Genomic DNA, 144,179 nt, shown 5'->3' on the forward strand with positions numbered 1-144,179 from the left:
TGAGCATGCTCACGCCTGGGACAAGGTAGTCTGATACAGAAGTCCATGTGTACACAATAGAAGGAAAGGATTGTGGTGTTTCTTTTGACAGAGGACTCAGAACAGCATTACTTTGGTGTATTTATATAGACCTTTCTGATAGGGCTTACTTCGTTTTAGCCTTTCCTTCTCCTTGAAAGTGGTGGCTCACCTTTTAGTATGTTATAGAATGTCTGATTCCAAGCACCTTTGCAATTGGTCTTCATTATTTATATACTTGTACTTTTTGAGCCTTTTTCTTCTGTATCTTTCTAGCTTTCAAATGGGGGTCACTGACGCCATCTAAAAAGGCTACAAATGTATTGTTATTGTTATTATTTATTACTCATCTTTCTATTCAGGCCTCTCCTATTCATATTCCAGTTTCTTATTGAAATCAGTGCATGGTTGCTAGGGGAATTTGTTGAAATTGCAAACTGGAGAGCTTCTGACTAAAAAGCTAAATAACTCAAAAGCCTCAAATAATAAAAAATGAAAACCAATTGCAAATGGTCTCAGAATATCACTCTCTACTCTCATACTAAAAGTTAATTTAAAGATGAACAACCCCTTTAAGGCTAAACCCAAAACCACTGCATTTGGGGGCACACCACACCCACCCACAAATCTAGACTAATCTCTCTATTTTTTGAATGCCATAAAGCTACCTTTTAAATGCATTGGCCATAACAATTCACTTAAAGGGATACTGTCATGATGTAGTTTTAATTATAAATTACATTGTTTACACTGCAAATAATTTGCTCTACCATGTAAAATGTTATTCCTTAACTTCAGTTGTAATATTGGTGTGTAATCAGCCACCTCAGGTCATTTTGCCTGGTCATGTGCTTTCAGAAATAGACAGTACTTCAGGGTGAAACTGCTTTTCAGGCTGTTGTTTCTCCTACTCAATGTAACTAAAGGAGTCACAGTGGGACCTGGATTTTACTATTGAGTGCTATTCTCATATGTACAGTATGTATGCTGTTATCTTATGTCAGGATTACATTCTGGTTACATTCCCATTGTTCTATTGTTAAAGTGGCCATACACGGGCAAGATGCCAATATCGGTCCTTTATGCTAATTCTGCATCTTTTCTGCCCATGTATGGGGTTTTCCGAAGGGCCTCCCCAATTAATATCTGGCCAAAAATCAGCCTGATATCATTTGGACAGGTTTGATTTTCCTTTGTGATCGAGGGTCGAATCAGCTAGTAGATTCGGTCCTCATCGCGTCATCGGCCATTGCCATCGCTGTAATCTGAACGTTTGGCCCTAGAGCGAATAATCGGATTAGCCCGTTTTCGTCCTGATTTTGGTGGGCATATCGGGGAAAGATTTGCTTGTTTGGCGACATCGCCAAATGAGTGGATCTTATAGTGAATGGCCACCTTTAGGGTAAGGGCACAACTGGATTCGGGGAGATTTAGTCACCTTTCGACACGGCGCTTCATATTCCGAAGTTGCCTCACGAGGAAACTTCGGGCAACTTCGGAATACAAAGCACCGCGTGTGCCATGCCGCAGACGACTTTTCATTATAGCCGACGCAAGACAGAGGGAAGGCGTTTGGGGAGATTAATCGCCGCAAAAACTAAACGATTAGTCACCAGGCGACTAAATCTCCCCGAATCGCCAGGTGTGCCCTTACCCTTAGGCTGCTTGGGGAGGAAGGGAGGGGGTGATATCACTCCAACTTACAGTGCAGAATAAAAGAGTGACTAAAGTTTATCAGAGCACAAGTCATATGACTGGGGGAACCCGGGAAACTGACAATATGTCTAGCCCTATGTCAGATTTCAAAATTAAATATAAAAAAATCTGTTTTCTCTTTTTAAAAAATTTCAGTGCAGATTTCTGCTGGACCAGCACTATTAACTGGTGCATTTAAACTGGTGTTCTTTACTATGCAACAGATCAGACTGTAGACTGAATAGACACATAGAATAGATGCATGGGCAAATTTAAGATAGCAAACAGTGTCAAACTGGGACACCAGGGGCCCACCTAAAAACCTTAGACCAGGGGTCCACTCTCAGTACTATTTTCTTCCTAGTCCTCACTCAACCTTTATTCCCCTAGTCTCTTTTCTTTACATACTATAATCTATTATTCCATTAAGGAAATAAGAAATGGACATGAAATAGGCCAAATGTTTAGAAGCAGGAGGGTCCACTGACATCTGGGCCGTCCGGGCGTTTTCCTGGTATCCCGATGGGCCAGTCCGACACTCCAGAGTTGCAGTTTATTGTTTCATCTTATGACCTCCTGAAAATCAGCAACATCACTTTTGGGGAGGTTTGAAAAACCCATTGGAGGAGAACCATGTCAATTAATCGAGTCCTCTCCTGACAAATCTTTATAGAACGTCAATATGATCCTTCCTGTGGCCTGGTGGGACGAGCCTGATGTGGCCCAGCACACCGTGGCCAAACCATACAGGGATCCAATCATCTGGTGATCACCCCAAATGAGTAGATATCCTCGTATATGATCTGTTTAAGTCTTGTATTAACGTAACTTACCCATACTAGGTCATGAATATTTACCCTGCATTGCAGATTGTGTCTTGAAGTGCTTAACACAAGAGTTCAGATAGTCTCCCTCTTGGGAACTTTTAATGTTGTGTTCTTTGCATATTTACTGTCACACATAACAATGAAACTTTATGATCCCTCTATAGAACAGATGGTTCTCACTAAATGAACTCTCCCATTCCACGTAGGTGATGTTTAACCCTTTGGGAGGACCCCAGTATTGCGCAGGGAGTAGCAGTTTTGGAGTAGTGCAATAATAGTAGCTAATTTGCTCCAAGTCCAGTAACCTATATAAACCTATATAAACCAATCGAGCACCAGTTTTCCAACACGGACAAGTAAATGCTACCTGCTGATTGGTCTGGCACTGATATTAAATTCCCACTCTATTCATTTTGTGATAGCAGTGTTTTTGATCGTGTTTTCTAATCAGGAATTCCTTAACAGTTCAGCGTGTTATGCCAAATCTTAGAAAAAGTCTTATGAATGCTGTGACTTCTCTGAGAAATAGATTTTTACTTTTGGCTTGGCTGCTTGTTATAAATCATATGCCCATTTGGCACACTTTCCCGGTGCCATCTAGTAACTGTCATTGGGATCTTACAGATTTCATAAATGTGCACTTTGCAGTCCTTTTGCCAAACGGCTCATGCTTTCCAATATGTTGAGTGCCCTTCACCCTGGCACTGCAAGGGGGTGGGGACTTCAAAATTAAAATCAAGCCTCCAGTTGCAGTTACAACTCCCAGCATCCCCTGACAGCCTAGGGTGCATATGGTCGTTGGCACTGAATTAGGTACACGGATCCCTTTGCCTATTTTTGTGCCAAATGAATAATACTTTCATCTGGTTTTCACTAGTGGTCCTTCTGATGCCCAGGGTGAACACATTCTTTCCCATGTTAATGTTGTTATAAAAAAAGAAGTGAAAATACCAGTGGTTCCAGTTTTAAGCCTATAAAGTAAAATGTGTAGCCCTGCAGGGGTAAGGAGTGAGGCTTTCAGACAGTTGGAGAGGGCTGTTATGTTATCCCTGCTCAGCCTCTGCAGTGCGTCAGTTCTCCACAGCCCAGACAGATGAGCATGGACTTTAACCCACTGTGCACTGGGAGGCCTAACATTTAATGGAGGCCGGTGAATGGAAAGTGACCTTGCCTGTCTGACAGAGGTTAAGAGCTCAATATAGAAATGCAATAGATGATTAAAGACCTTGTCAGTTTCCCCCGCAGACCTTGAAGAGAGGATGTGTGAAAAGGGAGGGCGGCAAAGTATATACACTTCTGCATGTTTAGCCAGCTAGTAATGGCACAAATATACTAAGGGACGACTCGGACAGACCGTTCACATGAAGCACAGGTGAAAACATATTCATAGATAAGAACAGTGGAGAACAGGTGGAAAGATAGATAAGAAAAGATATGGAAAGATAGATAGATGATAGATAGATAGATAGATAGATAGATAGATAGATAGATGATAGATAGATAGATAGATAGATAGATAGATAGATAGATAATAGATTGATATATTAATAGATAGATAGATAGATAGATAGATAGATAGATAGACAGACAGATAGATAATAGATAGATAGATAGATAGATAGATAGATAGATAATAGATTGATATATTAATAGATAGATAGACAGACAGATAGATAAATAATAGATAGATAGATTGATAGATAATAGATGATAGATAGATAGATAGATAGATAGATAGATAGATGATAGATACGTAGATAAATAAATAGATAGATAGATAGATATACTAATAGATAGATAGATAATAGATAGATAGATAAATAGATGATAGATAAATAGATGATAGATAGATAGATAGATAGATAGATAGATAGATAGATAGATAGATAGATAGATAGACTAATAGATAGATAAATAGATAGATAGATGAACAGATAGATAGATAAATAGATAGATGAATAGATAGATAATAGATAGATAGATAGATAGATAAATAGATGATAGATAGATAGATAATAGATAGATGATAGATAGATAGATAGATAGATAGATAGATATACTAATAGATAGATAGATAATAGATAGATAAATAGATGATAGATAAATAGATGATAGATAGATAGATAGATGATAGATAGATCTACTAATAGATAGATAGATAATAGATAGATAGAAAGATAGATAGATAAATAGATGATAGATAGGTAGATAGATAGATAGATGATAGATAGATAGATAGATAGATATACTAATAGATAGATAGATGATAGATAGATGAGAGAGAGAGAGAGAGAGAGAGAGAGAGAGAGAGAGAGAGAGAGAGAGAGAGAGAGAGAGAGAGAGAGAGAGAGAGAGAGAGAGATAATAGGTAGAGACAAAAGAGGCCAAACCATTTGCTCCCTGCTCAGGTGGAGAAATTTTGGGAGGACCTCGGTCCTCTTGTCTCCCCCCCCCAGTTCTGACAATCATGTATTGTCATCATTAGTAACAGTTATTAGTGTGCTTCTCTTACACCCTCCTGCAGAAGCACCAAACATACACATACAGAACATTTCTTTGTTTCTTAAACCTCCACTTGGTATAAATAAAATATGATACAAGGAAAAAGAAATAATGAGATTCATTCAAACCAAACAAACACTTCGAACTACTGTGATGCCACTTGACACGTGCATGGTCCTGAATTTGGGTCCTGAGTATAATCCATGCTTGTCCTGGCACAAGATAAGGAAGAAAGAAGAAGATGGCAACCCCACACCCTATTGAAAACTCCCTGGGTTGGTGGGACCCACTGAGTTTTTTCCAGTATCTTGCCAGCCCAATGCAACCCCATTCAAAGTAGGTACATTGAGCAAAACTGGCATCTGGACTTAGTATGGTTGAGTGCAAGTAGGTGAATGTGCTCTATGTGTGTGCCTTTTAAATGGGTTCATCTCTGCTTGGAAGAGGACATAGGATGATTGCTTGGACTATTATAATGATGTTCAGTCTATTGAAAAACATGGATTTTAGAAGTCGCCTCAGAGTTCCATAAAAGCACTTGGCCTATGGCCAAGGTGACTTCTAATATGCTCATGTTTTACAATAGGGATTATAACATCTCATAGAAGGAGGGTGAGAAAGTCACCCAAGGAAACAGATTGTACGACTACATAAGAAATAGTTTGCACTGAGCAGACAGAGGTGGTGGACCCTGTCGTTGAAGATACCGTCTCATTGACAGTAGGTTACAAGGGCCTTTAGAAGGTTTCCTCGGAGAGTATGTCTGTCAGCAGAATTCAGAGTTTCTTCTCAACTGAGAGGCATTTACAGTAGAGCCGACTGTGATCATATAAGCACTTCCATAAAAACTGGGTTAATGAATACAGAGCTGAATATATATAAACAAAGGCTGAAATGAAGCCATTGTTCTCATGCCCTGAAAATATTTTTCGATTAAAAGATGTTATGATGACCTACAAAATGTTAAGGATAGAGAATAAACAGACACGAGAGACAGCAATAAATATTCAGGCGTATTCAGTCCCGGACATGGTTAGACAACTAAAGCATCACATAGTGTGGGACTGGCCCACCAGGATACCATGGAAACTCCCGGTCGGTCGAGATGACAGGGGGCCCTCTTGCTTCTAACCATTTGGCCTATTTCATGGTCATTCCCTATTTCTTTATGGGGAAAAAATGCATAATAATGGAAGAGTATTGTAAGTAGATATACAAGACTAGGAGAATAAAGAGGAGGGGAGGAATAATAATTTGGAAAATGGACCCATGTTCTAAGGTTTTCTGGTGGGCCCCTGGTCTAAGGTTTTCTAGTGGGCCCCTGGTCTAAGGTTTTCTGGTGCGCCCTTGGTCTGTTTTCTGATGGGAGCGCAGTCTAAGGATTTCTGGTGGGCCCCTGGCATCCCAGTCCGACACTGCACATAGATCCAGGGAAGCCATTTAGATGGGCAGATAAAGGACACCACTAAGTTTGGAGATCTCTTGTTGTCTTTGAGGGTTCAGTCAGTTCTGCTATCTGCTAATGTATTGCTTCAGCCAGTGCATGGTTAATGTCACATGATGGCGTAACAAGGAACTGTTTGGGTTGTTGGTCTGGATGAGTGGAAAAATAGCAAAGTGGCCACACCTCTTATTGCACTTTTGCAATCTCATGTTTGGTGAGATAGGTCTTACTATCATACAGTAGAAGTGGGACATTGTCCATGTTCTCCATTCATCTAGAGAAGCTGCCATTCCTTGGATAATGTTATCATTTCAGGAACAGAAGTAGAGGGGAGGGATCTGTTATCTGGACACTTGTTATCAAGAAAGCCCTGAGCTACAGCAATGCCAATTCTCTTCAAAGACCCAACTTATTCAACTTAAGCCACTCCAGACCTCATTGCAACTGTGCTTGCTCAGTGTGGTCAATGGTTTCCAAGAGAAGACTTAACGTGGCCATACACAGGCAGATTTAAGCTTCTGATTTGGGTCTTTTAGACTGATTCGGCAGCCCTTGAATGGGGCCTTTTGACGGGCCTCCCCGACCAATATCTGGCCAAAAACAGGCCAGATATCGATCAGGGAGGCTTGATTTTCCCCACAATTACATCGGTGGGAATGGGCACCGAAGTCAAAAGGACCTATGCATACACCAGATTCCTTGGAGGATCACTTACATTCTTTAGCAAATAAATTACTAATATGTGTAACATTGTATTAGATAAGAGAGGAGTATGGAGCTAGAACCAGGTTCGTCACACTTAGCAGACTTTGTGTTTCTTAGATATGTACTGGAGCAGGTTGACCTAAAACTTGCAGGAGCTACTGCTCATTGGTTGAGTGTGTTCAGACCAAGCAGGTGAGCTGCAGGTGCAGGTTTATGTGGGTGCTGGGTCATACATCGAGCTGTAGTGATCCCACTCCAATGATGGCTGATTCCACGCTTAAAAAGTCTTCAGAGGGGAGCTGGGTCTGGTGTGGGTCATAAAGTAAGATAGTTTTGGATTGATACAATGCAGTTTGGGAAAAATATCTCACCTGATCATGACTAAAGAGCAGCTCTCTTCCACACTATGGTACCATACATGTAACTGTAGATCTTCAATGCATCTCTTCTAAAGAGTCCAGTTTCTGATTTTTATAGGACACGTGTTATCTTCTCCCAACAAGCTCTGAGGGCTGCCAAGCCCTACAGTACAAATGTAATTCTGCATAGTTTGGCCAGGCTTTAGACATTCAGAATTTTTTTCAACTCTAACCAAACTCTGACCTGCTATAACCCAACATGCACTCAACCCAATGTCCTCTTCTACTTTATGACCCAACTTTCCTCCAGAGCCAACTCCCCTCTGATGACTCATATGGAATTATATGCCACTATAGGGGAGAGGTCAGTATTATAACATCACCAAAGAAGAGGAGCTTTGCTGAAAGGAGAAGGAAAGCTACCGAAGCAGTTTATTGCCAATAGATTAGCCACAATATTGCAAGCTATAACACTATTTATTCAGTAGAATGCTTTACCATACCTGAGTAAACAGCTCTAGAAGCTCTGTTTGTTTAGGATAGTAGCTGCCATATTCCCTTGGTGTGACATCACTACCTGCCTGAGTTTCCCTGCTCACTCATAGCTCTGGGCACAGATTACAGCAGGGATGGGAGGAGGGAGGGGAAGAGGAGCAAACTGAGCATGCTCAAGCCCTGGAGGTTTAAGACGAAAACAGGAAGTCTGATACAGAAGCCCATATATACACAATAGAAGGAAAGAAATGCTGTGTTTCTTTTGACAGAGGACTCAGAGCAGGTCTGGGTTAGCTGAGCTGCAAGGACTGGGGACCACCAAGTTTTATAAACTAAGGGGGTACTGTTGTACCAGGCCCAGAGGGGGCGTGGCTGTGCTGCATTTTTCGAAATAGCCGGACCCCCTTGACAGCGCCGAAGCCGAGCCGAACCCGCTGAAATCCCGAACCTCCGAAGTCCCGAAGAGCTAAAGTCCCAAAAAGCCAAAGTCCTGAAGAGCCGAAGTCCTGAAGCACTGAAAAGACCCAAAGCCACAAAGGAGCCAAAGTTGAAGTCCTGAAGCCAAGAGTTCAGTTCTACTGAACACCAATGTGTTTTTTTTTATTTTAAGCCACCAATGTTTTTTGGGGGCTTGACGCCACGTTTTTTTTCACTTATAAGGGGGGGCCTAACCTGGCTTCCAAACAGAAAAGAGGGGTAAAAAAAATTATGAATTTGACACTAAAAACACAGCAAACGCCCCTCCCCACCAAAAAAAATGAATGAATGTGTTATATAAACGTGCAAAAAGAGCGCTTTGGGTGCAGCGTTTGTACTGTAAGATTCAGAGCCTTGCGCAGGGAAGTACTATAGACTACCATACCATTAAACAGTGTCAGTAATTCCAATAGTTGTGTGCGGCTGTTAGAACAGGTTGGAACAAACCAGCAAGGCTGATCATCATTCCAATATGCGCATTAATGCCCAGCGCTAGGACCCTGCAGTTCCCCTTGTCGTGCGCAGCACCAAGCCCCGCCCATGAGGCAGTGCAGAGCGAGGAGCTGTCAGTATCGAGACTTGAGCTGAGCCCCGGGATTCCCAATTGTACTGCGGCGCAATCTGGAGCTCGTATTGCCGGCGCTCCGCTCAGGCGCCTTCCAGGAGGATCTAGAGCCAGCGCTAGGGCAATTCGGCCGGGTTTACCCCCCTCACCTGCGAGCCCAATCCACGGAACCGCCAGCAGAGACCCCAGCTCTGGGTTGTTCCATTGTGTTCACATAGGTGAATCCGCGCAGCAGCGTTAACTGTAAGTGACATTTCTGCTTTGCCATGTAGTGTGTGTGTGTTTTGTGTTTGTAAATGTGTGTGTGTATTTGTATGTGAGTGTGTGTATGTGAGTATATTGTGTGTGTATGGGGGGGGGGGTGCTGATTACAACAGATGTCAGAGAGGGTTTATGTGATTGGGGGGCAGTGACTTGTGTGATACCCACAAATATCACTGTGTGTGTGTGTGTGTGTGTGTGTGTGTGTGTGTGTACCAGTATTATACAATGAGGGGTCGGGAAGCTCAGACTGATCAGTATAAATATATTGGTACCAACATTATAGAGTGAGGGGGTCTGTGATACTCAGCAAGGGGTCGGTGCCACTCTGGTTCATACTCACAGGGGCAGGATTAGGTCTCATTGCCAAGGTGCTGCTGGGTTTAGTGTGTGTGTGTGTGTGTGTGTGGGGGGGGGGGGGGTCTGTGATTCTCATTGTTCCTTAGTTGACCAAGGGGGTCTGTGACACTCTGTTGGTTATTATCAGTAAGTATCATCAGTATGTATTATGGTGTATGTATTATGGTGGGGTTCTGTAAAGCCTGAATAGCTCAGTATATGTTGATTATTAACAGAATCGATTTTGGGGGGTTCTAAGATGCTCACAGAGCTCGGTATACATTGGCTTACTATTATTAAGGGTTTGGGGGTGTTCTATGGTGTCTGTTTGCCACGTTGGTGCGATATGGTGGGGGTGTCTATGATGTTCACAGAGTCTATTTAATGAACCAATCTATGATTTATCTCACCTCAATATATCATCCTCAATACATAACACTCGGAACCTGGTTAAAGTGTCACTAAAAGTGAGGAAATGACTCGGGGAGCCCATGTGCAGGTACTGACGGGGGAGCCCATGTGCAGGTACTGACGGGGGAGCCCATGTGCAGGTACTGACGGGGGAGCCAATGTGCAGGTACTGACGGGGGAGCCCATGTGCAGGTACTGACGGGGGAGCCCATGTGCAGGTACTGACGGGGGAGCCCATGTGCAGGTACTGACGGGGGAGCCCATGTGCAGGTACTGACGGGGGAGCCCATGTGCAGGTACTGACGGGGGAGCCCATGTGCAGGTACTGACGGGGGAGACCATCTGCAGGTACTGACGGGGCAGCCCATGTGCTGGTACTGACAGGGGAGCCCATGTGCAGGTACTGACGGGGCAGCCCATGTCCAGGTACTGACGGGGCAGCCCATGTGCTGGTACTGACGGGGGAGCCCATGTGCAGGTACTGACGGGGGAGCCCATGTGCAGGTACTGACGGGGGAGCCCATGTGCAGGTACTGACGGGGCAGCCCATGTGCAGGTACTGACGGGGCAGCCCATGTGCAGGTACTGACGGGGCAGCCCATGTGCAGGTACTGACGGGGGAGCCCATGTGCAGGTACTGACGGGGGAGCCCATGTGCAGGTACTGACGGGGGAGCCCATGTGCAGGTCTTGACGGGGGAGCCCATGTGCAGGTACTGACCAGGGAACCCATGTACTTAGCCATCTGGCTGCAGCAGACCATGCACTTTCTTGGCTGTCAAATGATAGTAAGAAAATAAAACCTTCTGCATGAATCATACATGCATACACCATGGAGTCATTCGTTTTTGTTTTATTCACAGGCATCCCTAGATCACTGCAAACCCACAACCGGCCCCCATTATTCTATTCATATTATTCTCACCCCTTCCCCAGGTGCCAGCAGTGTATTGAAGTGGAGCCGCTGCTGTTTTTCATCTTTAATCTCTGCATTGTGTTGCCTGTGACATACAGTAAGGTGTTTCTTCGCCAGTTGCCTTGTCCTTTAAAACCCATTGATGTGGTCTATTGATCGGAGCTGTCAATGCAATCTGCACACGATGGACACACAATTATCTGCATCAACCTTGTGCCCTTCTCTTTCCCACCATTGAGCTCCCCCCTAAATGCTCGGGCACCAGGCGACTGAATTGAAAGGGCTGCAGGGAACTGCAGAAGTGGTGTATGGTCCCTATACTGTGTATTCATGATAAGACAAGGACGAATTGGGTTTAACCCTTAAACAGCCAGGCAAGTATACAGCCAGAGAGTTCAGCCATATAGAATGTGCAGTAACAAATAGGACCTTTCGGTGGCGGGTCCTTGAGTCGGATCAGTCAAACAGTCAAATTAAAACGTAAAAAGCATTAAGCATTGAAATACTAACCTGGGAGGCACAACTTGGGGGCTTAGGGGGGTACATGCAGGGGTATCTACTTTGGGCCCTCCAGTTTCATGGGGCCCACAGGCTAGTGCTTGAATGCAGAAGAAAGCAAACAGTCCGGGTTGTGCAAATGATACCTATGTGCAACCCTTGGCTAGCAAAGGATGACGGGAAGCCGGTTGGTTCATAATTAACAAGGGCTGAAGGGGGTAGGGCAAGCAGATCATTTTGGGTTATAGCAACACCATTCTTAGTGCCATAGGACTTGCACGGTGGAGGAAAGTGATATCAATGGCATTGTATATGTTGGTGCAAGGATTATAGTGCTGAGCACAATTGTGAGCTGTCGGGATTTCAATTTTTGCTCTGCTTCCCATCTCCCTGACTTCCTCGCTATCCCACTTCCTTTAATCGTTATGCCTCATCCCCACACGATCCGTAACAAAGCTGAAAAAAAAATCTCATTAGCGAGTGCGTTACCGACGCCTAAATATTGTCACACTTCCGATCGCATTAGCCCCCTTGCCCGTGCGGATCTGAGCCCAGCGGAGAGCAGAGAGTCATCCCGTGTCTCGGGGAGGAGATCGGAAGTGACCTCTGCCCGTCACTAAAGGTTATTTGTTAGAAAGATCTTTCTGTGGCTTTTGCCTGATTCATATTGAAGCTAATTGTATGCACTCAGTGGTGCCCACCCTTTCTTCACCGCAGAGCCCCCCCCCTGACTGCAGATGGTGATATTATCCCTATGGGCATCCAAATCCGCAAGACATTTTTCTATGTGGTGTGTGCCATATTGCCGCGTCTATAGGTATAAACCATTATTGTGTAAATTAAATCTGGCACTATTATCTAAATCTAATTATGGCCACTCTTCCCCCTGCTCGGTCACTAATCCACTTTCCCACTGCAGTGGCCGAATTCATATCATCGGGCTTTTGTGCTAGCACTCGGACAAAAGAGACAGGCAGAGGTGCAGTCAAATCCTCTATGTACGAGAGAGAGTTAAAGAGTGCAGGCTGTAGACCGGGAGGAGGGGACTTTGTCTATGGCAAGTCGCATTATCTGACTGCAGTATGCCAGGGACCCATCTCTTTCTCCGCAGTAATGGGTGTTAATGCAGCAGTCACGGAGTTGAAGGCAGGAAAGTAATGATGGGCGTTTGTGATAAAGGATGGAAAATCTGCCGCTGTGTTTAAGACCCAGGGAACTTTGAGATGGGTTAGGAATGTGCAGAGTTTTATATTGGGGTTGTAATATGATGACGTGCTCATGTTGCAGTGCCATAAGCGTATATCAATTACTAGGGATGATTGCTGTTTTTTCATAGAGAATATAAATAAACATCCCTGGTGCAGAGAAGGGTTTATAGATGACAATTAGCATTGTCAGTTTGCTGCAGTCACTTGCAGTCCTTTTTAAGCGTAGCATTGCTCTGTCAACTCCTGGCAACTTCTAAAATTTGTGAGCTGCGGTCCTGCAGCACCAAGAGGCCGAACACCGCAGCCACTATTTTTGCAATGTATATACCCATGACATGGGCAGATACTGCGTTTTAATTTGGGACCAATTTGGGGTGTTGAGAGACAATCCTGCAGGGGTCATTTGCATCCATGTGCCTTTACTGAACCCCTGCCTAGTCTGCTGTTTCATAGACACTCAGATTTAACCTTAGCAAGATTTCTTATTATTTCAGAAGTATTACAGGTATAGGATAAGTGGCAGTGGCACAGTTCAAGGTATTGCGCATACAGGGTTTCGGGGGGAGGTTGTTGGCAAGCTGCAGCCATGATATCATGGAGATGGAGGCGACTGCACTTGGCAGCCCTTCAGTTTATTGTGCTCTTAGATCTAAGAGAGGAATTAGGTTATAGATGCAATATACCTAACTACCAGGTGTATTCACCTAATAAATCCCCCTCACCTGTGTGTGTGGTAAAGTCATTGGATTAAATGGTGGTACATCTGGTGTTTTCTCCTGTACAACTACACTGTGCATTGTGAGCTTGCAATCTGTTTTTGTGATATATAGTAGCTCTATAGCAGACAGGCCTAACTGCTGACTGGCTGTAGATATTAAAAAGTATGATGCCGACAGTCAAGGACCTAACTGCCAGGTTGCTCTTTGATCTGTGACACGGCACATGCTGTCTGGCATCAGCAACAGAAAAAGGCACCATCAGGGAATGGGTTAAAAAAATAGCAACACAGACCAAAATCTAAAATGGATTGAAATACAGATATGTATTACCCCGAGAGCATTGGCTTCTCCATAATTCCATTCCTAAAACCATCATTGTTCATTTATATGAAGTCAATACGTTACACAGCCCTTGACAATAATATCTACTGATCTACACTTGTTTATGTAAAATCTGGGGACGAACACCCACCCATTCTCTTTGCTCATTGCGGAGCTTTGGTCTGGCAGTATAAAAGATTTTGGGTAGTTTGGCAAATGAGCAGAACCCAGTTGGCCCACTCACATGGCAGTGATGTGGGATTTCAATAATGTGGAGTGAGTAAACATGATCTGTAAAATGCATATAGACAATTTTAATTAGTTTGATTTTGCTGTTTGGTCCTTTTAAAAAGGGTGCTCTACATGTGGCAGTGCTCAGAGGTGGAGGAGAAGTCGTGGCTTAGGGATTTTTGGTGTTACTGTTCCTTTAAAGAAGAAGGAAAGACTAAAATTACGTAAACCTGATCAGAAAAGCCTATGTAAATACACCAGTAAACCCTCAAAGTAATGCTGCTCTGTCAAAAGAAACATTTCTTTCCTTCTATTGTGTACTCATGGGCTTCTGTATCAGACTTCCTGTTTTCAGATTAAACCTCCAGGGCTAGGGCTTGAGCATGCTGTTTGCTCCCTTTCCCCCCTCTCCCCCCCCCTCCCTGCTGTAATCTGAGCCCAGAGCTATGAGTGAGCAGGGAGAGACTCAGGCAGGAAGTGATGTCACACCAAGCTAATATGGCAGCTGAGCTGCTATGCAAAACAGTCAGAGAAGTCTTCTAGAACTATTTACTCAGGTATGGTAAAGCATTCTGCAGAATAAATATAGTCTTATAGTTTACACTATTGTGGCTAATTTATTGGCAATAACCTGCTCCGGTCGCTTTCATTCTCTTTTAATACTGATACCCACAAAGGACCTTCCAGAACATTGGCCGATTCACTGGAAAAATTATACAAAATTATACAAGGGTTCAGCGGGATATTAAGCAAAGAGGGGTGTTGGCCCAGGGTTTCATTTTAGTGACTGTAAACAGGGGGACACCTAAACAATCTAAACAATGCTATCCTAAACGAACAGAGAGAGCCTCTAGAGCTAATACTCAGGTATGGTAAAGCATTCTGCAGAATAAATACAGTGTCATACCTTGCACTATTGTGGCTAATCTATTGGCAGTAAATTGCTTTGGTAGCTTTCCTTCTCCTTTAATGGTTGAGAAGGAGTACCACAGGGCATTAGAAAGCATGACTAGATGGTTTTAGATGTAGTAATTCAAATGGACAGATGTGTAAACTTAGCATTTTAGTGGTGCAGAAGGTGTAGCTTAGAGATTGGAAAGGTCAGTGGAGGAGAAGATGTGGCTCAGTGTTTGAGAAGGAGTTACTTAATAGAGGAGAAGGTGTAAACTATTAAAGAAGATGGCTTATTAGTTGAAGAGTTGTAAATCAGCAGTGTTAAGTTAAATAGTTATATTGGAAAATGAGGTGTAGCATAGTGTTTGAGAAGGATTAACTTGGTGAAGACCAAGGTGTAGGTTTGAGTTTGAGAAGTAGTTATAGTGGAAAAAGAAATGTAGCCTAGTGGTTGAGAAGGAGTCACTTGGCGGAGAATTAGATGTAGATAGGTGTTTGATGAGGATTGTCTTTGTGGGGAATTTGTGTATCTCATATTCTGAGAAGGAGTAACCGCTTGGAGAAGAAGGTGTAGCTTAGTGTTTGAGAAGTAATAACTTGGTGGATTGTCTTTGTGGGGAATTGGTGTATCTCATATTCTGAGAAGGAATAACCTCTTGGAGAAGAAGGGGTAGCTTAGTGTTTGAGAAGTAATAACTTGGTGGATTGTCTTTGTGGGGAATTGGTGTATCTCATATTCTGAGAAGGAGTAACCTCTTGGAGAAGAAGGTGTTTGAGAAGTAATAACTTGGTGGTGAAGGAGATGTAGTTTACTGTTTCAGAGAAGAAGGAGATGTAGCTTAGTGTTCCAGAAGTAGTAACCTCTTTGAGAAGAAGGTGTAGCTAGGTGTTTGAGAAGGATTGACTTGGTGTGATGGAGGTGTAGCTTAGTGTTCAAGAAGGAGTAACTTCTTGGAGAAGAAGGTAAATCTTAATGTTTAAGAAGCAATTCTAGTGTAAAACTAGGTGTATCTTAGTATTTAAGAAGCAGTTGTAGTGGAAAGGGAATTGTAGTTTTGCGAGGATGGAGGTGTAGCTTAGTGTTTGGAAAGAAGTAACCTCTTGGAGAAGAAGGTGTAGATTAGGGTTTCAAGAGTGACTTGGCTGAGATGGAGGTATTGCTTCGCGTTTGAGAAGGAGTAACTCATTGGACAAAGAGGTGTGGCCTAATGCTTGAGAAGGAGGTGTAACTTAGTGTTTGTGTTTAATGCGCCTCCAGTCCAGTAGTGCAAGCCCCAAATAACTGAATGTTCCTGCTCTGTAACTGGCCACAAATTATGGTATTGGTCAAAAGAGATATTGTGGTAGTAGGTTGCCTTTTGTAAATTGTAAGCTTCTTGGGCCAGGCTCTCAATGTGCTTAGAAATGTCTGTTTAAAGCAGATTATCGTTTTGGGCCTATATCTAAATGTGAGCTCTCTGTGTTTCTTTGTTTTAAAGGCAAACACATTTTTCTGGTATTTTGTCAAGCGGTGCGATTGTACATGAATCATCCTGCGCCCTGTGCTTGTGTTGAGAATGAAATGCTAATTCATTTTCTGTATTCTTTATGGCTCCCATCCTTCAAATGGGGATGCGTGGTAGGAAAACACTAGACTAGGTGCTATTTTCCCTTTCATTGGCAGGGAATAACATGACGGAGACCTACATTTCATCCCTGCCTGCTATATCTCAATAGATCAGGTGGGTGGGGGGACGGAGAAGTCAGCTGCAAATATAGATTTTTTTCTTTTTTTATTTAGATTTTTTTCTCCAGTCAAGCCAAGTAATCAATATCAATCCTGTTGTGTTCACTTATCTGTCTTTGTGTTAGAGCAGAACACATGGAAGAATAGGGATGTCAGTAGGATGGAAGACTGGCCCCTGAATCTTTTTTAGTTAGCCTCATACAGCCTCATGTTGTTTTTATTTTAATAGTCGTTGAAAAGAAGGGGCATGACTGATTTTAAGCCAGATTTTAGGGTTTGGGTCCCCTGAGACAATCTTTAAGGAACACTGATTACAGGAAAGGCTAAAGTGAGTGTTTCTCTTATGCAGATGAGCAGTGCCAATCATTCAGGGCTCCTATACGAGGGTAGTCTTTAATACAGATATAGGATCTGTTATTTGGAAATCCATTATCCAGCTCCAAATTACATAAAGGATAAATTTATTATAAAAAAGAAAAAAATAACAAAAAATTACAAAATGATATTTGGTGAGCCCAACGCGTTTGACCATAAGGGTCTTCCTCAGGGGCACAAATAATAAAAAAAAATTAAAAAGGAATTTTTTTATTTTTTTTTATTATTTGTGCCCCTGAGGAAGACCCTTAAGGTCGAAATGCATTGGGCTCACCAAATATCATTTTGTAATTTTTTCTTTTTTGTAATAAAAGTATTTGTCTTCAATTGGGTGTGCTATCCCTTTTGATTATATTTAGTATCTATTCTTGGAGACCGTGATGGGGAGTCTCCCATGGATAAGCCCCCTGCATTCTATTTTTGAGGGTGTGCGCCCTCTCTTCCAATTCAAACAAATTACATAAAGGTCCTCTCTCATAGACTCCATTTTATCCAATAATCCAAATTTTAAAAAATGATTTCCCTTTTCTCTGTAATAATAAAACAGTAGCTTGTACTTGATCCCAACTAAGATATAATTAATCCTTATTGGAGGCAAAACCAGCCTATTGGGTTTATTTAATGTTTACATGATTTTCTATTAAAGATCCGTTATCCGGAAAACTCCAGATCCTGAGCATTCTGGATAATTGGTCCCATACCTGTATTATTAATATTAAACCTGCTTGTTTTAACATTTTAACTCGGACCCCAAAACATATTATGCCCCTAAACTGTAATCATAAAACCTTCCTGGAAAATCCTGATAGAGAAGAGCTCAGCCAGTAAGCAAATTGTCAGTAACACTGTTACCAACAGCAACACATGATCATGCAAACTGATTTTTGTGACAGTTAAAGTAGAAGTAAACTCTAAAAATGCCATATTTTATATAGTGAACTTATTGCACGAGGCTAAAGTTTCAGCTTGTCAATAGCAGCAATGATCCAGGACTTCAAACTTGTCACAGGGGGTCACCATCTTGGAAAGTGTCTGTGACACTCACATGCTCAGTGGGCTCTGATTGGCTGTTGAGAAGCTAAGCTTAGGGCTCGTCACTAATTATCCAGCAGAAAATGAGCTTCCCTGGCTGTAATATAAGCTGATGCTACAGGTTTGCTGATTATTAAATTCTGATGCTAATTGCACTGGTTTCTGTGCTGCCATGTAGTAATTATCTGTATTAATTACTAATCAGCCTTATATTGTGACATTTCTATTCTATGTGTACTGTATATTGTGAGTGGTCCCTAAGCTCAGTAAGTGACAGCAGCACAGAGCATGTGCAGTGAATCAGCAGAAAAGAAGATGGGGAGCTACTGGGGCATCTTTGGAGACACAGATCTTTACTGCTAAAAGGCTGTGGTTGCCTTGGGCTGGTACAGAAGCACAAAACATAATGTACAACATTTCTATATACTTCTTTAGTTAGGCTTTAGTTCTCCTTTAAATAATATGCTAAAGTGTTTCAACCAACCAAAAAAGAGATGTGAAGGCTTTGAATACTTGGATACTTTTGTATACTGTTACTTCCAGGCAAATCCCAGGCTCAGTCTCCGCTCAGGTCGATCATAATTATTATTGAACTACTAATTAACTCAACGAAACTCCCCAAAATCTTGACTTTCAATAGGAATTGGACTCCCAAGGCAGCTAGCATGGAGCGGCAGTAAATTGCTTTAATTGATTTGGGACTTTCATCAGGGAACCAGAATATCACACTAAGTACTGTTTATTTAGCAGTTTTCTCATTTTGTTTTGGTTTCGTCTTTGGGTTAATCTCCCTTAACTTGGTGATCCCAGCATTTAATGTATCGGTCATGACCTACTTCCATAATAACGAGGTGTTTGAATTTCGGCTCCATCATTATCAAATAATGCAATTTTTTTTAAATGATTTCCTTTTTCTGTGTAATAATAAAACAGTAGCATGTACTTGATCCCAACTGAGATATAATTCATCTTTATTGGCAGCAGAACCAGCCTATTGGGTTTATTTAATGTTTATATGATTTTCTAGTACACTTAAGGTATGAAGATCCAAATTACAGAAAGATCCTTTATCCGGAAAACTCCAGGTCCCGAGCATTCACAGTGGGCCAGGGGGTTTGGGGAGCCCTTGAGACGGCAACCCTGGTGGGCCAAGAACCCCCAGTCCACAGCTGCAAATAAACCACATTCTGCATTGTGAAAACATTTCTCTGATTCCTCTTAAAAAATAGATTCTCTAAAAAAAGACGACTTCTGTCCCTAACAATACAATTCAACTGAACAGACAGCTGCGAAAATCTCCCTTCGGCAAACTGTCGGACTCAGCATTCACCCTGTGATAAATATTGCCCCTTTGTGAGCCAGTCGGAGCGAGGGAACGCATCGCACATAAGGCCGCCTTGTGCGCGGGAAACCTCTGTATCCTCCAAAACAAACCCGTCAGGTACCTCTTGCACAGCGATTTTATTCATTATTAACGGCTGCCTGACAAAGTGCACAAAACGACTTTATCTCAAACAGATTCTCTCCGATAAGCAGTGACGCTGCTGGATATGAGCATTGCACTGCAACTACTGTAGCTTAAAACGGCAGGCTAAATATCCTTGCTATAAAGCTGTTTAAACATGTTAGGTGCCCCCCTGTTTACAGTCACTAAAATGAAACCCTGGGCCGACACCCCTCTTTGCTTAATATCCCGCTGACTCCTTGTATAATTTTTCTAGTGAATCGGCCCATGTTCTGGAAGGTCCTTTGTGGGTATCAGGATTAAAGGAAAACTATACCCCCCCAAACAATGTAGGTCTCTATTAAAAGATACTGAGTAAAACAGCTCATGTGTAAAACCCTGTTTCATGTAAATAAAGCATTATCATAATAATATACTTTTTTAGTAGTATGTGCCATTGGGTAATCATAAATAGAAAATTGCCATTTTAAAAAATAAGGGCCGCCCCCTGAGAGCGTACGATTCACTGTGCACACATACAAACCACATGTAAGGTCACATGAGCCAATTAACAGACAGAGTTCTGCCTTTTGCTTCCTCACTTCTTCCTGTTACAGTTAGTGTTGTAGTATTTCTGGTCAGGTGACCTCTGAGGCAGCACAGATAGAGTCACGAAATGGTGGTTCAAGGCAAGAGATGTAAAAGGGCAATATTTATGTAAATATATATTCCAGTTTGGTAAGATTCTTTAATATGTCATTCAATTTGATATAAACTATCTGTTGCTTAAGTATTCTTTTAAAGGAGAAAGAAGGCGACCAAAGCAGGTTATTGCCAATAGATTAGCCACAATAGTGCAAGCTATAAAACTATATTTATTCTGCAGAATGCTTTACCATACCTGAGTAAATAGTTCTAGAATATCTCTTTGTCTGTTTAGCATAGCAGCTCAGCTGCCATATTAGCTTGGTGTGACATCAATTCCTGCCTGAGTCTCTCCCTGCTCACTCATAGCTCTGGGCTCAGATTACAGCAGGGAGGGGAGGAGGGAGGGAGAGAGGAGCAAACTGAGCATGCTCAAGCCCAAGCCCTGGATGTTTAAACTGAAAACAGGAAGTCTGATACAGAAGCCCATGAGTACACAATAGAAGGAAAGAAATGCTGTGTTTCTTTTGACAGAAGACTCAGAGCAGCATTACTTTGAGGGTTTACTGATGTATTTCTATAGACCTTTCTGATAAAGCTTACTTCGTTTTAGCCTTTCCTTCTCCTTTAAGCACTTGCCCTGAGTAAAGAGTTTTAGAATAACTGATCCCAAATCTGTACTTGGTACGTGTATAGGATCCGGAAACCTGTTATCCTAAAAGCTCAGAAATATGGCAAGGGCATCTCCCATAGATTCCATTTTAATCAACTAATTCACATTTTTTAAAATGATTTCCCTTTTCTCTATAATAATAAAACAGTACCTTGTACAGGTATGGAACCTGTTATCCAGAATGCTCGGGACCTGGGTTTTCCGAATAACCGAATAACGGATCTTTCAGTAATTTGGATCTTCATGCCTTAAATCCACTAGAAAATCAAGTAAACATTAAATAAACCCAATAGTAGGTTTTGCTTCCAATAAGGATTAATTATATCTTAGTTGGGATCAAGTTCAAGCTATTGTTTTATTATTACAGAGAAAAAGGAAATCATTTTGAAAAATGTGGATTATTTGGATAAAATGGAGGTTTTTTGTAATCTCGAGCTTTCTAGATAACGCATTTCTGGATAACGGATCCTATACCTGTACTTAATCCAAACTAAGATACAATTAATCCTTATTGGAAGCAAAACAATCCTATTGGGTTTATTTTATATTTAAATTATTTTTCAGTAAATTGAAAGTTTGGAGATCCAAATTACGGAAAGATTCCTTATCTGGAAGACCCCATGTCCTGAGCATTCTCACAGGTCCCGTACCTGTAATATCTTTTACTGCAGAATCAACTGTTTTAGACCTAGAGAATTCTAATATATTGAAAGAAATGTGACTTTGTTCTTCACATATTATAACATTTATGCTACAGGTATAGGACCTGTTATCCAAATTGCATGGGATCTGGAGTTTTCCAGATAATGGATCTTTCTGTAATTTGGATTTTCATACCTTAAGTCTACTAGAAAATCATGTAAACATTAAATTCCAGTAAGGATTAATTATATCTTAGTTGGGTCAAGTACAAGCTACTGTTTTATTACAGAAAAAAAGGAAATTATTTTTTATAAATTTGGATTATTGGCATAAAATGGAGTCTATGAGAGACAGTCTTTCTGTAATTCAGAACATTCTGGATAATGGATCCCATACCTGTATATTGGTATAATAGACCATTCAGAAGAGACTGGACATAGGCATGGCCACTTGATGCCTGCACTGCTCATGACTTTATTTGACCATATCTTACCCTTGTGAAGCTTTTTATATGTTTATACAGTATATATATAGTACAAATTCTTATGTGGCTCAGCTGTGTTGCACTGGCTCCCCAGGGGCCACCAGAGAGGAGGCAATTATAGAGGTGCTGTTTAGGCCTGTGGTGGGAATAAAGAAGTGATTATGGGATAGGGGGCCCACTAGAAGAATCTCGGTGCTCTGGAACTCCTTTAGGACTTAGGGCTTAATTCTATTGATGTGGGGCCACTTAGCTGCAATAAAATTAAATGTATCATTTGTTTTACTTATATATTATTAACTGGGCCCTGGCTATCAATGTCTTCATAAACGGGACAACCTGTTTCTCCATATACAGTAAGTACAGGCTGGGTATCATCATCATCATCATACAATACTTGATATTCCCATGTTCCTCTCCTTCCCGTGCGCGTGCTACAAAAGCAGGTGGATTAATGATTCTTCTAATTCTGTTCCCCTAAGTATTACACTCCATTATTAATTATTTACCTGATTTGCCGGGGATGATTAATGCATTCGCATTACACACATCGTTCCTCTCTAAGTGATTTGTTGGGTTTGTTGGTTAAACAGCCTTCTAGTCCGTAATGCAGGGATGGAAGTGTTTTCCAGCCTGTTGGTTAGGGAGCCTTGAGCTGACGCTCTGACGCTGAGGGTTGCTCCTAGTTCTTGGGTCTCAAATCTGGCACATGAAAAAAGCAATCCTCATAACTTGGAAGACGGCACCTCCAACTCTGTGCTTTTGAAAAAACAGGTCATTGATATCTTCCTAGTCAAAAGGCAAGGGGATGCCAAGAAAAATTCAGTAAAATATGGGGTAACTGGCTGGAGGATACTCTGGACACATTTTAAGAAATTTCCTTACCTGGAATGATGGGTTACGTCACAACAAAAAACTGGACATAATATACGGACTCCAGGCCAGATGCCTTGACCTTTAGTTCTTTTTTTAAGGACATTATAACTTTTGTTTACCACCAACCACCAACCGTAATGCATAATGCACTCAAAGAAGCCCACCTCAGTTCCCTCGTCCATATTTCCCCCCCCATACCCCTTCCCTATTTTTTGTTTTGCTGTTCCCTAAGGGGCTACTTCTTCCGCCCTAACCTTTTTTTTTTATTTAAACTTTCCACGATTTTAATGTCAGTTAAAGGGATACTGCCATGGAAAAACATGTTTTTGCAATTCTGCACTGAAATCCATTTCTCAAAAGAGCAAACAGATTTTTTATATTCAATTTTGAAATCTGACATGGGGCTAGACATTTTGTCAGTTTCCCAGCTGCCCCAAGTCATGTGACTTGTGCCTGCACTTTATGATGGAATTACTTTCTGGCAGGCTGTTATTTCTCCTACTTAATGTAACTGAATCAGTCTCAGTGGGACTTGGCTTTTACTATTAAGTGCTGTTCTTTGATCTTCCAGGGAGCTGTTATCTTGTGTTAGGGAGCTGCTATCTGGTTACCAAGCGACATCTGGTTACCAAACGACATCATTCCAAATGACAAAACCTGAGGGCAGACATTGGACTAGTAGGGGCAACATTACAAAGCAGGAAATAAATCACATCCATTACAGGAGTGGATACCAAGATAAGATTACTTACAATATAGGGAAGCCTCACATAAAGGCATCAACTTTAGCTTAAGGGATTGTTTATTTTTTTGGATGTGGTTCAGGTATCAGAAAAATTAGTTTTGATGCTAATGAATGTTGGTACCCAATACATAAGTGCCGATATTTCGGAAGGGGTTTTTCACAGTGAGAGCTGTGAATCAGTTGTACAGGCTGATACATTAGAAGGGGTTGGATGGCTTTTTAGCAAGTGAGGGAATACAGGGTTATGGGAGATAGCTCATAGTACAAGTTGATCCAGGGACTAGTCCGATTGCCGTTTTGGAGTCAGGAAGGAATTTTTTCCCCCTCTGAGGCAAATTGGAGAGACTTCAGATGTTTTTTCTTGCCTTCCTCTGAATCAACTGGCAGTTAGGCAGATTAAAAAAAAAACTAAAAGGTTGAACTTGATGGACTTTTTTCAACCTTACTTACTATGTATGTTACTATGTTACTATGTACCTTCCCATTGTTCTGTTGTTAGGCTGCTGGGGGGGTGATATCTCGCCAAGTTGCAGTACAGCAGTAAAGAGTGATTGAAGTTTATAAGAGCACAAGTCACATGACTGGGGGCAGCTGGGAAATTGACAACATGTCTAGCCCCATGTCACATTTCAAAATTGAATATAACAAAATCTGTTTGCTCTTTGAGAAATGGATTTCAGTGCAGAATTCTGCTGGAGCTGCACTATTAACTGATGCGTTTTGAAAAAAACATGTTTTCCCATGACAGTATCCCTTTAAATTTAAAAATAAAAAATAAATTTAAAAATACAATAAAAAATCAGAACAAGTAGGACAGATGCCTTGAAACTGCTGTAAGGTGTTAGGAGCACTAGTAGATACGAGTTAGTTTGGGAATGGCTTCAGGACAGTTTTGTACCAGGTCAGACCCCAACAGGAGGTGCACATTGCAGGTCGAGCATGTGAGTCAGGGGCGGTTGCAGTTACTTGCAGGACTGGCATACGATTGTGCTCTACTTTTTTGAAACCCAGTCCCACCATCATTTTTGTTGTTCAGTCAGTAGGGCAGACTGCAAATAATGCTCAAAATTGAATAGCAACATCTGGACCCTGCCTTTGTTCTTGTGAGTCAGATGATTATGGCTTGGAAATGTTCCCTGATAAGTTTCCAAGCAATGGCCTTGCATGCCATTGACCCAAAAGACTTGTGGACCAGAAGAAGGTAGTGACTATCAATGGGGTTTTTATTCAGCTCCATAGACTTCAGGTCACTGCAGTATGCACTCCATTGGGCATGCGTATGCGGTGGAAAAGCCGTTATGTGAGTGTGTATAAATACACACACACACACACACACACACATATAATATATATATATATATATATATATATATATATGTATATATATATATATATATATATATATATATATATATGTATATATATATATATATATATATACATATTAAGAGCCCTAGGGATAGAGCTAGTGTGCAATGTCTATACAAAGGAAGCATCACACTGCATTGAACTTTGCCATTGTTTCCCCCTCTAGTGACCTCAAAAGAAAATGTTAATTTACAAAAAAATGTCTTTTCCTTTTCCGTCAATATAGTTAAATATGCTCAGGTTTCTTTCTTTTAATTGATAGCGTAGAACGTTGCAAGATGGTAACCAGGGCCCCTGTCATTACTCTGCGAACACAAACCTTGGAATCACCAGGGCTAAAAATAACCCATTTCTGGGACACCCGCTGGCACCATGGGGCAGATGGGAAAAAAAAATCTTTTTAAAACTTCAGAGAAAAGCAAAGCAAAAAAAGCCCTCAAGCCGCCAGGTTTCCTGCATGGAGAATATCTCCGAAATTATCTGTACAGGACGCTGCCCCGGGTGTTGCTAAGCAACAAGACATTCGCTTCAGAAACAAAAGGGATGGGATATATCATGCCCCCTTGCAATGCTGTATGGAAAACTAAGAAACACTATGCGCCGGGAACGGAAGATTTAACACTTCACTTACGATACGGAAAATAGGTCACCTATTATTAATGCATTGTATTCCCCAGATAGGGGAAAAAAGGGATTAATTAACTATAAATAAATAACTAAGATGATACGGCCCCCAGTCTTTTAATTAGAAAAATCTGTTGAGTATTGTGCGGGGGGATATATTTATTTTTATACATGTATGTGGTACGTATCTACATATGATTGCCCTGGTGCTTATAATGATAGAAGTGTGGATGCTTTAACTACTAGTCCCCTGTAGCCACCTATTAGCAAGAACCAACTATGGGCTGCTATGGGTTACTAGACCTGCTGCTTTTAATATATTAACCAAATATATACTTTTTTTTATGCGGGGGAGAATACATTTTCTATGTTATCAAAAGCATTGTATGACTGGGTTGTCCAGGGAAACATCAACATGAAGAAGTATGGATTTTATCTTTGGTTTGACCATTTTTGCTTTAAATTAGCTTGGAGTTTTTGAAATCGTTCCCGGGAAAATTTATGCGCATAATCATAAGGAGATTCTACCTGGTCGGGAGGCCTAGAAAATGTGACAGAATTGTCACAATCAACATTTTGATGCCAAAAATAGCTCTTGAAAGAGAATAGACCGATTGAGGTGATTGCGCTAAGGTTTGTCGTTAAAATCTGTGGTTTCCCTATAATTAATGAAACGTTTCCCCATAAAATTCCCTTTAATTAAGGAAACCGAGTGCTTCCGTAGATGGCATGTTAGTTTAATTGGACAGGGACTGTGACAAGACATTACAATACAGAAGAGTTTTTTATACATACAAATTAAAGATTGTCCAATTTATGTTTATATTCTGTAAATCAATGAAATCATTTGAATTTTTCTATCCTACTGCATAAATATAGTATACAATTATTTAATCTCCATAATCACAATAATCTTAATAATAATTAGGTTTTTCATTGTGAAAAGGTGCAATTTAATTTATATAGCAGCAGCAATTGGAACATTGACCTGTGTATAGTAACAGAAGGCTTTTAAAAAAAAATATATGGATTTGGTCAGGAGGAGAATGCTTCCATTAGTATGGGGTTTGTGGCTGATCGATTTTTACTGGACTCCATGGAGATCCGGTCATTGCCACCAAAAGCCATTTGTTGACCTTTGCCAATTAGACGTCTTTGCAGTCAATGAAACCATATTTCTCACCAGGCATGGCTGCCTCCACTACAGAAGAATTTATTTTCATAAATGGGACTGGAGCTCCAGAAACAACCACAAGGCTTGTGTACCGAAATTGGCTTTGTCCATGGGCTGATCCAACTGGATGAATGCAATTTGATCATTCCCATGTGGTCAGTTCCATTAATGTCCATCAAATTATCCTTCGGAATGATCATTGGTTATTGGCATACATGGCCGGTGCAAGGTTAGCTTCAGTTCTAGAGGCATCACCTCCACACACAAAGTTGTAACCAGAACAATTGAAACTCTTCTGGGCTCATCATTCCAGGGATGAGATTGTTGACTTCTGAAATGCAGCAATTCTATTTTGCTTTGAACATTTTTTTCTAGACTGAGGGGTAAACTGTCAGCCCTAGGAAATTGTCAAGGAGCTTGTAGACAATGCAAGATTTTTTAAGTAGCTGATGCTGAAATATAGGTGACCAGGTACAGTCAAGGACCATACTGATGTAGTTCAGGTTTCCATGGGCAGATTTAGCTGTCCCTTGTGATCTGGTCCACCTGGATGAACAGGACAACCACATATTTAAGATGCAGAGGCTACCTTGTGGATTAGGGTGCAACAGATGACAAAGGGTCATTGTGTGTTCAAAGGCAGGGTCACAATAGTTTACTACAAACACAACTGTTATTATAGAAATCACTAGAATCTAATGTAGAGAATGTTGACACAGGAAATAATGTGATGTGTTTCCAGCATTTCTTGAATAAGAGCATTTATCATTGCAAACCAAGAGATGTGTAAATTATTCTTGGTTTTACAAAAACCAAATCATTCTTCTTCTGCAGGATTGTTAAGTTGATGAATAAAAAATGAACACTGGAGATTGCTGTTCTCAAAGGTGGTTAATCTGCTGATCGCGTGGAAAAGGAAAGTACAGATGCAGTGTGGGTTATCCCAGGAGGAGTGCCTGGATATTTTCATGCTAATAACATATTGTAATAGATCTTTGCAGGTGGATTCAGAGATAATCAAGTGGAACAATCTAGTTCAGAAGCCTCTATCTTCATCTGTGGTGTAAGAACCTTCTGAGGGGTTTCTCCCACTGTATTTTATTGCCGCCTGTCCATCGCAATTATGGGCTGCATTGAACTAATTACAGTTGTGATCAGTGATATTGATCAGGGCTTTTTCCAGAAATGGATTTTTCTAATGCAGGAGGAGGTGCCCATCTTAAAAAGTTTCATTTGTTCAGCCTGGGCTTCATGGTAGCTTAGTAGTAATCAGTCTCAAACCATTTATTCCTCAGCAAGGTCACTGAGAAGGTCATCGTGTCGTAGCTGTAAACTCATCTGCCAACCAAGTTCTTTTATATCCAATAGACTTAGGCTAGAAAATAATTGGTACAACACTGTGGAGCAGACTTGGAATTCTGGAATGCTAATCCATTTTAAGGATGTGACCTCATGAGTCATTTTATGAAACGGTTAGCTCAATTACAAAAGGGCTAAGGCCAGCCCAGGGCTTCTGCTACAAAATGTGCACCAGTGCTCTCCTGCCCACACAAAGTCCCATGGCTTGTGCACTCTAGAATCAGTGACTGTAATTACACCTAAATAAACAGCTTCTCATTATCTTTTAAAAAAGAAAGTAGCTACAGCATACAAGGCTCCTTCTTCTTTGCTTTTTTTGTAGCAGTGATTACAATATATTATTGTAGTGTGTGTTATGGTAGTGCCATAAAAACTTGAAATTGTACAGTGCAGGTTATTTTTATTCATTTTATGCATGCAGAGCTAATGATGATTGCAGTAATTCCTCTTGCTGTCAACAGTGACCTTGTAACAGCCCTTTGTGAGTGTAAATTGGGTGTATCTCAGCTTCAAAATAATTAAATCATTTCTGGTGAAAGCATATACAATGGAATTTTACGGCTTAACCAGTTCTACCCACTAATTACAAATTAGGTTGAACTCCAGCTTTTTGTTGCTTCTGGCCATCATGGGTCAGACCAAGCATTTTCCATTTAAGTTTACTCCTAGTGAAGGCTGATTCTTCTAGCCAGGACACAGTGCACTCTCGGTTTATATTTACCAATGTAAATGCCAACCTCAGCACCCAATGTTTAGGTATTTACCCGGCACCCACAGTCCAACCACACCTTTACCTCCTATCTGGAAGAGTTTGTGGGGCCAAGGTCCAACTGGCATGGTTAGAGTTAGGAAATAAAAGGAGCTGGTCTAATGCGTCTTAAATAGTGTGCTGCTGGGCACAACACAGTTATATGTTCTGGAATTGTTCCCCTTCCCACGTGTGTGCCCAAGGGTGGCACAAATTTAAGAGGGGCATGCCGCCCAGCTACACCAGAATTATGCTCACATACAGAACACTGGGGTCTAGGCGTGCTGAAACTTTCTACACGTCCATTCCTCGGTACTCCGTAAGTGAGCTAAAAGGTTGGACCTTAGGGAGGGAAGCAACATTATTTAGTTATGAGTCACTTATAGTTTGGGTGGTTAGGTGAGACAAATTAGACTCAAACGAAATCCAAAATATCTGCCAATACAATGGTGGCTTATCACATCAGTCCAGTCAAGTGTTTATTGAGATCCTCTCTATTTATGGGGACCCCACGTTTCGTTGGTTGCTCCTGTTTTAAATGGTGGGTGAGTTGATCCCTCGTCAGTACAGGTACTTTCATTCTTGAAGGGCGGCCTAAGGTGATCTTGCAACAAGTGTTGCCCTTCAAATAATAAATAAATGAAATACCTCTTAAGATATCTCAGACCAGCTTCCCAAGACAAATGGACTTTCCCAACTTTCAACTTGTGCACTTTTACCCTCCAATTTGTGCCTGTATGTTAGTCACCCACCCACTTAGACTGCAAGCTCTAGGGGGCAGGGACCTCCTTCCCACTGTGTCTTGCACATTTAAGCTCTGTGTCCTTATATGAGCTCTATATATGTTTATTGTTATGTTGATGCTTTTAAATGAAGCACATTGGCTAATTATTTGGGGTGCCATAATTATTTGGGGGGGTGGGGGGCAGAAAATACCTTGTCACTGAAGGCTCAGATCTATTGCAAATCACATTTAGACTGGGGCACCAGGAACCAGGTAGCATAGAGGCGCACACAAACGAACTCCACATGCAGGGCGGGAGCTATATCCAAACATCCAGGACGTTCCACTCTGGTCATGTGGGTATAGCAAACACTGAATTAAAGGCGCATGACCATAACGGTCACTTCGTCAGAAGGCTTCTGACAAAGTCTTTTTAATGAAGATTTTATACAGCTTTTCACTTAGCATCATACCTCCCAACTGTCCCTTTTTAGGAGGGACAGTCCCTCTATTGACAGCTCAACCCGCAGTCCTTCATTTGTACTGGAAAGTCCCTATTTTCTCTTCACTGAACAGCCAGAAAAAGAAACAACGTTTCTCACTTAATTGGCTTTTAGCAGAGAGCACAGAACAGCTAACAGGTGCAAATAAGATACTTTGTAACCATTTTGAGACACAAAAAATTAGTTTAGATAAGGAGAAATATTTTCAAACCAAAATAACCTGCCAAATTTTGTAAAATGAACATGGTAATTAGTGGGGTGTGGCCACAGAAATGGCGGGGTCAAAAAATGTCCCTCTTTTTACTTCCAAAATGTTTGAAAGTATGTAGCATTTCTATCCAAAAGTTAATCCAACGTATGCGCCTTTAATTCAGCGTTTGCACCAGGAACCAGGTGTCTGTGATCTGTTTTATCACTTCCCCGGTGGGATTCTGGAGCTCACTGGGGAACACTTAAAAGTAATTACATGTACAGTGATGGATATGATCAAAAGATAATTTAAATATCACAGCAGAAGGGTAACTTTTATTCCAGGGACCCTAATGAGATGGGCGGTTGAGCAGAACAGATATCTGGAAAGGAAAATGAGACAAGGCCAGTTAATTAGAGTCACAGTCGGTAATAGAGTGGTCTCTGAGAAGCTGCGTGGAGCCTTCTAGCCATTGTGACTAATCTCTTCATTTTAAACTCTGATATTAACTAAAGCTCACAAGCTGATAAAATTTCATTGTCTCATATCAGGAGAATATTGCTGTAATAATATCATTTATTAATGTAGTCTTATTTATTTCTGTAATTTTATTGCTGTTGGGGAGATGCTGCTTCAAATTTATGGCAATGGGATGAGGAGGCTGCATAAGATCATTCAATTAATATACACATAGGGGCCCATTTACTTAGCTCGAGTGAAGGAATAAAAAAAACCTTTGAATTTCGAATGTTTTTTTGGCTACTTCGACCATCGAATTGGCTACTTCGACCTTCGACTTCGAATCGAACTAAAAATTGTTCGAATATTCGATAGTCGAAGTACTATCTCTTTAAAAAAAACTTCGACCCCCTTGTTCGCCACCTAAAACCTACCAAAGTCAATGTTAGCCTATGGGGAAGGTCCCCATAGGCTTTGCAATCTTTTTTTGGTCAAAGAAAAATCGTTCGATCAAACTATTTGCGGTAAATCCTTCGACTTCAATATTCGAAATCGAAGGATTTACATTCGACAGTCGAATATCGAGGGTTACTTAACCCTCAATATTCGACCCTAGGTAAATCTGCCCCATAATTTGTTTGGGGGGGCATTGTTTCTTGTACAATTAGTAATGTGTATCTTGATTAGTTGGATGTGCCTTGAACATCACACCCTTAAAAATGGCATACATCTCAACCATCCCTATTTAGAAGGGAGAGCTATCAGAAAGTAGCAGGGTTTGAGGCAGCATATGACTGGCCATTATTAATTAAGAATAAATTGATTTACATCATCCTAATTTTTTTACCCAGGAGTATTGGGAGGAATGGTGGGACAAATACTATGACTCCACACAGACATATGAGTGTTGCGGGAGCAGGTAGTGGGTTTAAGTTGCAACTTTGACCTCACCACTGTCTATCCCATATTTCATAAATAGGATTCAATGTTCCTTTGTGGTGCAAAGCATCAAGGAATATATTATGCTCAGAGTGGGCGTTATCAAGCCTTTGTGCTGCTGTCCTCAATTTAATCTCTCGAGTCTCAACTAGCGATGGCAATTAATCATCTAGTAGGTTATAAATCATAGGGTTATTAAGTAAAAACATTAAAAACAATCAACAGTGATGGTAAAGGAGAAGGTCATCTGAGCAGCTTTTAGATTGGTTTTCTTTATTTATTTTGATGTTTGAATTATTATTGTATTTGTGATTTTTTTCAGGCCACAAACAACAACAACAAAAAAATAAATATAAAATAAAATCAATCCCTACTGCAAATCTGCCTCCTGTATTGTAATGGATTTAAGGTTGGACTACCAGGGTAATATTATATGAATAAAAGAAGGGGAACTGGTTTAGAAAGGCCAGCCATGCTTACATATAACTTATTTGGAATGTGAAACCCTACAATATGCCCTGGACTGTACTGTATATGGTTCTTGGACTCAAAAATCTGTTTTTTCACCAGAATTTTTCTTCTGTAGGTAATAAATATGAACCAATGTTGAGCACAGGTGTAGTCAAAGTTCTAACTGTTGTAGCTTCTAAACATGAACCAGCGAGCAAAGGTCTTGTAATTGCTATTGGAGACACCAGGGGGCAGACGAAGTGGCTAACGCTAGAGACTTTTCGCCAGCGTTGTCAACTGCAGGGACATCACTTCCTCACTAACAGGCGCAAACAGGCAGCTGAAAGAGACAGACGCTAGAATTCATTCGCACTCTTTCGCCAAGGGAACAATTCGCTCTGGCGAATGGACATTACTCCCCAAATTCACTAAAATGTGGATTTTACTGAACGTTGCCTCTTTCGCCAGGCTTCCCTTTGCGAGCTCAGACCAGGCGAAGTAAAGGCATTATAACAACTCTATTGTCTTTATTAAGGTTCCCTGGACATGTGTAATTAACAGTGGAAATTTAATGTATTTCCTGCAACATATAACATAAAGACGTCCAATTAACTTGAAATTTCTCTCTGTATGCAAATGAACCTGAGCGCTAGACCTCTAGCAAATTTGCGCTAGGCTGAAATGAACGCTAGCGCATCTTCGCTTTGAATTGCTTGCATTGCCCAAGTAACGTTAGCGAAAAGTCATCAACGTTCGGCGCCCACGACGAAGCACCGCATTTAGTGAATTAACGTTGTCTGATCATATTTTCGCCTGTTGAAGAGTAGCGATGGGTGAGAAGCGGTCGCTTGCACTTTTCGCCCTTTAGTGAATCTGCCCCCAGGAGAGCAAGTATCTGCCAGATTTCCGCTTTGCACCTGCATTAAACCACATAAATTTTCTACAGCAAAAACAGCAATGTTTGTCCCAGAGGTCCGATGACTCAATTTCTCCCACAGATTTTTTTCTCTTTATTTTAAAATGTTATGGAATGTAAATACTTGTTGTAAAAGTCTACCGCTTTTTTATTCATTAGGCTTTCTTTTTGCATACAACCCGTCAGAGGCAGTGATTGCTCATCACAAGAGCTTTCCCCCTGCTGCTTTCCCACTGTGATACATTTTTCTGCTTTCCTCTGTTTGGAAGGGTATATTTTGTAAATAATGGATCCGCTGTGGTATTTTTACAGTTTGCATGAAAGAAATGAAACATAGGTTCTATATATAGTTGAGCAGCAATATCCAGTGTAGAGAGCTATTATCGACCCAATCTGCTAAGTCTATAATTTTGCTTGGAGAGGCCGAGATGCTCGCCCACTTACCATAATTTTGTCAATAGATGCGTCGTGCTCTGTAGAGATTAGTAACCTAAAGAAAAGAAATGGCCTCAAAATCCGACTTTTCATTCTCTTTGAGCGGCTCATGTTGTTTGGGACACGTCCATTTGACGTCAATTATAGAACGCTTTATGTTTGTAGCAGTTAAATGCTGCCCTCGGGGATAAATTACATCAGTGGGCAACTCCTATAGTTCTGCTGGTTTCATGCTTCTCACCGATTGCTGCCACATAGAGGTTTTAATACAATTTTGAAGCTCGAGGCAAAGGGGACTCAATTGTTTTGCTGTAGAATTTAGTACTGTGGCCTAATGTATGGACGAGCCAGTCTTTCCTAGGTTGTCTATATGTCAGTTGACCACAACATCGCTAACATACGACGTATTTCCCATAATCTACCAGGACTGGTAGCTGTAGAATTTTTTCATCGCAATATCAATGGTGGAATAACATTTAACTGGCTACTTGTGGGCATCAATTGTGTTGGTGAGTGTGCTGTGGACACAAGATATAACTGAGGGGGTTACTGTTTCGTTCTGTGGGACATATTTGGAGAACATGGTGGTTATCTACTTCCTTTACTTCTCTCAGTTGGGTGGCATTGTTATTGAACCATAGGCGCGTGTAGTAGGCCGTCTGTTAAATTCACAAGTGGCTCAGGAGCTGGTGTTTGGATAGTAGTAAACAAGGAACAGATCCTGCTTGTAACATCCATGTGGATGGATAGATATTGAGCAGAAGGGACATTTGCTTGGCAAATCAGCCTCAGAACCATCTCTTTTTAGATAGGTTTTGTGTTTTCAACAGGGATAGGCAACCCTGGGACCTAAACACACCAAAGGTAAAAGTACTAAGCACTAAGGGCCATATTCAGTTTGGTGAGATGGTGGGGTCTTGAAACCCCAATAGATATCTATGGGGAAATCTTGAATTGAATTAGGAGAAGCTTATTCTGATCACATTGAATTTGGTTGGGAAACTCAGTCTTCCTGAAATACTGTGATCCCAACAAATATGTTTGCATAGTTATTGGGTATTTAGACACCTTCTCATTTTCTCATGATTCCACTGCCTCAGAGAAGTTACGAGTGACTAACCTACAATATATTTACGCGCAGTTCTTTAGTTTTAGGCTAATTTCACAGCAAGAGAAGGAAATTGTAATGGCAAAGCTGAAATTGCAATCATTGCAAGGATGCCAAAACAGGGATGTACTGATCCCAGGCTTGGTTTTGGCATTGGTCATATCCCAGCACTTTTGTTCTTGATTAAATTCTTTGATTATAACAAAACCAAATGCAAACCTTAAGAAAATAGAAATAGAAATACCATCGTGAAGTGACTTGTTATAGTTTGAGTCAAGGAATGGCCAAGTTCAACTGTGCCTCAAAAACAAAAATGGGATGCACAATGGCAGAGTTTGACCAAGACCAGTATATTGTGCTGACCAAAAGATACAGACTTTTATTAATCAAACTACACGACACCCGTGCATGATAAGCGGCTGCTATGGCTAATATGCATCGGCAGCAGGATGGCTCTTTGAGCGCTTCATTTTTCGAAGTTGCCCAAAGTGGCAACTTCGGGCAATATTGAAAAACGAGTGCCATCCCTCTGCTGGCGGGAAGGCTTTTCAGGGAGATTACTCACCCGAAGAAAAGGCGACTAACTTTTCCAAAATCTTCCAGTGTATCTCTGCCCTATAGGGAAAAAAACACACAATTTTTTGTAGAAAAAAAACCCTCAAATTTTTCGAGATTCATTAAACCCCGGGGGTGTTAAAAGCCTGAATAAAAGAGTACTCCAACTCAGAGCTGCCGAGTTCATGTAGAAGTCAATGGCAGATGCCCCGTTGATATCCTGATTTGCGCTGGGTTTGGTTCAAGAATCCAAAGATTTTGTGGTTTTGGGAATCCAAAAAAGTCAGAGGTTTTGGGCGTCAAATCTGAAAAAGTCGCAAGTTTTGGGTGTCCGTTTTCAGGGACAAAACCAAAAAATGTGTACAGTTTAGAATTTTTCATCATTTTATCGAGTCTTTTCCCGCACAAGAGTTTTTCGTGAAAATGTATTAATAAAAAGGGGGGGGGGGGGGTCCGTGCGGATTTGGTCAGGTTGGTTTTATATAAAGTACTGAATAAAAATAAAATCCTAACACTGACACCATATCCCCAGTGTTTGCAAGGGTAGCCCTCATATTGTTCTCCTGCCAGATAAATAATCCAGATATAGTACATAGACACAGGCAACTGGAAACCCTTCCCTGTACAAAACACGGCATTGTTGCAGCTATAAATAGTCTGGAGTCGTTTGCTCATATGCAAATGACATCTGTTTATTTAGCATCTTATCAACATTGCGTTAGCAGCCTAGTTGCCTAGATGCCGCACTGTTTATATTGACAGCATGCTATTTACTTTGGGATTAGCTTTGTCTCTCAGCATTTGTATCATATGGAAAGAGTGACATTTAATGGTTCATGTATCGGAAATGTGAGTTCATTTTCAAGCCTCACACAGTTATAGCCAAGGCCGCTATCGGGGGGGGGCACAGGGGGTACAAGTGGCCTGGGCCTGAAGGGGGCCCGGCAGTGCAACGTAACTAGAGGGGGGCGGGCCCTGGTGCAGGACGCGCAGCCGGGCCCCCCTCCGTACACCCGGAACTGGCTGGGAATATGAGGCGCAAAGCGGTGCGCGGACTGCCGGGGGGCGGGCCCTGGCCCGCTCGCACCCCCTGCTCCCCCGGTAGTTCCGCCACTGGCAACAGTCACACTGCTCATTTGGCCACAGTTGAAATAACTGCAATATGTAAAGCACTGTGCTCCCCTCTATCACGGACTGAAAGGAGAATTTATTATTAAGTGCTTCTGATAAACTGCAGTCAGCTCCATTTTGGCACAGTTTTCTGCTTTTTATTCACTATGTTTCCTTTAACTCCCTCTGGGAACCCCCTATCTATTCACCATCTGGTGTGGGCTCAACTGATCAGTGACAACTGATTTTTACATTAATAATTAGCTGTCATGTTTATGTAACTTTGGAGGCAATGCAACAAACACATGGAATGTTTGCTTGTGGTTCAGTTACCCACTGCCATCACATTCTTGATTTCATTATTTCAAATTACTGCCTGCAATAGGTTGCATTGGGTTACTAAACTTGGGAGGTTATTTATAGTAAACTTGGGGGGTCAGATTTTATTTCAACATTTTCAGTTACAAGCTCCGATCGGGTTTTTTACGCTTATTTATTATTACATTTTCCTGTAAATGTGCTTTGCGGGAAAAAATCTGATTTTCTAAATTTGTACCTATTTTTCACCCGGAAACTCAGATTTCATATGCTTTTTCATCTGCACAAAACCCAGCGCACATCAAAAAATCATTGGGACTTCTCCCATTGAGTTATAGTCAACCTCGACAGGTCTGAGATGCCGGATTTTCTGATTCCATCCTCTGGGTTTAATAAATTCTGAAAAACTTCTGAATTTTCAAAAGTTCGATGTAAAAAAAAAATCATGAATTTTTCGGGATTTTTGCATGAAGAGTTTAGTAAATAACCCCCTTGGGGTCTCCTTGGGGTAATGCCAATTTCTAGCATTTTGTCGTGTGTTTCTCACTTTGTTGATGGTAGGGTTGCCACATGGCCTGTATTTTACCGGCCTGGCCGGTAAAAATTATGCTTGATGCCAATGTTATTAATAGGGAAAAATGGCAAAAATATAGGAAGGCTGGTATTTTTTTCCAGAAAAGGTGGCAACCCTAGCTGAAGGAGGGACAAAATGCTAGGAAGAAGTGACCTCATACATAGTCAATAGGAAAAGCTGTCAAGAGCAGGGTCCTCTCTAGTTTTGTTATCTTCAAAAAGGCTCATAAAGCTTATACTAGAGTTAACATAATTGTCTTAGCATAGTCACTGTTACCTGTACAATGTTTCCCAATCAAAATGCTTCGGAAAAATGTAAAATGGAGCTTGGGGCCTATTCCTAGTTAGAGAATTTGTCTTTTGTGTAATTTTTGTTACTTGGCTTTGGTGTATCTTGACTCATGAACCTTTTTTATAATATACATGTGAAAAAGGAAGTGTATGAACTGATATTGAGAATATATAGTTATATATACCACTGTTGTGCCACCATGAATAAAAATGGACAAGTGTCGTGCTAAGTGCCTGTGGATCTTTTTCTGCAGATCATGGTGGATTGTTAGCCTTGGGTGGCACATCAGTTTAGATCTAAAATATAGAGTAGGTCACTGGTGCAGCACCAAAATTCTGATCAGCAATGTTCTAAAAGTAAAAATGGAAACTCTCCAATAGATCTTGAGTCAGCAGAATGCAACAGTAGAGTCAACATACTGTTGAATCTATTCAAGTCACAATGGTTTTGGTGTATCTATACTATCACATATGTGTAGATCACCTTCAGCCAAATATCCCATTACACTGTAATGTTGAAAAGACGTTTAGCATGTATGTACCCATCTTATATGTATAAGTCTCTATTTAGAATGGAGCTTGATGAATACCCATGGCACATTTGGACTTCTGGGAGCTACTGTTGTGCTCAAAAAATCTAGTGTAGACGGGTTTTCATTTAATTAGGAAACATTCAACCTAAGGCAGACACTGGTGTCTTACTGGGATCTCTAGGGTAACGCCAATGTGGTTGTTCCTCAGTGATTAAGTGTGTCTAGGTGGAGAGCAGCTCTTGGGGATTGTATGTCACAAAGAAGGGCTACTACTCTAGTCTTTATATGTATGACAGTATGTGAGAACAATAAGGCATCAAATGTGTATTTCAGGATATTCGTTAGGATGTGCTGTATTACATTTAACACAGTTTTAGGAGGACAATAAAGACAACAGGTCAGAGAAATATTAATTTCCATCTTTCAAGGCAGGTGCTGAAACGACTAGACAGTGATAGGTGATACATTTGTCATTGGCGCAGTTCATCATATTCTTCTGCTTTAATGTGTTGTAAGGGATTTCACTCTCAGCTGAAAGATTTTACATATGATTTCCCTCTATTCTATCCTTCTATGGCCCAAATCACATGGGAGCAATTGGCCTCTGCTGCCTCTGTGTCCGGTGCATGGACTTGCAGCTGTGCGAAGAGATAAGGCCAATAGTCATTTAGTCATTTGCATGCTATTCGCTTTACAATACTGTTGCACATTGCACTTAGGAAATTTTGCTTCTTTTATCAGCTTCGGCAAATAAACAGGCCTGCTAACAGATCAATGAAAAGCTTGAATGAAAAAATGCAAAAAGCTGCTTTAAGAGTTAATGGGGGGCAGGTGGATAAATACATTGTAATGATTCAGTAACTGTCATGGGACATAATGCATCTGTCAATATAGCCGGAGCTGCAATGTGAAATCCTAGCTCGGAATATACCAAATATTTAACAATAAGGCAGGGTGTAAAATGCAAGAATGGGTATAACCTACCATGTTATTTGTATTTTGTGCCCTGCCTTGCACATTAATGCCTTTCTTTAATCCTCTACTCCAAATTAAAGAGCAGAGACCTGTGTGGCCCCCAATTAATACAGGGTTGCTGGTGTTCGGCAGCACTGTATTTATGAGGGGTAGGCGTATACCTCATTCTGTCCCCTAACTTGCATGTCATGTGGGCTATAGCCTTTGTTCTTTTCTCTAAACCTTAAGGTGGCCATAGACATAACAATTACAATCTGTCTTGGAAAAGGTCTTTCCAAGAAAGATCGTTCGTTTCAATACACACGTGTAGAGCTAAATCGTCAGATATACAGATAGAAACAATAGAATTCTACATGTATCTGACGATTCAGCACTAACAATGGCTGATGTCTGATGCTTTCAAAGACACCCGATCAAAATTTTCTGTCCAGCCCGATCGACGAGCAGACTGGTATCCAAGTCTTCTACCAATATCGGTCGGCTCTTGTTCCACCATACACACACAGAATATCGTACAAAAATTTGTTATTATCTGTGCGTCTATGGCCACCTTAAATCATAAATCATAAAATCATTAAACAGGGAGTGCTTACTAATACGAGGTCTACGAGGTCCCAATGTGATCTACATCCAAAATGCATTGTTAGCATTGTGTTCCATGGAAAATATTACAATATAAAGATTTATGAGAAAAAGTATTTTGCTATATTTAGCAAGCAGCCGTTTCTTATATAACCTTAACATAATAAATATCTGAATGAAAAGCATGAATCAGGAGGGTGATATAGACAATCTGGTTGTTGACAGAGTCTTAAGATCACTGATCACCAGCTAAAGGTCTACTGGTAGATCCCAATCTACCTCTTGGGCACCCCTGCTACTCATGGTTCTGACCAAGTCAGATCTATGCAGATCTATATATCCAAATCTATATCTGTAGCCTTGCCAATTCTCTCCACAAATGTCAGTACAGGTATAGGATCTGTAATCCGGAAACCCATTATCCAAAATTATGGGAAGGACGTCTCCCATAGACTTCATTATAATCAAATAGCTCAAATGTTCCTTGTACATGATCCCAACTAAGATACAGTTCATCCATATTGGAGGTAAAACAACCCTACTTTGTTTAATTATATTTAAATTATTATAATTAGACTTAGGGGCACATTTACTAAGGGTCGAATATCGAGGGTTAATTAACCCTCGATATTCGACCCTCAAAGTAAAATCCTTCGCCTTCGAATATCGAAGTCGAAGGATTTACCATAAATACTTCAATCTAACAATTCGAAGGATTTTCCTTCGTTCAAAAAAAGCTTCGAAAACTTATGGGGAAGGTCCCCATAGGCTAACATTGAAGCTCGGTAGGTTTAAAGTGGCAAAGTAGGTAGTCAAAGTTTTTTGAAAGAGACAGTACTTCTACTATCGAATGGTCGAATAGTCTAACGATTTTTAGTTCAAATCGAAGGGCGTAGTAGCCTATTCGATGGTCGAAGTACCCAAAAAAAATACTTCGAAATTTGAAGTTTTTTTATTTGAATCCTTCACTCAAGCTTAGTAAATGTGCCCCTTAATGTATGGAAAGGCCCCTTATCCAGTAACCCCTGTGTCCCAAGCATTCTGGATAAGAGATCCCATATCTGTACAAGTAAATACAAAATTTCATGGTGGAGACCAAGCGTTATGGTTGTTAGCCACCATTTCTTTCTCCCCAGCATCTTTCACTTTATGCTCTCTTTACAATGCAAGCACCTTCTCAGGATCCCTCCCACAGATCAATATATAAGTCTTGCCTTATTTTAGTGTTACAAAGAGCTCCTTTTGCTCATAAGCTGAAGCTACTTCTCCTTTGAGGAGTCGTCATGGCAAGTCATATAAGTAAAGATGAATGGATTCCACAAGTTCAGTCACAGTGCTTACGTCCAAAAAAGCAAATAATGCAAGAATGAGGGTTGTGATGAACTTAAATCAAATGCAGTAATTTGCTGCAAAATTGGTTGTGCTTTATTTCACACAACATGTTTTGAGACTAGCTCTTTATCAAGAGACTAGCTCTTGATCACACTTGATAAAGAGCTAGTCTCGAAACATGTAGTGTGAAATAAAGCACAACCAATTTTGCAGCAAATGACTGCGTTTGATTGAAGTTCATCACAACCCTCATTCTGGCAAGTCATATAAGTTGAGATGAGGGTCTTTTATTTTCTGATGTTAACTTAGACTGCTTGAGATATTGAGAATCATCTGTTTCTTTGCCCAAAGCAAACTTTTGTTTAATTTTTCTCCTCATAAATAAGTCATCTGCTCTCAAGAGTAGACTTGATGTTATGTGATTATTGCCTTTTAAGTTAGAGTCCTCTAAGTTAGGACTCTATTTTAAGTCATAATGTTCTGCTTATGATAACTGAGTTGTAGGGCAGTTCCTAACAGAATTTCTCCATGGGTGAACTGCAACCAGCCGGAAATGCATTGGACTCATTCATCATAGATATTCCTTTGCTTGAGTGGGTTGTGATGCAAATCTCTGTTAATGATACGATCAACATGGCTACCAGGGGGCTTTTATAATAATGTGTAGAGCTGTATTTATAGGACCAACATCCAACTACACAAACGTTGAGTATTCTGAAACTGCAGAAGACACCTACTTTTTTATTATTGACACAGTCTGCATCTATACTGTACATAACAATGAAATCATACTCTAAATTGATATGGGTCAGTTCTAGTGTGTGAATCTGTAGAAAATAAATTTCTGACATGACTATATAACTATTTTTGCCGCTTAAAAAGGTTATAAACACATGAACAGTTGCTTTAAGTGATCCTCCCGCCTGAGCAGTTTTGTAGTTTAATTTTTAAAGAATAGTGCAGTTTTTTTCAGGAGCTAATTTGGTTCTTTGGAAGAGCACCATCAAGTTCAACCCCTCCAAATGACCCCAATGCATATTTATATATATATATATATATATATATATATATATATATATATATATATATATATATATATATATATCTTAATAGCTTTCCATATCATGCTTGTCAAATTGACATCACCCGGCAGTGTATTCCACAACCTCACTGACCTCACTGTGAAGGACCCCCTACTTTGCTTCGAATGAAACCTCAGCTCCTCAAGTCTAAAGAGGGTGGCCTCTGGTTCTTTGTACTTTTCTATATGTAGAAAAAGATTGTCTATGACCTCCTTTAATTTACTTGTAAAGAGTAATCTTGTCCCGTCACAGGCACCTTTTCTTTAAAGAAAATAACCCTCACCTTGACAGTCGAACCTTGTAGTCTAATACTTCCATTCCTTTTCACCAATCTAGTCGCACATCTCTGTACACTTTCCAGCTCCTTAATATCCTTCTTAAGAATGTAAAGCCTAATCCTGAGTAGATATTGGGTTAATTATGGGCATATACTAAATCCAGTATTTTGGATTCGGCCAAACCCCCAAATTCTTCACGAAAGATTTAACCAAATAGCGAACCGAATCCTAATTTGCATAAGGGGAAAACAGTTTTTACTTCCTTGTTTTGTGACAAAAAGTCACGCGATTTCCCTCCCAGCAAATTAGGATTCGGATTTGGTTGGGGTGGGCAGAAGGATTAATGCAATAAAAACACATTTTGTCTCAGTTATTCTTTGTGCTTGATTTTGTGTGAGCTCTTTGCACAGTGTTGTAGCATTGAGGCTTCTTGGAGGTGTCAGGCAAGTGTCTTTATAGAATATAATTTTTGTCTGATTTCTTTTTTTACATTTTTAAAATTAATTTGTTCTGGGAGTGGGGTCATTCAATGTCTTTCCAAGCAAGGATGGAAGATTATGTCCGGCTATTCATCATTGCCACAAAGATGGATTTGTTTACTTCGTGCCTCCCATTAGCTTCTTGCCTAAGTCTTGATGACCCATTTCTCATGATCAGGTTGGTTGACTGGATAATACTTATCCGTAATAGGTGTTCAAAGTGATAGCAGAAGCCCTTTATTATGTGTAGGTGGCTCATGTGACAATGCTGATCCCTATACCCAATGCTACTTTGAAGATATGGCGAGAAGGATAAAGTTCTCCAACAGGACATACTCATGGCAGGGGTAACAAATGAGAACCTTGCTGTTCTTCTTAAAGATAAATATTTAAGAAAATTGTAAATTGTGAGGACAATCATCAAATAGCAAAAATACTATCAAATTATAAAAAATGATAAAACTATCATCATCATTTGAAACTCCACAAGTCGCCATTGTCTCATTGGCTAAATTGTGCCTACTGATGCTGTGCAACCCTGAAGATACCATCACCCTGAACTTAATTCCAGGGTTTCCAAAGTAAGTTGCATCAATCGGCACAGCAGACTTGCCCCAAAATAATTACATTTCTCTTGAAGCGCCTGGCACAAGTACAAATACGCAATTACGCTGGATTTGTGGGGGAGAAATGCTGCATTTTGGGTGAAAAAAAACCAATACTGAATATTGAAAGTTTAAATGAGTACGGGTATGGGATTGATAAAGGCTTGATAAAGGGTCAGAAGGGCCCGAAACGTTGCCTTGGGGCACTTTAAGGGGCAAATTTATCAAGGGTCGAATTTCGAAGTACAAAAAACTTTGATATTCGACCATCGAATTAAAAAACTTCAAATTCGAATATCGAATTCAAAGTTTTTTCAACAAACTTGGCTATCCTGAGGTTGAATAAAAATCGTTCGATTGAAAGATTAAATCGTTCGAATCGCAAAGAGCCATTTCCTACTCTTAAAGCACACATGAATTGAATCGATAACAGGTATGGGATCTGTTACCCAGAATGCTCGGGACCTGGGTCATTCCAGATAACGTACCTTTCCGTAATTTGGATCTTCATACCAAAAGTGTACTAGAAAATAGGGATGCACCAAATCCACTATTTTGAATTCGGCCGAACCCACAAATCCTTAGCGGAAGATTCGGACGAATACAGGAACCGCAAATTATATGGTGGTACGCAAATTATGGGTGGGAAGGGGAAACATAGTTTACTTCCTTGTTTTGTGACAAAAAGTCACGTGATTTCCCTCCCCGCCCCTAATTTGCATATGCAAATTATGATTTGCATTCGATTTTGCCAAATCCGAACCCTGCCGAATCCCGAACCGAGTCTTGGATTCGGTGCATCCCTACTAGAAAATCATGTAAACATTAAATAAACCCAATAGGCTGGTTTTGCTTCCAATAAGGATTAATTATATCTTAGTTGGGATCAAGTTCAAGCTACTGTTTTATTATTACAGATATAAAGAAAATTATTTTTGGATTATTTGAATAAAATGGAGTCTATGGGAGAGGACTTTCCATAATTCGGAGCCTTCTGTATAACGGGTTTCCGGATAATGGATCCCGTACCTGTATTATTATTTTACAGCTTTAGAACAACCCTCCTTTAAGTTGGTGAATAAGGGCATATACATTTCAGTTTCTGCTTCTGACTAATTTGGTGTGTGTCTATACCAAGAAGAAAAAAAAAAAGTACAGAAATAAACAAATATGTTTATCGCAACCTGATTTATCTTATTGAGCTGGGCACCTTCTGTTTCTAGTGAAGATCCATACATTTATTACCAGGATCATTTTCACTCCCAGATATGCAAGGATTCTCTGCATTGCGGGGGAGGCAATTACATTTTCCTGCTAATAGGAGAGATATTTAGCCCCCCTTACATGTTAGAATAGGAAAAGCATTCCGCATGGAATTAAAGGGCATGTCCTGGTGCACCTCTTACATTCCCCAAGTTAAGAAATGTGTCAATATGTTGTCAGCTCACTTTATTATTTTTGTTTATATATATATTGAGAACCTCAATTTGTAATCCCCCCCCTAAAATTTAAGTAATTGCGCCCAGCACAAGCTGCTAAGTTTGTGCCTGTTTTTAAAGGAGAAGTAAACCCTAAAAATGAATGGCACATATTATATACTGAACTTATTGCACGAGGCTAAAGTTTCAGCTTGTCAATAGCAGCAATGATCCAGGACTTCAAACTTGTCACAGGGGGTCACCATCTTGGAAAGTGTCTGTGACACTCACATGCTCAGTGGGCTCTGATTGGCTGTTGAGAAGCTAAGCTTAGGGCTCGTCACTAATTATCCAGCAGAAAATGAGCTTCCCCTGTAATATAAGCTGATGCTACAGGTTTGCTGATTATTAAATTCTGATGCTAATTGCACTGGTTTCTGTGCTGCCATGTAGTAATTATCTGTATTAATTACTAATCAGCCTTATATTGTGACATTTCTATTCTATGGGGCTGATTTATTAAAGGTCAAGGTGAAGTTTCCAATGAAAAAAATTCGAATTTCGAGCTATTTTTTGTGTATTTCGACTAGGGAATAGTCCAAATTCTATTCTGATTTGAAAAAAATTCGAAATGTATCATGTACTGTCTCTTTAAAACTTCGACTATTCGCCATCTAAAACCTGTCAAATTGCTGTCCTGTATAAGTCAGTGGGGAAGGTCCCAGTGTCTGCACTGATGTCCATACCAATTACCAACGAGTTTGTGGTGCCTGCGCAAAAAAATTCCAAAAATTACGTTTTTTTCCGTCAGTTTCTGAGTTTTTTGTGCAGAACTTCGAACATTTCAGAGTTTTCGGGGAAATGCTCCGAAGTTTGCCCGACCCTATTTTTTCGGGCTTTTTTTTTCATAAATAAGGTCCATTCGGGCAATTGGAGTTGCTCGGATTTCTAACTTAGAAATGCTCAGATAAATTCGATAAATAGCTCCCTTGATGTACCCAGTATAGTCTATTGTATAACACCATGAGTTTTGGAGTAACGTTATTTCGTTTCTACTATGTACTGTATTACTGTATATGGCTGAAATCACAATAAACTTGACTTGACTTGGGAGCCCTGTATTAACCTGGTCAAAAGCACCTCCTGCCTAGCCGCCCATCCACATTAAAAGGCACAATCAGGATCCTAGGGTAGAGTCCTGCGCGGGTCCATTTTTTGGAACCCAAACCCAACCTATACCCGCAATCCGCAACCCGGACCCGCTGACCATCAAGAATCAGGAAGTGCTGTCGTAAACCGGAAGTGACATCATCGGAAGTAGCCATGATCAGAAAAAGAGAGTAACAATTACTATTGAGAAGACCCCCGACCCGCAAACCTGCAGAACTGCGTCTATACCCGCAAATGGGACCTCTACCCGCAGGGTACCGCAGGTTTTTGTGGGTAACCCGCGGGTACATGACCCACTGCAGCACTCTATCCTAGGGGCCCTGTTTTCCTGCTGGGTAAAAACAGTGATAAAATACAGCAGACATCACCAAAAATGGCAGATTGATCAAGCTGTGTATTGATTTTGGATTATCACATAAAATAAACATGTAAAAATATGTTGTCTGTTGCCCAAACTCCCTTGCACCGACCAGCAGTTTGCACAGTGGAAGCCAGCACTGGGTCAGCTCATAAAGAACAAGCTTCTGTTCAGTGATCAAATGCTTGTTTTTTGAGCCTGTACCATCAATGGAAGACCAATTGACACACAGCATGGCGGGATCTGAGCATTTTTTGCCTATTAACAGAGAAAATGCCATGTGAGCTGCGAACCAAGAGTCTAACAACCCCATTGTTGTGTTACAAAATGTAATACATACAATACAACAAAGCATATATTTACCAACGGCAAACTATTTAGAGAAATAAAAATATTTTGTTTGAAAATAAAAATTTTGTGTTGTTACTCCCATTCTTATAATAAAGTATCTGTAATAAAAACTAAGCAGAAGCTATTTTACTTTTATTGGGATTAGGATGAATTTTATTGTGATGCCATTTCATTGGAACTTATCCCAGCCTCCATTCACTCTTCATGCCAAGAATTTCAGCCATGTCTTAAAAATGAGAATTTGATGCCTTGACCGCTATCTACTTTGAACGTTAGTCCCTCCTGGCATATCAGTCTCTTGCTTATCATAGCTGTATTGATTGTTTCTTATGTAAGTTCCTATCAGTTTCATTCTGCAGTGCTGCAGGAACCACTGCAAAGACCTTGTAAGGTCATAATTTGTGTTCGCTATCTGAGATGCCTACTACCCAGCCCAGATTAAGCCCATCAAAGAAAGCTGTCCTATTCAATCAGCCTTCAAAATAACTGGGCTTTTTTGACAAGAGGATTGGCATAATAGTGCGATCACAATTACATCTCAACCAATCACAGTAATAGCACTATCCTGTATGACACATAATGGTTTTTATGGAACCATAGCCATAATCTTTCACCCCTTTTGCTATACAGCTGTGTCCTCCACCTAGAAGCTTCATAATGGCAGGAATAGAGTGTTTGTGTTCTAGATGTTAACTTGATCATAATGGTCAACATTACACAAGGTATGACCCCTATACTATGTCCAAACTGATATACTGGCTTTATATAGGAGTGGGGATCACCATAAACATGGAGAAAACCTCCAGATTATTTCATTACATTAAAATTGGCTTTATTTGGGATGGGGATCACCATAAACATGGGGAGAACCTCCAGATTGTTTTTTATTGCATTAAAACTGGCTTTATTTGGGGTGGGTGTCACCATAAACATGGAGAGAACCCCAGTTCTTTTTTTTTTTATTAAAACTAGGGATTCACCGAATCCACTATTTTGGATTTGGCCGACCCACCGAAACGTTCACAAAAGATTCGGCCAAATACCGAACCGAATCCTAATTTGCATATGCATATGATATTTTTTATTGCATCAAAATTGCCTTTATTTGGTGTGGGTGTCACCAAAAAAAAAAGAAGAGAACCTCCAGATGTTTTTATTGCGTTAAAACTTTTTAAGAACATTTTGTCTTTCAACCATGATCAAGATGTTTTACTCCAATGAGAAATTGTGGAGGTGCTGACTGTTTTTGGATATACAGTATTGGTCTTAACCGGTAGGTAGCTGCTGAGGATCTGACATTTTAAAGGAGAATTTAACCCCCCAATAGTAAAACCCCCTACCAATTACCCTACATAGTCCCTCCTCCCTGCTTCCCCCATGCATAGTTGATTACTTGTGAAAGTGCCCCTAATTCATTACTCACGTAGAGGTGCAGAGTAAGCGCAGTGGAGCTCATGGGCGCCATCTTCTCGCTCTTTCGTATTCTTCGGGCAGTTGTTATGAACTGGAAGACTGCTCCAACTGCGCATGCGCCAATAAGTAATACATTAAACCCGGAAGATGGTGCCCATGAGCTCCGTTGTGCTTATTCTGCACCTATATGTGAGTAATGAATTAGGGGCACTTTCAGGGGTAATCACCTGTGCAGAGGGGGGGGGACTATGTAGGGTAGTGAGTAGGGTTTTTTATAAAAGGATAATGACTGCAATGTTTTGGCTTATTTGAGGTGGGTGAATGCCATATCTACAAATCTGATTTTGTTTAATAAAGATGTTATCCTAACCTAGCTGATGGTTTGCTACTAAGAAACCCGCTAAAACCAATATATAGCAATTGGATTGACAATATGACTAAGCTCATTTGCTTGTTTGCCTCTTGGCATCCTCTTTGGAATCCTTTTGAATGTAGAACATTCGAATGTAGGAAGAGACCATTCACTAGTAAAGCAGTAGCCAAAAGTATTTTCTAAAATTAAGAAAGTCTTTATTTAGGACATATGTAAGCCTAATGCCTTTCGTGCCTGAAGTGGGCACTTATTCATAGGCTCCCATACCTGCACAAACTATAGGACTCATGGACTCCTCCTTATGAAGAATGGCATAAAGAACTGAACTGTTTTTTTTGCCTAGTCTGCACCTTACTCTGTGCTTTTTGATGCGTGCCACTGTCAATTGTAAATATTTACTTACCCATTACAAAATGCCTCTGAAGCCCTGTATTTACATCCTTTGTCAGTATATCATTATTATTAATATTATTAATAATAATAATAATGATTGCCTTGGCAATGTACAGTACGAACCATGTAGTGAACTCTGGAGATATGCAAACAAGGCTTAACTGGCACAAGGTACCCAGGGCAATGAGTAGTCATCAACACTGGGCAAATTTGCCCATGGGCAGTTTCCTATAGCAACCAATCAGTGATTACCTTTTTGAAGCCAGCTGCAAGTAGAACAATGAATGCAGCAATTTGATTGGTTGCCATGGATTACTGCCCATGGGCAAATTTGCCCAGTGTTGATAAATGACCCCCATGGTGTCTTCACATCTACTTACCTTAAATTGATAGACCTCCTTCCATATACAAAAGTAGATGAAGATAGTATATGCATTTCTCCTGCCGTGATAATGTCCTACTGTGCAACAGGGGTTCTGCCTGGACACTTTTTCCATTTAATGCTTCACTCAGCCTTTCCTCAAGAGCATTCCAACATGCATTTAATTAGATTCCTAATACCGAGGACATTACTTTGTTCAGTGTTCCATATTCTTTTCTGTGAATATGTACTGTAGATGGTGTTCCATAAGAGTGCATACATTTTTGTAAATGGTTTTAAATAAATTGTAGTCTTCTCTCATTACAGACTATCTCATAAATGTTAATTCTGTACTGACTCATTCACACTAACATCACTCTGGAGTGTTTGTAGTCATCGCCGTTGTGTGGAATAAGGAACAAACACTTGGAAAAGCACCATCACGCTTTTTGTTACTATGTTATCTGCTCACCATAGGACTTTGTTTATTGCTACTTTGAAGAACATTGGTTTGCAAGACCAGAACAAGTTGTAAAGTTTAGGCTTTCTATAATACCCAGGGTCTCTGGAAAAGATAAAAGCTTCACTTTGGCTGCATAATGCTCGGCTACACAAGGCCTGTATATAACCTGTAGCCATCATGCCCTCAGGATGATGATTGACAGTCTTTCCTTCATGGATATTGGAACCTGAGGTATTAAATAAGAATTATTGAAAGCAGGAGGACCAAGGAAAACTCCTGCATTCAATAAAAGCCTCACTAAGGGCATATAATAGATGTCCATTGGGAACTCTTTTGTGGACAGGAAACAAATGTGAGTAGAATGTAAGAGCTTCAAGTATTGATTCCCTCCATTGTGTCATCGCTGGAGGAAAATAAGGTGTGAAGACCGGAGGATAATAAAGAGTTGCATGCTCAAAAGGGGCTGACAAGTGATTGGTCTCACTAGTCACACGTTTGTGAAAAATGTGTCTTTTGTTTGTATGTATGTATGTATAACTTTATTTGTAAAGCGCTGTTGAGGAGCCGCAGCATTGTACAGTGCATAAAAGTACAATATATATAGATATATATATATATATATATATATATATATATATATATATATAAAAGTATACATGGGGGAGACAAATCAAATAATAAATATATACAGAATCATAGGACAAAGAGCTTAAGTGCTATGTGGTAAGAGACATCGTGGGAAGGAGGTCCCTGCCCTGTAGAGCTTACAGTCTAAGTGGATGGGAGGCTAACATGCAGGTATAAATTGGAGATAAAAAAGTGCACAAGGTAAGGCATAGTAAGTAGGGACAGGACTAGGCTAATGTTCTAGTGGTCCAAAAGGTAGACTCTTAGTTTTTTCTTGGAAGAGATTAAGAGAGGATTCCTTACGGAAGAATTCAGGGATGGAATTCCAGAGGTAGGAGCAGCAAGATAGAAGGGCTTGAGACGAGAGATGTCCATAACAAAGCAATACACTTAAAGGGAATGAATGAACTTTTTGAAATGGAGAGTTGCACAAGTGTAATTAGTACTGCACTGCTCTAATGACATAAAGCAATAGTTTTGTATATATATATATATTAGATGAGCGTCGTAAAGAGGGCAGAGACAGTTTACCAAATATTTTTATTTTCATAATAGTCATTTATTAATTCCTGAACTAAAGGGGCCACATACACACTTTTCTCAATATTATCAGCCAGTGCAGTTATTTTAAATGTTATAAGATAACTGTGTGGCCCCTGCGTGAAGGCAATAGGATTGTTTTACCTCTAATAAGGATTAATTATATTTTAGTTGGGATGAGATGCAAGGTACTGTTTTATTATTATTTCAAAATGTTTAATTATTTGATTAATACGGGAGAGGGCCTTTCCGTAATTCAAGGCTTTCTGGATAGCAGATGCCATACCTGTACAATAATAATGGCTGGATTGTAAGTCAAAATTACAATTTATATGAAACCTCTATCAAATGTTCTTCCCACTGAGTGAGAGTTAGGAGCCAACACCGTGAAGACTCTAATTACAGCTGTCTGATTTATAACATCTGGGAAGTTCCTTATTACATGATTCTGGTGGCAATGTTGTTTAACTAAATGAATTCATTTTTTCCTAAATGGGAACTGAACTGATGAGTTGATACTGCTTGAGTTTAGAAATACAGGCAGCCAGTTCAAGGCTGTTAACTATCGGTGAACTAGATAGGAATTGCATTGAAATAGAGTCTCTCTGTTCTGTTAATTCAGAATTATCTGTATTTTATTTATACTTGTGTTTATGAAGAACTAATGGATCATCAAAATACCTCCCCCACCAAAACTCTCATACCCCCTGTAAATTGAGAAGTTTAAATAGATATAATGAGCATCTCATTCCCCAATTGCTTCCATATTTACTGGTAAAAACCGCTACAAACTCAGATCAAGTTTTTTACCCTTATTTATTATTACATTTTCCCGAAAATCTGCTTTGCGGGAAAAAAAATCTGTTTTTATGAACTTTTCAGACTTTTTCATCCGATTTTCACGATTTTTCTGTCATTTTCAATCGAAAACTTCGGAGTATTGTCCGAAACCCAGCCACATCAAAAAATCATTGCGACTTCTTCCATTGACTTATATGCAACCTCGACAGGTCTGAGATGCGTGATTTTCAGATAAAGACTTTTCCATCCTCAGGGTTTAATAAATTCTGAAAAATTCGCAAATTTTTAAAAGTCTGATTTTATATGAAAAAAACCCACAAATTTGTCGTGATTTTTGCTTTTGGAATTTAGTAAATAACCCCCTAGATCTTTACAGAGATGCCATAACTGTATTGGGAAGTTTGGTTGTTAGCTATGATAGAGATTATTTATACCATTCAATAATATATGAAGGTGGGTGGCTAAAAGTTGTTTGGTCTCATAGCATTTTTACCCAAACTATTTCAATACATCAGTGTGACTGGGCCAGGTTTTTAATCTATTTAAGTGTAGATTTGCTTTAACGAAAGCAGGGCCTCCACTCATTAATTATAATTGCCCTACTGGATGTTTTGCTGTTTTCTTACATGGTTCATTTTTCACTGATTAAATCTGAAAGAAAAGTAGGTTAGTATTCCAAGAGGGAAAAGATTGCCCTTCAGTAAATAGGCAGAATTCCTGCTCTAAGTGAAAGTAGCAGGCTGTAAGTAGGCTGTTCTGTTTTATCATTAATTACCAGAACTCTTGACAATACTGGTAACTCTTCAGTTAGTTCCAAGGGGAGCTGGGTTGTGTGCTGTGTTCAATTTTGTAATTGGTTTCTTCTTGAAGGCAATTTAAATAATTTGTCCTTGCATGAAATACTACGTTGAGAGGACAGCCAGACCCCTGATGCAAATGTTCTTTGAATGAGCTCTAAGGGGCACAGTTTTGCTGTGACATTTGCATCCAGGGTCATAATAAAGGACTCCTACAGTGTACACTAAGGTACATAAAGTCATTCATTTGGCCTGTGTTCAAATTTACTACATATGTTATCACTTTAGTTATTTGGTGTAGGAATTTAGGATGGACAACATTAGTTTGGGTCAACACATAGAGCATGTCAGTTGGGTAAACCACATGAAAAGGTTGGGTTAGGAAATCGCTCCATGGGTGGCCACTTTTATGGTTTACCAATTCAATATGAATTTTGAATGAATTTGTAAATAGTTGTGGGGTGTGGGAACCCTGTTTGACTTGACTTGACTATCTGAGTTGATAAAGAATATTTGGTTAATGACATCAAGACATGTTTGGGTTATTCGCTGGAAGGTCATATAAATTCAATCTGACCATCCATGCTTCAGGTCGAATGGCACAAACTACAATTGAGCTGGAAGTGTTATGAACTATTTGATATCATGATTATCAAACCACTTACAGTCACCTTGTATCCAAACCTTAATAAGGGCAGAGACACACGGGAAGGGCAGAGACACGTGAAGATTCGGGGAGATTAGTCGCCCGGCAACAAATCGGCTCTTCGTGTGACTAATCTCCCTGAACTGCCTTCCCGCGGGGTAGAATCTAAATCGCTGGCGGGATGGCACTAAGAGCGATTCGTTTTATGAAGTCCCCAGAAATTCCTTGTGAGGCAACCTACAGAAAGTGAAGCAATCCAAGTGCCATCTTGCCGTCGATTTAGATTCTAGCTGGCGGGAAGGCATTGTGGGGAGATTAGTTGCCCGAAAAGAAGAAGGGATTTGTCTCTGGGCAAATAGCATCGTGTGCCTCTACCCGAAGATGCGGGGAGATTTAGTCTCCTCGAAACTTCCGTGTGTCTCTGCCCTAAATCATACATCTGCTAATGAAGCAGCTTGGCTTGAAAGGGAAAATAATATCTCCTGTTAATTAAATAGCAGATTATCTTAATTAAAGAACAGCCAAGTGTAAATCATTAGGAAGGTGTGAGCTGATAAATGTTTTTTGTCGTTGTTTAAATGCCATAGAGTCATAGAGGGCTGAGTGCCAACCTAGAAAGAATTTGTGCTTAATGTAAGGTTGTAATCAACCAGAATGTTGACAAGGATGTGAAATGATCTGTAGATGCAAGAAAGGTAAGCCATGTTGTACTCTAGGTGATTTTGTCTCAGTATATTACCAAATACTTTTATGCACAAATATTGTGCTTCAGGGTTGGTAATTTTACTGTTGAATCTACAAGAATAAAAGCATTAAAATGAAATGGGCACACTTTTGTAAGTTACTAGTGTTGCAACCTTTGCAACAGGGAACCCAAAAGCTTCTTGAATTGAGTAAAGCCCAAGGTTCCCTTTTCTGAGCAACCAGTTACCTGGCCCTATACCTTTTGTAAAGGCCAGAGGGGCAGGTGTTCTTCCTAGGGAAGACCTCCACATTCGGTTCTGGTGGGTGCCCTAATTGGCATTCTGTTCTACATGGGTTGAGAGTGGTTTCAGAGGTTGCGAGACACAAAAACATTATGTAAATTACACACAATGTAAATTACATTAATGTAGATATTACAAGAAATTTAAGAACACCTCTCTTTTTTCCTTAGAAGCAAAATGGGGAAACAGAACAGCAAACTTGCTCCTGAAGTTATGGAGGATCTTGTGAAGAGCACTGAGTTTAATGAGCATGAGCTTAAACAGTGGTACAAAGGCTTCTTGAAGGACTGTCCAAGTGGCCGGCTGAACCTGGATGAATTCCAGCAGCTCTATGTAAAGGTAAGATCATCTTCTGCTTGCTCCTGGTACATTTCATTGCTAAATTGTCTGAATGTATTATTTTCACTATAAAATGTACTTTATGTGAGTTACTCTCAGGCTTCTTGTTCTAATGTTTTATGGTAATGGCATACGGGGCAAATTTAATAACGGCTTCTGAGCTACATCATACTCTGTGTGCCTTATCGGCTATTTTGGTTTTCAGGGAATGGTAGATGTTATCTTTGCATTGTTCCACATTGTCCTCCTTTGTCTTATCTGAACAGCTGTTCTATTTTGATAGCCCTTCTGTCATCGTAAAAGTTGTACAAAATTGTTACCCTTTGTGTCATTAGAACAGTTATGCTATAATGGTAGACTTTGCATTATTAGAGTGGTTCATCTACATTTGTAGCCATGGTGATATCGGAACAGTTCTATAATCTTTGTGTTACCAGGACAATAGCGTTATATCTGTAGGCTTTGTGTTACCAGAATACTTGTTCTACTTTGGTGGCCTAGAGATTATCATTCAGAACACTTGTATTTTTGTAGCCTTTCATTATAGAACCAATACTACCGCACTGCTGTAGTATTGCCAGAAGAACACTTCTACACATAGTTCACCCATGTACATTGTGCCATGTAATTATACTATGCTGTAAGTCACTGGCCAATTATGTAATAGTTTCTCTTGCATAGAAATCTCAGGCAAAGGCAAATGTTAATTATACGCAGCTCTCTGTGGCATACAATGATAATGAAGTGTGCTCTGAGTGTTAAATAATAGATGTGCAGACCATTACCTTCCTCTGTGTTATTATCTTGTAATTAATAAAACTTATTTCATATGCATACTTTGTTTCACATTTGAAAACACATTTTCTCTTTATTTCACGCCTATTAATGTGCCCAAATTGTTATGTGACATTGCCATTGCAGCTGCAGCTTTAGATTTAGTTATCAACATAGAGCGGTTGATTTAATTCAGCTGACACTATGGGTATTACCTAGACTAGAGCATACTATACTATATAAATTGGTACTGTTGGTTTTGACAAAGGCTACTGCTTACAGCAAAATAACCTCTTGCCAGGCTTTTGGGGGAAGCAGGCATTGGTCTGGTTGTGAGAGGTCATCTTGCTATGGGTTTGGAGTGCCAGGCTTTGGTGGGTAACAGGGAATTGGTGAGGGTTAAGAGTTTATTTTGTTGGCTTTGGAGTGCCAGACTTTGGTGGGTAGAAGGGTATTGGTTTAGTTGTAAGAGGGCATTTTGCTTGGGTTTTAAGGGGGCCAGACTTTGTTGGGTAGAAGGGTATTGGTTTAGTTGTAAGAGGGCATTTTGATTGGGTTTTAAGGGGGCCAGACTTTGTTGGGTAGAATGGTATTGGTCTGGTTGTGAGAGGTCATCTTGCTATGGGTTTGGAGTTCCAGGCTTTGGTGGGTAACAGGGAATTGGTGAGGTTTAAGAGGTTATTTTGTTGGCTTTGGAGTGCCAGACTTTGGTGGGTAGAAGGGTATTGGTTTAGTTGTAAGAGATCATATTGCTTGGGTTTAGGAGTGCCAGACTTTAGTGGGTAGAAGGGTATTAATTTTGTTGTAAGAGATCATATTGCTTTGGGGTTTGAGTGCCAGACTTTGTTTGGTAGAAGGGTATTGGCTTAATTGTAAGAGGCCATTTTTCTTGGGTTTTGGAGTGCCAGACTTTGTTGGATAGAAGGGTATTGGTTTAGTTGTAAGAGGGCATTTTGATTGGGTTTTAAGGGGGCCAGACTTTTTTGGGTAGAATGGTATTGGTCTGGTTGTGAGAGGTCATCTTGCTATGGGTTTGGAGTGCCAGGCTTTGGTGGGTAGCAGGGAATTGGTGAGGTTTAAGAGGTTATTTTGTTGGCTTTGGAGTGCCAGACTTTGGTGGGTAGAAGGGTATTGGTTTAGTTGTAAGAGATCATATTGCTTGGGTTTAGGAGTGCCAGACTTTAGTGGGTAGAAGGGTATTGATTTTGTTGTAAGAGATCATATTGCTTTGGGTTTTGAGTGCCAGACTTTGTTTGGTAGAAGGGTATTGGTTTAATTGTAAGAGATCATATTGCTTGGGTTTTGGAGTGCCACACTTTGGTGGGTAGAACGGTATTGGTTTAGTTGTAAGAGATAATATTGCTTGGGTTTTGAAGTACCAGACTTTATTGGGTAGAAGGATATTGGTTTAGTTTTTGAGTGCCAGACTTTGGTGGGTAGGAGGGTATTTGTTTAGTTGTAAGAGATCATATTGCTTGGGGTTGGAGTGCCATACTTTGGTGGGCAGAAGTGTATAGGTTTTTGTTGTAAAAGTTAATTTTGCTTGGGTTTTGGATATTGAGTCTGTTGGGGAACTCCCAGTTCCCAGACCCACATCAGTGGTTATTGGGATAACGGGGTTTACCTGAACAGTATTTAGAAGGCCCTTAGTTGTCCACTATTCAGTGGCGCATTTTCGGCAGTGGAGGGCTACTTTTTGTGCATTAGGGAATCTATTTTTGAATTGGAAACCTTGTTCTATTTTTATAACACAGCACAGAAATAGCACAACCTCCCACGGCCTATTTTTAAATTTTTAATAATAATTTTCAGTACAAAACTGCGAATGATTCAGATTCAGGGACATCCCAGTAATGTGCTGGCAGAGCATCAACCGATGGCTCCCTTTTCTGTCGCTAATAAATAAGGCAAATGTTAGGGGGTTAAGGATACTAGGAATTCAGGATTTCACTGCACAGCTGTGCTCATTTCAAACTGTTGGGGAGTTTCCAAAAAAATAATACCATTACAAATTGTGCATAAGGTAAGCACAGAACAGCAAAATACACGTCTCAGTTTATATACAGTGTAAATTAAAGCAGATTAGGGGGCAGATTTATCAAGGTTCGAATTGAAAACTGTCAAATTCGACTGGGGAATTTATTAAAATTCAATTTGAGCTTTTTTTTAAAATTCTAATTCGATTTTCGAGATTTATCATACACTGGCCCTTTAAGAAATCGAATTCCATTATTCGCCACCTTAAACCTGCCAAATCGCTGTTTTAGCCTATGGAAGACATCCTGGGATCAATTTTGGAGTTGTTTGCAGCCTTCCTGACATTCAAATTTTTTTCTTAGAAAAGACTCGAATCAAGTTTTTAAAATTCGAATTCGATTTGAGTTTGTGGGTCGATCCTATTCACCCGACTTTGAAAAATGTGTGTTTTTTTTTTAATACATTTCGATTGGTCGAATTTCAAGTTCATGGGAGTTTTAAATAACTCTCACGAACTCGAAATTTGCCCCTTGATAAATTTGCCCCTTAATGTCAAATATTGTTATGCAACAATCTACACACTGTTGCATGTTTCCTAGGGACCACGCTTACGTATGGGACCAGGCGATGCTCTAATGTAAAGTATAAGTAAAGTCTGATTCTACTTTATTGTTCTTATGAATAAGATCAAAACAAATCATCAGTCCATTGAGGAGCCTTTGCATAAACAAACCCTTCCTTTCCCCCAGCTGTTGCTCTCAGATAAGAAGCAGCTAATTATACAGGGGCTTCTCAGTTGACTTCTGTGTTGTTTTGATTGCAGTCATATAAGCGCTAGTCATTGCACTAATTCCATCTAAGTTGGTATAATGCCCCTTCAAGCTGCATGAAAATTCAGCTCCTGAAATTGTCCTCCATAGGCTAAATGAACGTTTGCAAGAACATTGGGACGACATTGGCCTGGAAAAACTTTCATATCGGTCACAAGGCACTCAAGGAAAATATATTGGGAATATACTTAGGAAAGTAATAAGAGTAGTTCTATAAAATGCATGCATGTCACTCTCGCTTTCCTTCCTTCTACTTGGTGTGAATTTCCAGGTGACCCATGGATTTCTCAGGCCCATTCACATGGAGCTTCTCAGGCTGACAGCTATTTCACAGCTCGTGCATTTGCAGAAAAGCCAGAAGTCTGTTTGACAGACGGCAGTACAGAGATTATGGGAAGAAGGTGCAACTGGCTTTGATAAACATATCTGTCATTGCTACTAACAACAAAAAGATATGTTCCACCACTTGGGCCTGACCCCAAAGCCAAGGGAAAGGAGAAGAGCCTTCAAAGTTTCCTCTTGTTTTGGCAGCTTGTCAGGGAATGGCAAACAACAGCGAGATACAATTGTAAAACTTGTTACGTGTTATTTCTCTGCTCCGTAGGATCAGGGAAGTGCAGCTTTAAGGGAAAGAAAAGCCTCAGATTTAATCCCCACTGCTTTTTTAAATATTTTTTAATTTAAGCATATTGTTGTTGAAGGGTAAACATTTGTCCTCCCTTCTAATTTGCTTGGCATTAAAATGAATTAGTGTGTTCCTTCTAAGTGAACCCAGAGAATGCTACTGTGTTCTAGTACTACTACTTCTCTAGGGTTCAACAGCGTCAGTAGGTTCACTTGCACACGATTCAGGGACAGGACAGACACAATGGGGCAGATTTACTAAAGGGTGAAGTGGTCGTCACTATCGTAAATTCGCCAGAAATCCCATCCGCAGGGACATCTACAGACGTAGAGGACAATTCGATAGCGAAAGAGACCGTCGTTTCACGTCCTTTCGCCAGGCAAATTCTCGCTCAGACGAACAAACTGCGAATTTTACAGAACATTACCTCTTTCACCAGAGTTTCCTTCATGCCTTACACCTGGTGAACTGATAAGATGAGGCTACATTCTCCTCAATCTAATGTCAGTGACATCATATCCTGTATGAAAAGTAATTAATCTAAAAAAAACGCTTAAAGCGGGATTGCCTTCTAAAGTTGTGACTATTAAAAATGTTTTTTAACCATTTGAGGGGCACGCCACATTTGTTTTAGGGTGGGCTCATGTCTAGGACATTAGAGGATCTTTTGTCTTTATTTTGCTTCCTTGGACATGTGTAATAATAAGTGGCCACTTCAAGCATTTGCAGCAACATCTCTAATAAACACATATATATGATCTATATGTACCTGCCCTATTCAAATTGACCTAAGAGTAAAGCTGGCCATAGATGCAAAGATCCGATCATACGGACGGACGAAAAATGTCGGGACTCTCCACACACGGTTCTGCCTAGCGAAACTTCGTTAGTACACTTACGCTGGCCATAGACGCAAAGATCTGATCGTACGAATCGAGGATTCGTACGATCAGATCTTTGCGTCTATGGCCAGCGTAAGTGTACTGACGAAGTTTCGCTAGGCAGAAACGAATGTTGTTGAGAGGCAACTTTGCATTTTAGTGAAATAGTGTAGCAATAGTGAATTTGCGTCTGGTGAACTAGGGCGGAGTGTGGCGAAGCCGTCACAGACGAAAATTCACCCTTTAGTGAATTTGCCCCAATGACTTAAATACAACTATATGTATTAATTGCAAAGAGTGTGATTGGACTTTATGCATGGCGTCATTGGTTGCATTTTATCAGTACTGTGCTTTTTGGTTATATGACCCTAAATTGCCTAAAACTTTGACCATTCTCACGATGCACTTCCAGAGGTGAACAGATGCTTAGCAACTGTATTATTGATGCAGGTGCTAACTACAGAGACCCTGCAGCTGGGGGCCCAAGAATGTAGGGAGACAAGTAAAGCTGTAATCAATGAGCAATTTAAAAATATGTTGGTAGAGAAGGTCAATTTACTGATGCTTTGAGGCCCTAAATAGAATTTGCCCAGTCTGGAGGCCACCCTATCCTTCAACCAAAACTTCAGATTAAAATGAATTCTGTATCTCTGGGGAATATGGTGACACATCAAAGTGGAACACTAGGGGCAAAGGTCAAATTGAATATTCAAAATTAATTTTTTTTTTGTGGTCAAAACTGTCAAATTCGACAAGGAAGTTATTCAAATTCGATTTTTTTAAAAAAATTTAAATTCAATTTTCGAGATTTATCATACTCTGGCCCTTCAAGAACTTGAATTCGACTATTCGCCACCTAAAACCTGCCAAATTGCTGTTTAAGTCAATGGGAGACGTCCAGGGATCAATTTGGAGTTGTTTGCAGCCTTCCTGACATTCAGGTTTTTTTCGGAGAAAAAACTTGAATCAAGATTTTTAAATTCAAATCTAATTCGATACGAATAGTAATGGGCGAATTTTTCCAGTTTCGAAAGAAAAATTTGCAAAAAACCGTGAAAAATTAGCGAAATGCAAATTTTGATGCCTGCGCCAATTTTGCCTTCAGCATTAAAGTCAATGGGCATCCGAATGTTTTTCGCGTCATTTTCGCAAATTTAATCTCCGGCGGCGGAATGCGGAAATTCACTGCGAATTTATGCCTGTCGAATTACTTCACTCATCAATAAATAGGAATTCTATTTGAGTTTTCAGGTCAATTTAATTTATCTGAGTTTAAAAAATTTGATTTTTTAAATATATTTCGAATGGTCGAATTTCGGGTTTAGGGGAATTTTTAAAAACTCACATGAATTCGGAATTCGAACTTTGATATATGTACCTCCCCATGTACAGCCTAAGCTTGTTATGAATGTGCTGGGGTGGGGGGTATATATTTTTTATTCTATGATTAAATATTTTTGCAGCTCCGTCAATTCCAGTAAATATATAGTTCTACAAACCTGATTTACACAGTTGAGCACAGCTCAATATCCCATTCTCCTGCACATGTTTAGTGTCATAATATTTTTTTCTTCATCCCAAAGATATATATATATATTTATATACATTTGTGGACAGAGCTTCCTTTGTGCATGAAGCTTTCCTGCTTAGCATACGGCCATTCATGTATATAGGGTTTCAGGCCACCGAAATGTTTGCTCTGAGTAATTAAGGGGAAATATATGGAAACACAGACATGTGAAAGGTAAATACTGAATCTTATTAAGGACTAGTAAATGTCTCCGGAATCCATTTCTGAGATTCTCTAGTTTTATTTATTTATTTAAATTTTGTATTTATCTTTTATCTTGAGATATTTAGAGGCAGATTTATTAAGATTTGAATTGGAAATAAGAATTTTCAAGTTGGATTTTTGTTCACAAATTCATGTTGGGAATAATCCGAATTCGAGATTTATCATACCTGGACCCTGGGAACAATTCGAATTTGACTATTCGCTACCTTAAAAAAATCACTCGACCTTTGATAAATATTTTATATCTGTTTGCCCTGTACCTCACTTATTTATAGTTCATAGTAGTTCAATAAGATTCAGGCAGCTTCACCGGGGAAATAGCATTAGGAAAAAGAAGGGTACAGATATGGAAAAATTAAATTAAACTAAATCATATTTGTATGCTAATAAAGATTCATAAAAGGTACTTTTTTGACTCACTTTCAGTTGAACGTGGACTTTTTCCCCATGGCTTGAATTTTGTTGTTCATATTCATGAAAAGATGAAATTGCTGTGAATATTTTTCACAATGTTTACTAAAAACATGGGTATATTATCAAGTTTTTTCCCCCTGGGAAATTAAAAATAGAATATGCTTCTTTATAGTTACATAGTTACATAGTTACATAGTTAGATCAGGTTGAAAAAAGACAAAGTCCATCAAGTTCAACCCCTCCAAATGAAAACCCAGCATACATACACACACCCCTCCCTACTTTTAATTAAATTCTATATACTCATACCTATACTAACTATAGAGCTTAGTATCACAATAGCCTTTGATATTATGTCTGTCCAAAAAATCATCCAAGTCCCTCTTATAGTCATTAACTGAATCAGCATCACAACATCACCCGGCAGTGCATTCCACAACCTCACTGTCCTGACTGTGAAGAACCCCCTACGTTGCTTCAAATGAAAGTTCTTTTCTTCTAGTCTGAAGGGGAGGCCTCTGGTACGGTGATCCACTTTATGGGTAAAAAGGTCCCCTGCTATTTGTCTATAATGTCCTCTAATGTACTTGTAAAGTGTAATCATGTCCCCTCGCAAGCGCCATTTTTCCAGAGAAAACAACCCCATCCTTGACAGTCTCCCCTCATAATTTAAGTCTTCCGTCCCTCTAACCAGTTTAGTTGCACTTAGTCTCTGCACTCTCTCCAGCTCATTTATATCCCTCTTAAGGACTGGAGTCCAAAACTGCACTGCATACTCCAGATGAGGCCTCACCAGGGACCTATAAAGAGACATAATTATGTTTTCATCCCTTGAGTTAATGCCCTTTGTTTGCAAGACAGAACTTTATTTGCTTTAGTAGCCACAGAATGACACTGGCCAGAATTAGACAACGTGTTATCTACAAAGACCCCTAGATCCTTCTCATTTAAGGAAACTTCCAACACACTGCCATTTAGTGTATAACTTGCATTTATATTATTTTTGCCAAAGTGCACAACCTGCATTTATCAACATTGAACCTCATTTTCCAGTTTTCTGCCCAGTTTTCCAGTTTAGACAAATCACTCTGCAAAGTGGCAGCATCCTGCATGGAACCTATAGTTCTGCACAATTTAGTATCATCTGCAAAAATAGAAACAGTACTTTCAATGCCCACCTCCAGGTCATTAATAAACAAGTTGAAAAGCAAGGGACCTAGTACAGAGCCCTGCGGTACTCCACTAACAACACTGGTCCAATTAGAAAATGTTCCATTTACCACCAATCTTTCATAAGGAGTTATTTTACTCAATCCTATCCATTCCGATCTTCTCCTTTAACAAAACCCAATTTCTTTCCTTTCATATCATGAGGAATATCCTAGCAGGAAGATTCTTTTTTTCTCAAGCCGACACTTCAAGACTAAACCCTGTTTATGTTTTGCGCTCTAAGCTAGCGATAAAGGCTGGCGAGGCTGATCATAACGACCGCGCACAAATAACATAAAACACACAAAAGGTCAGGCACGGTAGGGAGCGCCAGGGAAGGAGAGCCCAAAGCAAATATGTACGACTCTGACCTTTCCAAAAAACGTGTTCTTGTTTTTCCTAGGATCGGTTGGTTGAAAAAAAAAATAAAAAGTAATAAAAAATGAATGTTTGCCCTTTGGATCTGCTGCCATGTTGGTATATTTGTTTGGCTAATGTCTGATTAGAAAATGGCATTTTGGAGTGACAGTGAATAAATACACTGTATCCAATGGATCACCTCTGGTTTGGCGCCATCTTTCCCATTTCTCTTGTGCCATTTTCTGTTTGAAGTCTCAGCGGAGTCAATGTCAGGCACTAAAAATGGAACTGTTACTCCCTAGCTAAGACTTGAGGGGTGCGGGACATTGGTGGGAAATTAATTTTTTTTCCACTAATTTGTTGGCATTTAGCATTCAGGGCTTTCAGACAAAGCAAATGGTAGAATTTGGCATCATTGTGACTGTGTTTCTTTAGCAAAATGTTGCAGCCTGATGGTTGTAGTACAGGTATAGGACCTGTTATCCAGAATGTTTTCCAGATAATGGATCTTTCTGTAATTTGGATCTTCATACCTTAAGTCTACTAGAAAATCATTTAAACATTAATTAAACCCAATAGGCTGGTTTTGCTTCCAATAAGGATTAATTATATCTTAGTTGGGGTAAAGTACAAGCTACTGTTTTATTATTACACAGAAAAAGGAAATCATCTTTAAAATTTTGTATTATTTGATAACAATGGAGGCTGTGGCCTTTCTGTAATTCTGGGCTTTCTGGATAATGAGTTTCCAGATAACGGAACCTATACCTGTAGCATAAACCAGACTTATACAGATAATAGCTTGGATCCCCCCCCCCCGTCATTTGCAGCATGATGCCTGGAATCGCCCCCTCCATTGAATGATAATGGCGATTACCGGGATCTTGTCTGTGCACCTGGTGGTTAGAAATGCTAACTGCCACATTGCTAAATGGCAATCTCCCAATCTGCAAATGGGATTCCCAAGTTGATATATAGGGACAATGCCCAGTACTTTACCACCTACCTTTGTCACTTGTACCTTACTATTGCCTCTTTGTGGACCCAAATTTGGATGTTAAAATTTGGGGAACAATAAACAATTTGCATGGTCACTTAAGAAAGGAATTATCCATTTCAGTTGTCCTGAGCTATAAATATACTGTATGTGCTATGGTTTAACAGATCCCTAAATATATTTTACAATCATCTTGGCCTGACTGGTCACTAGGGTTGCACAGAATCCAGGATTCGGTTCGGGATTCGGCAAGAATTCGTCTTCTTTCAGCAGGATTCGGATTCGACCAAATCCTTCTGCCTGGCCGAACCGAATCCGAATCCTAATTTGCATATGCAAATTAGGAGCGGGGACGGAAATCACATAACTTTTTGTCACAAAACAAAAAAGTAAAAAAGGTTTGCCCCTTCCCACCCCTAATCTGCAAATGCAAATTAGGATTCGGTTCGGTATTCGGCCGAATCGTTTGCAGAGGATTCGGGGGTTCGGCCGAATCCAAAATAGTGGATTCGGTTCACCCCTACTGGTCACAGCTGTTCTTATCTCCTCCCATAACTCTCCTCTCGTGTTATAATCCCCCATACAAGAAGGGTTTTGGCATGTCCACTTGAAGTTTACAGTATGTATAGACTCCAAATCAGAGAGCAGAAATCTAGGCTGCAAAGTGCAAAAACATGGCTTTTTGCACCACATGTTGCACTACTAGAAGGCTAAAAATTACCCCCATTATCTTGTCTGAAAGAAGTGATAGGCACACAATTCCCTGTGATGCGACACCATCCCTGATGTCATTAAAAAGAACTAGTCGTGGTATATCTATAGTTGCAACGCTTGAACAATGCAAATCAAGTCATGATTCTACACCACCTCAGACCTGGAAATATCCCATTCAAATCAATGGGAAGAATTCAGACAGCAAGAGAATTCCAGCAGGCAGTGTACAGAAGCAGAGACCGCTGCTATCTACAGCCGGAATATATATACCGGGCTTCACATTCAATGTCTGGTGTTCAGATGGAGTTAAGTGGTGAATGTGATGGGCGTTTAACAGAGCTTTATAAATAGGCCCCTTGAGTTTACAGCGGTGCTATAGTCACCATTTCAAAGTCAGGATATTATTGATGGGGGAAAAGCCCAGAAGTGAGAAGGAATAAAGGGAAAAGATTAGACATGAAGAAATCCTGTTGCCGTATGGAGAAAAGATTCCGGCAAGGTGATACAGTAACACTTTTATTATGTAGGTCAATAAAACGCAATTTCTGTTGATCGCAAGACTGACAAGAAGGTACAGAGTTGCCTCTTAAGATCACAGGAAAGGTGATTTCGCCTCCAGCAGTTTAAATGACCCTTCTCTGTAAGAACTGAGCTCTCAGGGATTTCTCTGCTTGGCCACACTGAGCCTGAAGGAAAGGCCAAGCTGTCGTTTTACATTTGCACAAGGTGATGTTCATAGAAATTATCTTTTGGATAATTTGGGCTGTCCGGTTCTTTTGTGATGTTGTACAGGTATGGGATCCGTTATCCAGAAAGCTCCTAATTACGGAAAGGCTGTCTCCCATAGACTCTATTTTATTTATCCTAATAATCCAAATTTTAAACAATTATTTCTCTGTAATAACAAAACAGTAGCTTTTTACTTGATCCCAACTAAGAAATAATTAATCCTTATTGGAGGATCCATCCTCCAATGAAGATCCATCTGGAAAACCCTGGTCCCGAGCATTCTGGATAACAGGACTACCTGTACATCATACATAATAACGAGTTTGCTTGGATTCTGTGTTTTATAAGTAATGAATGGACCAAATAAATGAACTAAATGAACCAAAAGCTGTCTAGCTGTTTCTTTAAAATAAAAGAGCAAACATATCACCACTGGTTGAGTGGGAACTAGTAAAGTAGAGCAAAATCTTTCGACAGGTTTTGTCGCGAAAAAGACATTCATAGACTTTAATGGATGGAAGAAATTGCAGCGTGTCAACAAAAATTGTTGCTCTTCAAACTAAGTTTGTTGCCAATGTATTTGGCGAATGTTTCACCATTTGCACATTTTTGGCACAACGGGTGAGATGTCTTGCATGCCTTGGGAACTACTGAACTTGGGTTACCAGCTAAGCTTGTCTTCATGGAAGATAATAGCTTTGGTCTAAATGCCAGTGGCAGTTGTAAAAGAGTGACAGTGTCATGATGAAGAAAAAAAAAAAGCCTAGAGCTTCATAAATGTAATGACTCAGATTGCTTGGGATTTATTTACTGCTTCAAGACTTGACTTACTAAAGAAGGAGCTGCTTAAGCATTGCTTTAACCCAATCAAAGCTGTTCTTAGAGTTGGCAACCAGTGAAGCCTTTGATTGGTGCACACCGTACACAGTTATTTAAATAACTTATTGGTGTTGTCCCTTAACTTATTCCAATGTTGTGATGACGTCCTGCACTCACCATACAGACGTTCTGGTGGTGGTGCTGATGTTCGATTGATACCTGGTGTGGGTCCCTTAACTTATTCATACTGAGTTGTGCTAAACTGCATTAGTATCATGACCCCATATCACACCTGATGAAGGGGCATGCCCCACGAAATGTTGCATGATCATTTGACACAATAAACAATAGGGACTTGGTCCTCTTGTAACTGCCTTGGAGTGCTGGATACCTTCTTTGTGACCCCATTCACACATTTTCTTTGGCATTTTATTGACAAATGTATCCCATCCTCCGTTAGGCTTCTCAAAGCCAATTGCTGATTGGATGCAATGGGTTGGTTAGTGCTGTTATAGTTCAGCGCCTATGTAAATAACCATGCGTGAGAACCCTTTTAAAAGTCTTTTGCTTATGCTTTCTGAAAGTCTTATTTGTACAGTTTGTTTCACAAATAAGTGTTTTTAATTATAGCCTTGCCAGATATGTGTTGCTTAATATAGGCTTATAATACACAAAAGCCATGAATATCCTGTAAATTATATCCTTATAAACGGTGAGTTCTGATGTCATCTGTTATAAACGGCGAGTTCTGATGTCATTTCTGTCACATGATTCACTGAAACTTGTGTATTATAATAAATAAAGTACCCCCAGTTGCAAAATATGAAGATATTAGAAGGTACCTTCGGCCTCGTGTTTTTATATGGTCATGAAACTCCTCGGTAACTTATAATATCCTTATATTTTACAAGAGGGGGTACTTTATTCACTATACAATACACAAAAGCTATGAATATCTTGTAAATTATATCCTTATAAACGGTGAGTTCTGATGTCATCAGTTATAAACGGTGAGTTCTGATGTCATTTCTGTCACATGACTCACTGAAACTTGTGTATTATAATAAAAAAAGTACCCCCAGTTGTAAAATATGGGGATATTAGAAGTCACCTCGGAATTCCATGACCTGTATAAAAAAAAATATTTTATATGGTCATGAAACTCCTCGTTAACTTATAAAATCCTTATAATTTACAAAAGGGGGTACTTTATTCACTATATAAATCTCTGTACTTTGCAGTTAGCCTTGGGCTGGAAAAAGAATGTTTGCTTTACTGTTCTTCCATGCAAATGAATGGTGTTTGTACAACTTCATCGCAAACCCAGGTATCTGTCCCAGGTCAAAGATTGGTTCTTGTCATCACAAGGAAGGACAATATGATTAAAGAACATTACTGCTTGTGTTCCAGCAGTACATTAATAGCACTATAGGTGCTACCTGGTGAAGCAATGTATTCATGCAGTGAAGCTCTGTAGATGAGAGGGGATTCAAAAAGAAGAGAAAATCCAGAATTATAAGGGTTCAATGTGCCATTGTTGCTACTGTAATTAAAGGCCATTGTTCATAAAATACAAGAGCAGTAGTGTGTTCTATTCATCAAATAGTTCCTCCCTCAGTCTTGAACTGCATGTGGACACTATTAGTGCAAGTGATTTACTACAAGTATTAGTTCACGGCCAAGTGTTTCCACAGGAAAAAAAATCTGATTCCACAGATTGAAGCAAACCAGAGTAGTTCAATGTTTGACTAGTAGAAACCATATCCCAGTACCCCTTAGAGTTATGCAAACGCTCCCTCACCTTGTTCCATTGTGAAGTGGTGGTTCCTGGGATTTAAAGTCCCTCTGTTTTCCATAGTGAGTAATGCCAAGTCCAAGAATACAATGTTTATAGAACAAGGTGAGGGAGGGGTTGCATTACACTATGAGCCTAAGGGAGTGGGGAACTGGTCCCAGCAGTACAGCCAGGCTATTATGATTTACATTTTTAAAAATTATTGTGATTTTTTGTTAATCAGGTACGTCTGTGTACAACATAAATATATTTACATTTGTTTCTGGAAGGGCAGACAGCACCATTCTTACATAAGCCCAACTGAATAAGCTCTTGTCAAGAAGGGGGACATATAGTTTCTTTAAGGTGGGCTTCTGGAAAATTGATTTTGTCAATGAAATGTGCATAGAAATATATTTTTGGCCAGCCAATAAACTAGATTTGTGGCAAATTTTTAATTTTGGTCAATTGGGATATTGTGGTTCCAACACAGAGAATCATGCTGTCCAAGTGGCCGGCTTAAGTAAATGTGACCCACAGAACCCGAATATATTAGAGACGGTAACTGATTTGATCATACACATGGACTAAATGAAGGCAAATCTAATAATTCTGATCTTTTTGTCAGTTAGGTAGAATAACCAGGTCATAGGGTGGCCCCGTGCAAAGTGGTGACCTGAGGAACACATTAGTTTTGACACCTTTTCGGGGGCCACAAAACTGTCAGGGGGGTCTGGCGGATGCCGTCGGAGGCAGGACCAGTGACATTAGGGGCAGGACTGGTGTGGGACAGGGGGGTCGGGGGCTGATCACCATGTTATTGTTTTCAGTGTCCTGTCCAGATTTCCTAATTTGGAAATCCAGACAGGAAGGTTTCCCCCGGACAGCCCTTATATTGGATTGTTCAGGTGAAATCTGGACAGCTGGCAACCCTAGAACATATGCATGCACACATGGAAAGCTTTATATTCTATATATTGTGACGCACTGGCCTTAACTGGATTCCAGAATAGTCACCCCAATACATTTCCTTGTGCAGTATAAGCCACAGACAGTAGTTGTCTTTTACCATGCCAAAGCAAAGGCAATGGCAAAGGACTTGATGTGCCTTCATAGAGTTGGGGTGTACAGGTATGAGATCCTTTATCCAGAATACTAGGGACCTGGGTTTTTTTGGATAATGTATCTTTCTGTAATTTGGATCTCCATACCTTAAGTCAGGGGTCCCCAAACATTTTCACCTGTGAGCAACATTCAGATGTAAAAAGAGTTGGGGAGCAACACAAGCATGAAAAATGTTCCTGGGTGGTGCCAAATAAGGGTTGTGATTGCCTATTAGTAGCCCCTATGCAGCTTACAGGTGGGTCTGTTGGGCAGTACACCTGGTTTTTATGCCACCAAAATCCTGGAATTCAAAAATAAGCACCTGCATTGAGGCCACTGGGAGCAACATCCAAGAAGTTGGTGAGCAACATGTTATTCACGAGCTACTGGTTGGGGATCACTACCTTAAGTCTACTAGAAAAACATTTAAACATTAAATAAACCCAATACGATGGTTTTGCCTTCAATAAGTATTACAGTAGTTATATCTTAGTTGGGATCAAGTATAAGGTTTTGTTTTATTATTATAGAGAAAAAGGAAATTATTTTTAAAAAATTAATTATTTTATAATAATGAAGTCTATGGGAGATGGCTATACTGTAATTTGGAGATTTCTGGATAACGGGTCCGATATCTGTACTTTTTAGTACTAGTGATTATGTTTTTGCCCTCCCACAGTAAAATGTGACACTATCTATATAGTAACATAGTAAGTTAGGATTAAAAAAACCCTACATCCATTAAGTTCAACCTTTTAAGTCTATATATAACCTGCCTAACTGCCAGTTGATCCAGAGGTAGGCAAAAACTCTTATGAAGCCTCAGAGGAAAAAATATCTTTCTGGCTCCAAGATGCAATGGGACCAGTCCCTGGATCAACTTGTACTATGAGCTATCTCCCATATCCCTGTATTCCCTCACTTGCTCAACACCATCCAACCCCTTCTTAAATCTATCTAATGTATCAGCCTGTACCACTGATTCAGGGAGAGAATTCCACATCTTCACAGCTCTCACTGTAACAAACCCCTTCCCAATATTCAGGGCCGCCATTAGAAATCACGGGGCCCCGTACAACAAAATTTTTGGGGCCCCCTGGGCCCCGCCCACACTGACGACCAAGCTCCGCCCCATATCCCGCCCACATCGCAGTTAAAGGACCACACAGACATCAGCGCTAAAAAAGTAACCCCCCCCCCACACAAGTTGTAAAAAGCTATTGATGGTCAGGGCCCCCTTAAAAAAAAAATTGGGGCCCCAAAAAAAAAAAAATTAAAATTTTTTTTTTTTAAAAAACATTGGTGGCAGGGGCCCCCTGTTAAAAAAAACTTGGGGCCCCAACAAAAAAAAATTTAAAAAAAACTAAAAAATAAACAAACATTGGTGGCAGGGGCCCCCTTCTAAGTTAAAAACAAATTGGGGCCCCAAAAAAAAATTTGAAAAAAAATAATTTTTTTTTTTGAAAAAAAAAAAAAAACATTGGCGGCAGGGGCCCCCTTATAAGTTAAAAACAAATTGGGGCCCCAAAAAAAAAATTTGGAGAAAAAAAAATTTTTTTGAAAAAAAAAAATGGTGGCAGGGGCCCCCTTACAAGTTAAAAACAAATTGGGGCCCCAAAAAAAATTTTAAAAAAAAATAATTTTTTTTTGAAAAAAAAAAACTGGTGGCAGGGGCCCCCTTACAAGTTAAAAAAATTTGGGGCCACCAAAAAGAAAATTAATTTTTTTTTTAAAAAAAAAACCCAAAAAAAAACAATGGTGGTAGCAAGTGGCCCCTTACGAGTTAAAAAAAAAATTGGGGCCCCAAAAACAAAAGTTTTAAAAAAAAGATTGGTGGCAGGGGCCTATAGAATATTAAAATAATACATTGGTGGCCAGGGGATTAAAAAAAAAAAAAACACAAACTGGTGTTCAGTAGAATTGAACTCATGGCTTCAGTACTTCAACTTCGCCTCCTTTCGTGACTTCGGGTCTTTTCACCGCTTCAGGACTTCGGCTTCGGCTGTTTTCGTGACTTCGGGTCTTTGCGCTGCTTCAGGACTTCGGCTTCGGCTGTTTTCGTGACTTCGGGTCTTTTCGGCGCTTCGTGACTTCGGGACTTCGGCTTTTTCCGTGACTTCGGGTCTTTTCGTCGCATCGGCTTCGGCTTTTCGGCACTTCCGCATTCGGCACTGAAGAGGCAAGACGTACGGCTCGGGCGCTCGTAAGGGGGGCCCGGATCTTCAAAAAAATGCAGCGCTGCCGGGCCCCCCTTCATGCCCGGGCCCGGTACGCTTGTCCCCCCTGTCCCCCCCTGATGGCGGCCCTGCCAATATTGAGACGGAACCATCCGTCTCAGACTTTATAACTGAGATTTTAGCTATTAGGAGGCAAAAACGTGCAAAAACATTCAGGCCATGCTAGGGTTTCTATTGCTTACACTACTAAGAAGGGACTATAGAAATATATGAGCGGTTGAGGGATGGAGAAGAAGAGAAATTTAGTTCCATTAAACTTTAAATACACTTTATCTTAGTTTGGTGTCAAATGTAACAGGAAACTGTGTGTATAAATGGTTTCATTATAGAATTGTTATTGTGTAAGAGTATCCAACTAAACGGGGGAAACAGACCATATTTGGAATTAGTGTTTATCGTTGTTGTACTTTCAGAGAGCCAAATACATCCGTGACACGCTGGTCCCAAAGGCTAATGATATGATCAGTCATCCTTTGTGAGGCTAATGCTTCCCAGTTTTCGCATTTACCCCACTGTGTTATGGAAAGGCGTAAATAGAATTAAGCAGAGGAGTGGGAGATATCAGGAAATTTGATTGAGTGTTGCTGTCACATATACTACTGGCCTCTGACCCCTTGGATTATTTCTGTCTGATTCATTGTTCCGGTGTAAGCATCTCTGCAGAAATGGTTGGTGCCTCAAAGACAAACCATGAATTACAGTTATATAATGTGATACTGTCAGGAGCACTCCACTCCTTGTCCAAGATGGCAGCGCCCAGCAACGCGCACTGACGTCATTGCGCCGGATGCGTGACATCAGCGTGCCGAGGAACACCACAAAATATGCAAATAAAAGACTTTCCAGGTCACGGGTTCAATGCCCGATGATGAGAAATTGCTACTTGTATTCCTGGGTGTTCAGAAATTGGTCCTAATTGTATTCCTCGACTTTGACTCTTGCCTGAACCTGTTACCACTACTGCCTGAAATCTGACTACGACTACTCCTGATCCTTATTGGTTAGCTCGAATTGGAACTTAACCTTGGTCCGGACTTCTCTGCGATTGGAGCCGATAGGCCCCTGACAGATACTAAGCAAACCAGATTAACCTCTATATCAGGCAGGGCATTTATATAAAGCGGGGCATTGTATAAGACCCACCTGTGTCATGTCAACATCAAGTAGAATTACACCAGAACTATATATTTATAACTGTAGAAAACAACAGTACCAATCCCATCTGCTGTTTTCTCTCTGCTGTCACCATTTCCCCTCCTATTTCATTGACCCTTTACTCGTCTCTCTCTTCTCCCCATATGTACGCGGTCTCTCATTTTCTTCCCTGAGGTGCATTGTTTCCCTCTGTTCTCCCTGTACCTCCGCTGGTTTATTTCCCTCCTCAAAGTTGTTCTCTTTCCATCTGATTATTTTTTCTATGTGGCCTATACTCCTGCCCTTATATCTGCCTCTCTATCTTCGCTTTCTCCACCTCTGTGATTTTTCTCCTTCTGCTCCTTGCACCCAACGTTTGCTCTCTCCCTCAATGTTTTCCCTCTGCTCTCTTCACCACTGTGGTCTCTTTCTCTCAGCTCCTTGCACCTCCATGGTCTCTACCCTCCTATTTGCCTCTTATTGGTCCACGCTCTGTACCCTGCTGTAGTCACATGGTTAGAGCTGCACTTTTAAGCTGGCCATAGATGTAAAGATCTTTAAAAGATCTTTTCGTTATAGTGAGACCACGATTATCTCTAAACCGTCATTTAAATGTATGATTTGTCCATCAACTAAAAAGACCATTTCAGGTGATATTGCCAGTAAAACTGAGGGTAGCTGCCTGCATGGGCCTGCAAACATAGATAGATTGCACTGGGACTGATACATTTTTTTTTTAACCTGGTTGATCAATTTTCTGACAGTTGCAGGACGAAAAAATTGTTGGATGTATGATCATTCGAATCCCACTAACTTCACGTTCATTTGACGGATTGGTCATATTTCGCTAAAATCGGTCGTTCACCAAAGAAAAATCTTTGTGTCTATGGGGACCTTTACTCCCAAAATGACTAATCTCTAGATACACATCTCCACAGTGCTCCCAGGCACACCACTGTTTTAAGTCCAGAATGTTCACAATCCACTACTGTGTCAGTAGAGCAATGCAAATTTCTAACTCATGTTGGAATCAGCCAATCTGTCAGTGACTCACAGCATGAGTGTGTTGGTTGCGACAATGGAAAAAACAATGTTGGTTGAGGAATGTACAAATAAATTCTTACGTTTAGAAAAGAGTAATAAAAAGTATTTTGGAAATAGATTTTTACAGTTTAATGAATTTATTATAGCAGTGGTTCCCCTTTAAGTGAGATTACTAGACAACAAGGCGGCACATGTTTGTTTAGAGGTGTGTTTTGCTTCACTTTAACACTGAATATATTGTTTCTGCACCTGATCCTGTGCTTGCCCCATGTGTGTTCTAGTGTTGTCTTTCCAAACAAGCACCTATTTACTTCTTTCTCCTTTATAATCCTTCTGGGTGTGGGGCGAGTGGGTGAGTTTTTTCTCATGCTGCCAACAAAATTGGCAAGATATTTATTTTAAAACAAGGAACAGCAGTAAACTTTTGGCAGGTCTGTGTCCTCTATGGCAACTTGGCCAAACACAAGCCTGTTTGTTCCTTGGACAATGGTTCTCTTTAAAAATAAGTGACAGTTTTGCCATGTAAGCTTTGTTATTATAGTGGAATAAAGGACTCCAGGCTGTGCCGGCCTTGTGTTCTTGTGTTTCAGCTTGTTCTTCAGCTTGAGTGAGAAGGCGCAGAACTGGGTTGAAAGGAGATGACATTTCAGGTCTATATTTAGATGTACGGGAATATCGTCAAACAACGCTGATAACACTGGCATTTGCTCTTCTTCCAGGGAACTGATTAGCAAAGTGAAGCTCCTTATTATCTGTCTCTATTAAGAGTACTTACTGCTAACTAATGGCCTTGGTGATAGAGTGATGAGCCTTTTGACACTTCTCCACCACATCTAGATGGGGCTGCAGTACAGGGTTCACACTACTTTGTAAGATGTGTCTTACCATGTCTCATTTGGGTGATGGCCCCACTTGCTTTCCCTCAACAGCTTGAGGGCGTCTACGTGCGTCAGTCATGGCAAGAGGCGTGATTATGGCACACTGTGTTGACTAGGTGGACATCCAGTGAAAGGTTATGTACTCAATTATCCTCTAGGGCACATTCAGTGACCCAGACACAGTAAGCAACGTGCCTTTTCTAGCACAATCCCCCACAATGCAGCATTTACACCCAGAATTCTGCGTCTTTGCAGACGCATGTGCTTCATCACAATTAGGGTGCCAAATCTGCCTGGCGCCATTTCTGGTTTTCGCCATGAAGGTGACATCTGTGCCCAGTTCTAAAGTCTAGTTGTAAAGTCTAAAATATAATAAGGCTAGAAATGCTGTATTTTATATACTAAATATAAACATGAACTTACTGCACCACAAGCCTAATCAAACAAATAATTTATGCTTTCAAAATTGGCTACAGGGGGTCACCATCTTGTAACATTGTTAAACATCTTTGCAAGACTAAGACTGTGCACATGCTCAGTGTGGTCTGGGCTGCTTAGGGATCATCATAAACAAAGCTGCTTGAGTTCTGCATGGCTGGGAAGTAAGGAGGGTGCTCCCCCTGCTGTTCATAAGTATGATTGTTTCCCTGCAGAGCAGTTAGGGATCGTCTGACAATTCCTATCCACAGCAGTAAATGAAGGGAGAATTTCACTGCATACAGTCAGGTTTCTTATAAAAACAATACACATTTTTTAATTAAAGTATATTGGAGATAGGGACACCTTTTATTAAAGACTGCCAGTAGATGGAAGGTATAAGGTATGATAAGGACATTATATAGTGGTTGGACAGATGTCTCTTTCCTACATATTTGCATTGATAAGCTTTTTTGTAAATGGAATGTCTCAGCTAACAGCTGCCGGTACAGATAAAGGGCAACTCTCACTGCTGTGTGTATGTAAGTTTATAGGGGTCATTAACATTTGCAAGGGGAACAAGTGCTAGAGAACTAAGGGGCGCAAAAGCACACCCCTTAGTGCTCATCTAACAGGCACTTGCACCCTGGGGAGCATCTAACAGGCAATGGCACCCAGTGTCAGGAGTTGTGGGTCTTTTATTTTTGTGTCCCTTGTGGAATCCTTGAGTGCCTATATGCCCATTTTTTAGATGCTGACAGTTTGCCGCTCCCTTTGCAGAGAGCTTGTGAGTGTTTCTACATTTGGATCCAGTGTACCCTACTGTCTTTTGTTAAATTAAGGAAAACACAGACACAAATATATGTGAAATAACACATTTAGTGGTGTCTCACAACAGCCTGTTGTTTTCTATTCTCTTTTTTTTTTGTGTGTTAAATCTCAAAGCATTTCAACGTAACAGGAACAGAGTCATCAGTTTGTTGCTATTTAAAGCCCTGTTCTTCTCTGGTGTAACTAAATATATAATTCAATAGAACAGGGATTTGACTCCCAACACTTGACAAGGGACTCTGTTGCTAGGCAACGGGGCCCCACGTGTACCAGCATTAAGGCAAATAATCACACAAAAGGGAAGACTGCAAAACAAGCCTTGGTTCCTAAATGAGCTGACACTGTTATTCTCACTCACCGGCTGCACTTAACACTCTCTCTTGAGCTGTCATAGTTATTAGAAGTGTCCCATTGTATAATAAAAGAGAAGCCCCCATATGTCTCAAAGTTTGCCCAGGTGCAGTAACTCATAACCCATAATAACATTTGCACCAAGGCACCTCCCACGCCCATACCCACACCTTTCATCACCCTTACTGGGTCCAGTGCCTTTTCCCAAGTAATTCCGCCACTCAGAGTAGGTCTTATAGCCAATAAGAGGACCTAAAAGTCCCCAAGTTGCAAAGGATTTAGTAAATCTTTAAATTTTTATCTATGTTCTATTCACTGATGCAAATGCTTAGATACTAAGAACCGTCTTTATTGTTAGTTACAGAGAAAGGCAACAAAGCAAATGAAGGATTAAGGCTAAGAAGAGTTGAAATTGTTGATGATGAAGAGGTGCTTTATATGAAATACGATACCTTTATAAATATGGAAAACCATAAAAAGGTTTTTTCCATTGTAATAAATTTAAAGATGTTCATTGGTACTGTAGCGCTATAGTCAAATGTGTGCACCTTTCTCTGACTATGAGCTCCACGCTCAATATTGTGCTCCGGATGAGACCATAAAATCTTAGGGAGTAAGCCCTCGCAACGGTGTGGAGGCATGGTATAGTGCAACTGTAACTGTATTCAGGGTACAAATAATTGGGCACCAGTGGTTCGTATAACTAAAAAAATGAACATATTTATTGAACATACAATCCTCATTAGAGTATACATAAAGAGGAGCATGCAGTATAATACATTAACAATGGATAGGCAATACTCACAGCACCTTTGGTCAATATCTGTCCCCTAGTGAACGAGGACAATGTATGCAGCTTTGTCTGTACACTTAGTCCCTACTTCTGGGCAATTAGTACCCGGGATCTTAATCCCACTGACAATCCTCGGAGGAGCCTCAAGCTGCTCAGCTAAATATCCTGTCTATCTGTCACTCCTATAGTGACCTATGAAGGTTAGTAGCCTATCCTTGCTAGACTTGATCTGTCTAGGTTCCACTCGAGCTCTGCGTGCCTGCTCAGGCTAGAGCCAGCACAAGATGGACACTGAAAGCATGGCTTCAGAGGGTTTTATACTTTGCCACAGTGCCTTCTACTGGTCACTGTGAGAAACAAAAAGGGGCATAGCTTAAAGCAGGAATTGGGAACAGTTCCCCCTCCTAACTGTATTTTAGGACCCAGTTAGGTTTCTATAACACAAGGGGACTGCCTGCTAAATAATACTGGGGAACTAATTTACCAGTCCCCTACATTCTAGAAAGGCTTAGAATTTGTATTTTTTCAGAAAGGCTTAAGGTGTTGATAGACATATCGCTGTCAGGAGACCCTTGAAACATATCTGACACAAATTCAGATGTTCTGCTCAGCCCTTTAGGACAGAGACACACACTCAGATTCGGGGAGATTTAGTCGCCCGGTGATAAATCACCTCTTCTTTGGGGGCTACTAATCTCTCTGAACTGCCTCCCACCGGGTAGAATCTAAATCGCCAGCTGGATGACACTTGGAGCACTTCGCTTTCCAAAGTTTCAACTTCAGGTGTCTTCAAAAAACAAAGTGCACCAATTGCCATCCTCCCGACATTCTAGCCGGCGGGAAGTGGTTTAGGGAGATTAGTCGCCTGAAGAAGAGGAGATTTGTCGCTGAGCGACTAATCTTCTCGAATCTGTCTTTGCCCTTACTGGATCCGCGAATCAGATGATCGACTTTAATGAAGTGAAACATTCTGTAGCAATCAATGATAATTCAACAATTTGGACAATTCTGATCAGTTCTTTTAAGTCATGAAAATAATTCAGAACTTAGTTGGCGTCCTTGGAGAAAAGGTTAGGAAACCCTGAGCTAAATGAACGGACATTGCAAAGCTGAAGAGTTATCTGGGCCTTCATCATAAGATCCATTGGTTTTGCAAGATCACCAAACAAGGTAATCTTTATCAGATTTGGCCACCAGTATTCTGGGCCCCAATTACCAATAATCAGATCATAAGAGGCATAGGGACACCCATAAGGAGAGGACTGCATGAAGGCAGCCAAGATGAAGCCCTCACCCAATGGGTTCTTCTAACTTGCTGGATAGAAGGTCCATCCAGATATGGGTTAGAATCACAATTGTGGTATGAATAGCATAATGCTTGATGAACTGTTAATTCGTATGTTGCAGAAATGACACACAACAGTCTGTCCCTTATCAGATGTAATGATACTTTGGACACCAAGCATTGTGACATTTGTTTTGCAAGTGACTTTATTTTAAACTTGGAAATAAAATCATAAGAGATAGTAGTGCAGAATTATAGTGACACAGAAAAGGTTCCAACCTTAGTAAAGCAAATTAAAATACAAAATGGGAAACCCAAGCCACTAACACCATAAAAATATTATACTTGAAATTATGGAAACACAAAAAAAACCCATATAAGCAAGCAGAAATACTTTCTTCTACACATTGCACAAAAGTTGATGGAACACCTTGAAGGAGGCCCAGTCTCAGCTCTGTATCTACATTAGAGAGTGTTGCCTCCATTGACAGTTAGTAGTGGCACATAGCCAAGTCATCAATCTGGTTTTCGCCCATAAATCAATTTTTCCAGTTTTTATCTCCTTTCTAGTGTATTTTGACTTAAAGTTGACGAGCTCAAACCTACTGAGATGCTTTAAACCAACACTTGAACCATAGCTTGAATGGAAATCTTTATGTGACTGTACTTTCTCTAAGATTCTGAAGAGTTGTCAAGAATTCTCAATTAGCTCTACTTTGAAAGTCATTCTTATCCTTACCCTAGAATACAATGATTTTTTTTTTTGGGTACATTTTCACATTTCAGAAAATTCAAGCAACAAATTCTAAATACCAAAAACTGAAAAGCTGGAGATACATTATGAGAAATTTATCAGATGCAAAATTCATCAAGAAAAATCAAGAAGCATTTTTGAATTCTGATAAACGCTCCACCTAAGAGATAGTCAGCAACCTTGAGAATATAGCGGAGCCTATTATATGGAATCTATTCAATATGTTGTGATATCCCAGGTAATAATTTCTCAGCATGTTCTTGTTCCACAGCAGGAGCCTTAACACGTTTCCCTTCCTCGCTGCGAAACCTCAGTCTGAATGAGTCTTTTCTCCAAAAACACTGTTTGGAAACAACGTTATCACTGTAATTGTTTCTGTGTTTTTGGTACAAAGAGCACCCTGGCGAATAAAACGACTGCTAATTGTAATAAAGACTTTCACTACTCAATAAGGGGTTTTGTGATTCTCCAATGCTGAGTTTTTGCTGTCAGTTTAATTTTAGGTTGGTCCATGTTGACTAAGAGATTTCATGCTGATTTGGAAATGAAACAGAAGGGAAGGTTTCTGATCTCGGTCATGGATCAATTTGATTCTCCACAGGATGCCAAGCTGCCTGAAAACATGGAGTGGTATTTGGAATAATTACTTTAAGGGCTTTGTTAAACCCTTTTATTGCAGACAAAAAATGATATGCAGGAAGTTTATAAAGCATTTTGGCAACCAGCAGACTATCCTATTTGTTCAGACCTGATTAAACCATGTTATGTAAAAGGTTTAACCACACTAGATCAGGTTAAATTTAAGGTAAAAATGATTTTCTCCTACTTTGATTACAGATTTCCCTATAGATTGGAATTGACCACTTGATTTTTTGAAATTTTAGGGCAGAGACACTCATGCTGCTATTTCGGGAGATTAATCATCCAGCAACAAATCGCTTCTTCTTCCCCGAACTGCCTTCCTGCCGGCTAGAATGTAAATCGCCGGCTGGATGGCACTTGGAACGCTTCATTTTCCGAAGCTGCCTCACGAGGTAACTCCGCGCATCTTCAGAAAGCCGAATCGCTCTGAGTGCCATCCCGCCGGTGATTTACATTCTAGGTGGGAAGGCAGTTTGGGGCCATTAGTCGCCCGAAGAACAACAATTTGTCCTTGGGCAACTAATCTCCCGAAATAGCAGTGTGTGTCTCTGCCCTTATTTTCCAGATTCAATTGAATGAGAAGAATTCGTTACGTGGTTTATTTAAGGAGAACTCACTAAAATTCTAAGGGGCAATTTGGGACTGAATGGGGAGATACATTGTTTCATCAAATTTAATCTAAATTAATTGATAATACACTGTGTATGATATGGATTCGATGGGCTGTTGGGCTCAATTTAGTTCAAGAAGCAAAACTTATTCCATGGGTTATCCCGTGGACAACACAACAGACGTCTAGGGGGACATTTGGATTTAAGTAAAGAGAGGGAAGTACCAGAGGTGCTGGATTTTGCCTGGCTGATCCTTCCCACCAACTACTAAGTATATTTCTATGTCTGGCTGGAAATGGGGGGGGCATGCATGAAAAGGCACACACACCAATGTTCAGTCTGTTCCTGGTGCTCCAGTGATTCATTGAGATATGCGGAAAGTAGTGATTAGCACAGTTGGCTAAACAACTGCAAAGGACACAGAGAAAGAACCAGAGAAATCTGTTCTGGAGCAGAGTTTTTAAACCAAAGTTATTAGAAATAAATTAAATCCATTTATAAAACAGAACTTTCACTACAATTTGCTTGAATGTTAATATATATATATATATTATATATATATATATATATATATATATATATATATATATATATATATATATATATATATATATATGACAGTTCCCTGTTAGAGTAGATCTTATAAGTGTATCAGTTGCCTCATATTCCATCTTCACATGGGCACCATGTTGCCTAAGGCCCACCATGCCTGTTTTTGTTTTTAATAAAACCATACATTTCCGTTATAACAGAGAACTGAGGTTGAGGTTTTATATATGACCTATTCTAATGGAAATTGAATGTATGTGTGTTTTTTTTTACTTTATCTCTCCAAATATCTTAGCTGCCAAACTTTTATTGATTATATAGTCAACTGGTTGGTCATATGCTACCTTATCCCTGCCCAGAGGCTCCCTATTGTGTTCCAATTAATAGAGGATGGAAAGGTGACATGGTCTAGAAATCTAGGGGTGAACTTTGAGATCATTCAAATACTGGGAAACCCTGGAGCTTCTGCCACCCTGGACCTGGTATTAGCTACAGGCTTCCCACAGCAGGTTGCAATTATCCTCCAGATTCAAGATTCTGCATTTTTCAGCAGGATTCAGCTGAATTCTTGTGCCTGGCAGAACTGAATTTGAATCCTAATTTGCATATGCAAATTAGAGGTGGGAAGGGAAAGCATAACATAACTTTTTGTAACAAAACAAGGAAGTAAAACGTTTTTCCCACTTTTCCCTTCCTGTCCCTAATTTGCATATACCAATTAGGATTCGGTTCGGCCGAATCTTTCATGAAGGATGCAGGGATTCGGCCGAATCCCAAATATTGGATTCAGTGCATCCACCGTTGAAATAGTAGGAAACCCACTTATGGCAAGTAAATTGGATTCCAGCTCTGTTTTTACACACACTCCAAAATTGTGAACTCATATCACACTTTGAAAATGCTGGACCCAGTTTGTGTCAAAATGCTACTTTATATGTTAAAACCATGGCGATTTGGGTTGGAGCTTGCACTTTGCACATTGTGCTTTTGTTGTAAATAACTCTTTTTTTAAAGTTTTGACCAGCTAAACAGACCATGAATGGTGTTCTCCATATCAGAGCCAGATCCCTAGGTTGTGCCATAACCTGTAGAACGAGATTCTATTATTCTATAGCAAAATAGTTGTCCACCGTTCAATAGCACCGTTCTTCAGGACAATGTGAGGATATGCAACTATAATTTGTTGTACTAGCCCCAAAATATTGTACTGTACCCATGATAGAAAGGGTTTCATTTGATTATTGTGAGGGATACACCGAGAATTGAAGTGTCCCTTTTTATTGTGATATCGTCTTCTACGCAGAGAAGTAACAGCTTCTCAACGGTCTGTATCAAACTATGAGGAACCTTCCATAGCCCGGCGTTATCACTGTCCTCTGTGGGAATGTCTTCTGACACTTGCATCGCACAATGAATTATTAGAGCCAGAACCTTGTTTCCCATCTGTCAGGGGCCCGATGATGAAGATTTACTCCATTGTGTATTTTTGATTTGATTAAAGCAGAAAACACTTGTGTCTCTCACAGAGGCTTTCTGACTTGGGGTGTCAGCTATCAGGCCATGTGCAAACGCAGATATCAAGATGGACGGATACGCAGAGATGCTTTAATGCTTGGGACTCACATCATAGCTCGTGCTTTAGTTCCAGCTTCGGAATGAGGAGAGGAACCTGATGCTACTTCAGTTTTCCCTCTGGGATCAGATTGTTATGTTGTTAGCCAGCTGATATATTGTTTTTGGTTTAATTGGAAACTTTTTTCTCTACGTAGTCGCATGGGCACAGATTCCTTTAGAGCTTCCATAATTTTATCTCAGATAAGGTCATCTTGAAAATAACTAGGGATGCACAGAATCCAGGAATCGTGTGACTTTATGTCACAAAACAAGTTAGTAAAAAATGTTTTCCCCTTCCCGCACCTAATTTGCATATGCAATATAGTGGATTCGGTGCATCCCCATAAATAACATTTATAATATTTATTAATGAACTCAAATTCAAATGGCTAAAATGCATAAAAATCTTTCTTTTTGTACCCCGGAAGCCACCATATCTGACTACTTGATTTTCTGTTCCTGGATCTCAGGAGTGGTGGCCAAGCAGGACCATGATCAGCTGAACTTAGGATCAAGTAACTACAACTGAGTAAGCTTTCAGAGAGCTAGGGATGGGGAATCAAGGAACCAGAAAAGGCATCGGCCAACCCCATTGCATGACTCTTTATTTTTTTTTATTAGGGACCTCTCCAATGATTTATACATTACTTTCATTATCCTTAAAGGGATAATTATATCATGGTTTCTATGGTGTAGCTTTCATTTTTAATTTACATTGTTTACAACTGCAAATAATTCACTCTACCATATTCAGTTTTATTCCTGAACCAACAAGTGTATTTTTATTACTTGTAATATTGGTGTGTAGGCAGCCATCTTGGGTAATTTTGCCTGGTCATGTGCTTTCAGAAAGAGCCAGTACTTTATGATGGAACTGCTTTGAGGCAGACTATAGTTTCTCCTACTCAATGTAACTGGAGGAGTCGCGGTGGGACATGGATTTTTACTATTGAGTGCCATTCTCATATCTACCAAGACGCTGTAATCTTCTGTCAGAGAGCTGTTAAAGGTGGCCATAGACACACAGATCCGATCGTACGAATCGAGGATTCGTACGATTTTCTGATCGTGTGTGGCGTGTGCCGACATCTTTCATCCGGCGGAGATCGGTCGTTTGGTTGATCGGTCAGGTTTGATTTTGACCCGTCCGATCCCGCCGGAGCCCATGGCACATCGTAATCGGATTATTCGGCCATACGGCCGAACAATCAGATTACCCCCGATATAGCCATGTCTGTTAATGGCATATCGGGGAAAGATCCGCTCATTTGCCAACATCGCCAAACGAGTGGATCTTTGCATCTATAGCCACCTTTACTTTCCCATTGTTCTGTTGTTAGGCTGCTGGGGAGGAAAAGGAGGAGGTGATATTACTCCAGCTTGCATTACAGCAGTAAAGAATGACTGAAGTTTATCAGAGCACATTACTGGGGGCACCTGGGAAACTGACAATATGTCCAGCCCCATGTCAGATTTCAAATTTAAATATAAAAAAATCTATTTGCTCTTTTGAGAAATTGATTTCTTTGCAGAATTCTGCTAGATCAGTTTAACGTTTAATAAAACGTATTCCCGCTACAGTATACCTTTACAACCTTTTGCTAAGACAAATTATATTAACACTAGGTTAGAGCTTAATTGCTGGATCACTGTCAACCATGTGGGCCCAAACCTGATTCTCCACTGCATAAATCTAGAGGCTCTGTAGTGAGGCCACTAAACTGTGAAATAGTTCTGGTGTTCTTAGCTTTTCCCTTGGCCAGTGACCTTACTGGAGGACACAGAAGACAATTGCTGCCACGCTTCATTTTCTTTAACTCAGTTTAAGGCAGAATGTAATAAGCGTAAAATAATAAAAGACACAGCCAATCATATGTTTGCTTTCATGGAACAGACCAGTTAATACAACCTATTAATTGGTTACTATGGGTTTTTAGAGATGGTTATGGATTAACATTTTTTACCACTTATTTCATTATCCCCATTCTGACCTCTCATGCAAGGAGAAAATCACAATCTCTTTGCTTTCCTTTTACAATTCTACCAAGAAATTTCGAGACTGGCAGCATCTAATATTGACTTATTATAGGAATTTAGGGTTATGAGTAAGTAAAAGATGTTTTCAGCTTGGTCTTCCTGGTAGAGGATAAGCAGATGCATATTCCACAAATTTCTAAAAAGAACATCAGGCCCAAATGATTCTAAACTCCCCAGAATAGATCCCCACGCGTTTCACTGAGAGCATAATGACCTGAACAGCATGAGCCTCATATTTTCAGTGCTACACAGAATGCAGATAACCAAGACCATAAACTGGGATGTTTCATTCCTGTGATGTTTTCATTTGTTGTTGTCAGCTCATTGCATTGGGTCTCCAGACGACTTCCTTCTGCAAGATATGCTGCCGGTATTCCATATTCCTACACTGTAATAATGGCACCAGGGCAGATTTCTTTATGTGATGCCATTACCACATATTTGACGTAGGGTAGGATGGCATTGTTGCATAAAAACGTAGTTAAAAATATAGAGATATGAGTAGATTCACTGACTGCACACATAAGGCAATGGCAGTAAAGTTGGTGGTGCACTACTGTTAAACCATGTCATTGACTCCAATTTTCCTGTAAAAAGTAGGTGTCCCTCCTACAATTTGGCTTACCTTGTTAAAGTCCTTCACCATGTTGGTTAATGGCAAGTACCTTTCGGTGAACGAAGTCACCCCTGACGATACTGGTGTTCCCCGACGCCCTTTTGGGGCCCCGGACTTTCTGCTGCAGAATCGGGAACCTGAACAGAATTCAGGGAACCTGAACACGTCAATGGTAATTCAGACAAGGTTAATTCGTAGAGCGAAGTCAGGCCAAGCAGGGTTTGGAACAGGCTTCAAGGATCAGAGTCGATGGGCTGGCAGGAGTCAAAACCGGTAATAACGGACACGAGTAGGGACAATCAAGTATCGGAGTCAAAGACAGGCAGGATTTAAAACCAGTATAGCGACACATACAAAGCTTAAGCAGGAACTGATTAAACAGAAGCCAGCTTGGACAAGGAGGGGAAGGGGAAGCCACTATTTAAGGCCAGGAGACTCAATGGAAGACAGGAATACAAAATGGACAGAGAAGAAAACCAATGGCTGATCCAACATTAGAACCAACAGCGTCCAATTGGACGCAGTGGTCAGTTAATTGGCGAGTGGTGTGAAAATGCACATGCGTCAAATGTGAACGCACATTGCGAGTTATAGCCTGCGCCAAAACCAGGCTCGCATGCACAGAAGAACCGTGCTCTGAGTGCGTCAACACTGGGCACCTAAGCACCAGAAGACAATGCGCCATGGGAGCCTTTACCCGAACACGCCAGTCAGTGCGCCTGGAGGTAAAATTAGACGATCGGCGGGGCTGGTTACAGGTTCCCATGGAATAGCTAAAGAGTGAGCCTTGATTTCCTTACCATGTCAGGATCTGTAGGTAAATTACATGGGTAGGGTGCAGGTCTCCACTTTAAAAGGTGCATTTCTGCATTAAATGCACCTTTAGCAGGTACCAGCTTCCTCGAAATTTCCTGAAAGGCAGATGTTTTTATGGGGGCACATGAATGACTGTGGGCAGTGTGGTTGTCCACGGACTAGGGTTGTATGTAAGGCATGTAAAGTGGTGTATTTCATAGGTTCCAACACAGGGTTGTGACATTTCCAACACAGCGTTGTGAATTTAAACCACTATTTAGTCCCCAATGGCCTTTTCCAGTACCCTGTCCTAGGTACCACTATGTGATAAACTTAGATTTAGATGGAACCAGACCACCGCAGTAGGTTTATTCAAACATAAGCGATCAAAGGAACCCAAACTGATTTAAGGAGCCATTCACAGTTTCACTGTACCGGCTGTACGTACTTACAAGTGCACGGCTTAATCTTTGAGACAAGCATATGCTACCGGCAGGATCATGCAGGCTCATGTTTAAATAAACTCTTTATGCAGCACAGCAATGTCCATGGTCTGGTTCCATCTGAATCTAATTGTACTGTATTACGGCATGAGTGGTGTATTTCAGGGTTCTGGATTGGGTTGTAGGATATTTAATGTAGGAGGCTGTATTGGGTAGTACATAGTGGTGCCGCAAGGTGCTCTACCATGTTAGATATGATAAACCAACATATTTCAGGCCAGAAAGGGTCTTGGTCATAAAAAGAAGATACCATTATTAAATGCAAAATCCCTGACAAGGGGATATCACGTACCTTCTTTAATCCAATTATCTACCTTACAAAGACCATTTTTTTGTGATTAAAACAATAGGCAACAAGTATGTGCAGCCCAAGGCCTATTCGTTGCTCTCCTTTTTAAAATGCCCCTTTAAAATGCTGTGCAGTAAAATGAAGAATATTAGTGTATGTTAGCCATGTATCTGCTTCTGAGTACGGTGCATGCTCTTTCTGCCCCAGTTGGGCTTACATTGGGACTATGTTACTAAATGAGACAGATGCAGTCAGGCTGGTACTGAGCCACAGGGCATGGCATAAACAATAAATGGGCTTGGAAGCTCAGCATCTTCTTTCCCAAACTCCCAATCTAGCATGTTTTATATTATCCATCAAACTGCAATTACTCAATTAAAGACAATGCAGTCTGTGAGCTGGAGAAGCCTTCGCCCACTGCCCTAACCCATAATGCTTTCATATAAAAGCTTTTCTGCCTTTGCTATAGGCTTTCCTTTCTTTGCACTCACTGTCTCTCTCTCTCGACCTTTTATCTTCTATGCAATTTGCTCCAAAGCCTCCTGCACGTAAATGTACATTCTGTCTCTCTTAAAACCCATTAGAGATTGCTTTATTGTTATAGTGCCGGCCAGTATCAGACCAAACAATATAGACCCAGGCTCAAAAGGCTTTCAGAAGGGTGTATTTATAGGCCATTCATTTGATCACTGATAAAGGTTCCATCAACTATGCTAGGGAAACGGTCTGTGTTAAATGATAAAATATCAACACTCCTCAGTTACTCTCTAGAGCAATGGTTCCCAAACAGTGGTCCAGGCCCTCCATGAGGCTTGGAACAGTGTCAGGGGGGCCTTGGCTTGAAGACCATTTATGATGAGATTCCAGGAGAATGGCCATTTGTTCTTCTAGATACACCTGAAAGCCTGAAGGTTGGTTAGGATGAGGCTTGGGGTGAAAACTTGTTGTTCTCCTAGATATTGTTGGAACTATGACTGATACATTGATATTTTCCTATATCTGTAACTATGTTATGACCTAACATGACCTGACCTGACCACAGTTGGACCTCCAACTATGTGACATGGCCTGACCACAGTTGGACCTTCAGGCGGGACTTGAACTGCAGAGGTCAGAGAAGAAGATGCAAGATTAGCTATTGAAATCTGAGACAAGTTGACAAATCTCTGTTTTTGAATGGCCTGTGATCAGCAGGTAGCACATACTGGTCATCAGCAGTCAGAGTAACGGTGGCCATACTTACAGAGATCTAATCTGTTTGGCGTGGGGTGTGATATTGGACTCATCCGACCGTGGGCCCTAGGGATCACAAAAATGAGAATATGGGTAGTTGGCTTGAGGACCACATCAATGAACCGATACGGTCCTCAGTCCAACAGAATTTTTAAACCTGCCCGATCGACATCTGGCCGATCGGGTAGAGCCCATCAGAAGGCCCCATACAATGCCCATAAGCTACTGACTTAACCTATCGGCATCTTATTTTGGCCCGTGTATTGGGACCTTAAGAAAAGAGAAGACATGATTGGTTGCTAAATGTTACTAGATCTAGATTTATTCCTAGTTTTTTCCTTCATCCCAAACATGTATACCAATAGAATCCCAGTCTAATTTAATTGACAGTGAAGAGAATATAAATCTCAGAGTCACCGGGTCATTTATATTCTTGCCTTGCAGGTTCATTTGCTTTCTGCTTCGAATATTATCTGTCTGCAGATGTTCCTTTCATCTTGCCGGTCTCCACCTGAAACAGTCATGGAGCATTAGCTTCATTCCAACTTCATACTGACTCATTCTCCCATAGAATCAAACTTTCCTAAAAAATATTATTGAGCTAATCTCAGAGCTGGAAGGGGGCAAAGTTGCACCGAGGTAGTTGTCCATGGCAACCAATAAGTTGTTTGCGTTCAGTGTTCAACTTGCAGCTGGCTGAGAAAACGAATCACTGGTCAGCTGCTATGGGTTACTGCCCAGGTGCAAAGTTGCCCAAATGTGTCCAGGGTGCATATACTATAGTATAGTATAGTATAGTATATAATAGTGAAGTTCCGCCACTAGAGTGAAATTCCGCAGCTCTCAATTCATTTCTATGGGATTTTGAAAGGCGTATTTATCAATGGGTGAAAGTGAAAGTTCACCCTTTGATAAATACGACTATAAAAATCCCATAGAAATGAATGGAGAGTGGCAGAATTTCACTCTAGTGGCGGAACTTCACTATTAACTTCACTCTTTGATAAATATACCCCATAATCTATAGCGTTACCTTGCAACTGTCATATTTCTTCGCGGGACAGTCCCGATTTTGACAGCTCAACCCGCAGTTTCGGATTGTTACTGAAATGTCCAGACTTTCTCTTTGATCTCCTGCACTGAACAGCCAGAAAAAGATACAAAGTTTCTAAAACTGAATTGGCTTTTGGCAGAGAGCCCAGAATAGATGGCAGGTGCACTTAGATACTTTTGTGACAATTTAAGATAAGCAAAGAAACAATTGTAACAATTTAAGATAAGCAGGTCTCTAGGGGAAACTGAATTGCAGCTTAAAGGGCAGTTTACCTTCATTAGCAAAACAGTAATAACACAGAAAAAACACAGAAATTTGTTCAAACATTCATAACCTGCCAAATTTTGTAAAACGAACATGGTAATAAGGGGGTGTGGCCAAAAATAGGCGTGGTCAAACAATTTGCCACACAGCAAATCTTTTTGTCCATCTTTCTATTTTTAAAATGTTGGGAGGTAAGGATTACAGCAGAGGTGGCCAAATTGCATGACACTTTCTGCACCATTGACAGCTGACAGTTGGAATTCCTGCATTACATTGTGTTTAGTGTAACTACATGCCCCATTTGCCCACCCTACTCTGATTCCATAATGTGAATCCTGCTGTAAATCTATTGTAAGCTGGTGTTAAATTCCATGGTTTATTCACATTGCTGTAATGCATAATGTTGCTACAGCAATGGGGGAGCACAACTGTTGCTTCCAGCCATGTGTGTGACTGGATACACAGAGCAGATGGGCTCGACAGAAAGGAAGTGGGCTGCACAGAAATAATATTTCCTTTGAGGGGATCATTTGTATTATCTCAAGCACAGACTTAAAATATCAGCAAGGGGATTTGCTTTGCTTGTTTGTGTCAGAAACAATATAAATTCATCTTTAAAGGGGAAATAATGTTTCCATTGTAAGTCTCCATGGAGTTCTCTAGTCCGGCCCACTGTGTAAGTCTATGACTTTATAGGATCTGTTCTGATGGCCACCTAAATGCATTAGTTAGTCCAGAGATACACCTGCCTGACTGCAATGCAACTCTTACCTTTCCTTGCCAGCTGCCTGGGGGTCTCAGTTTAGTTTCGATCACTTGAATCCAGAGATCAGAGTCACAGGACTCTGATCGGCAGTTTACTTGGGAAGGGCTGCAGTTGTGAAACACAAGGGGAAGTAAGATTCATTAACACACTGTTCTGTATCATTCATGAGCATATCTATTGCATACGTTTTAAGCTTTTATGGGCACATAGATTCTCTACATATTCTAAATTTATATGAAGGGTTTCCATTAATTTAATTAAACAATGATGGCATGTTGTGTACTTGGAATTCTCCCTATTACAAGCCGTTCAGCTGTTGTAAGCCTACTGGCAACCACTTCTCTCTCTCACAAAATAAACGCTATGTTTTAAACATTTAATACAATGGTGTGCAACCTTGTTGGACAATGTATATATACTGTATATATATATATATAGAGAGAGAGAGAGAGAGAGAGAGAGAGAGAGAGAGAGATCTGTAGCTCCTTGGGGGTGGGACTCCCAGACTAAGCCAACCCCTGCATACAATGTAAAGAAACTTAAAGCCAAGCAGGAATGGCCACCTTTGGCAATTTAGTCACTTCACAATTGTGGGAGAGATGGGTTTGTGGCTTCTCTGATGTGAGTGGTGGATCAAGTTGTGGTGCTTAATTTCTCCCTGCCATATGTTCCCTGCTACTCAATGAGGTTGGCCTAATTCACTGCACTGCTCCTGCCACTGGCAATCCACGGAAACCAGGCTGCTTCTTAATACACATTTAATCACTTGGCCAGATGTTAGAGAGAAGGACAGGGCTCTTAGGGTACACAATGAGCACCCCAAAAAAAGGTATCACCATCTGTTCTGCAGTAATAGCCTCACTGTAAGGATGTTGTTATCGCTTTGTGGAGCATTAAGGGGCTGGCGCAATCCTAATTCTTCTATATACAGGAAGCTAAAAAAATTTTAACAGAGGCTACCGTGTTATATGTTTCCATATTTTTGGGGATAGTTTGGGGCACTGAGCTCTGACTTCCCTCAAAATCAATATTTCTTACCGTAGATTCTGAGCAGACATTCAGCATCCAAACAATTTGCTCAAAACACAATTTAAACAGAAAGGATTGGCCTGGATTGCACTTCACCAAATATTCCTCCAGCACAAAGGCCATATAAAAATATATTGGGCTTTTAATAGCTGGTATTAATTACTATGGCAGAGTAGCCCCATGATAGAGACTGGCAAAAGCCGTACTTATCGGATAATGGTGCTGACCACAGCAGATCACTTACGGCTTGGATCTAATTAAAGAACTGCTGCAATTTAAAATTAATTAATTTGCCGTTAGCTTAGGACTTCCCACAGCTTCCCTTAAAGGAACATTAGCATCAAAGCATCATCTTTACCGGCCAGGTGGCACCCCTAGGTCCTAGTGTACTGTTGCCCCGAAGGGCAGAATGATAAACTATACAAAGTAGAAACCCCAGCTAATGGAAATAGTAGAGAAGCAAACATTAGGTATGGGCACAAAGCCTTGACCCTTTAGCTGTAGAAAATATAAATTGGATTGGTGCCTGCAAAAATTCCAGCCAAAATATGGAAAAGTCAAAAGTTATAAGGAATCAAGTAGCATGCCACAGAAATCCCTACGCATTTCATGCAACAAGGGGATTAATTATAGGCTCAGACTGATACATGTGGAGGAGGATCAGAAATTTGGTGGATTATATAGTGGGGCATGAAGGTTCAGCCTTAGCACTATACTATACAAAGAATAGCTAATTAGCAGTTAACTTATGCATACTGCAGGTTTAGCCTTAACGAGTTGCCAATGAGCAGTGCTTGGTGTAGAGTTAATGTGACTCTGGTCTGAAAAAGGGAAGGTAATAAGTTACCGACCTGCCGTTATATAAAGCTTTATTACTATCCAACAGCAGTCATGTACAGAATATGGCATCTGATATCTCCATGATTAGCATTCTGTTCCTTCTGTCTCCCTATACACGGGGATCCCAGGAATCACACTCTGTTTCACACTCTGTGGCTTGTGACATCTGAATAGCAGTTCAAAGAGGGAGCCATCAAGGCGGATTGGTAGCCGGCGCCATTCCGTGCTATTAAATACTGTCAGTTCTGCAGGAGATGAAAGACAAAGAGACGCTCAGAAGTGGTTTCTGTACGATTTAACCTGAGCCGGATGCCAGCAGGACGCATTTTCCAGCAAAGTGTTCAGGAGGCAACCGCAGAGAAAATGAGCATCGGCTGCAAATTGAAATGTGATGAGGGCCAAGCGTGAATGTGAAGAGGTTCATATCCCTCTCTGAGCCGACACTATTTACAGATTTGTTTAATATCTGAGATAAATCCTGCCGTTCCTCTATCAGCAGCATCCACCCAAACCCTTATGCTTCAATGTCTTCCTTCGACTCTATTGCTCCACATCGGCGGCCATACTGTGTCTGGTCAACCACCGCCCCGTAGGCTGGAAATAATAAAGTGTTTTGTAGAAAAATTGACCTTGCTTCTTGTTTAGAGGGCAACTCAACATCTTGAGTAGAAAGAAGTTTTTGTACTATGTAGAACCTTTAACGTCTTTAATAAAAGCATTTTCTTATATGCTTATTCATATATATGAAACGTCTGCGACTGGGTAATCACAGTCGGTCTCAAATCTCAAAAAGTTGTGTCAACAACAGGCGATTTTTTTTTTATTGCCTTGATCGCAAAGTAGCGATCTCAAATTTTTCAAAACTTTCCACTGTGTGGCACGATTACTATTTTTGTGTAAACCGTGATCTGATTCTTCCCCATAGTCATTGTTAGATTATTTGAGAAATCCGTTCTCAACAAGGCTGTAAAATCTCAACTTTCTTAATACACTCAAAAAAAGAACTTGATTGGCTTGCTTGAATGCTACCAATTAGTGTTGTGCGGGCTACCCCAGAACCAATAAGTAGTCAACAGACTATGCCCTATGCCCACCTACTATGTCAGCATGCCCGAGTCCCAGATGAAGAAAAGGCAATTTTGAAAACATGAGAAAGTCATGATGTCGGTCATTGGACATTCATTAAACCCTCATTTATGGCTCATAATTAATACATTCTACCTGATTTACATTGGTATGAGGAATCCCAGTTACATTTAGTAGACGTTGTATAGTTATGGAGTGCTCTTTGCTGGCACAGCCAATGCTCTGTAGTCCTTACTGTTGACCCATATCTCAAGTTTTGGTATATACTAACATGCAATGTTTTATATGGAGTTGGTGTGTGTCAGTATGGACTCAAACACGTGGCAGAAGAACTGTGGCTGTCATTGACATGGTATCAGTATATTATATAGCACTTATTGCCTATAGACCTTCTTAAATGTATAACTACAACTTAATGAAACTCAAATACAGAGCTGTTTAATGGGGTTGGGAGCCACCATATCCAGTAGCATTGTCCCTGGTAGATGTGAAACAGGCCGGGTCAAACAAAACGAGCAAAGTGGTACCAATACAGAGGGCAGAAGAGAAGTGAAGGTCACAGGCCGGGGTCAACACCAAACAGGATCCAAAGAGTGGTCAAAACAGGCAGTGGTCAGTACAGGAAGCAGATTTTCAAAGTCAGGGACAGGCAAGGGTCAAGAACGAATATCAGACTTGGAAAACTATGGAATAGACCTTTACGTTGGGCAACGTGAAAAAGGAAGATGTGCCAGTTTGCGTGCCAATCACGATGACTTCACGTGGGTTGCCGAAGAAAGCCGAGAACACCCAATCGCCGCACCAACCTGGAAGCGGCACATCTGGATCGGCAAGAGGAAGATTCTTTCAGTAGCCCTTTAATATAATGGGATTGTGAAATTGTGAGAATCACCTACCTATCATTTATCTGCATCCTACTAATGTGTCACAGAAGACGACGCTATCTTCAGATTTACCTCTTATAATGTCCTTTAATACTCTGAAAAGAACAGACAGTCCTTCACTGACATTTAGCATTCCTGTCCAACCAAACTGTGCTGCTTTCAGCTTAACCCGCCAAACAAACAGCAATAAAAAAACCCATGTCCTGACAGACTCATAACCTTGCAGCCAAATCGTGTGGTGCTTACAGTGTAAAAAATAAGAGGACTCTGACAGGCTTGGCGTTGTAAATCAGCCTTCACAAGGACACAGTGGGTCTCGGGCACAAAATTTCTGCTTTTGTGCAACAGGAATGAAAAGGAAAACATTGAGACAGACTAGGTCCTATTGAATTACACTTAATAAATAGTAAATTGTGATGGTGGAGCTCACCTTGAACAGAGAACCTTCCTTCTGTTTGTTTCCTGGTGCTTATATTTGCGTTGGTGCTGCCTTATTATTTAGACTCCCTTTTGCACAATTATATACTACATGATCTTCTGTAATCCAGAAAGAAATGAATTCAGTCATCTCCCAGATCCTGTTTTATTAAACATCAACCCTGCTTTGTCCATCGCTCATCTCCATTAAAGTAATCACAGGGACAAAGGTCTTTTCCCCTACCATTGCCCTGGTAGACCCAAATACTACCCTCTAAGTTCTCTAATAATGTTTTTCTCCTTATGCCTTATTGCTTTAATGCCAAGTAAGGTTCTGAAATAAGGCATTGATCCACCACATGCCCTGATTACATTGGCCAATAATTTCTGGCTTGGTTACATTCCATACATACCTATTAAATACATATCTATTAAATGCAGTAAATATTGTGGACATGTTTGTTTTTTCCAAGATCTGCTTGTCCTTGGTATTCAAGGTGATTTGTGATTGTGCTTGCTGCAGCCTTTCAGTATCACAAGCCAACATGTTTAAGGTGTCTGTTGATGTTCTACAAAGTTGTGTCTTTGGAGCTCCACTTTCCTTACACTCCATACATTCTAGCCAAAACCCCAGAATCTACTTGGTCTAAAGAACATACATAGTATTTACACCCTCATTATCCTCCAACACCAAGTCATTACCTAGTCCCAGCAGATCAGCAGCAAGTTATTAGGGAGTTCCTCTTGATTCCTTCAGTCCTTTGCCATATTCTTAATATGCTCAACGTCTGTTGTTAGTTCTATACAGGTTTGGACTGGCCCACTGGGGTATAAAGGAAAATCCCTGGTGGACCTTGCCTTCTGCTGCCCAAAATGGGTTATCTCCATTGCTAAGCAGCGAGAAGCAGACCCAGACAAGCAAAAAGTGTGTAGCTTTCTGCTTGTGCAAGTTTGAGTAAGATAATGATTTTAATCTATCCATTGCCTGTAGTGATCTTTCTGGTATATCTGTATTTAATGTAGTGCTCATTATCTGTTATCTGAAATGATCTTAATGACATATCTGGGGTTAATGTGTACATAATCCATTTGTGCAGTGATCTTTCTGTTAAGGTGTAGCGGCACGTTGGGGGGACTTGGATGAGGCTCTCTAGTTGGTCCTTGGAGTGAGGTTCTCTGGTTGGCTCATGGTACCCCAGTCTGACAATGGATCTGTAAAAGTGTAAACTATATCAAGCTGAATCTTCTGCCAATCCCTATGATGGAGCTACATATCCATGATGTAGTGGAGGGAACATTATATGGAATGGGAAGCATATAATGGTGTATTGGACTTTGACATGATATGTATGTTTTTTTGAATGTGGCTCATGGTTAAAAAAGGTTAGGGAATCCTGGGTTAAGGCAACAGTAAGGGGGTTATTTATCAAAGATCGAAGTTATGTAAATTTTTTTTACCTCTTGTAAATTCGAATGTACTTACAACTCGAATGGGAGGTTATTTATGAAAAAATTACAATGTCTAATGTTCGATTGAATAGGAACGACCCGAAATTTCGAATCGAATTTCAATCGACTTTTCTTCCCGGAAAAAAAAACTGTAAAGTCAGGAAGGCAATTAACATCTTCACATGGTTCAACGGGCCTCTGCCATTGACTTGTACATGAAGTCTACGTGAAGGTTTTAGGCGGCGAAGTATCGAATTAGAACTGTTTCCAAGGAACAATTTGTGGTAAATCTCACATTCAAATTCAAGTTGGTAGTTTTAAATTCGAAATTGTGAGTTTTTACCCAAAAAAATTTGAAAATTCTAATTTGAATTTACCAGTCGAACCTTAGTAAATCTTCACTAGGCTTGAAGAGTGCAGGCTAGGTTAGAAAAGTGTAGATCAGCAAAGGAGAACCTACCAGAGCAGAGGGAATGGGACCACAAACTGACAATGGACATTGGCATCAGTGGGCTAATATTTTGAACTTCATGTCAACCAGGTGACTTAACATCCCTAATGACCCTGGCATCTAGTCGGCATGTGCCGTACTTGACACAGTTTTGATGACATCACAGACATATTCTGGCCTGGAGCAGTTCTGTCAGGGGGTCCATTGGTTCTACTCCATGTTCCAGAACATTATAGCAAAGTTTGAACCATCTACTACACTGATGAATATGGAAATCCTCTCCACTAAAGACGTTGCTGTTTATTTGTGCCGCAAAGAAATAATGAGTCGGGCGCCTTTCTCTCTTTCCTACTGCAAACACTTTTGTTCCACTAAATGATATTTTGCAGAAAAGGTTAATGTGGAACAAAGTGCACGGTTTGTGTTTATCATACAGAAGGTACAACGGAGAGGAGTCATTAAATAATAATAATGATAGATTTTCGTGGGCAACACAGTGCACTCGCTGATTAAACACGGGAACAGGGGTTCACGCACAAAGGAAGATAATTAGAGAATAGCGCATTGCAGGGGCAAAACAGGGAAGCGTTTCAGCATTGCATTTCCGACAACAGACGTAATTGCCAATTATTCTTTGTTCCACACACATTTATCTAAGCTGTTCTGAAATCAGTGCTTAGTTAGTGAACTAGAGGGGATGCTGGGAGTTCTTGCTGGGAGTTCAGAAGTAGGAAAGGGTGCAGGTCTGTCCTATAGGCTGACAAGCGGCACACAATGAAAGGCTCTTGTTGCACATATGCCCTTGGGGATAAACAGGAATCAGCAGGCTGAAGCCATGTATGTTGTGATAATCCTCTGGCTGGGATCCCGGCAGCTCTGTGTAATGTGGCAGTTTCAGCGCGGAGAGGCAGGGGATCAGCTGTGCCAGAACTATACAATGGGAACCTTATTCAGCAAAGCAGCCGGCCTCTCTGTAGCAGTGATTTTAAAGGGGCAACAGCATGGATTTCAGTAGGAATATATACGTTTAAATCTATAAACAGGTATGGGATCCGTTATCTGGAAATCCGTTATCCAGAAATTACGGAAAGGCCATCTCCAATAGACTCCAATATAATTAAATAATCCAAATTTTAAAAATGTATTTCCATTCTCTCTGTAATAATAAAACAGAACTTTGTACTTGATCCCAGCTAAGATATATTTAATCCTCATTGGAAGCAAAACCAGTTTATTGGATTTATTTAATGTTTACATAATTTTCTAGTAGATTTAAGTTATGAAGATCCAAATTATGGAAAGATCCCTTATCCTGCAAACACCAGGTCCCGAGCATTCTGGATAACAGGTCCCATACCTGTATTAGTATTAATACATCATCTACATATTGCAAATGCCTTTATTAAAATGAGCCCAGAGTTCTATGGTAAATAACATATGTGGTATTTGAACCCAGGCTTCCCCCATTCAGCAATTGAAGGAGGCTGCATGACAGACACCCCTGACCCGTTGCATGTGCAGGTGCACTTATTCATAGGTCTGCACACGTAAACTGTCTGGCCTTTATTTTAATGGTTAAATAAAAATGAGTTTTAATTGGCATTCGGTTGGTCGTCTAGAGTTTTTGAAGCGGCTTAAGAAAGTCAACTAGACTGAAAAAAATTGAGCTGAATCTGATACTCAATAATTAGATACTTACCTAAATCAGTGATGAACCCAAGCTTACCAGAACCAGAGACAAATGTTACAGAGATGAGATAAGAATTGAAGGCAGGTTTTCCTGAATTAAAGTCAGTCTTAGAGCTGAGATGGGATTTGAACCCAGACCAACCTGAATTAGAGCCCCTGGAGTTGAACCTGGATGTTAAAGTGATACTGTCACGGAAAAAAAAGAAATTTTCAAAATGAATCAGTTAATAGTGCTGCTCCAGCAGAATTCTGCACTGAAATCCATTTCTCAAAAGAGCAAACAGATTTTTTTATATTCGATTTTGAAATCTGACATGGGGCTAGACATTTTGTCAATTACCCAGCTGCCCCTGGTCATGTGACTTGTGCCTGCACTTTAGGAGAGAAATGCTTTCTGGCAGGCTGCTGTTTTTCCTTCTCAATGTAACTGAATGTGTCTCAGTGGGACATGGGTTTTACTATTGAGTGTTGTTTTTTAGATCTACCAGGCAGCTGTTATCTTGTGTTAGGGAGCTGCTATCTGGTTACCTTCCCATTGTTCTTTTGTTTGGCTGCTGGGGGGGGGAAAGGGAGGGGGGTAATATCACTCCAACTTGCAGTACAGCAGTAAAGAGTGATTGAAGTTAATCAGTGCACAAGTCACATGACTTGGGGCAGCTGGGAAATTGACAAAATGTCTAGCCCCATGTAAAATTTCAAAATTGAATATAAAAAAAATCTGTTTGCTCTTTTGAGAAATGGATTTCAGTGCAGAATTCTGCTGGATCAGCACTATTAACTGATTCATTTTGAAAAAATTTTTTTTCCCATGACAGTATCCCTTTAATAAAAAAAGCCCAGTGTTACAAAGTTGAGATTGGAGCCGAACACAGAGTTTTCTGCATCTTGGCCCAGTGCTAGAGAGCCAACATGGCTGATTAACTGAGACATCCCAAATTCAAAGCCCACATTTACACCCTGGCATTCAGGAGCTGGCAGGGAAATTGAACCAAGACCCCTGTTATCTCAATTAAATGAAGGGAATATCACGGGCAACAAACCCATCAGATCAAATTGATAAGAAATCTCATTTTGTCATTTCTGCAATCAATGTGTGAGATTGAGCCCAGCTCTAAGTGACAGTTGCACATTTGCTATTATGTCTCTCCCGGATTCAAACAAATATTGTGCCATTAAACCTGATGGCATCGCCCGCTTCCAGGGCTGCATTGTTCTCTGATGTCTCTGTCTAACATACATTCATACAGTATGTTCATTTTAATCATGCTTAGATATACAATATGCCTAGTGGAAACAATCCTCTGTATATTACCTGTAAATAATGTCACTTCTAATGGATGTGTCTCACAGGGAATGGCTGGGCTCAGAAAATAAATCACATTTTACAAATTATCAAAGAAATGAGATGAGGTGTGATATGTGTTTGCGCTTCCCTAAGGCTTTTTATATACAACGTGTATATATATATATATGTATGTACATTTATATGGATAATTATATTTCTGTATATGTTTGTTACCCCCGTACTCTACAATTGGTGGTTCCAGCCTACAAGGAATCATGTCAGATTGCCTGAATTGAGCTTGTACTATAGGAATTGACCATTTTTAATCAGGGAAATGTTTATGTAAACAGAGGGCTCAGCAGAATGTCTCCTTGCACCCTTACTATTCTGTAAACATTGTGATAAATGTCAAACAACAATATTATTAAAGAAAAAACCCCAATGCGTGAAAATGAAAAATTGGTCAGAAGAGCACTTTTGCTGTTGCTTAATATTTTTCAGTAGTTTTCGAGATATTAGCAGTTTTTACATTGCCAATATAAAGCGTTTGTAACATCAGCAGCGACCTCCTGCTGTTATGTTCAGATGCACAGCTGTCAGAAAATGAAAGTCTTCTAGTCCACACCCTTTTCTGCTCTGTTTGGATAGAACTGAGCAGAGAAGCATTAGAAGCTGCTTCTGTGCTCAGTGAAGGCTGGCCAGAGGGTGGAGTTGTTTCTGATTCATTAGCAGTGTAAAACTGCTAGAATCTAGGAAAAAATGTGAAACAACAGCTTTGCCTGCTTTTAGTCTGGCCATTTCCTGATGAAGCTCTGCTTCAGGAAACACTTGCTGTATCAGTAACATAGGCCTTTGTCCTTCTATCCAGCAGCCCCCCTGACAGAACCATAAGCGCCACCCCTGTTACAAATATATGATATTAGCAGAGAATAACTGCTAAGATCATGAAAAGTAAAAGAAAAAAAATAATAATAATTCACAAATTATACTTATATTACATTATACCATACAGTACGTTATACTATACATATATGCTAGGGATGCACCCAATCCAGGATACAGTTCGGGATTCAGCCTTTTTTCAGCAGGAATCAGATTTGGTCAAATCCAAGTGCCTGGCTGCACCGAATCCAGATCCAAAAAAAATCACATGACTGTTACCCCATCATTTCACTTCATTTGCATATGCAAATTAGGGTTCATATTCAGTATTTGTCCAAATCTTTCACAAAGGAATCCTAAAATAGTGTATCACTAATATATGCCCTTTAACATAAGGCTGAAAATACAGTAATTTATTATTGTATTGTAACTCCATGGTGCCTGGAAAACAGGAATAAGCCAATAGTAATACAGATTCATAGCTTGGGCCCTGGATTGATTTTTTTAAAGCTTTTTTTGTAATTGTTTTAACAGTGGAAGGTAATTGAAGGTACGGTTTATTTGGATTCTGACCCGGGGACAGGATGACATAGTTTGGCTGGAGTACAGTACAGTCAGAGGAAAAGGAAAGATTTGGAATATTTAGAATCTTCTTACAGACACGTATGTCATAACACTTCCTTATCTCACATATTTGCTGAACGGTTATCTTTTTCAGTAATTTATGGAGATGCTGTCCGGCTTTCCAAGCTCCTCTCTGATGTTGGCCTCAGCTTTGATACTCGGAGCCTTGAGAGCCTTCCAAGTTTCCCAGCTACAACATCTCACACTAACCAATTTTTCTTCTTTTTCTTCCTTTTTTTTTTCTGGAAGTAATTGGGTCTATAAATAAAAATCTGTTAGACTGGCACCTTCTTAATTGGGAGGCAGATGAGACTTAATGGCACTAGTCCTGATTCATACTAGCAGAGATGCGAATCCCACATTTTATTCTGATTGAGGTGATAGCTCTTAATAGGAACAATGAAGCTACGGCACAATTTTGTTCAGAAACACAAAGCAACCAATCATTCTTTAGCTTTATGTGTAGTGAGTGCAAGTTACTGATTTGGGTTTCAGATGCCACCAAAAACAAATCAAAGCCCAAACAAGTAATAAAAGTTAAAGAAAGTATCATGTTTTTTGCTACTGGAAGCAAAATGTATTCAAACGTTGTCTGTACAGAGGAGTACTGGTGGTTGTGCATGTGGCTCTTCTTGCCCTAATTGCTTCTTTTTTGTTTTCCACTTCTCTATACATTTTTTAGAATTGCTTATAGAGTTAAGTTTTAGTAATGCATCTGGCCCAACATGGTGCATCATGCCACACCTTCTTTTGTATTGTTGTCAATGGTTTAGTTGCTCTAGAATGTGTTGGGGTCTACAGATTACACAAATAGCATCAAAACACAATATGAACTTGGCTACTTATACAGCAAAACTATCTGCACAAATTAAAATGTGGTTTATTTAAGACGTTTAAGTGGTTCCCAAACATTGTGGGTTCAGAGCACTGGGTGTAGGGTTGACCCATATCATTATAATAGGATGTACTTCTTGGGTTTGAGCTAAGAAACTTTTATAAAAGACATGGTCAACGTTTCGGTCTGGGTTATAGGACCTTTTTTGAGTGAAGGTGGTTTCTGATCAAATATATGACATAAGATGGGAACCTGAACCCACAACATCAAATTCTTATTATTTCCTTACAAAAAGAGAATTTTCTTTTATCGGAACATTACGTGTGCAACACAAGAGTGTAAAAGTAATGAAATACAAGTGAAATGAGAAATCAGCCAAAGATAGTGTCTAGATCTCCAGTATTAATTGTTATACTATTTTTGTGTGTCTCTCTTTAGTTTTTCCCATATGGGGATGCATCGAAGTTTGCCCAGCACGCTTTCAGAACCTTCGATAAAAATAGCGATGGGACGATCGATTTCAGAGAGTTTATCTGTGCACTTTCCATCACCTCAAGGGGAAGCTTTGAGCAAAAACTTAACTGGGCTTTCAACATGTACGATCTCGACGGCGACGGAAAAATTACAAGAGTGGAAATGTTGGAAATCATAGAGGTAAGTCAAATATCCAGCCTATCACATGCATTTTCTTTTTTGTTCTAAAGTCAAGAAAAGCTGTAAGCAAGGCAGGTACTTCTTAATTAATGAACTGGAAATATTTCAAGGTACATCTCTAATGGACATTGTTCCAAACAGTAGAAGCTTAATAGGATCTCAAATGGACATTGTTCCAAACATTAGAAGCTTAATAGGAATCACCAACCTCCTCCTAAATCTGGGCACTTTAAAGCCAATCTGCCGTGGCCACATTTAAACATGTCTATGTGTGCTGGAAATCCACCCAACTGATGGGTATCTCCACAGTCAGCCATTTGTGGGACATCTGATGTTTATCTTGTCATCAGTTGGACCTCCTTCTTGTCTGGCTGACCAAACATAATGTGACTGCAGTTTCAGTTGGTAGGAAAGCACACATGGACATGACCTTTAAACAAGTCCATGTGTGCTGGCCTACCAATTGAAAGTGCAATCACATTATAGTTGGTCAGCCAGAACAAGTAGGAAGTCCAACTGATAACAAGATAAACATCAGATGTCCCACAAATGCATGAGCCAACTTTTCTGCCTACAAATCCCACATTTATTTTCCATCCACATGGCTGGATTGTGCAGATATCCACCTTACTGACCCAGGAACCCAACTGAAGGACATCCAAACAGTCAACACGTATATTGTTTAAATGGTTCAACGAATGTGCTTGTCTGAATTTCTATAATATCATATAAAATATATATTGTTATATGACCTACTTTTATGAACACTTATAATAATGCTGGAATAAAAGAACCGAGTCGTCAAATCACATACAGAGTGAGAAGCTTTTACATGCCGTTCTTTGGTGTTCTGTGCTATGATTGACTCATTGTGCCCATACAGATAGAGCTAATTCAAATTGCAGAGTTAATTACTTTGTTCTGTGAAAGAATTCTAAAAATGCAGGAATGGATTAAAACATTCTAAAAACTTAATTTAGCCCATTGATTTATATTCAATATTTTGCCAGAAATTCCAGTCAAGGGCATTCACTCTGCGAAGAGGTTGTAAGAAACTTGCCAGAGAACATGTACAGAATTGATAATTCGATATCGAATATGAGTTTTATTTTGTGCTGTGATATTAATATGATTAATATAAGAATACCCTTAATACTCGTCAGACAATAATCTCATCATTTTCTCAAAAACATTTTTAATTCACACTCTAGACCAGCCACATATTATTTATAGAATAGAACATCTTGACTCACAGGTCAGACTGCCTCTCAAATCGACATCCGCATAATGGCTTTGAGATCGAACTTTAAAGGTTAAAATTGACTTGTTGACTTTGAGGTTTGACTGTTAAATCTTGCTTCCTTAGAAATGAAATAACCACCAAGTTGGCATTGAGGTATTCTAGAGTACAGAATTTTAGATCTGATATAGACTTATTGACATTGCCTTCATACTTGATTTGGTGGCCTTAAGTAGGAGGTTGATGTAATCGCTTTAAAAATCAAAACTTAGTGGGTGAAAGAGGACAATGACCTACCATGTTAGACATTAGCCAAAGACCAGATGTGGACTTTTTGACCTTGATTTCAGACTTGGCTTTGGGCCTTTAAAAGTAGGTTGATTCAATTGCTTGAAGAACTCGAACTGAATGGCAGGTGTAGGACAATGACCTATCATTTTCTAAGTTATCCATAGATCAGAAATGGACTTGTTGACCTTGCCTTCAGATTTAAATTGTTTGCCTTTAAGATGGCCATAGACGCAGCTATAGAACGGATTTTAACTAAAACTATTTCTCACTATATAAAAAAAAATTTGACCAAACTCCCAAATCTGAATCCCCTTTATTTGCCAATAAATCCAAACGAAACATTCGCAAACAAAATCTGCTGTGAAATTAAATTGTTCAACTTTTCCGATTTTACACCTCAAAAAAGGTGCATTTTGATGCAAGAAAAACCTAGCTTTTCAGATTAACGAACGAAAACCACCTCAAAACCCTTGAAGATTATGAAGGCAAGAAACATCTTCAAATTGTTAAAGGACATCGGCCATTGACTTTTACATGATTGTGACATGTTTAAGCTGGAGTATTTTTGGATTCAGATTTTTATCGGCTTTGGAGCATGATGAATATTTCTAAAATTCAAGTTTTCCCCCTAAAAAACTCAACCGGAAAAAAACAGAGGCTTTGTAAATAGGCCCTGTAGTCATACAAAACAAAGTTTTGTATAATTTTTGGACCGTCTATGGACAATATTCGTGCTATCTGTCATTTCGTTGATCGGACATTTTAGAAACTTTCTGCTGGGTAAAGATAATATCTTTGCATATATTGCCTGTTGCACGATATCCATGAGTGACTGTCATTACTATTTCTGGGACATAAGTTTTGTACAATTGCTTTCTGTCAATTAATGGCCAAACATTGTCCTATTTCTTTTTTTTTCTACTTTAATGTTCAAATTTAAATCTGAATGGTTAGTTCTAGATTGTTGCTATTTGATTGTTAGTCGTACAAGACATAAAATCTGAACTTCTATGGTCAGCTTTACTAGGAAGTGGTGACTTTATGGCAAGAAGGCTTGAAGAACTGAAACTGAATAGCTGGTATGAGACAATGATCTACCATGTTAGAGGTTAGAGGCCATAGTTTAGATATGGACTTATTGACCAGGCTTTCAGACTTGATTTGGTGGCCTTTAGAAGGAGGTTTACTTGATAGCTTAAACTGGAACTGAATGGCAGGTATAGTATAATGACCTACAATGTTAAAGGTTAGCCATATATCAGATATGGACTTATTGACCTTGCCTTCTGGCTTGATTTGATTGCCTTTAGTAGGAGGTTGACTTAATGGCTTGAAGAACCAAAACTGAATGGCTGGTATATGAAAATGGCCTACCATATTAGAAGGTAGACATAGATCAGATATAACAATAACCCTGACTTCAGACTTGAATTGGTGGCCTTAGTAGGAGGTAGAACTAAATAAATAAATAAATAAATGGAACTGAATATCTGGTATAGGACAATAACCAATTTTGTTAGAGGTTAGTCATAAAATGAATGCCTTTGAGATCAGGCATTAAATTGTTAAGTTCTCTTCTAACACCTAAGAGCACAGCTTTGGCAAAATAATTTGCTCTTTTGGGCTTTTTTTAATTTAATTGTTTGAAATGTATTCTCTCTCTCGTGATTTTACATAGGAATGCAAATTTTGGTTGAAAAACCAAGTCATGAATAAAGTATTTTTGCATGACCCAATTTAATATTTCCCAGATGCATATGAAAGGAGCGGCTGCCCCAATTCAGTGGATAGAGCTAAAAAGACAAATATTGATAAACAAACTCTCAATTAGACCTGCCTTTGCGGGAAGTTTTCATCAATGTACAAAAAACCTACAGGATGTAATTATTTATAAGTCAGTCGGCCAGGAACCATACATACAGTTCACTCTCATGCAGGCTCATTGAACATGACCATAACAACGGCAAAGTTACCATGAGCGTCACATTTGTTACATTGTGCTGTGGATCAGTGAACCAAGAACTGTACTCTGGTTCAATGAACTAAAGTGATTGTGTTGTAATTAGACTTAACATGTCACAACAAAACCCACGCCTGTGACTTCATTAACTCACTAGGAGCCTCCATGATTTGTTATGGGCTGCAGAATTCTCTTGTACCCCAAATAGTTTAAAAGCAGCTACTCCGTAGAGTTTCTTATGGGCTATATATTAAATTCCGCTGTTTGTGGCCCAAGGCAATCAGATTGAGCAAGGAATCATACAATTAGCACAGAATGTAAGGTAATTAGAATAAAGTCCTTAATATGTGAAAGTGTATGATTGACCCATAATGTTCACTGGAATTTATTAATGCCAATATGGATTGAGAATGAATCAAATGGATTCATTCTGAATTTCTCAAAACTCTAGAAAGTGCTTCTTGGGATCTGATTAATAATCACATTCTCTTGGGAAAAAAAAAAGCTTCAAGGGATCCTGTCATCAGAAAACATGTTTTTTTTCAAAATGCATCAGCAGACATCTGCACTGAAATCCATTTCTCAAAAGAGCAAACAGATTTTTTTTATATTCAATGTTTTTGTCAAAACATTTTGTCAAACATGCTTGACAAAGAGACGGAGCCCCGAAACGTTGCACCACCGCAGTAAAAACCTTTGCCATACCTCCCAACTGTCCCTTTTTCAGAGGGACAGTCCCTCTTTTGACAGCTCAACCCGCAGTCCCTCATTTGTACTGGAAAGTCCCTCTTTTCTCTGCACTGAACAGCCAGAAAAAGAAACAAAGTTTCTCACTTAATTGGCTTTTAGCAGAGAGCCCAGAACAGCCACAGGTGCAAATAAGATACTTTGTAACAATTTTGAGACACAAAAACTCAGTTTAGATAAGGCGAAATATTTTCAAACTTTCATAACCTGCCAAACTTTGTAAAACAAACATGGTAATTAGGGGGTGTGGCCACAGAAAGGGGTGTGGTCAAAAAAAATTGAAGCGGTACGTGCGGGAAAATTTTTTTTGTCCCTCTTTTTACTTCCAAAATGTTGTGAGGTATGCTTTGCAAGGGCTTGCCCTGCAGACACAAGTCTCGTGTGCTAGTGTGGTCTTTCGATGAAGACCATATTGATGCATTTGGCACATATTATGAATTTTCCAGATTCTTAAGTATCATCTCTTCTTTCTGTAAAGTGCTTTGATGCATCTGATAGAGAGATATGGATGCATGTATTTATAAAGGTCATGCAACTTCATATATATATATATATATATATATATATATATATATATATATATATATATATATATATATATATATATATATATATATATATATATATATATATATATGTATACCAACACACACTAAGCTATGAGTAATTGACATGATTGATCTCTTCTCCCCCGCCCTCTCCCTTTCTTGTCTCCCCAGGCTATTTATAAAATGGTGGGCACGGTGATTATGATGAAAATGAATGAAGATGGCCTGACACCCGAGCAAAGGGTAGACAAGATCTTCAGCAAGATGGATAAGAACAATGATGACCAGATCACACTGGACGAATTCAAAGAAGCGGCAAAGAGTGACCCTTCCATTGTTTTACTGCTGCAATGTGACATTCAGAAATGAGCCGGCCCCGGAGGCGCCTACGGACTGCACACAAGTTTCAATGTTCCATTCAGTTTGCAGCTATTTCCACGATGAAAAAAAAAAAAATAATCAACAAATCCCGTAAAATAACAAAACGACAAAAAAAAAAAAAATTAATTGCTTGGACTACCTGTAAATGGACTTGCTTCTTGTGTTTGAAACACTCGTGTGCATGAGAATGTCATTTGCTAAAGAATTTTAAAAAGTATATAATATATATATATAAACAAAAAAATCTGACTGCCACAATGTGAAGTGTGCAATGTAATTTCATACCAGTCCCATTCCTGGAAGCCTGTGCATCAGTTCTGTACTGCATTTAAATATGATACTATTTATTGTCCTACTGATGCTAGCTTTGTGTCTCCTATACTGTTATTGGTAGTGACACTGAATTCCATGGCAATGTAACTGTTTTAATAGCCCATCTCACCTGCTGTTAAGTAGTGCGTGGGCGGACCATGGGGGCCGTTTCTCCGCCCCTAGCGCTCTGCCCCTCCCATGTGCTTGTGATGTTAGTGACTATAAATGTTTCCCATCTGCATGCCCTTTAGGTTTGCCTTAACTCTTACCTCATTTTTATTTTGCATCCTTTCGATATTGAAAGAGTTGTGTCCAAGATAAGAGATGGAGCGATTGATGCATCTGGCACATGGCAGCCCACCAATGGAATAAAAGGGTGTGGCTGGGTAGACCAGTCGGCTCCATCTGTATGCAGTATGAACAAATTCAGTCCATCTGAAAACTCCCCTAGGAAGTAAACAAATAAGGTCCAGATTGAGATATATATATATATATCTATGTACAGTATATTTCACAAACAGATACATATATGAGAATATATATATATATATAGATCTAGATATACTATTGTTTTATTGAGAGAGGAAACAGTATTGGTTTTTTGTTTTTGGTTTTTTTTTTTGAAAGTGTACTGATGATTTCTGCCTGGATTTTCAAAAAGAAGTTGCAATATACTGTATGTTCCCGAATAAATTCTTTCTAACATTTGACTCTCTCCGTCCCCCCCTTTCCCCGATGTCTTTCTCCAGGAAAGATGGTGAAAGCCATATATATATATATTGTTTGCTTCATGGCTTTAAAATGATGGCACTTGTTTTACTGAAACATACTTGTTTGTATACTTAAGGGGAATGCAATATAGGCGATTTTGTTGTTGCGTCTGTGTCGTTTGTGACAACACACAATTTTTTTTTAGTTATTTTTGTTTTGAATGGAGTCAACAGCAGATGGAGCTCACCAACAGTTACAAAACTGATGACAAAAGACGAGGCAGTGAATTGTACCCTACCTAGGTTGCCACAGATGGAGCAGATCTTGGTGCATCATAAATTCACTAGATTCATACAAATGGAGCAGAGAAAAGAGGCCTACTGAGAACACAAAGAACTAGCTGTTCGACATTTGGCCTTAGGCACAACTTTATCTTTATGTCGTAACTAAATGTGTTTTCATTATTTTTATGGGAAAGACTTCTTTGTAAATCTAGCCATTTTTATTTGCATTTTTTGTTTACATTAGTAAAACAGTGGAATTATGGGAAACAAATCCTCAACAAATCACTTGAAATAAAATTCTTACCAAATAAAATCACAATGGTAGAATTCTCCATTTAGCTTCGCCCCGGTAGCTCAGCATCACCCTGCAAAATAATTTGTGGTCCTACAAGACAGGTTCTGCCCAATATCTCTTGGTCTTCACTCTCTGATTTCCTTCTCTAAAGTCTCTCTGTGATAGCATAAATGTCAGATAAATTGAAAACTGCGGAAAAAAAGCTTTAGAACCTTGGGCCAGGAATGCAGGAAACATGGAGCTATGGCCTGGGCACATAGACATTAAGTAGAGCGGGCCAACTATTTTATTGATTTAGCTTAGCCCGGTAGCTCAGCATCACCCTGCAAAATAATTTGTGGTCCTACAAGACAGGTTCTGCCCAATATCTCTTGGTCTTCTCTCTCTGATTTCCTTCTCTGATGTCTCTCTGTGATAGCATAAATGTCAGATAAATTGAAAACTGCGGAAAAAAAGCTTTAGAACCTTGGGCCAGGAATGCAGGAAACATGGAGCTATGGCCTGGGCACATAGACATTAAGTAGGATGTGGCAACTATTTTATTGATTTAGCTTAGCCCGGTAGCTCAGCATCACCCTGCAAAATTATTTGTGGTCCTACAAGGCAGGTTCTGCCCAATATCTCTTGGTCTTCTCTCTAGGATTTCCTTCTCCTATTTCCAGTTTTTAATTCTGTAATTTCCTAAGGCTCCTTTGCCTCGCCCCAATTGTTCTATGGGTCCCTTTCTCTGCATCCTCTTTATTTCACCACTGAAAACAGCTTGTTGTGTTGTTCCAAATGCTTCATCTTTATATGTACAGTTCTTAACCAGGGCCTTCAATTTATGACTGTAGAAAATTAATAATTGCACCATCCAGTAGGTTTAGTCCCCACTGCAATAATAATTACTGTCTAACGTAATGCTGTCCAACTTTTGGTCCACAGGGCCTTGAAGACCTCCATTCAGATCACCCAATAACGGCAAAAATGTCTCTTTGCGATAGCATAAATGTCAGATATATTGAAAACTGTGAAAAAAAAAGCTTTAGAACCTAGGGCCAGAAATGTAGGAAACATGGAGCTATGGCCTGGGCACGTAGACATTAAGTATGGCGGCTTAAATTTATATACAGAAAAATTATCGGCTCAGTCCCCAAATAAAATTAGAATTAACTGCTCACCCAGCGCAGAATAGGACCCAGGTGTAGAAACCCTGGGTCTATCGTTAGAGGGTGTAGTTTCAATCAGTACACAGCATTGAAGTTTCAAGTCACGGCAATCTTGTATATATGAAAACTCACCGAAGATGTTGGGTGGCCCGGGTGCAGCGCCCCGAACCCGTAGCTGGGGGAGTGATTCAATGTAGATAGCGAAGAAGCACGCACTCCATGGGCCAAAAGATATAATAAAAGTCTTTATTTAGAACAGCTAAAACAATGAACCTTACGCGTTTCGTATCCGAGGATACTTAGTCCTCGGATACGAAACGCATAAGGTTCATTGTTTTAGCTGTTCTAAATAAAGACTTTTATTATATCGATTGGCCCATGGAGTGCGTGCTTCTTCGCTATCTACATTAAGTATGGCGGAGCAACTATTTTATCGATGAAAAGAAAATATGTTATTCTATAAAAAGTAACTGGATTTTAAAGGTGGATTAATGGAATCCAACTCGTGTTTATGTTATATATTGGATTAAAACCTTTTAGCCCACTGTATTCCCATAAAGGATACCCCCAATAACGCAGCTAATGGAAGTCACTTAAGTAGCAAGCTAGATCTCCTGAAGCATTGTATTATTCATCTGAAGCATTGTATTATTCATCTGTGTTTATATTTATAGATAGTTGCTGCAGGTCCATAAGACCTTTACACTCATCTCATGAGGTTTTTCATTTTCAAAGCAATGATATGTTGCCCCCTGAGAGATTGTCTTGAGTTCATGGTGGGGCCTGCACTCACAGGTCAGCAGAGCAGTAAATCTGGCAAAACATAACCCAGCTCTGTTTAAGAAATTGTTTAAAGGTCATTCTAGCAAAGCTACAAAATGAGTTATTTATACTTGGAATACATTTTTGATCCAGGGACTGGATATTCATAATATTAAAGAACTAAACCCCCCCAATAAGAAATGCCTTATCTACTATCCTAGATAGCCCCCTCCCTGCTTCCTACCCACATAATGTATTATTCCAGAAAGTTTCCCTGGACGGCATGCTTACTTATTTATGCAGAGTAGTGCAGCAGAGCTCATGGGCGCCATCTTCCTGGTCTTTGGTGTTCTTCGGATCCTCTTCATTTGAAGGCGATCTATCCAAAATCCTATCCATGCACCTATTAAATCATATAAAGCATTGTGTGTGGCCTCCTTAACAATGAGTTGGGGGACTAACCAATGAAAAATTCTTAAACATGAATAAGGCTAGCGATGCCATAATTTATATATTGAACTTACTGTATCAGCCTAAAGGTTCAGCATCTCTATAGTAGTAGTAACACCTTCAAAGGTGTCGCAGGAGTTTCCCATCTTGGATTTTGTTAAGTGTCAGTGGCACGCACATGCTCAGTGAGCTCTGAGCAGCTGTTGAGAATCTAAGCTTCAAGCAAAAATGAGGTTGGTCTGTAATATAAGCTGATGCTACAGGTTTGCTGATTATTAAATTCTGATGCTAATTGCACTGGTTTCTGTGCTGCCATGTAGTAATTATCTGTATTAATTACTAATCAGCCTTATATTGTGACATTTCTATTCTATGTGTACTGTATATTGTGAGTGGGTCCCTAAGCTCAGTAAGTGACAGCAGCACAGAGCATGTGCAGTGAATCAGCAGAAAAGAAGATGGGGAGCTACTGGGACATCTTTGGAGACACAGATCTTTACTGCTAAAGGGTGGTTAAGTTTATGTATCATGTTTTTGGAATATACAGGCCAACGGGGTTAATCACCAGCTAGTAAACTAGAGCATGGGTTACACTGGACTCTAACACTGAAGGTAGGGCCTTCGCAAATCGAAAGAAGTGAAGATGTGGTGTAGTGTGACTGCAACTCCCACATTCTAGTAAAACAAAAATCAATTATGGGGTAGCTGCTGTCTATACAGCGAGTACTGTGCACAGGCCCAATTAAACCAAGGTAAATATCAAAGACATGCACAGTTTCTCGCTTAAAAACATTTATTGGTGCATATAAACCACAAAAAATAACATATCAATATTCAATTCACACACACCACAAAGCAGTGTCTCCCCCCCAGTCTGCCTACCTGTTGTAAGCCACACCCTCCTGACGCGTTTCGCGCTATTGGGCGCTTCATCAGAGGAGGTGTGGCTAGTGCTGGTCATGTCCCTTAAGTACCTGCTAGATTACTTAATGCAGGTTCTAGGGTTAGATACGTGCACATTAATTACCTGCAGAATTATTTTCTACAGGTTCAGGGGTGACATATGTGTTACATACAAATCAGAAGATCTATTCAACTTGCCACTGTGTACCCATTGACCCCAGTTTTCTACTTATATTATATTTCATTTCAATCCGCATTGTAACATTATCTTTATCCAAATCACTTAAAAATTCACTAATATCGGAGACATGACCATGTAATTGCAGTGACTAAATGACTAAAGTGCAATTGTGCAAAAAATTAATTAATAATAAATCAAAATACAGTAAAACTTTTTTATATAAAAATTCATTCACTTTAAAGTGAATGAATTTTTATATAAAAAAGTTTTACTGTATTTTGACAATATATTGTTTATTGATTTATTATTAATGAAATATAATATAAGTAGAAAACTGGGGTCAATGGGTACACAGTGGCAAGTTGAATAGATCTTCTGATTTGTATGTAACACATATGTCACCCCTGAACCTGTAGAAAATAATTCTGCAGGTAATTAATGTGCACGTATCTAACCCTAGAACCTGCATTAAGTAATCTAGCAGGTACTTAAGGGACATGACCAGCACTAGCCACACCTCCTCTGATGAAGCGCCCAATAGCGCGAAACGCGTCAGGAGGGTGTGGCTAACAACAGGTAGGCAGACTGGGGGGGAGACACTGCTTTGTGGTGTGTGTGAATTGAATATTGATATGTTATTTTTTGTGGTTTATATGCACCAATAAATGTTTTTAAGCGAGAAACTGTGCATGTCTTTGATATATAACTCCCACATTCTACTGCGCATAAACCAATAAAGAAATGGGAGCCAGGAGGTTCTTGCAGTGAAACAGAACAAACTTTTATTTGTCAGAGACAAATGATCCCTTAGTTTTGTACTTACGAGCCACAGAGGCCCCAGCAGATACAACACAGTAAGTTAGGTTGAAAAAAGACACGCGTCCATCAAGTTCAACCTTTTAACCTGCCTAACTGCTAGTTGATCCAGAAGAAGGGAAAATACCTCATCTGAAACCTCTCCAATTTGCCTCAGAGGGGGGAAAGGTGCCTTCTTGACTCCAAAATGACCCAGTCCCTGGATCAACTTGTACTATGAGCTATCTCCCATATCCCTGTCTTCCCTCACTTGCTAAACACCATCCAACCCCTTCTTATACCTATCTAATGTATCAGCCTGTACCACTGATTCAGGGAGACAATTCCACATCTTCACAGCTCTCACTGTAACAAACCCCTTCCCAATATTTAGACGGAACCTCTTTTCTTCTAATCGGAATGGGTGATCTTGTGTCAGCTGGAAAGACCTACTGGTAAATAAAGCATTAGAGAGATTATTATATGATCCCCTTATATATTTATACATAGTCATCATATCACCCCTTAAGCGCCTCTTCTCCAGCGTGAACATCCCCAATTTGGCCAGTCTTTCCTCATAGCTAAGATTTTCCCTTTTACCAGCTTAGTTGCCCTTCTCTGTACCCTCTCTAATACAATAATGTCCTGTTTGAGTGATGGAGACCAAAACTGTACGGCATATTCTAGATGGGGCCTTACCAGTGCTCTATACAGTGGAAGAATGACCCCCCTCCTCCCGTGACTCTATGTCCCTTTTAATACAGCTCAAGACCTTATTTGCCCTTGATGCTGCTGACTGGCATTGCTTGCTACAGACAAGTTTATCCTCTACAAGGACTCCAAGGTCCTTTTCCATAATGGATTTGCCTAGTGCAGTCCCATTAAGGGCATAAGTGGATATTTTTACATCCCAGGTGCATGACTTTACATTTATCAACATTGAATCTCATTTGCCACTTAGCTGCCCAGATTGCCAGTTTGTCAAGATCCTGTTGCAAGTGCCACATCCTGGATGGAATTAATTGGGCTTGTTAGTTTTGTGTCATCTGCAAACACGGATACATACTAGGGATGCACCTGAATCCACTATTTAGGATTTTGCCGACCCCGGAATCCTTCTCAAAAGATTCGGCCGAATACCGAACCAAATCATAATTTGCATATGCAAATTAGGGGTGGGAAGGGAATTTTTTACTTCCTTGTTTTGTAACAAAAAGTCAAGCTATTTCTCTCCCGCCCTTAATTTGCATATAAAATTAGGATTCAGATACGGCCAAATCCTGCTGAAAAAGGCGGAATCCTGGCCGAATCCTTCATTCGGTGTATCTCTACTTACAACACCCTCCCCTAAGTCATTAATGAACAAGTTAAATAAAAGTGGACCCAATACTGAGCCCTGAGGGACCCCACTAAGAACCTTACTCCAAGTAGAGAATGTCCCATTAACAACCACCCTCTGTACCCATGTACATGACTACAACATGTCCCTCAGATACAGCACAGTGGAACTCCCTGAGGTGATAGCGTAAAACCTGGATAGATACACCCTCAGGAACTCAGCACCGTGACCTGGATCCTTACAGGTTGGATCAGGGAACTCACTCCCTCAAGGGCATATGGCTTTATTGGGCCTTGTTGCACCCAGGCTCCCTGGAACATCCAGCTGGGTCAGCAACCATAAGCCAAAGAGGAAGATCCACCCCTTCTCACTCACTATACCAAAGTGTGACAGGAAGTAGTCACAACACCTCTTGGACAATAACTGTGATATGAAACTACATCTAGCTACATGGGCATCCGCCCAGCAACTAGGGAGATCAGGAAGTGTAGGGATTTAAAGCCATAGGGCAAATTAACCCTATGGGTCCCTATATTTACATTTATATTGTTTAATATTTAGAGGCAGTACTAGAGGAATGAAGAAGCCTAAAGTGCCACGGCCATAAGACATAATGAAAAGATCTTTTAAATCAGGCCGTCATGCAGAATAATAAGGAGTTTAATCCCTGGGGCTCGGCTTGCAGAGGTTGCCATTAATATCAATATCTGTGTATTGCTCATATGCCTGTTTCACTTCTTCAGAGAATTGCTACTTTTTTTGCTATAGAACACAAGCCAATCCTTCAGCGGTGATAAATGATTGAGCCAATTGCATTGCTTGCTGAACTCTAGGCCAGCTGGTTACATTTATCAGCAGGGCTGCATATTTATGTGTTAGTGTGTTTTACCATGCCACTATCTGTCAGTGCAGGGCATCATTAGTATTTCTATCCATTCTCCTTTTCACAGCTTCCAGGAACCCTGCAACAATTGTCTCTTTCCCAGAAAACAATAGGGAACATATTGATACGAGGCATGGTTAGCTCAATTACAATGAGGGTTTCTACCCCTGCTGTCTGTCACTTGCCCTATAACCTGTATGCATGGAGATTACATGTCTATCAAATATATGTCACAAAGCAGATACACCTACATTGCCTTAACACTACCCGCGAAGAGCTGGCCTGTTGAGTTAAGCCAATAAATTACCGTAAAACAAGGTTTAGGATCTATTATCTGGAATGTTTGGGAACTGGTTTGTCCTTTCCATAATTTGGCATTCCTTAAGGCTACTAATTGGAAATCATCATTTTGCTATGGATCATATGCCCAGATTTTGGAGCTTTCTAAATAATGGGTTAAAGCTTCCATACAAGTACATGGTTTGCAGAGTAAATTAGGAAATATGTAAACATATTGCTTTGTAAAGAGCAGCAACTCTTTACACTAGTTTTTCTTGAAAATGAGTCCGGCAGAGGGCACTTTTTTATTAGAGTTTTTGAAAAAAGAAAGAACAATCATGGCTGCCCCCATTTATACAAATAAATGCAGATCAAGAAGATAAATAATAAATGGGATCATTCACCCCAAAATGGCCTTCAGAATGTGCCACCTAAGGTGGGCCAACCTCAAAGTCTCAGAACCTTTAGAAACATTATTTGAAATACAACCCAAGCCACAAGTAAGGAGAAAGAGATGATGCAACTATTATAGAAAGTGACAGAAAGGCCCATTGTAAGGTGCTAGTAGACCCAGGACTCATGTTTTGTGCTTAGCGGGGCAGAAGTGGGGTCCAGGTGCTCAATCTGGGACCAACAACAGAACAACAAAATTCAGTCTATTATAAAGAACTTTGTTGTGGTTTTGTAGTCACTTAAAATGAGTGGTCTGTAATTTCAGGGGGGTGCTTCAAAAGTTATAGTACAAGGAAGATCTAATGGTTGACCTCAACAAATTCTCCTTTTCTGTTTTTATTTTAACATCCCTGGTGACAGAGTTGGGGGGGCTTGTGCATGGGGTGAGGGTAGTAGCTGACATGTTAGACGGGTAGTCAGTGTAGTGGAAATGGGTAAAAGACTAGAATAGTGCAGAAGTCTTGTTCTGTAAGAGTAGGATTGCCCCTGGCCACGCCAAATTTGCTGGCATCTTGATTATGTTTCATTGGTCAAAGTAAAAGAAACTGCCCTGTGATGAGATAGATTGGTTGAAAGAAAGGAAGTACTAAAACACACCGTGAAGCTCATTTAATAGAACTGTGAAGATTTACAATTGTGCAACTGATAAATCTGCCCCTAGATGTCAATGCATTCGGGGCATTTTCATTTCCTGGTGTGTCTGGCTCTTTCCACCAGCTTGGTCCCTCAGTATTTCTTCTGGCATGAAACAAGCCACCCATTCCAACATACCGAATCACAGGCTGATGGTGGAATTAAAGTCTGATTCTAAGTGAGTTCCCATATCGGAGTATCACTGCACCTACAACACTTAGATGGCCCCTCTTGCCTCTTTTTAATCCAAACTCATTTTTGTTCCCTCATAGAGAAGTTCTTGTCACCTCTCTAGCCTTCAGCTGAAAGGGTCTAATTCATAAAATAACTTGGCTCGGTGATAGGAAACTGCACAGCTCCAGGGTCACCCTGATCCCCAAGGGTAATTTAGAACACAGTGAACAGAGATGAATGAGACTAGAGTTTATCAAAATTAAACACAATATTGTTCCATTGGTATTTTGTGTGAAACACGAGTGTCCTGCTCTGTCTGTAATGTGGGTTGTGCAGATGCATTTTTCAACAATAGAGTTGCAGCTCTATTTGTTTAACATAACTCTGCATTTGCCTAATTGAAGACATAGCAACAAATTGACTGCACGGTGGCCGAGTGTGTGGGTTCTTTAGGTCCTATGCAAAATTGTGCAGACTAAAGAGTGCAAATTTGAATGTGGCAATGCCCTTTGTAAGCTGTGTACTTTTTATCTTATGTAAGGTGCAAAGGTGCTGTTGGGTGCAAAAGGCAGTCTAGTGTTTTCCAACACTGGTGCAACCTCACATGGACATCTGAATGTAGGGCAAGCTCATGATATCTACAATCGTGCTTGAAAGTTTGTGAACCCTTTAAGATTTTCTAAATTTTTATATGAATGTGACTTAAAACATCATCTGATTTTCAAACAACTATTAAAAATAGATGAAGAAAACCTAGTTAAACAAATGAAACAAAAATGGTTCTATTTGGTCATGTACAGTGTTTATTGTGTCTGGCTAAAGTAAGTGAATCCTCAAGATTATCATATAATTTGAAGGTGAAATCAGACGCTGATGCTTTCAGTCAATTGGAGGACACTGAGGTGTGAGTGAGGGACCCTGTTTTATTTAAAGAAAAAGCAGCAAAGCCTGATCACACATACAATACATTTGTGGATGTGTATCATGGCTCGAACAAATGAGGTGTACAAGGACCTCAGAAAAAAAAATGGTTGCTGCCCATAAAGCTGGAAATGCTACAAGACTATATCTAAAGAGTTTGGACTCCACCAATCAACAGTCAGACAGATTGTTTACAAATGGAGGAAATTCAATACCATTGTTACCCTACCCAAAAGTGGTCGTCCATCAATAATAACACCAACTGCAAGGTGTTAAATAGTCTTTAAGGTTACAGGAACCATGGGTAACTTCTAAGCTACTGAAGGACTGTTGATTGTCATGAGTCCACCATCATCAACACTGAACAGCAATGGTGTGTATGGTAGGGTAGCAAGGAGAAAGCCACTGCTCTCCCCGTAAAAATATATTACAGTTTGCTAAAGATCATGTGGACAAACCAGAAGCATTCTGGAAGAATGTTTTGTGGATAGATAAAGCCAAAATAGAACATTTTGGCTTAAAGGAGGAGCATTAGATTTGGAGAATGAAAAACACTGTATTCCAGAATAAGAACCTTATTGCATCTGTGAAACATGGTGGTAGGCGTGTCCTGGTTTGGGCCTGTTTTGCTGCATCTGGGCCTGCACAGCTTCACATTTAATTTCCAACCATACCAGGGAATTATAAAGGAAAATGTCAAGATATCTGTCCATGAACTGAATCTCAAGAGGTAGTGGGTCATGCAGCAAGACAATGATCCAAAACACACAAGTCGTTCACAAGGCGAGTGGGCCCAAAGCTCAATGGTGTGCCCCCTACTGCTCCCCTATCATTTTTAGATTGTTCTACTCTGAAACAGGTAATCTAGACTATAAAGCAGAGAATAAATATATGTTCTGTGCTTAGCAGAGTAGTAGTGGGACCCATGTGGATCATCCTGGATCAACAGCTATGGAAACATATAAACCATAATAAAAACAAATGAGAAAACAAAATAAAAAATGAACACTTCAGTCTTTTATAAAGAACTGTGTTGTTGAAATGTTGCAGTGGCTTAAAATAAGGGGTCTGTCATTTCAGGGGGATGTTAAATTTAATTAAAGAAGATTAATGACTAGAGCAGATGAAAGGTCTGATATAGGGCCCTTAACAAATGACCCTTTGCCCATTTCTTTAAACAGTCCTGGTGACAGAGTTGGTTGCAAGCTCACCCTCCTGATCAGGGGCGATCCTGGCCCCTCCGCTGCCGTTGCTGCTGCTCCCCCTCCCCCGGAAATTCACTCTTAAAGTACCAGGAGCAGCATTTTTGCTGCCCCTGGTACCAAGTGGGGTGCTGCTGCCTGAGGTGACAGCCTCAACTCGCCTCATTGGCGAAGCACCCCTGCTCCTGATGCCCACTCTGTATGCAGCACCTTTGGTGTGGGCTCAACTTGGGGGGGGGGAATTCCTACCATTGTTACCACTTGGTGCCTTCGCCTCAGTTTCCGAAATCTGTCTTTGGATATGTCACAGGTGTTCAAAGCTGCACAGATACATTTCAGTGATTTTATGAACAGTAATCAATTACGTGTGCGCTCTGAGTACATCTAAGGAAATACTGTATGTTATAGGTAGGTGCATTGACACTAAATCAGTACATGTTACCTTTAGTTCTATTAAGTGTTTCTATAGGTTCTTTTGATGGTTGGCAAACCCCCTGTAGATCTGACTATATCACATATGAAATTAAAAATATTAACATATTTTTCAGCAGCACAACTGCTAATTTCTAATACATTGCTCAGTAGCATTCCTATATATATATATATATATATATATATATATATATATATATATATATATATACTGCAGTTTTCTGCCTCCTCTTCATATCTACAAGCTCTTGATTCTCGCCCTTCCCACGCAAAAACATCCTTTCATGCTGCATAGAGTGGAACGGGCAAGATATTTTACATTTAGGAGTGGCTCACATGAGTGCAAACATAAGTCAATCCTACAACAGCACCAACTGCCGTTATACCCCTAATTATGGGCTGGGGGAGAGCTGTAAACAAGAGTTGTAAGTGAATGAGTAGGTGCCGAACATCCATGACATTCCCGCCCACGCTGCTCTTTGTTATAGCTTGCATTTGATAAAACTGTTTATTCAGCAGGCAAGCGGGAGACACAGAGTCCATACCTGCAAAGAACAAAGAGAAAGACAAGATGCCATGTTGTGAAGAATTGTGGCAATTGCTTAGAAGTGAGTGGTTTAATGATGGAATTATGGAGAGACAGGGCCATAGTAAGAGAACAGGCAACCATGAGCAATGAACAATGAATTGAATCCAGTCTTTCACCTGGAACCTTTCGGCTTTATCTTACAGGAGATTGTGAGAAGATGTAGTTCACCATGCCATCAATATATATATATCAATGGTTACCTGATGTACAGATCGATCAAACTTTGTCTTGACATTTATGGTTCTACATGCCCTACCACAACTCTCAACTGAAGCTTAGTCATGACCTTGTAATCAGTGCTGTAATACATTGTCTACAAAGTGAGATTTTAAAAAAAAAAAGTTTGATCCATCTGAATATTGTGTTTGGCCTTTTTTCAAGTGGCCCCTGAATATACGTGTCAACAGAAAATACAGGGGGCTTTATAATAAACACACTCAGGTTACATAAATACATAGTTAAATTGGGTTGGAAGAAGACAAAAGTCCATCAAGTTTAGCTCCTCCAAATGAAACCCAGTGCACATACATACACACATAGAGACTTATACACTATACATACTATCACCTGTACAAAACTTACTGTAGATACTAAGATCCCAATAGTATGAGATATAGTTATTCAAGAAGTCATCCAAGCCACTCAATAGAATCTGCCATTACAGCATCACCAGGCAGGGCATTCCACTCACACGTTGTGGGATTTTCTAATAAAAGGTAGTGGTAATAAAGAAGGAAATTGCTCAAAATGGATTTGATTTCTTTTTAGTTATACCATTTTTTTATTAATTAATGGAGAATAATAGCTACTGTATATGATCAAGGTTACACAGGAATCTATATTTGACCCCTATCCCTAGGGATTTGGTCTGCTGGGGAAGTTTTGCTTGCCTATCTCTAAGTTAACTTGACTTAGCTTTTGGAAGGGAGGAACCTGTTGGACAAACAGCTTTGCCTTCCCTAGGTGGTCATGACAGAAGCCCTTTACAAGAGTCTTTCTTCTTTTCTGCTTATTTAGAAGGTAAATGCAATGATCTGATAATCTGATTAGTCAATGACAATGCCAGCGTGGTTCTCTATACTTCCTGGGGCAAATTCACTAACGGGCAAATCTTCGTCATCGACCGATTCGCCACACTCCGCACAACTTTGCCAGGCGCAAATTCGTTACCACTACGCTAATTCACTAAAATGAGAAGTTGCATCTCAGCAGCCAAATGCTTGCAAATTTTTGTTGCGTTCCTTCAGCAGTGCGAGCATTTCATAGTGAATTTTCGCTAGTGTTTGAATAGGGCGGTTACCTAAAAGTCGTATGGACGTGTTTAATAGTAATGTTGGTGCAAATGTTTTAAGTGGCCACTTTTTAAAACAGATGTCCAATGAGCCATAATAAAGACAAAAGAGATCCTCTATTGCCCTAGACATGAGCCCACCCTAAAACAAATGTGGCATGCCCCTCAAATTAGTTTAAAAAAATTGTCTTTATTAGTTTGGACTTTTGAAGGCAATCCCGGCTTTAAAAAAAGAAAAGTCACCAGCGTTTTTGACAACTTTAATGCATTTCCGGCATACAGGATATGATGACATAAGTGTAACGTTCACAGCGGGAAACCGCTGCAACGGGAGTTAAATTCACACTTGGCAGTGCGTGTGGTGGAAGCCCAGGGGAAAAGCCACAAATACTTGAAGCAGGCATGGTGAAATATACAGGATTTAATGGAACTGAAGCAAAACAGGAACAGGTCAAAAATAAAGTCTTTACCAGGCAGGCAATGAAAAGCTGGAACAAAAACACAGGAACAAGATTCAGGAACTTGGCACTTGGAATATCCAGGAACAGATTCAGGAACAGATTCAGGAACAGATTCAGGAACTGATTCAGGAACTGATTCAGGAACTGATTCAGGAACAGATTCAGGAACAAAACCAAACACATTCAGATTCAAACACATTCAATGACTCAGCCCTGAGCAAGGCTCAGGGCGTGGTTTATAAAGGGCAATTGATTAGGGAATAGGAGACACATGAGGGTAAACGAGGTGGGTGGAAAACATACTGGAAACAGACAGATAAATAGAAATACAAAACAGAAGAGCCCCCAGTGGCTCACGAGGTAAATGCACCGACTGAAAGTCCAGCAACCCCAGTCCCAAGTGTTCAAGTCCCAGATGGTCCTTACAATAAGATTGAGTAAGATGTTGCTTTGTTTTATCAGTTCACCGGGTCTGAGGTAGCAAAGAAAATTCTGGTGAAAGAGGTAACGTTCAGTAAAATTCGCACTTTACTGAATTTGCAGAGTAATGACCGTTCGCCAGAGCAAAAAGTCATCTGGCTATAGAGTGCAAACGAACATTAGCGTCTGTCTCATTCACTAGCGAATTGTCCTTGACGCCTGTTAGTGAATTGGCTATGTCCCTGTGGATGGGATTTCTGGCGAATTGATGCTAGCGTTGGCCACTTTGCCCTTTAGTGAATCTGCCCCCCCTGTGTTTAGCCTCAAAAGGGCTCAGTGATCACATCTGTGTGGTTTTGCCAACATCTGCAAGTCTTGGTTTCTTGGATTATATCACTACAGTACAGGGACCTTCATTTTATTGTGTCAAATACCACATGCCACTTAATCTCTTTATACTTAGACTGTTTGTCCTCCCTTTGTGAAATAGTACTACACTACATACATAAAGTTATACAAACAGGTGCTAACAGTTGTAGCCTTGAAAAGCACATGGTTCCCATTATCCTTCAGGACTACCATTAATTCTAGAGTTATAGAGAAAAGTTGAAGCTGAACAGAGACAAGTCATCTGTAAGGAAGGGCATGGTGAACGCGTGTGGTGCCTATTAAGGTTCTTCGCAGCCTGAATATCAGAGTCTGGCAACATGCAGAGTGACCTTCATGAATAATTGAGAAGAATACGGTTCAGTCTGTGATTGGACAGTTTCCCAATGTCACTCAATTTCAGTGCAAATTGTTTGTTTCAACATAACAGGGCTTAAATTAGTGACAATTTTAGGAAAGCCCAACCTAAGATTATGTTAGTTTTGCCACGTATTTGTGCCGAGCAATTAAATATTTCTGATTTTGATTATATGTAAAGTAGGAGTCATTCCTAGGTCCATTTTTTTACATTAGGGATGATGCAAGTTCACCAAAAGATCCTCTGAAATAAGACCCTGGAGGGATGGGATTATAGATGAATGCTGATACGTCTTGGGGCATGAAAGCAGTTGAATTATGATGTTGGATTTGGTCTCCAGGACTGAAAAAAAATTGCTTTATTATTCATTATAACAGTGATTAGTATGGGTATTCTTTTGTATCCTAGTGGTGCACTCCAGGTAGTTGGGATACTTTACAAGAAAGCAACATGGGCAACTGTAGCTTCTCAACATTTGTATCTTGCACCATCACTTGCAACCATAAGCAAATCTGAAATGCTTAAAATTTGTCTAAAGGAGTAAAACTTGCTGAGATAATACCCCACCTGTGACCTTCACCCCTGACAGCCCTGCATCTATACCCACACCCAAAAGTCCTGCCTGCAACATGCAACATGCACTTTACCGTCTTTTTAATGGAACCAGCGGGTACCCAACCATTCCAGTACTCTAACTGGCCACTACTAGAACACGCCCTAAGAATGTTCAAAAGCTCACACTTGCTGCACATTCTATTCCAAATCAAAACATGGATAAATCAACAAATTTTGTTATTCCTTTACAGAAGGGAATATTGGGCTGTTTCAAAAAAAAATAACAGTCCCTGCATTCTTTACAAACTCAAACCTTCACTGTATAAACTGAAACATGTTTCAAGACTTTGCTTTCCTTTGAATGACTGAACTAATATCGAGTTGTATAATCAGTGTTTCTGAGAACTGCTGCACATCTGTGTTACATGGAGTCCCCCAACTTCCAACAACCTGTTACATTCCACAATTCTTCTGCATTTCTTGCTTTTGCCTCACAAACACCATTTTTCATGTCACCCCACAAGTTTTCTATTGGATTAAGGTCCAGGGATTGGGCTGGTCACTCCATAACGTCAATCTTGTTGGTCTGGAACCAAAGAAGTTGCTCATTTACTGGTGTGTTTGGGGTCGTTGTTTTGTTGAAACCCCCATTTCAAGGGTATTTCCTCTTCGGCATAAGGCAACATGACCTCTTCAAGTATTTGATGTATTGAAACGGATCCATGATCCCTGGTATGTGATAAATAGGCCCACCACAATAAGAAACATCCCAATATCATGATGCTGGTGTCACAGGCTTCACTCTGTACTGTGACTTGAATTCAGTGTTTGGGGGTCGTCTGACAAACTGTCTGTGGCCCCTAGACCCAAAAAGAACAATCTTGCTTTCATCAGTCCACAAAATGTTGCGCCATTTCTCTTTAGATCAGTCAATGTGGTTTTTTTTCAAAATGTAAGTTCTTCAGCACACGTCTATCTTTCAACAATGGGACTTCTTGCCGATAGCTTGACTTCACATAGTCGTCTTCTAATTGTATCAGTATCACAGGTAACTTTACACCATCTTTCATCTTCCTGGAGCTGATCATTGGCTTTGCCATTTCTTCTATCCATTTGAATGGTAGTTTTCCACTTTCTTCAGCATCTTTCAGGTTTTGGTTGCCATTTTAAAGCATTTGAGACAATTTTAGCTGAGCAGAGTATCATTGTCTGCACTTTATATCTTACTCTTTGCCAATCAACTTTTTATTCAAAGTTCTCTGTTCTTCTGAACAATGTCTGGAACGAACCATGTGACTCAGATTCTCAGAGAGAAATACACTATAACCAGCAGCACAACATTTACTCCTTCCTTCCTTAAATAAGGACAGTAATTGACACCTGTTTTTTCACAGAATGAATGAGCTCACTAATTGAACTCCACACTCCTATTATTTGGAACAAGTTATTATTATTATTTTGAACAAGCTTTAATGAATGATTCAATGACACAGAATCAGCAGCAGGTCATGACTGTCGGGTCTGTTGGTTTTTTATTACACTACTACACCTACTAGTAAATTATTTGCCATGTAGAAATATAATTTTGACCAACAACAGTGATTGATCAGGTGATGTCAGACTGTTATTATTCTGAACACAACTGTAAATCCGGTCTCTGCACATATTCTATAAAAAGCTTAGCTTTTTCCTTGTGTATATTTGATGCAGAAATGATCCTTAGGCTGAGACAATACAATTGTTCACCCAGCTTTTCACTTTATTCTTTTCAGAACAAGGCGCCAATGTTAGCTCTGTATTGAGAACAATATTTCAATTTCACCTGGCTCTTCAGCTCATACCTGTAATACAGAGAGTTCTACTATGGTACCCGGAGGCTCAGGTTCCTTAATGTACAATAACTTGCACACCTTCCTTTTGTATCTGCAGCTGCAGGCTATTATCCCCTACCCATTATCCTCTCCACTTACATTTAACTCCCTATAATACAGGGAACAAGAAACATACCATTACCTCTACCAATTATTCTATTCATTTTTCAGAATGCGATTACATGCTAAAAATCCCAACAATGGGGCCTTTTCCCTTCTAGAAAAAAAATAAAATGTATATATAGATAGATAGATAGATAGATAGATATACACAGGGGAAGGGGGAATTGTTCTCTTTAAGGGAGAAGTAGAATTTGAAAAAAAAGAATACGGCTAGAAAAGCTGTATTTTATAAATTAACTAATTGTACCAGCCCAGGGGTTCAGCAGCCCTATAATAGTGATGATCCATTCCTTCAAAGTTGTTCACAGAAGCTCCACAACTTGGGTCTTGTTAACCCAGCTTTTGAGTGTCAGTGACATTGCACATGCTCAGTGCGCTCAAGGCAAGAAGTTGTGCTCACCGATAATTTGTAAACCATTAAGCGGGAGTACAAGGCTGTGACCAGAAAATTCATACAGAGGACCTCTTGTTTTTGTCTGTGTCTCTACTCTACATCCTGTGCTTGAATGGCTGCCCCCATGGCTATACAGCAGCTTGTTTATATAAACTATAGTAGTACTTATCTGTTATCTACTGTGTATCCTGTGCTTGAATGGCTGCCCCCATGGCTACACAGCAGCTTGTTTATATTAGGGATGCAACTAATCGGCCTTTTCAGCAGGATTCGGATTCGGCCAAATCCTTGTGCCTGGCCTAACCTAATCCGAAATTAGGGGTGGGTAGGGAAATTACATGGCTTTTCGTAACAATAGAAGAATTTTTTCCACTTTTCCCTTTACTGCCCCTAATTTGCATATGCAAATTAGGATTTGGTTCGGTATTTGGCCGATTCTTTCACCAAGGATTCAGGGATTCAGCCAAATCACAAATAGTGGATTCGGTGCATCCCTAGTTTATATAAACTATAGTAGTGCTTATGAAGCAAACACATCAGTTTTACCAGTGCAGGGCAACACTGCATTATATTTTCATTACTTTAAAACACTTTCTTTTGTTGGTGTTACTGTTCTTTTAAGGCAGGACTGGAGCCTTCGTGATGTGTCTGCATTGCAGCACCAGTTGCATCCAGTGCGCACGTACATGGTGTGACTTACTGGCGGATTCATTAACAGTCCACGCTACATTAGATTTTATGCTGCAGGGTGAAGACTTACTGACAAATGACAAATTCATCCCACTCTATGACAATTCTTTGATCGCATGATATTTACATTGGCCACCTTTGCCCCCCCTCCGTCAATGGAACGGGCAAGCTGCGACAGAGAAGGGGCTCTCCGGCTCCTGAGGAATATAACAGAAACAGCACATCTTTTTTTTTTTTACAGAGAATTAATTATTATTTTCAGGCAGGGGGAACATAATTCTGTCATGCATCACATACACATCGGCCGTACAACAGTCACCAGCAAGAAGCCCGAGGGCACGAGCTTGGGAAAAACATGTGCTCCGATCAATGCGGCACAATTGCATGGAATAATCTATGCGGAATGCGGTCACATTATTGATAGTGATGGGAGCTGCGCAGATGTTTAATGCTTCACTGATAATACTCAAACGGTTGTGTTTCTGCAGTTAAAGGGGATGTAAAACCCAAAAATAAAACTTGCCCTCATGAAAGAAATCACCGCAGTAAGCAACTTTCCAATATACATTCATTACCCACCGGCAACGGTTGGAAAGTTATTTTGCAAAAGTATTTGCTGTTGAAAGCAGCGTCTGTTTCTCCCTTTCTATTCTCTGCCCTGGTGTCTCTGGGATATGAAACAATGTAACAGAGCACAGTCCATTATGATTATTATTATTATTAGACCAGTGAAGAGTCATTTCTGCTACAATGTTTCAAGAGACAGAAGCATAGAGTGGAAAGGGCAGAACATGGCTGTTTTCAATAGCAATTACATTTGCAAAGAACTATGAAACCAATGGAAATTTGCAATGAACGTATATTAGGAAATTGCTCAGAATTACAATCTCTTTCATTAGGCAACATTTTATTTTTGGGTATACATCCCCTTTAATTATGCTGTGAAACAACAGTTATTTTACGGCAATAAGCAAGTGAGAAATCATTGCTTTTCTAATGGGCTCCAGTAAGCTTTAAAGGAGAACAAAACCCTAAAAATGAATATGGCTAAAAAAAATGTATATGTTATATAGTGAACTTATTGCACCAGCTTAAAGTTTCAGCTTGTCAATAGCAGCAATGATCCAGGACTTCAAACTTGTCACAGGGGGGTCACCATCTTGGAAAGTGTCTGCGACACTCACATGCTCAGTGGGCTCTGATTGGCTGTTGAGAAGCTAAGCTTAGGGATCATCACTAATTATCCAGCAGAAAATGAGGTTGGTCTGTAATATAAGCTGATGCTACAGGTTTGCTGATTATTAAATTCTGATGCTAATTGCACTGGTTTCTGTGCTGCCATGTAGTAATTATCTGTATTAATTACTAATCAGCCTTATATTGTGACATTTCTATTCTATGTGTACTGTATATTGTGAGTGGGTCCCTAAGCTCAGTAAGTGACAGCAGCACAGAGCATGTGCAGTGAATCAGCAGAAAAGAAGATGGGGAGCTACTGGGGCATCTTTGGAGACACCGATCTTTACTGTTAAAGCACTGTGGTTGCCTTGGGCTGGTACAGAAGCCCAAAATATAATGTATAACATTTCTAGCTACTTCTTTAGTACGGCTTTACTTCTCCTTTAAAACTTGCTGGGCATTTACAATGATTTAGGAGTCATGGTTACATGGAGTCCACCAACTTCCAACAACCTGTTACGTTCCACAATTCTTCTGCATTTCTTGCTTTTGCCTCACAAACACCATTTTTTGATTTTGAACACTGTTATTATTTGGGAAAAGGTCTGTTGATTCTATATTACTCTACTACACCTATTAGTAAATTATTTGCCATTTAGAAACATCATTTCTACCAAAAACAGTGACTGATCAGGTTAGTGATGTCGGACTGCTATTATTCCGAACACAACTGTATGTTAAAGTCCCTGATTTATTTCCTTCTATGTATCCAATATATACTGCCTGTTTATGTGCCAACAAATGTTACATAATAACGTTATAACTTTGCTGTACCGGTGAAAAAAGTGGCAGACGTTGAGAAAGCATTAATGCATGAATGTGATGCTGAATTAGCCAAAACTCTCTGCTTCCTAAGCAAAACCAAACATAAATGTGCTGATCTTGCCTGTTGCTCTGGTTTTTCATTTGTTTATAATGATTTGTGAAAGAGATTAGCACTCGTGCTTCCCTGTAGCTTTAATTCCAACTTCAAAGTCAACAGGGGAGACTGCGGGGGTTCTACAACTTGAAGGAGCATTGCTTAGCAAAGATGCCACAGGGATCTGCCTCAAAAAGGCTCCGCTCCTTTTATCTGAGCTTTATTCTAGTTCTGAAGAACTTACTGAATGATGCGATAAAATGAGGAAAAATGACCATGAAGAAGGAAAAAAAAAATACAACAACCCATGTATTACAAGTTCAATTGATATCTGCTCAAAGGTCATGCAACTGCAGCAGGAGACAAGGTGAAATGGAAAATGAGATGGAGCAAACAAATATCTGTTACTTATTTCCATCAGTGTCCAAATAACTTCTACATATCTCTACCAAAGGCACACACACACACACATCTACACCAAGGTCCATTTCAACCGAAGCCAATAAGCTGAGCTCTTTTTGAATTCTGGGAGATTCTTTGCAAGGTCAACTGCTTTCAGCCTTTGTTACTTCAAAAATGGCACACCTTTGGCATCAAGAGCCTATTGTTCTGGCTCCTATGAAAAGTGCAGGCTCATGCGCAGGTGTTTTGGTACATACAGTAGATGTATAGATCTTAGATACATGATCTGCCTGTCCAACATTTCATTCCCAAACCAAGTTGGTTCTCCCTTTACTGCTATTACAGTCTCCACTCTTCTGGGATGCCTTTCCACTACATTTTGGAAGACTGTTGACGGGTTTTGCTTCCATTCAGCCACAGGAACATTAATGAGGTTGGGCAGAGATGTTGGGGATCAGGTCAGGTTTTAACATCGGGTGCCAATTTATCCCATTGGTGTTTGGTTTGGTTGAGATCAGAGCTCTGTGCAAGTTCTTCAACTCCCATTTCCCATACTGTACAGAGCTAACCTTTTGCATTGGGCATTATTGTGCTGAAACACAATGTTTCCAAAAATCAGGAAGCATGGAATTGTCAATAACGCCATTGATTGCTCTGCCACCTAATATTTCTGTTTGTATTATACAATCAGACAGGTAGGGTTTTCCTGGCATCTGCGAACGCTGAATTTTCTTTAAGAATGGCAGATGGTGAAATTCCATTCTTCAATATATATGTTTCCATTATTCCAGTGGGGCTAACCTTTATAGCTCTGCAGCCAACACTTGGCATTGCACACGGTGATGGAAGGTTTGTTTGCCTCTCACCACCACTTAAAACTCCATTCTCCCTATGAATAGTTCTTGTGGTGACCCTGCTTCTGAAGAGAGGAACTCAGCAGTGAGTGATCCAATCAAGAACATGTTGTTTTAGAAAGTGTGTCTGCATAATTTTGGTTATAGTGTGTCTAAATAAAAAGGGCCAGTGAAACTAAAGTGCAAGGTCCAGTATGCAAGCAGAGTTAGTAATGCCATTATAAATAAACAGAAGAACTCTGCAACAGGAAAATAATCCCATCAGAACACAACAAATGTAAATTAAAGCGTTTCAGTTGTCGTCTCAATAGTGCACAACTTGTCCGGCCTGCAAACTGCAAGTTGTTATAAGATTAGAAAGCATGGTATCAGTTTTAAATTATGCATCCCAAATTTTGCAGAACAGTAAAATGCTCTTTTAACAAGCCACAGTGATAAGCTGCCTGGCATTTCTATTTAGACGCAACCAAATCAGGCTGGAAGAAATAAGCATTTCCCTAGGTGGAGCTGAGCGAGGTTCCCATGCCAAGACATCCATTATAGCGCTGAAGACCTAGCCAACAATATGGCTGCTATTCAGAACATGTCTTATTAAAGCAGCCCTAGGCATAAGGTAAGCAAAAAAGGAATCCTGGCTTCCCATAATGTGTTTGGCATCTTGGGCAGCAGTCGATAATGGGCACAATTTTCTCCGTCTTTTAGAAGTAGGCAGATGATTAATAAAATGCAATTTGCTAGCAGACCTTGCAGACAGCAATACGTTGAATTAACATTATGGGGACAGATTTATGCTTTGAGAGAGAATGGTAAAAACAAAAAAATCAATGCAAAATGTTTCCAGCTCATTTGATCAGTGTCGGACTGGCCCACCGGGATACCAGGAAAACTCCCAGAGGGCACAGGTGTCAACGGACCCTCATGCTGCTAAACTTTTGGCCTATTTCATAGTCATTCCCTATTCTATGAGAACAAAAAGGCTAAATAGATGGAATAATAGATTATAGTATGTAAAGAAAACAAACTAGAAGAATAGAGGTTGATTGAGGAGAGGGCCCCTGGTCTAAGGTTTTTTGGTGGGCCCCTGGTGTCCCAGTCCGACACTGCATTTGATAAACTCTAACACAGAGATGTAAAAATATCTTATGTATATTAGAAAAGCACCAGACAAGAAGATTGCATAATGTTTTTTGCACTAAAGGCTATGCTGCTATACTCTGCTATAACTCGCTCATACTATAATGTCAACAAAGTTACCAGCAATATTTGTATTTTTGTCTGCAAGGTGGAACTGAGAGCAGCAATGGACACAATTAAGATTAAGGGGCATATTTATCAAGGGTCGAATTTCGAATTGAAAAAACTTTGAAATTCAAATTCAAAAAGACCAACCGAAATTAAGTCAAAGTTTCTTTTTGGTCGAATAGATCCTTTTTCGATCGAATAGGTCTGTATTCGGCCGAATTTGAATCGTAAAAATCGAAGGAATAGCGCATTGGATCGAATTCGATTACAAGTTTTTCCCAAAGTCCACCAAGTGACTCCAAATAGGTTATAGGAGCTCCCCCATAGGCTAAAACAGCAATTTGGTAGGTTTTAGATGGCCAATGGTCGAAGTCGAATTTTTAAAGAGACAGTACTTGATAAATTTTGATATTCGAATTTGGACTATTCCCTAGTCGAAGTACACAGAAAATAGCTCAAAATTAGAATTATTTTCATTTGAAATTTCACCTCGACCTTTGATAAATCTGTCCCTAAGAAATATAAGCGAGGAAACAGGACATATATTTCAAGTGTAAGTAATTGAAGACGTTTCACTACTCATCTGAGCAGTTTCTTCAGCTTCTTCAGTTTCTTCCCCCATAGGCTAAAACAGCAATTCGGAAGGTTTTAGATGGCGAATGGTTGAAGTCAAATTTTTAAAGAGACAGTACATAAATTTTCTAATTTTTTTTTTTTAATTTTAATCTAATTTGGCCGATTCCCAAGTCGAAGTACACAAAAATTAGCTCACAATTCTAATTTTTTAAATTCTAATTTTCACTTTGACCTTTGATAAATCTGCCCCATAACGTACAACATCTCTGCTCTACTTGTTTGGTTAAGCTTTAGTTCTCCATAAAAGCAGCCCTGATGAAATGGAGTGCTAAGAGGTGCCACTCAGTTACTTCATATTCTGTGGAGTCAGTAAAATAAACTGCAAAAACCTCTGTGAATCTGCCATGGACAACATCATATCCATTGACCATGTCCTGCAAAAACATAAGAATTATATAGAACATTCATATCCATGCACAGCCATTTGCACAAGGTAGGTCAATCAGTTGTTAGGCCCTGGGCAGTCACCTTGTTACCTGCAATTATTCCATTACACATTTAAAATAATTAGACATAATAGTGATGTGCAGGTCAGCCCAAACCCCACAGGACCCACAGGTTTACCCGCGAGTCAGGGCTGGCTTCCACAAACGATTGCTGTGCCGGCTTACGACTTAATTGAGTGCTTTTTAAAGTAGAATTCAACCCATAGTTTAAAAAAAACCCTACCCTGGGTAGACTCCCCTCCCTCCTCCCCCCAACCTACCTGCCCCCCTCAGCAAATGCCCCTAATTTTTTACTTACCCCTCTGTGCAGATTCTGGCCACGGGAGTTCAAGGGCGCCATCTTCTTTCGTCTGTCTTTTTCGGAAGTTTCGGGGCATGCAGAGTTGGAGTAAATTTCTGGTCCTGAACCACTGCACATCCACAGAAAGTCGCGAAAATTTCCCAAAAAATTTCTGAAATTTTCGTGACTTTCGGCGCATGCGCAGTTGTTCGGGACCGGAAATGTACTCCAATTGTGCATGCGCCAAAAATGCAGTCAATACACGAAGATTACCGGAGACGAAGAGGCCTGAATCTGCCGTGAGGGGAGAGTGAAAAATCCGGGCCAGTGCGCCTATCAGCAGAAATGTGCGCCGGTCAGGGGGTTCTTCCAGCGAGCACCACGGAGCGTTCAGCTTCTGGTTCTTCTTTCTTTGCGCCGGCGCGCATGTGCAGTAGAGCGAAAAGCCAAACTTTAACAAAGTCGTCAGATATTTTGTTCTACTGCACATGCGTCTGCACTGGGAAATTTGAAGAAAGATGAACGAAGGAAGACGATCCCTCCATGGTGCTACGATCCCTCCATGGTGCTAATGGAAGAACCCCGGACTGCTGCACCTCTGGATTGGCACCCCAATTCAATACGCCTTTTTCTTCTCCTTTAAGCCATCCTTTGAGTGTCAGTGGTACTACACATGCTTAGTTTGCTCTGGGCTATTGTTAGGAACCTAAATTTAAGGGTTGTGTAGGGACCCTGAGATTTGGGTTAAATTACTCAGGCAGTTCCCCTATAGTATTTGTACACCTATGTGGTCCTTTAGTATGCCCAGACAGCTATGTCTCCCTTCCTGGGTCCACTGGGATTATTCTATACAGAGTTTGTCCACTAGGTTGCACTCTTTGATAATATAAAGGGGTTTAGCACCATGTGGTCTGGGTCTTTTCCCTGGGACCGTGCCTCCCAGTGAGGTGTTACAGGATCAGGTTCCTTAAGAGTTAAGTTTAGACAGTTGTAGTAGTCACTGCGATAGTCGCTCTAGGAGTGAAACAAAGCTCAGGGTAGCTAGAGAGCAGCTGTGGCTCCAATGAGGAGAAATAGTGGTGTTAGGACCTCTTGGTGTGTGAACCACTAGATCAGGAACACCAGTGGGTGAGTTGAGGACCAGATAGGGTACCAAGACCCAAGACCCCAGGCTGAATACAGTGGGTGAGGTGAGGACCAAATTGGGTGCCAGGCTGGGAAATCCAGGACCTAGTGCCATCCACCTGAGAGGGGATATTACCTAGTGAGAGGATAACTGTCCTTTGAATGTGTGAATCATTGCTGCTGGCTAGTTGTATTGCATATTGTCTATCCTAGAACATACTTTATCCCACTGGAGGGAATATCAAAGTACTTTACTACTCTGTTCAGTTCAATAAATCAGTTGAAGTTTTGCTGTAAAGAACTGTGTCTGACTGATTATCTTGCTGCATTGACCTACACCAGGTACCAGGAGTTGCACGGCTACACTGGGGGTCCGGGGCACACTACAAGCAGTTTTAGCCTGGTCACACACACAGCCTTGATACACAGACTTAATACACAGCAAAAGTACACTCAAGGGTGTGCTACAGTTGTTAGAAATGATCAAGCAGCAAATAAGGCTACGCCTGTCAGAGAAGCCGATACTACAGGGCTGATGCAGAATGAAGGCGACTCTGAAGAAGTTACTAATAAGCCCTGCATCGCAAATTTTATATTTCATATATATAATGTATATTATGCAACGGTTCCTTAGCTAAGGTAAACAACAAAGTATTCCAACTAATACTTGGAATCCGTTCCCTGTATAAAAATTATATTTAAAATGCCAATTATTATAATTATATTATATAATATATTATATATTATAATCACCAAGCAATAAATATTTATCTCGTGGCTATGTAATTGGACAGACTGTTGGTGCCAAGACTACTGTACATGAGGATATACATAATAAGGATAATGTATATGAGGAAACATTTCCTGTAAAGCACAGTTGATGGCAGTGCTTTCTAATACACAATAATAACAATGGATGGCTTCTGGATTTGTTTTCCACCCAATAGCTGTGCTCCTATATGTGTGCATACATTATTACATTATGGCCTGATGAGATTATGACAAGGCTGGGCTCACGTTGCAGAAAACCCATTCTTGTGACAATTACCAATTAGTAGCACTGACATTTAAGGGAAAGGTTGTAGGGTGGGGTGATTCATTTTCATTATTTCATTGTGGAAAGGGCAGGCAATTTATCAGACTGATTAAACTGTGCACCCTGGAACGGAGCAGCCTGCAGTGGGGGTCAGGCAAGATCGGGCTCTTGTACACAAAGTCAGTTGAAATCTACATCTTCTGGGGGTGATACCTAGTGCCCATGGTTGCTTGGCGTCTCACCATACGTGAATGCTCATTAGACCTGCAACGTAAAGGAGCAAATCCACGAAGAATCTCCAAGCAATTATATGGAGTGCCTGAAATCTAATAGTCGGCACTCCAATTCAACAATGTACAGTTTTAATGTGATCGCAAAGGTCAGCTTTAATCATTGCGCTTGTGCTGCATGCAAACGTGATCAACAACACCATACGGTTTCTGGGAGAAGCAAAGCTGATATAGGTATGTAAATGATATTAGAGCATTCTATAGCTCTAAGCATGTATGTGAATATACTCTGAATCACTTTTGGAAAAAAATAGCAGTTCAGAGGTTAATACCCTGTGCAGGCATCCTCTCGAATCAGAAGCCTCCTGCCCAGGAGAAGCCTACTGAAATGAGAAGCCCCGCTGAAATCAGAAGCCTATTTTAATCAGAAGCCTCCTGCAATCAGAAGCCCCCCTGAAATCAGAAGCCTCCTGCAATCAGAAGCCTACTGCCCTGGAGAAGACCCCCTGCAATCAGAAGCCTCCTGCCGAGAAGAAGACTCCTGCAATCAGAAGCCTCCTGCCCAGGAGAAGCCTCCTGCAATTAGAAGCCTCCTGCCCAAGAGAAGCCTCCTGCAATCAGATGCATCCTGCCCAGGAGAAGATTCCTGCAATCAGATGCCCCCTGAAATCAGAAGCCGCCTGCCCTGGAGAAGCCCCATGCAATCAGAAGCCTCCTGCCCAGGAGAAGCTTCCTGCAGTCAGAAGCCCCCTGAAATCAGAAGCCTCCTGCAATCAGAAACCTCTTGCAATCGGAAGCCTCCTGCAATTAGAAGCCCCTTGCCCAAGAGAAGCCTCCTGCCCAGGAGAAGTCTCCCGCAATCAGAAGCCTCCTGCAAATAGAAGCCTCCTGCCCAGGAGAAGCTTCCTGTGATCAGAAGCCCCCTGAAATCAGAAGCCTCCTGCAATCAGAAGCATCCTGCCCTGGAAAGGCCCCCTGCAATCAGAAGCCTCCTGCCCAGGAGAAGCTTCCTCCAATCAGAAGCCCACTGAAATCAGAAACCTCTTGCAATCAGAAGCCTCCTGCAATCAGAAGTCTCCTGCCCTGGAGAAGCTCCCTGCAATCATAAGCCTCCTGCCCAGGAGAAGCTTCCTGCAATCAGAAGCCCCCTGAAATCAGAAACCTCTTGCCCTGGAGCAGCCTCCTGCAATCAGAAGCCTCCTGCAATCAGAAGCCTCCTGCAATCAGAAGCATTCTTATTAGTTAGGTCAGAAAATGTAGAGGAAGTGTTGACCACAGCCACTTACTTATGGATTTTGCAAAATGCACTTCCACAGCAGCTAAGCCCCTGAATTTCTAGGGATGCACTGAATCCAGGATTTGGTTCAGGATTTGGGCTTTTTTCAGGAGGATTCAGATGAATCCTTGTGCCTGGCGAACCGAATCTGAATCCTAATTTGCATATGCAAATTGGGGATTGGGCAGGAAATCACGTGACTTTTCATCACAAAACAAGGAAGTAAAAAAATTCTCTTCTCTTTTTCCTTTCCTGCCCCTAATTTGCCGCTAATTTGCATATGCAATTAGGATTCAATTTCGTATTAGACCGAATCTTACACAAAGGATTTGGGGGTTTGGGGATTCGGTGCATCCCTATGAATTTCTGCAGAATAATTCAAACTAGAAATATAAGGTATACTTGTGCTAGTTGGTAATATTATGCATGTACATAAAAAGCTTCAAAAGAACCAAGTATATTTTTATTTCTTGGCATTCTAAACGGGAGCACTGTCTTGTAGCTAAAGCATGTCATGTCACTGGTCTGTACAGCATCGATATTGTTCTTCCCATACAAGATTTAGCCTGCTTACTAGTGGCTACAATTACTTTAGTATGGACCGCCTGCATTCCTACAAGAGAAAGACGCGGTGAGTCTGAGCGGTTTACTATTTTTTCATATTGCTACAATTACTTGCCCTAGAGACAAAGAAGCAAAATGAACTTAATCTTAAAGGAGAAGGAAAGGCTAAAATGAAGTAAGCTTTATTAGACAGGTCTATATAAATACACCAGTAAAGCCTCAAAGTAATGCTGCTCTGAGTCCTCTGTCAAAAGAAACACCACATTTCTTTCCTTCTATTGTGTACTCATGGGCTTCTGTATCGGACTTCCTGTTTTCAGCTTAAACCTCCAGGGCTAGGGCTTGAGCATGCTCAGTTTGCTCCTCTCTCTCTCACCCCTCCCCTCCCTGCTGTAATCTGAGCCCAGAGCTATGAGTGAGCAGGGAGAGACTCAGGCAGGAAGTGATGTCACACCTAGCCAATATGGCAGTTGCTATCCTAAACAAACAGAGAACACATTAAGAGCTGGTTATTTGGGTGCATTCTACAGAATAAATATAGTGTTATAGCTTGTACTATTGTGGCTAATCAATTGGCAAAAACTGCTTCATTAGCTTTCCTTCTCCTTTAACATGGAAGTTCTGGTTCAGATAAACTTTTAGATCTTTAAAGGGGACAGTTTCCATCTGACACAACTTAGCATAACATTGTTCAAAGAGCTCTTCTGCGCAGACCTACAATTTGCATCAATTAACATTTTCTATTGATTTGTATAATATCAGTCAAAAACTGTTTACCAAGACAAAACATTTGGGGCTTAAAGGAGACATAGTATAAGTGAAAAAAAGCCTAATTTTGTAGGCAATTATGAGTGATATATGGTGTTTCTTTTACATTGTGCTACAAATTTATGTTCAAATATAGCCCCTTTATTAGAGCTCCCTATAGATATTCTCTGGTCCCGTCTGTGCTTCAAATGAGGTGTGGGCGTGTCCTAATGGTCCCTGCCAGAAGCACAGTAGGAGGGGGACAGCCAATCACAGCCCTGCAGTCACACAAGCAAAGACATGCTTCAGTTCCCTATCAGGTCCTGCTAGCTGCTGATTGGTTCCTGCCCTACAGTGCAGTGAGCTGAGAGCTGTCTCATACTGACATATGCGTGAGCAGAAATGATTCAAGAGAAACTTCTCAGTGGATTAAGCCTCTGTCCAGGCACAAATTGGGCACCTATGATACACATTAGCAGTGTTTGACTACTAATAGCATGAAAACAGATCATGTCAGTAATCAATGAGATATTCTCACCATGTAGACGTCAAGCTCATCCAAGCACCAGAAGGGTGACTCCTCAATAGACCAGAGAGAGAGAGGATAAAGCAAACAGTGGAGAATGATCGCTCTCCCCCAGACAGAGATCTCATATCACTCAGCGCTGCCCTGTTCCTCCAAGCCCCACCCCAGATCCCACCACATTTAAAAGACCACACAGACATCAGCGCTAAAATAATAAGCCCCCCACACAAGTTATAAAAAGCCATTGATGGTCAGGGCCCCCTTATAAGTTAAATAAAATCCGTGGCATAAGGGCCCCCCATAAAAGTTTTAAAAAAAACATTGGTGCCAGGGCCCCCCATCAAAGTTTTTAAAAACGTTAAAAAGAAACATTGGGGCCCCAGTGAATATTTTTAAAACAAAAACATTGGTGGCAGGATGTTCAGCAGAACTGAATTTGTGGCTTCAGGACTTCAACTTCCGGCCTTTTTTCGTGGCTTCTGGACTCCAACTTCTGCTTCTTTTGCAGCTTCAGGTCTTTTTGCGGCTTCAGGACTTCAACTTCGGATCCTTTCGTGGCTCCGGGTCTTTTCACAGCTTTGGAACTTCAACTTTGGCTCGTTTGTGGCTTCGGGACTTTTTACAACTTCAGGACTTCAAATTCGGGTCTTTTCGCAGATTCAAGACTTTAACGTTGGCTCCTTTTGTGGCTTCGTGTCTTTTCGTGGCTTCGGGACTTAGGCTCTTCTGGACTTCAGCGGCTAAGGTATGGCCTCTGCGCTGTCAAGGGGGGCCTGGCTATTTCGAAAAGTGCAACACAACAGGGGCCTATAGAGTAATAAAATAATACATTGGTGGCTAGGGGTTTAATAAAATAAAATAAAAACATATTGTTGTTCAATAAAACTGAACTCTTTGCTTCAAGACTTCAACTTCGGGTCTTTTTTCCCGGCTTCAGGACTTCAACTTAGGGTCTTTCGCAGCTTTGGGTCTTTTCACGGCTTTAGGACTTCAACTTCGGCTACTCTCATGGCTTCGGCTCTTTTCGCTGCTTCGGGACTTCAACTTCAGCTCCTTTCGTGGCTACGGTTCTTTTTATGGCTTTAGGACTACAACTTTGGCTACTCCAAGTGGTCACTGGACGTCTCCTATTGACTTATACATTAATTCGGGAGGTTTTTGGTTGGTGAATAGTCAAATACGAATTCTTAAAGGGACAGAGTATGATAAATCTTGAAAATAGAATTAGAATTTTTTTAAAAAAACTCGAATCAAGTTTGGATAATTCCCTAGTCAAATTTGAGAGTTTTGACCATAAAAAAAACTCGAAAATTCAAATTTTCAATTTTCAATTTGACCCTGGGGCCCATACAAGAGCTCTACCACGGCCTGGGCTTGCGTACTGTATACTATAATAGAGACCTATTGTACCTAGAGCTGTGTATACCACACTACAAATCTACTGTATCTGAGACTGATGTACTGTACAAGTGCTCAATTGTGTTGGCTATAGAATGAGCCAGGGCAATTATTGTGCTGTTAAATGAAATGAGATTGGGCTGCCAATTAACACATGAATGCCAAACCAATCATTTAGCCTGATTTCCTTAAAAAATGAGAAAGCGTTTGAGCCTGGAACTAATCAACAAATGTTTTGAAAGCCTTCAAATCCCAATGATCATAACACAGATTAGCTCCTTTGCTGCCAGCAGTTTTAACCAGAAATATCATTGCTGAAATGAGGGAAAACAGAGGCTGTATGTGCTCTTTGTCCCACATACAACAGCGACACCCAGTGCTGGATAAATGTATGTCACTATATCAACCTCTGCTGCCTTCAGTATTCCATTAAATATTTCATCATCCCACTGCTAATTAAACTGATAAGAAAGTGGTCAAATATTTCTAGAATATGATGTCTACAGACACCAAGAAGCCTTTAAAGGAACAGTGTGAAAATAAAAACTGGGTAAATAGATCAAGCAAAATAAAAAAATGTTTCTAATATAGTTAGTTAACCAAAAATGTAATGTATAAAGGCTGGAGTGACTGGATGTGTAACATAATAGCCAGAATACTACTTCCTGCTTTTCAGCTCTCTAACTCTGAGTTAGTCAGTGATTTTAAGGGGGGCCACATGGGACATAACTGTTCAGTGAGTTTACAATTGATCCTCAGCATTCAGCTCAGATTCAAAAGCAACAGTTATGTCTCATGCGCCCTCCTTCAAGTCACTGATTGGTTATTGCCTGGTAACCAATCAGTGGAAAGCAAGAGAGCTGAAAAGCAGGAAGTAGTGTTCTGGCTATTATGTTACACATCCAGTCACTCCAGCCTTTATACATTACATTTTTGACTAACTAACTATATTAGATACATGTTTTATTTTGCACAGCCTATCTATTTACCCAGTTTTTATTTTTACACTGAACTGTTCCTTTAAACACAGCAGAAAAAGACAACTATTGCATTGTGCAAGCTATCTATGGGTCAGTAAAATTTTCTGTACTATATCACAAAGTACATGAGAAATAAGTTTGCTTGCATAAGTACAAGACATGTAATGCATTGGTATATTTACATTACATAATACAGGTATGGGACCTGTTATCCAGAATGCTCGGGACCTGGGGTTTTTTCGGATAACGGATCTTTCCGTAATTTGGGTCTTCATGCCTTAAGTCTGCTAGAAATCATTTAAACATGAAATAAACCCAATAGGCTGGTTTTGCTTCCAATAAGGATTAATTATATCTTAGTTTGGCTCAAGTACAAGCTACTGTTTTATTATTACAGAGAAAAAGGAAATCATTTTTAAAAATTTGGATTATTTGCATAAAATGGAGTCTACGGAAGACAGTCATTCCGTAATTCGGAGCTTTGTGGATATCGGGTTTCCGGATAAGGGATCCTATACCTGTAATATGAATTTCCTGCAACAAACAGTATGGAGGTATTATACATGAAGTTTCTGATATAGGTAGGGGACCTGTTATCCAGAATGCCTGGGACCTAGGGCTTTCTGGATAATGGATCTTTCTGTAATTTGGATCTTCATACTAGAAAATCATGTAAACATTTTATAAACCCAATAGGCTGGTGTTGCTTCCAATAAGAATTAATTATATCTTACTTTGGATCAAGTACAAGGTACTGTTTTATTATTACAGAGAAAAAGGAAATTATTTTAAGAAATTTGGATTATTTGGATAAAATTGAGTCTATGGGAGACGGCCTTTCCATAATTCGGAGCTGTAGGGATAATGGGTTTCCGGATAATGGATTTCATACCCGTACTAACATAGTGCAACCGACTGACCAGAAACCAGTACCACACACACCACTCATTATGCCTCTCCCCCAGCCAGACCTGCTACCTGACCCAAAATGAATTAACTCACCATCTGACCAAGGGACCTGTGAAACCGGAAGTGATGTCAACATCGATCAGAAGTGACATCACTCCAGATGCTAAGTAGAAAAAAATAGCATTATCGTTGTGGATGGGAGGGAGGGAACACATCCGCACTTTAGCCGGAAACCCATTATACAGAAAGTTCCGAATTACGGAAAGGCTGTCTCGCATAGACTTTATTATATCCAAATAATCGGAATTTTTAAAAATTATTTCCCTTTTCTCTGTAATAATAAAACAGTAGCTTGTACTTGATCCCAACTAAGATATAATTAATCCTTATTATAAGCAAAACCAGCCAATTGGGTTTATTTAGGGGCATATTTATCAAAGGTCGAAGTTAAAAAACTCGAACTTCGAATTCAAAAAGGAGGACAAAGTTTTTTTGGGGTCGAAGTGGGCCGAATTCGGCCTACTTCGAATCGTACAATCGTACTTCGATTTGTCGTTTTTTTTAACTTCGATCTCCCAAACTCCCCCAATGGCCTCTATACAGGTTCTAGGAGGTCCCCCATAGGCTAAAACAGCACTTCGGCAGCTTTTAGGTGGTGAATGGTCGAAGTTGAAGTTTTAAAGAGACAGCACTTCAAAAAAATTTGAATTTCAAAGTTTTTTCAAATTCGAATCGAAGTTGGATTGAATAAATCTGCCCCCAAATGTTTATATGATTCTCTAGTAGACTTAAGGTATGAAGATTCAAATTAAAAAAAGATCCGTTATCCGTAAAACCCCAGGTCCCGAGCATTCTGGATAACAGACCCCATACCCGTACCAGGAGACTACCTGCATAGTCGTGGAATTGGGGACTTTCTGCCTGAAATCAGATGTGATGCAGGTCTCATATACAAGGTGCCGTGGGAGTTATTATACTACATTTATCCTGAGATGTGTTCTAGGGTTTTACACATGGAAATAGCCAATGGGATCCTATGAAGGAATCTGTCTAGAATATATATATTATCAGCCTCCCAAAACACCTATGGTATGCAGCTTACTAGAAGGAGTAATACATTGTTAATGCTAGACACATTTTAATGTACAGATTTTTTTTATGGACTTACAGTTATTCAGAGAGTCTCATTCTTATGGTCGAAGTTTATGTTGCCAGAGAAGGTCCTCTGTGATAGCAAATAAATCTTGCACAGGAAAGTACGGCACCTTATATTGGGGAGGTGAAAGCAAAGTACAGGTGAGTACTGTAAAAACATTTTGAAAATCTGAAAACATTTTAAATGGTAAACGTTACCCTGCCTATGTAGTTTTAAAGGAGAACTAAACCCTAAAAATGAATATGCCTAAAAATGCCATATTTTATATAGTGAACTTATTGCACAAGGCTAAAGTTTCAGCTTGTCAATAGCAGCAATGATCCAGGACTTCAAACTTGTCACAGGGGGTCACCATCTTGGAAAGTGTCTGTGACACTCACATGCTCAGTGGGCTCTGATTGGCTGTTGAGAAGCTAAGCTTAGGGCTCGTCACTAATTATCCAGCAGAAAATGAGCTTCCCCTGTAATATAAGCTGATGCTACAGGTTTGCTGATTATTAAATTCTGATGCTAATTGCACTGGTTTCTGTGCTGCCATGTAGTAATTATGTGTATTAATTACTAATCAGCCTTATATTGTGACATTTCTATTCTATGTGTACTGTATATTGTGAGTGGCTCCCTAAGCTCAGTAAGTGACAGCAGCACAGAGCATGTGCAGTGAATCAGCAGAAAAGAAGATGGGGAGCTACTGGGGCATCTTTGGAGACACAGATCTTTACTGCTAAAGGGCTGTGGTTGCCTTGGGCTGGTACAGAAGCACAAAACATCATGTACAACATTTCTAGCTACTTCTTTAGTTAAGCATTCGTTCTCCTTTAAGGCATCCATACATAGGCCCATACTATACTATATCTATCTGTGATGCAACATAAACTGGGAGATATGGTGCATTGGCAGGTAACCTGCCCTATCAATGATGTAAGGGCACAGTACATGGATATCAGTTGGGATCATCAGACCACCACAAATGTGCTGAGAATCTTACAATTGCATTGGCACGTGTATGGTCAGCTCTGGACATGAGGAGGATTCAGTTAATTTCATATCGGTTTTTGTGTTTCTTCGCTCATAAAAAAATTGAAAGTATAAAGGGCACAGGGGAAGAATTGAAGGTTAAGTAACTCTATTTGTAATTGCCCTTGCAGAGATTGTATTGGATACATCAATTAAATGGAAATCTCACTGTGACTAAATGCAATGTCGTGGCAGAATTTTAAGAAACAACAGAGTGCGGAGAGAAAATGAGGAGATTCTCCTTGCCGGGCTCATTATACACATCACTAGTTTGCTTAATTAGGGGTTTAAATCGTTCGCCGTGAGAGCTCACTTATCTAAAATTTATTTCTACAACTTTCTCCCGATCTTCTTTATTCATTACCATCAGAGCTCTGGCAAATAGTTTGTCCCAAGAAGCCAATCGAATGGGTCAGACCGGGTAATAGAGCCAGGAGTACGTTTTGGCCGCTGGGGTTTATTAAGGAACATTGGTCTGCAGCAGTGATGTGACCCACAGAGATTAGGGGGTTATTTATCAAAGTCCGAATTCATCTCAATATTTTCTGCTACAAACTCCGATCAAATCCGCTCAGGGTTTTTACGCTTATTTATTATTACATTTTCCCGAAAATTTGCTTTGCGGGAAAAAAACGTTTTTTCACAAATTTTTCTGACTTTTTCAGCCGATTTTCTAAATTTTTTCGTAATTTTCACTAGAA

General features: G+C 40.2%; 1 protein-coding gene across 1 annotated transcript; it reads left to right on the forward strand.

The window, feature by feature from the left end:
• The first annotated feature begins 9,121 nt into the window (after positions 1 to 9,121).
• Positions 9,122 to 108,282, forward strand: vsnl1.S (visinin like 1 S homeolog). Its single transcript, NM_001095006.1, is given in 4 exon segments — positions 9,122 to 9,330; positions 54,101 to 54,269; positions 101,878 to 102,093; positions 107,051 to 108,282. Coding segments are annotated over 3 exon segments (576 nt in total). The 5' UTR covers positions 9,122 to 9,330; positions 54,101 to 54,107; the 3' UTR covers positions 107,249 to 108,282.
• The last annotated feature ends 35,897 nt before the right edge of the window (positions 108,283 to 144,179 follow it).

The sequence above is a fragment of the Xenopus laevis genome, chromosome 5S, assembly GCF_017654675.1.
Source record: "Xenopus laevis strain J_2021 chromosome 5S, Xenopus_laevis_v10.1, whole genome shotgun sequence".
NCBI classification, from domain to species: domain Eukaryota; kingdom Metazoa; phylum Chordata; class Amphibia; order Anura; family Pipidae; genus Xenopus; species Xenopus laevis.